Genomic DNA, 139,299 nt, shown 5'->3' with positions numbered 1-139,299 from the left:
GGAACTCCCCCGAAGAAGTTAGCTTTAATACAGTAAAGGGGCTCTGTGCTGGATAGCTCTGTGCCAGCGAAAATGAGAGCAGGCAGGCAAAAAGCAAAAGCTTCCTTTCTCCGTGTTCTAGAAGATGAGTCTTAGGGTGAGGCTCCATATCTGATCAAGAAAATTCCCTACATGAGACAGGCTGACTCAATCACAGGCTTCAAGTTAACGGTTCAGGAGACAAGGCCTAAATCTGTTCCCAAGAACCAAGCAAGTACAAGCAAGTCAATTCTTGAAAAAAAAAAAAAAACAAAAACAAACAAACAAACAAACAAACAAACAAAAAAACAGGCCTCAAGCAGCCAGTCAGACGCTGCCTCACCACCTGGCAAGTGTAATGGGTCAGCAACCAGACTCCCCCAGCAACAGTTTCCAGACTCCCCCAGCAACAGTTTCCAGACTCTCCTAGTAACAGTTTCCAGACTCCCCCAGCAACAGTTTCCAGACTCTCCCAGCAACAGTTTCCAGACTCCCCTAGCAACAGTTTCCAGACTCCCCCAGCAACAGTTTCCAGCCCTTCAGGCCCCAGCAATGGTTCTGGAATGTCCTTGGAAATAGAGCCAACAGATTAAGAGAACAGTCACCCACTACCTCCCCGGAATTCTCCTAATGTGCTTTAAAGTAGGCCTACGAGCTCACTTGGGCACCTCCATCTTGGTAGATGGTAGACCCCAGCACGCTGGACTTCTCTACAGAATAAAACGCTCTTTGCTTTTGCATACTATTTGAGTCCAGGGTATCATTCTTCGGGGGAAAAGCGGACCATTGCATACAGGCGTCCCATCAGCTTGGGTTTGGGTTGATTTTACAGGTAGTCAGGTTGACATCAAAGATGACCCATGGGAGGCAGCCAACAGTAATACTACTCTGTGACTGTGTGTTTTCTGTATGCACTTGCTTTTCCTCCCAGCCTCTGCTCCTGGAATAACAACTCTGAGACTCAGATATATTTATAAACACTGTGGCCATAAGTTTTGGCTTGTTCTCTGACTAGGTGGTAATTAAGTTATGCCATGTGGCAGGTTACCTCTGTTCAGGTTCCATGCAGGTGCTCCTCAGTGTCCCCGGGGGTCAAACCGTCCAGTGCCTCACTCTATCCCAGAATCCTTTCTGCCTCCCGGATGTCCCACCTTCTATTCTCCCCTTTCCTATAGTTTTTTTTTTTTATTTTCAGTTGATACATCCATACTATACACAAGATATTCTTTCTACACTACTTCTTGATAATGCCCGTGCCAACACAGTTGTGTGCATTTCCTGACCAAGCCTCCTGACACCCAAGGCTCTGTCTACTGTGGTACAGAGGGGACTCCAGAGTCATCTCAGCACCATCGAATAGCTGGTAACACACGAGGGTTCCCTTGGCGCTATGGACTGACTTGTGTCCAGCCTCAAACAACCTGTGTTAGGATCCTAGTCTCTAAAATCTCAGAAAGTACCCTAGGAAGCCCTGGGTGAGTTAAATTGATGCCTTTGGTGTGGGCCCTGATCCCATAGGACAGGTGACCCCATAAAAGGAAGAAATTTGGACACAGGGTCAGGCACACACCCAAAATTACATGAAGAGGCAGAAGATGGCTGTCCAGGGAGGGCCACCTGACATAGATCTTCCCTGAAATGAGCCAGTCTTCCCAGTGCTTTACCGTCAGATACACATCTTCCAGAGACTCTAAATCTCTGCTGTTTAAGCACTGCCGCTTGAGAGACTGTTACAGCAACCTCACACACGAGCATGCCTAGCTTCCAGACGGCCAGGGTCCAGACGGGGGGTTTCGGTTAGGGTCGCTGTTGCTCTGGTGAGACACCATGACTCCAAACGACTCGAGGAGCTTATAGTTCCACCTCACAGCTCATTACTGAGGGAAGTCAGAGCAGGAAACTGGAGGCAGGAGCTGATACAGAAGGAATAGAGGGGTGCTGCTTACTGGCTTGCTCCCCGTGGCTTGTCAACCTGCTTTCTTACAGAACCCAGGACCACCATCCCAAGGGTGGCACCTCCCACAATGGGCTGGGCTTTCCCGCATCAATCATTTAATCAAAAGAGAAGCCTAAGTGAGCCACAGGCTTTCTCACAGGCCAATCTGGGAGGTGTACTTTTTCAACTGAGGTTTTCTCTCCCAAAATTCCAGTTTACCTTCTATGAAGTTGACGTGAATCTAGCCTGCACAGAGGTCATGACCACGGAAGCATCTACAATGGAGCTGGTCTCATCTCGGATGGAATCCTACATCGGGGTGAGAGACATGAGCTCCACAGAGGATGTGGGAACTTTGAAGAGATTTGACACATTACACTGGGCTGAGTCTGTCCCAAAGGTACCTGTAATGGAAACAGATTTTTGCATGCCATTCACTGGGTATGAACTCAGTGTCCAGATGTGTGGTTCCCAGAAGGCTCTTGGCTCAGGGTTGGGAGAGGTAAAATGAGGACGTCCATATTTCTTCTGCCCAATGGGATGGTTCCTGTGTGGCTTAGAGCCCAGTGCAGAAGCCAATGCCCTAAAATAGCAAAACACAGATTTGTACAATAAAAAAGTTAATATAAAAATTATTAAGGGCCTCAGAAGGAAACAGCCTGTAAGGCATCAAGAGTCACAATTTTTGCTGGGCAAACTTATTAAAATGGTTGTTTCTTTTCCTTTTTTTTTTTTTTTTTTTTTTTTTTTTTTTTTCGGGGCTGGGGACCGAACTCAGGACCTTGTGCCTCCTAGGCAAGCGCTCTACCACTGAGCCAAATCCCCAACCCCAATTTCTTTTCCTTTTAATCTGTGAAGGAATTGATGAAGTGAGAGGAGCCGATGTGACAGTCGGGGATGTACCACAACTTCCTGTAATGGAGAAGGCTTTGAAGAAAACTTATGAGGCTTCATGCCGACTTTGCCTCAGCCCCATTCCTTCCCTGCCTGCCTCCGCCTAAACTTATTCCTGGCTAGGACTCCAGAAAACAAAACAAAACAAAACAAAACAAAACAAAACAAACAAACAGAAAAACCCAGGGGATTCAAAGTTGGATTTGCTTATCAGAAAAATAAGGAATTTCTTTTTGTATTGTTATATATCTCAGATACTTCGTGGGGCATACTTATATGACAAGAAATAATTTGTTGTTTTTCTGAAATTTAATTGAGCATTCTTTTATAAAACCTTAATCTGGTCCCAAAGTAAGTCCTAGACAGAGCTGTAGACAGGTGCGACGGGACGCCTGTAAGGATGGAATTTGCAACATGGATAGGTGGCCTTTGAACTCTTCTCCAGGGCCTGGAGGTCCTGCTCCTCAGAAACCATGAAGGTCACTGTCCACTTCCCCCTTAGGAGGCCAGTGCTGGCGCTATCCACCCAAGTCGAAAAGAGAAGGAACAGCGACTGTCATCGGCACCCAGAGAGCCTTGGAGAAGCAGCTGGACTCTAGGGTGGGAGACAGTCAGAACCAGCCCTGTAAAAATAGAGGATGAACCAGGCCACCCCGAACCTGGGAGGCACAGCGGCAGGAATATATGAGAGGAGTCCCAGCGAGATGGGCTAGGTACCCTGAGCATCCAGCAACCCTCCTCAGCTATCTCGCGCCCCCTGGTGGCCATAGCTAGTCAAGCACGCGCTCGTTCGCGGTTCTGCTACCCGGATCCCAAGATCCAGCAAGGGAGAGGGAGCAATGCTTCCTCGGTGGCCACTGATCTGAAAGCATCACTTTCAGCGCACCTTGCAGTGACTACCACCGCAAGTCGCTCACAGCATCTGCCGTGTCATCAGCTCCATCTGCAAAACGGAGTTTCTGGCTGGATGTCCCAGGAGAGAGACCACGACCGTGTCTAAGGGCATCTTTGCCAAATGAAGTCTGCTCTAGAGAGCTCAAGGCAGCCTAGTGAGTGCATCCAGACCTCACCACATGACCCCCTGGGCAGAACATAAGTGGTGGGGAGGTAGATGAGGTGCAAACAGGGCAGGAGAGACAGCTCAGCAGTTAAAAGCCCCTTAGCACCTCTTGCAGAAGATCAGGGTTCCGTTCCCAGCACCCACGGGCAGCTCACAACTGTCTGTAACTCCAATTCCAGGCGGATCCAGGCCAGAACAACCTCTTCTGGCCTCCGTGGGCACTAAAGCATGTGGTCCAACAACTCACAGACAAAATATACACATAAAATGAAAAAAAAAATCAAGGTGCGAGTGAAAGAGTGTATAAGGAAAATGGCTTCCTCGTGCCTCTGCTGAGTACAGTACTTTCCAGCCTGGCTTGCTGGCTCAAAGGACCAAAACCTCTGCTCTCGGTTGACATCAGCAACTTCAGCCTCACGGCCCTTCCATAAGTCTGGGGATATTCTCTACACCAAGCAGCACTCCAGTAGGAGGCACTCCGAGTGCGAAGCCAGAGTTGCCTCAGCTTCTGTGCCCTCCTCCACCTCTGCCCAAGGCTGTTACAGAGGGAGACAGCCAGCACTGTATTCACGGGATTGATTTTCTTCGTCAATTCTGCTATGATTAGGGTTTTATCCAAATGCTTCTGCGATGCTGCTATGAGGTGGAGTTGTTTTGTCTGTGTTTTGCTCTTTAAGGGGAATGACATTTAAACCACTAGACCAAGTAAAACAGACTGTCCTCCTTCCTGGCCTTATCCAATCAGGTGAAAGCCTTAAGGAAGAGGCGTGTTCTCTCCTGAGGAAGCAATCCTGCCATTGGATGCCATTTGACTTCAGCCTGAAAGCCACTTTCCTGGGGTTCCGGACTACTAGGCTACGAAGGATGTTCCAGACTAGCTGGTGTCCGCAGTCCTGTAAGCCAATGCCTTAGAGCAGCCTCTGCCACATATGTGTTTGAGGAGGAAAGAGGGGGAATTGCTGCTGTATGGATTGGAACATCCCCCTGCCCCTAGAGAGAGGGGGAAGGCTCAGGACACTCAAGAAATGTATGGGGCTCACAGAGTACCCCGAGGTTACAGAAGCAGTAGATAATGGGGGGCGAGGGGGGACAACTGCTTACAAGGATACGACTTTCATTGGTCCTTACCTGTACCAGGTGGGCTCTTTGGGAAATGCAGCCATCCACGTCGTTCATCCTTGCTCCTGTAGGTCACCCTTCATCCATGACCCCGTAAGTAGCCCCCAGAAACTCAGTGGTTCACAAAGCCAGACTTAGATGGAATCATTCCTTTGGTCTGCTGTTGTCCCACGGGGACAAACAGTATCCTGTTCAGGTTGCTCGAAAAGTAATACAACAGATACGTGAACTCATATGTGAGTAAAGCACCCGTGTATATACACACATACATACATACGAATGCGTGTTATATGAGCATGCACATTCTATTATGTGTGAATATATGAAGAGGCACATTTAGGTGTACCCACCATTGATTGGTTCTGCTGCTGAGTAACCCTAACTTACCGTCTGCAAATGTCTGGCTCAGTCCAGATCCACGTCTTCAAACAGTTCCAGAGCTGTCCAGCAATCAGACCTGTCTATGGTTTTCTCCGTGCATGATTTCTTCCTCTGGAGAACATACTGCTGTTTCTCTTATAAAATAAAAAAGGAAGGAAAGAAGAAGAGAGCGCACCTTGATCCCATTCATCATCTCCTGAACTACACCAGCGTTTTGGCTTTTTAGTGAATTAATTGGTTTATTTTTTTTAAATGAAACTCATCTGTATAGCTGTGTATAGCCAATAAATTTTGTCTCATGTATGTGTATGTATGTGTGTATGTATGTGTATGTTTTGTGTGTGTATGTGTGCGTATGCATGTGTGTAGTGTGTGTATGATGTGTGCATGTGTGTGCGCACGTGTGTGTATGTGTGTGTATGTGTATGTGTGTGTATGTGTATGTGTGTGTATGTGTGTATCTGTGTATATGTGTGAGTATAGTGTGTGTGTGGGTGCATGTGTGTGATGTGTGTGTGTATGTGGTGTGTGGAGGGGGTGCATGTGCGTGGTGTGTGTGTATGCATGTGTGTGGTGTGTGTGTGTATCTGTGTATAGATGTGAGTATAGTGTGTGTGTGTGGGTGCATGTGTGCATGTGTGTGCGCACGTGTGTGTATGTGTGTGCATGTGTGTGTATTGTGTATGTGTATGTGTGTATGTGTATGTGTGTATATGTGTGTATCTGTATATATGTGTGAGTATAGTGTGTGTGGGGGTGCATGTGTGTGGTAGGTGTGGTGTGTGTGTGCATGTGTATGTGTGTGTATGTGTGTACATGTGTGTATCTGTATATGTGTGAGTATAGTGTGTATGGGGGGTACATGTTTGTGGTGTGTGTGTATGTGGTGTGGGGGGGGTGCATGTGTGTGTAGGTGTGGTGTGTGTGTGCATGTGTATGTGTGTGTATGTGTGTATATGTGTGTATCTGTGTATATGTGTGAGTATAGTGTGTATGGGGGGTACATGTTTGTGGTGTGTGTGTATGTGGTGTGTGTGTGGGTGCATGTGTGTGGTGGGTGTGGTGTGTGTGTGTGCATGTGTGGTATGTGTGGTGTGTGTGTATGGTGTGTGTGTGTGGGGTATGTGTGTGTGGGGTGTGTGTGTGTGGGGTGTGTGTGTGTGGGGGGGGTGTGTGTGTGTGGTGGGTGTGTGGGTGTGTGTGGTGTGTGGGTGGTGTGTGTGTGTGTGTGTGTGTGTGTGCATTATAGGAAGGGGTTAAAAAGGAATCCATGGCATAATGAGATTTCTCTAAAATACTCTGGCAAGTCCACTAGTGGAATCAGAAACCACTACACCGGCAAGAGGCCAGCACCCTTGTGTCCCCTCCCAGTCCCCACCCTCCACCCCTACCAGGCCACTCACCTGACTCAGGGAATCACTCCCAGGTCTTATCTTGGTTTGCAGTCTCACCAAGCATCCCGTGTGTTTAACATCAGTTAATGGAGTGATGGACACAGGTGTATTGTAACATTTACTCCTGCTGACAGTTATAACTGTTTCTACCATCTTATGACCCCACTGCATGGCTAATCTGTTACTATGTAACACATCACCCACTGCGGAGCTGCCAAGACTAGCATTTATGCTGTCACATCTGTTCTAGTCAGAATCTGAAAGCCACCTAGCCAAGCTATGACTGCAGTCCCTCAGTGGCCAAAGCGATGCCCTGGGCTACGATCTCCAAGGATTTAGCTGGGGCTGGAGGAGCCACTTCAGAACTAGCTCCCATGGCTGCTGGGAGGAGACTTTGCTTCCTCAAGTGGGCCTCAGCACACTACTGCCATGACAGATCCCTCAGTGCCAATGAACCAAGAGACAGTGTCACACTTGAGAGAGCATGCTCCCAATATGGGAACTGTGGTGTCACCTAGCACTAACCCAGTCCTTAAAGTGGCACACCATTACTGCGATCTCCCACCATTACCCATCACAGAGCCTATGGGAGGGGACCACATAATGATAGGAGAGTCAGGAGGAGGGAGGTCCTGGGGACTGTCTTGGAGGCTGCCCCCCATAACTTTTATACATAGAATGATACAATGGATTATCCATTGTTATTGATAGCCATGTGGGTTGCTTCTAGTTTGGGGCTGTCACTCAGAGCACTTCTGCAAACATCCTTGGATGTGTCTTTGGGACCTTTGTGCACACATTTCTATTGGGTAAAGACTTAGGTGTGCAACCGCAACTTAGCGGCTGGCGGCAGTCTGTCAACAATGGGATTTGCAGGCTTAGCTTCTCCCAGGGTAGCAAGCAGTCTCCAGTTGTTACAGCCCCCAGGCCCCGGCATCCTACTAGCCTCTTCAGTTTTAGCCACTCTGGTGACTTCAGAGTGGTATTTTGTTGTGTTTTCATTTTCCTTTCCCTGGACAAAGAGCCTCAGTAGCTTCTCAGGGATTCATTGGCCATGAAGATGTTGGGTTTATGAAGTGTGATAGACATGAATAAAAGAAGGGACTTACTGCCCATCTGTGGAGCATGGGGTCAGCTACAGACAGCAAACAGCTCTTTGGGATCTGCCTTCACCACAAAGGACTGCTTTAAAGAGTTTCACTTATGTGTAAGTGCGTGGGGGGAGACCAGAAGAGGGCACCAGATCCCCTGAGACTGCAGTAACATAGCACTTTAGACTTACCTGATACCCATGCTGGGAATAGGACCCCAGTCCTCTGAAAGAGCAGGCATTTTAGTGGCCCAGCCGTATCTTCAGACCCATTTAGAACATTTTACTCAAGGTCACCTTTGACTTGGTGAGAGGGGTACAAGGCACAGCTGTCCGTCAGTACAGGACAATGAACCGCGTTCACGCCTGAGCTTCCTGCCAGGTGAGCCCTGGTTTGCCCAGGTCTGCATTGGGTCCAACTTCTTTCCCCGTCCAAGATGCTACCTACCCCCTGTGTTCACAAGAGTCTTGACTCCTAAGAAATATTTTAGGGGGAAAAAGGAAGAAGTCTCTTGTACTTCCAAGCCCTCAGGATCTGCGCCTGAAAACTAGGAGGGACCTTTTTCAATTCATTAGCCTACTGAGTCCCCCACCACCCCAACCCCCAGCCTTTTTAAAAAACAATTTGTGGTGGTTTTGTTTAGTAGAGAGGCCAGTTCTCTGCCAATTACGTGGGTGGCAGACACCTTCCCCACTCTATGGCCTCCCTTTCGGGCTCCCTCATTGTCTTTGAGAAACAAGAGACTTGTCATTCAAATACAATTCAACTTCCCAGGTCGGTTTTTCCACTGGGGGACGTTTGCTGCATCCTGTTTAAAATTTCTTTTCCTACCCTGGGGTCATAAACACATTCTATACTGTTTTCTAAAAGATCCCATTGTTTTGCCTTTCAAAGTTAGAATTAGATGCCACCCGGGTTTAATTGTTGTTTAAGCATGAGACAGGACCATGTATCATTCCTTCCCCCAAATGGACATGCTACTCTTGCAATACTGTATCCTAAAATGCCTTTTGTCCTACACCACCTCTTTTATCCCCCAGCACCAGCTTGGTGTATACATCAAGCCTGTGCCATCCACAGATGTGAATGTGCTTCTGGGTCCCCTTCTCTGCGTTTGTTGACTTGTATCCCAATATCAAACTAGATCTCCTCTCTCCTCTACATTTTTGCCTTATTGTGGCAAATTATGCAAAATAAAAGTTACCCTATTAGACATTTGTACGCCTCCTGCAGTGCTATTTAGTCCGCTCACCATGGGCAACTATCACCACCATCCACCTCCGGGGAGCTTTCTGTCTTGTAACAGAAGTGCTATGCCCATTGCACAGTAACTCCCTGCCTTCCCACCCTCCAGCCCCGGAAAATACTGATTTACTTTCTGCCTCTCGGCTTCGGACAACAGTGAAGTGCCTCAAATATTGAGAGTCACGGGGCAGTTATCTTTTGTGACTTAGATTTCTCATAGCACGATATTGCATATGATGTCAAGGTTTCTGTGTATGTTAGCATACGGCGGAATCTATTTCCTCCTTGAAGCTGAATAGTCAGTTTATTTTTTGCCTTGCCGTCATTTCCTGCAACCGTTCTTTTTGGCTACTTTATTGGGTTCTTTTGCCTATTATCCTTCTCCACCCCAATCCCATCCAACCCCCTAACACTAGGTAGGAGAGAAAGAAGGTTAGAGGGCAAAAAGGGTGTCCATCTCATTAGACTACTTCCTGAGTTGGGTTCCTTGGGACCACGTTGAAATTCATCATCAAAATATCAACCACTTGACAAACCATAGTAACAGAAACCACCAGCAGCAGGGGGGAGCAGCAGCCTCTCCAACCTCTCAGAACTCTGGCCATCTTTCTACCCTCTCAAGAGTCCCCAGAATCCCAAATGTGAACTATCTGCAGCTGGCAGAACCGCACCTTTGCCGGAGCACGAGACAAATCACAGTCAGCTGCTGTGGGCAATCTGAAGCAGCCCCAAATCCTACACCCGCGATTAAAAACAAAACCATAATCACACAACATAACTGGGTTTTTAAAGAAACCAAAATCTCTCACTCCAGTTGTTTCCACATTTTGGCTCTTTACAGCCAGGGTCACACATCTACTTACCAACACCTACTGTCATTTCTTCCTGGTACACAGCAGAGGCAGCTCTCTCGGGCCAACTGACAAGACCATTGTCTTTTGAGGAGCTGCTGGGGTGGCATTTGGGGATCGGCTGAACAAAGCACAGGAGTCCCAGCTTCCTTGTCTGCTTGCCAACACCTGCTCCTTTCTATACAGTAGCCAGCTCACTGCCACCTGCACTTGTGTAGTTGAATGACTGGGCAACTTCTCATGCACTTGCTTGCATTTCTTTGGTAATCTTTGGAGAAGTACTTATCCAAACCTTTGCCCAATTTCTAACCAGGTAGTTTGGTTTTTTTGGTGTTTTTAACATTTCTATATATTCAGGTTATATGTATTTACATATAATTATATGTAAATATTTTATTTTATATATTTTAATTTATATAAGTATTTTTTCCACTTTGTAGCCTTTCTCTATGTTGCCCCTCCCCGTTTTTAAAAAGATGTTTTCTTGTATAGCCCAAGCTGCCCCTGAAATTTTGGTCCTCCCAAGAGCTAGGCTTGCAGACATGAATTTCCATGGAATCCAATTTGTCTATTTTTAAAACTTACGTTGTGTGTACCTTAGGTGTCTTATCCAAGCGATAACTGCTAGATCTAAGAGCATGAAGGGCTTCCCTTCATTTTTTTTCTCAGAGTTTTTTTGTAGCCTTAGGTCTTAATACATAGTTCTTCGTGAGTTGATTTTTTTATATGACATTAATAAGTAAGGTTCCAAGTTCACTCCTTACCTATGCATGTCTGGTCTTTCCAGTACCATTTGTTGAACATGCTGTCTTTTCTCAACTGACTGGTCTGGATACCTTTGTTAAAAATTATTTTGACCAATATGGGTGTGGTGGTGTATTCCTGTGATCCTAGTAGCCCTTTAGGCAGAGGCAGGCAGATCTCTGTGCCTTCCTGTCTACCTGGTCCTCACTGTGAGTTCCAGAACAGTCAGGACTACATAGAGAGACCCTGCCTCAACAAAACAAAAGCGGACAGACAACACAAAATTACTTGACCATATATGCAAAGACTTATTTCTAGGCTCCCTGTCATTTGTCTGCCTGTCTGTCTGCCTGTCATGCCAGTAGCATGCTGTTTTGATAAAGACAAGTGGTTCCTTTAGCTTTGTTCTCACTCCGCCCCAAGGGCTCCCCTGAAATTCCATATGAAGTTTAACACTGGTTTTCTGTCCCTTTAACAGGACGAGAAACTGAACAAAAACCCGGGAGATCCTTCTGACTGTAGGTAACTCGGAAGGAGAACCGACACCTCACTAACCTTCAACCTTTCCTCCATGAGTGTGGGACCTATGTCTTCTTTAATTCCCTTCAGCAAAGACTTCATAGCTTTCATCACAGTAGTTCAGCCCTAACACGTTTTACTCCTTCTGATGACACTGTGATTGGAGACATTTTATCTGAATGCCTTCTCAGACTGTAATGTGCAGACATGCGACTGACTTTTATATGTTGTTGTTGATTTCTGCAACTTTGGAGGCATTCACCTGTGAGTTCTATCAGGTTTCTCTACATGCATACAGAATCTTGGCCTGTGTGAACAGAAATAACCTCACCTTTTTTTTTCTTTCCAATCGTGATGCCTTTTGTTTCTCTCTCTTCCCTAATTGCCCAGGCATGAAACCCCAGCTTCAGGTTGAATAGACACGGCAAAACTGGACAGCCTTGCCTTGCTCTCTCGTCTTACGGGGAGCACACGGAGTCTTCCCCGTCACGCCTGACGTCCACTGTGCGTTATTCGTGTGGCTTTGTTGATTCCTATCCTCTTTTACTCTCTCGTGCAGTTTGCTGGACCTGCTCGTGTGAGCACCAACACCATCACCTCTGCTGGAAAAGGCAATTCCCAGTCTCGGCAGGACTTGTGGACACAATGGTTTCCTGGCTTGCTCCTTGACAAACCTCTCCTTGCCCCAACCTCACAAGCCCTGTGCTGGGATCTTTAAAATATTTTTTATTGCATCCAACCCTAACCCCAACTCTAACCCTAACCCTAACCCTAACCCTAACCCAGGGTCGTTAGAAGTAATACTTTTTTTTTTCTTTTTCTTTTTTTCGGAGCTGGGGACCGAACCCAGGGCCTTGCGTTTGCTAGGCAAGCGCTCTAACCACTGAGCTAAATCCCCAACCCCCGTTAGAAGTAACACAAAGAGTCTCTCTCACGCTCAAACATCTGAGCAGAACACCACTTACATTGCAGTTCAATAGGGTGCTGTGCAACGAGCTAGACTTCAATTACCAGGGTTAACAGTAGCTCAGTGGAAAGGAAACCATGCAGACGGTGCCCTACATGGGACAATCTTAAGTATGTCTTATTTATGGTGAGCATATTGCTGGGGTGGTGAATTTCAGTAACTGGGTACCAGCGACTAGAACTGAGAAGAGCTTCAGGCGCCTTTGAGGCTGCGCCTCGTTCATTCCCAGGACAACACTCTTCAGGCCCAGCGCACTCATTTGCCTTCGGCCTTCGGCCTTCATGTCAACACCAACAAACTCTCCAAACCAGGCCTGTACTCCAGCAGGCGTAGACAATTTACTAAAAAGGTTGAAGAATAAATCCATCAAATGGTTTAAGGTATGAGGGGACGTGTGCTGGGGATGTGGCTCCGTGTAAGTAGCTTCTTAGCTCCCCCAGGGCCCCTGGATTCTATCTCTGGGCAGGAAGGCAAAAACCACTAAGAAGCAAACAACTATCTGATTGGGCAAGAAGTGGGTCTTGAGCAGATCTTTAGGATGCTTCGGGTTATGGTGGTAAAAGGGAAGGCTCTTGGGAAACAGCGAATGAGTGGGGATAGGGGGTGGTTTTGAGCTTCTGCGCCTCTCTAGGGCTCCTAAGGTCACATTCAAGACTGGGGAGAGCCTACCACTCCTCTCGAGACAGATACAATGGACACTCGGATCTCTGACATGAGAGGGATTTAAAAAACACCTTCATGCTTTCAGCTAGCATGGGTTCACCCAACTTGGAATCTCACAAAGCTGGACACAGCTGGATCCCATGTCGTTGCAGCCTTCGAACTCCGAGCTAGGGGCTGAGTCTCGTGTAACCGCAGGCCCACTGATGGGAACACTCGTGGCTGAGGTGGGCTGGTGAGGCATTGCATTGGAAAGACAGAGCAATGGGGGTTTTGGAAGGTGCACAGGAATGCCTGGGTCCCCACTGCAGCTCTCCAGATGTAACAAACCCCTCCTCTCTGGCTGTTTGTTCTTAATGTCCCTTCTTCCTATGTCTGCCGCTAAGAGGGGGAAGACAGAGCCACGAACAGATTGGAGAGTTGTTCTCAGCACTCCCACACTCTCCGGCCATGGTATCAGTGCAAGGAGGGAGCTTTGGGCCCAAGCCTCAAAGACCCTGCTTGCCTGTGCCTTTCTTTGGAGGGACTTAGATCAACTGGATGCTAAGCACAAAAGAAAAATCCAGAAATCGGGAGATAAAAGGCTTTTTGAAGATTTCATACTCCGAGAAATTGTTCCGTGTCACACCCTACACGTAAGAATTCTACTCAAACTTCGGTTTTGTGTAACCAGCCTAAACTCCATGAGAAACACGCTGCTCCTCAGGTGTCTGTCACTCCTGACACTTGGTGGGACACCCTGTCATTAAGTCAGCAGACTTGAAAGACACGGGGGCTTGCCTTGTGCAAAGAAACACTGCAGTGGATCATAACACCGGTCTTAGCCCCTCTCTCAAAAGCACTTTTCAGATCATCACATTAATCCTTATAATTTCCATCATAATAGACGCAGACCTGTGAGTAGGGGTAGGGAGGTGGGGCGGGCGCTCCTAGGGATCGTGGGAAAACCTAACTGCATGTTCTGAAGCCGGAGCTTTGAGCCAAAGAGGGTGCCTTGGAGCCTGTCACATGGGCACCGCTGGCCCCTCTCCATTCTCCGTGCCACCCCCCTGTGTGTTTAATGTGTCGTCAAGAGGAACAGTAAGCTTTTGAAGGGAAGTGACTAGAGTCCCAAGAATGTGGCAGAGAATCAAGAAATTAAGAAGCTGGAGAGACTTTGGATGTGATTGTGAGGACTGACAAGTTAACAGGACAAGGATGGAGGGTGGCAGTGCATGTAAATGAGGTAGGGCTACCCCAGGCCCCTTACTGTTTGCTATATTCCCCTGAGAAACTCTCCGACCTGTTTCAAAGTCCAGCAATACTACTCCTTCACTGAACTTGCCGTGTACATTTTTTAAATCAAAATTCGCACTGGCAAACGCGGTCACCCTCTCTGTTCTCTGTGGTATCTCTAAGTGAGATGTCAGAGACAGTTAAAGCAACAAGCAGTTGCCCTCAGAGGACAGTGAGGGCTAGTGATCGTAGTCAGAACAGGTTTCCAGAGGCTCCTCGGCTGTTTCCAGGGAAGGGTGCAGACGGCAATAATAAAACTTGTCAGGTTAGATGTACAACAGATAAAGCGATCACTTTCGGACAGCCCCTCTCCCACTGTAACAGACTGAATTCCATGCAGCGTTCTAGATTAGCAGTTGTATGTACGTGAACTGTCTTCAAATGAAACGAAGCCATATAAGACAACCTCTGTGGGAGGCTCAAACGTGTATTCTCAAGTGAGATGCTCTACTGTTCTTTATAAGCTGAGAGATGTGCTCCACTGAAAGGAAGTGCCCCACACCTCCTGGTACAGTATTGATGTATACCGTATCCCACATGCTGAAAGGCCACTGCACACCCACGTGCACGCACGCACACACGCACACACAGAGTGTGGTTGCACGTTGCCCTTCTCACAGGTTTGTGCCCAAACGGCCATGGTAGACAGGCATCACTTCCCGCACATCAGAGGCGACGTCCACTGTTACAAAGCAGAGTGAACGTGTTTGTCCGCACACTGGTTTAAAGGGCTAGGTCTCCAAGCTCGAAGTTCCTCTGCTGACATGCACAGTGTCAACCTGAGCCACTTGGCCTTGCCCGTGTGTAAGTTGGAGGACAGGAGAAAGGTGGATGACATAGTGTGCCTGACCTTGAAGCTGGAGCTAGCACCCAGAAAATGTGGCCAATGAGCTTACATGGAGAAAAAACTGTCAAACCCTTTATAGCTGACACCATACAAAAAATTAAATTTTTTGAAATTCTTTATAAAGAAAATGAATTATGGCCCTATCGCCCTCTACTGGAACCAGGCTGGAAAATAAAAGGTAACTGAAGTTTACAGTGGGCTTACACCTAGTGGTGGCCACTGCTACCCTGATGCTGAGTTTGGCTCCTTCTGCACGGGAGGGATGGCCCTTTCCAGAGCAGCCTTTAATTTGCAGCAGTAATGACTGCCCCGCTCCTGACAGAGACAGTCCTTCCTCTTCCTTGGCTCCACTCCAAGGACAGCAGCGTCTTTGCTCTGTGGGCAGCAGGAAATCGAGATACAAATGTACCCTCGCCTCGTGGAGTCAAATAGGAGAGCGCCAAAAGCCCCAACCTTCAGTTCGCTGAGACGGCGCCCTATCTACACCACAAAGCAGTAGCATCCAAATGCTTTTTTTTCATCACGCACCCAAATCAGGAAAAAAAAAAAAAGTGATGCACCAATAAATGTATTATTTATTTATAAATTATATAAGTGTACAACTGTACAATATATTATGTACATTATAAAACACATAAAAATAGAAATTTAAAAGGATGAGATTAAATACAAAGAATCATTAACATTTTCTCAGGGGACTCAGTGTCTGCACACCCGGGATGTACCCCGCCGGAAGCCACAGTCCTAAAGCATGCCCACGACTGCTATTTGGATTTTTAGCTCAGTTACAGGTAATGTACAGGGTGGCGTCTGTCCTGTTTGCTAAGGTTTGTAAATAGCCCTGGAGTGTGAGGACGGGAGCGTCTAGAGACACACTTAGCTGACCACTGCACAGCTGGGACGCTGTCACGCTAGGCCACTGATGGCTGTTTCACCTTAAGGCAGACTGAATAGGGGATTCATAGAGTTGAGAAAATGCTTCAAAAAAGAAGCACTGGAAAACAAAAGATGCATGTTGCTTTATCAAAGGGGACGAGGGGACAGGCAAAGGCCAACTTAATAGCTAGTTCTAAAAAATCATTCCCCTGCCTAGTGCCAGGATCAAGCAAATGACAAACAACAACAGAACAAGAAAGGAAAGTAAGAAAGAGGGAGGGAGGGAGGGAGGCAGGCAGGCGGGCAGGCAGGCATCCTAGACGCTGGCTGCTGTGCCAAGAGAGAAAGCAAAGGAATTCCCACCCATGTGCCTCCTAAGTCCAAGTGAAGTCCTTAACAGAGCGTCCATGTCTGCAGCACGCACGACTGAGCCTGGAGAGGACACTCTGCATCCATGGTAACAATCCCTCAGAAACATGCAGTGCTCTGCAATACACGTGCGTGCTAAAAGCACTGCAGTGTACAGTGGGTGCCGGCTGGGGCAGAGACCTGAATAAACGTAGTGTGTCAACACCAGTGTGGTGGCTGTCGTCTGTGATCCCATTACTCAACAGGCCGAGGCTCGAGGAGGATCACAAGGTCCACAACCTGGGCTGCACTGTGAGCTCAAGGCCAGCCTAGGCTATACAGTAAGTTTCAAAAACACAAAAACCAAATCCAATCACACTAAAAAGCCTCAGTACACTCCCTGGTTCCACTTCACCTCATACAGGACTGAGCTAGCTTCCTGGCAGCAGGAGAATGGTATCACTCCTCCACGGCCTGCTCTTCCCCACCCCCCAGGGAATGCTGGGAAAGGCAGAGCAAAGAACGAGACTGCTCCATATACAGAACCTTAATTCAATGTGCTCAATTCTTTTCAAAAGTCACAAAATTTTAGAGAACACAAGTATCTCCTTTTGGGTGTGAGACCTCAGTCAAGCCTTCCAGTGTTAACCTTGGCACCCGCCACACTCTCAACTTAAGTAATACATCTCCTTGTGAAAAGCTGTATTTTGACAGACATTCTGCAAACTTAGAGATTAAAACTTTTACACAATGTAAACTACTTAATTTCATATATAATCAATTTCATTCTGTATTTCCTTTCAATTAAACAAAAACTAGGACAAATTACTAATCCAGAGAAAAAAGGGATGTGGCGTTTAGTGGCTGAGGAGAGACGAGCACCTAACTGAAGCCTTTCACAAAAGCACTTCTAGAGGAAGACTGGCTCTTCAGGTTGAGATGTCGATTCACATCACAAAATCAGCAAACATAAGCAAACTGTTGCATTTCCAATCATGGAAGACATGCTGTTTCATAAGCGTGGTATAAAATCCTCACCAGACAATCTCAAACCAAAGAAGCCAGGTGTTTGACAGTCTGCCTACTCCTTCCGAGGGAAAAGAGCCCTAGAGAGGACTTCCTTGAGCCTGGCTACTTCAGTAAATAGGAAATGCAAAAACCACAACTCCTTGTGTTCCGTTTCTGCTCACTGTCTTCCCCTCACCTGACTCAAGCTGACTCACTCCCTCACATTTGCATGTCTAGCGGCTACAGCCAACCCTGGAGCTTCCCAGTAGGACCTGATCTGAAGGCAAACCCGCACGCTCGTGCCTGCAGAGGAAGGGAAGGTCTCACTCACTCAGGGAGCAAGGTTCAATGAAAACAACTATTAAGTGTTACATCTTAAATTTAGAACAACAACAAAAAATTCATATTTTTGGTAATTTTCAAATTTTATTTCCAACTACTGTAGTAACAAAATACCAGTGATAATTCTGCAGGAAGAGTAGCAACCTTTTAAATAAACAAGGTCGTAAGTTAGTATTGCAACAGTACTTTGGCCTATGGAGTTTGATAGGATTATTGCGATCAGTCTTATAGTATTGTAGACTTGTGTGTCCTCTATGTCTAGTAATAAAAATATTCCTCTGACCTCAGTGACTAACCACACACACACATTTCTACCCTATGTTGAGCACTGCCCTTTTAGGTTGTACTAAATGAGAGAAAAAGAGTTTTTGCTCCTGGGTTTTCCAAGAGTATACAGAGATAGCAGTCACTTCCACAGTGAGGTACAATATTAAACTTTGAGTTGAAAAATAAAACAGTATCCTATTTATGCCCTTTCTCTAGGAGTAAAAAGACACACACGATTACAAACATAAAATGAGTCAAAGTTCTATTTTATTGACAGGAGTCCAAATGAGTATAAACCTGCCTCCTTTGTATGCTGTTTACTGCCTTTAAAAGGCTGCTGACAGAGTCAGGTAGATTAAGAGCTACGAATGTATTCAGCTTTTATAGTGAACCTTTTCCAAAAGGTTGATGACACAAAGCAAACATCAGAGAACTTGTGGTCCCACAATCACCTCTGGCCCTGAAGCCTATCGGATGACCTAGATCCTGCACTGACAGAACCGGAGGCTGTCAGAGGCTGTCTGAAAGCCACCCAAAGCCACGTCTATAATGTCTGCTAACTCTGGGCAATTAAGAACGGAAAATTCTAAAATATAGCCCTCTGTATTATGTGGAATGTGAGAGAATGCTAAGTGATGGCCAAGATAGATGAAAATTAAGGTTTCAGCTCACATGAACTGTTACAATCTTAGCACTTGTAAAGTATTGATAAATGAACATGAGCGTCTAACAGATTAGAAACTTGAGCAGACATTACTTAAAACATATTTGTGATGTTTATCATATTTAATGTTTACTAAAACTAAAGCTCAACAAGGAGAGAGAGAGTCCTCGTGCACCTTGACTTACTGCGAGCATGATCCACCAGGTAACGCACAGCCCACACTTCCGACAGTTGTAACATCAAAGATTTATTATCATTTGTAGTGAGATCAACGCACCACCCCACACCTGAAGAAAGGCTTTAAAAACCCCTTTCAGATTGTACCATGGCACCGATGGCCTATTTTTTGCATCCGTCTCCAGTAAAGACACCAACACTTCCCTCCCCACCAGTTCTCCGCTGCTTCTGCTTGATCGTCACTTACAAAGCAGCAGATGTTTGCAGGACGTGCAAACGCTGTGGTCCACTCACACGGCTTAGTCACCACCCTCCTCTTCCTCCTCCTCTTCCTCAAAGCTGTCTTCAAATCCTTCACTGTCTTCCTGGTCTTCGTCACCTTCTATTGCTGTGTCCCACTGTGGGTGGTTCTCTGGCACGGGCTTGGCCTCGTGAACTTCCAACTGCAAACAATCACACGTGTGTGTCAGAGGTGTGGAGAGGAGTGGTGTCAAATCTAGTAAAGCTTTTCTTTGACCCTGTCAGTCACAGGAAGTGGAGTTTGTGGCTGCAACCCTAATTCAGCACATTCATTACAAAGCCTCTTAGTTCTGCAAATGAAAATGCTACATCCACTTAGACGTGTAAGTCCACCTCTGCTCCAGCTCGGCACTGGCCCCATAGAAGCTGAGCCATTTAACACAGTATGGCTACGGCACAACTAACCACCGCCATGCCCATGCGGCGACACTGAGTGAGGGCTCTCTTATCAGAAGTCTGTGGCTGAAGAAGAAAATTTCAAGTACACCTTCCAAAGATTTCTGTGAAGGAAAATCCTATGGCCAATACAAGAAATACGGAGCTGTCAGAGGGACAAACAGACTGACCCTTACTGGATCCTTAGCTGTGAACAGCGTCACAGTGGCTTAGCTCAATCTCACTGATATAAGAGGACAACTTGTATGAAGGGAAATGAACACTCAAAGAGTGTGTGTCGAACCACGCACAAAGTTCATGTTTTAAGGTGGTTAATAAACAAGAAACAAAACAAAACAAAACAAAAACCTTCATTTCAGAAATCAACAAACACTCCAATAAAGTCTATGGGAAGATGTGAGTCCTGCCCCACCTGACACCCACCAGCCTTTTAAAGCCCTGAGATGCACCACGTTACAGCTCATTAAAACGACCACCAAAGCAATTTAGTCCAAGCTTTGGCTCCTTAAATCTAAGCATTACTGAAAGCGTGGGAGATGACCGTTCTCCTTCCGTCACTGCTCATGTCTCCATAGCCTCCTCCTCAGCCACGTGTTCAAGCCCGCGGCCCGCACCTCAGTGTGTGTGCTCCCTTGTCTGTCAGTCTCACCTTCAGTGGTTTAGTCTGGTCCAGGCCCATGTAGGAGTCCGACCGCAGAAACACTGTGTACTGGTGATTCCCAGGCCTGCCGGGTGCAGGGAACTTCAGCTCTACCTATGAAGAGCAAAGTCAACACTTAAACCCTGGATTGCATACAAGAATCAAGAGAATGCCTTTAGAGCTCCTTCCTCAGAGGACTGAGCAGATGATTTACACAAACTCTCATCATAACAGACAACATGTGAGCTCTAACTCATCTATTATAGACTCGAAACAAAAAGGAAATCAAATTAAGTACAACTACTGGGGTTCATTTCTATGCACACAACTTAAGAATGCATATTAAAATAATCAAGTTCTATGCTGCCACCTTAAAACTAAAAAGAAATGAAATAAAGAATGAAAGTATGAATAAATGAAATGCTGAATTAATAGACTGGGCTAGAAAAAAAGTAATTTTTGCCAAATTCTCTTATTTCCAGAATAAATAATCTATGCCTTAAAAATCCAAAAAGAGGGGTTGGGGATTTAGCTCAGTGGTAGAGCACTTGCCTAGCAAGCACAAGGCCCTGGGTTCGGTCCCCAGCTCCGAAAAAAAAAAGAAAAGAAAAAAAAAATCCAAAAAGAACCCTCCAAGACTCAGGAAGGAAGGGACAAGAAAGAATGCAGGAGGTGGAGTGGGGACCTGCTGCAGAAAGAAGTCTGGAGGACGTGACAGGGCCACTGAACTCTCAACTCCCTACAGCAGTGGGGAGCTTGTGGGTGAGCCTGGAGGAAAACAAGACCCACAACTCCACTCCAGGGACTGTTGTCGGCAGGCAACAGCTGCTGGGGGATGATGGCGCCCACTTTCCAGTAAATAGCTTTTCACCCACCCTCATGCAAGCATCCTAATGAAACTCAGTAGGGACGCACACACACACACACACACACACACACACACACACACACACACACACACACACACACACACACACACAGCTGTTCGGAAAAGGGGCTTCAAAGGGCAAGGGAAGAAATCAGAGGAACGAACAGATTAAAAAAAATTTAAATTCACTATATTCATATATGAAACAATATAAGAACAAATTTTAAAAGAATTAAAGATTATTACTCCACTATATATCAATAAATGGTTTATTAGTTTTAATAAGGCCTTTAACTACCCTAATACCTATCCACAGCAGAAAAATAAAGTATAAATTACAGAAAACAAGCCCAAAAAAGTATTAAATTTCTTATCAAGTCTCTCTTCTTCCTGACTTGCTATTTGGAACAAGTCACTTCCATGTCTTAACCTTGCCATGAAAGTAAGAGTAAAGAACTAATTGTCAAACATGGATGAACCTTATGAGATTAATTCTCCCTTCCTTAAAGTAAAAAAAAAAATCTATTTTCATTCTAAATTAGGTGTGTGTGTGTGTGTGTGTGTGTGTGTGTGTGTGTGTGTGTGTGTGTGTGTACACATAATGCAGGTGTCTGGAGAGGCCATCATGTGCCCTAGAACTAGTACAGGCTGGCCCCAACAAAAACAAAGAAAATATAATAAGCCCAATTATTAAACTTTTAACAAAACATCATCAAGGTTAAGATACTAAAACACGTATTGTTGGCTAGTCACCTCTTCTGTGTCCTTCAGTGTGCACACATGATACGGCATAGATATTAATGTTTGTTCTTTCTTATCTGCAATGTAAAGCCACCACCACTCTTGTTTTTCCTGCAAAGAAAAAAAGAGTGAGTTATCAAAAAGGACTGGAAAAACAATTTTAATTTGATTTTATTTGGAGATGTTACCCTTATTACATCCTTAGCACTGATATAGTGCCTGGAACAATTGGACAAAATGTACATAACCACTGCAAGATACATTCATTACTCCCCCAAGTGACTTTATAAATATCTGTTGGAGTTTCAACAACTCCATAAAGACTACTAATACGGGGTTGGGGATTTAGCTCAGTGGTAGAGCGCTTGCCTAGCAAGCGCAAGGCCCTGGGTTCGGTCCCCAGCTCCGAAAGAAAAGAAAAGAAAAAAAAAAAGACTACTAATATATCTCAATCTTAAAAATCCGCAATTTACTTTAAAATACAAAGGTGTTCTAAAAAAGGAAAACAAACTATTACCATCATAATGTGTACGTGAAAGGGACTTGGGCAGTATGATACATTAAACATTTTGTCTGTCATCTGTCTGTCCTTCTGTCTATCTGTCCTTCCTTCCTTCCTTGAGCCAGGGTTTCTCTGTGTAGTCCTGGCTGTCCTGGAACTCCCAGTAGACCAGGCTGGCCTCAAACCCAGAGATCCGCCTGCCGCTGCCTTCTTAGTGCTGGGATTAAAGCCTGGAACACCAACTGCCTGGCAGTGTCTTAAAGGAGAGCACCTGAGATTCTAAGAGCTTCTCTCTCTCCCCCTCTCTCTTTAATTGCACATTACTGTTTTAGAAAGCTCAGCATTTCTAGCTGAACTTCAGAAAGATCAGAACAACAAAAAACTCATTAGGAAGCTGCCGTAGAATGCACAATGAGCTGGGAATTAGAAATGATCGAACAAAAGGCAGGCAATGATTGTATTAATAAGCAGGAGCCTCCGTGTGCCAGCAGCCATCACTTGCTGCATCTCCAAGAGTCAACCATGCTGGCAGCTGCTTAGATCGGTTTGAAGGACCGAGTGAGGAGGATACCTGCTTAAGTGGTTTAAAGAAAATGCTGGAAGCTAAAAATAAACTCCAGGATGTGCTAAATATACACTAGTCAAAACAGCACTATCTGAAACTCTCAATTTTCCAACACTTAAAAAAAAGAAAAAAGGAAAATTCCATTGAAATCATTTCTTTGAAAATATTTAAACCCCTATCAATACCTTTTCCAGTTATTTCCATTTATTTTACCCTTAAAAGGTTGCTTAGTAACATTTTTGCTTGGCTATCTTTTCATTTTTAAATGTTTGTGGGTTTTGTGTGTATATTTGTGTGTGTTTACATGTGTGACACATGTGTGTGGGTCAGGACATGTGGACTCAGTCCTCTCCGTCCGTCATACTGAATCTCAGGTTGGTGGGAGCTTCCCGTATTTCCTGACCATCTGCACTGGTCCTGTCTTTTCCGTTATTTGTGTATCCTTTTAACAACGCTACTTCAACTCAACAAAGAGCTCTTCTGTTAAGTGCAATAGGCTACAAAGCACTGAGCATGCGTAAGGCTGATAAGTAAATCACACATGTGCAGTGAGGAAAGCAGCAGTGACTGCCTGTGTGTGTGTGTGTGTGTGTGTGTGTGTGTGTGTAAGAGACACAGAGAGGGTGTGTGCATGTGTGTGTGTTGTGTATGTGGTGTGTGTGAGAGAGAGAGTGTGAGAGAAAGAGAGAGGGTGGTGTGTGTGTGTGTGTGTGTGAGAGAGAGAGAGTGTATGAGAGAGAGAGTGCAAGAGTGTGTGTGTGTGTGTAAGAGAGAGTGTGTGTGTGTGTGAGACAGAGAAAGAGTGAGTGTGTGTGTGTGTGTGTGTGTGTGTGTGTGTGTGTGTGTGTGTGTGTGTGTGTGTGTGTGTGTGTATCTTTTATTTGCCAGGATTGTTGTCTTGGAGGCTACTGCCTCTGATAACCTAGACCTACTCCTGGAAGCTTCTAGACCTGGAGTGTTTCCAGCCTCTGAGACTTGCTGCTAGTTCTCCCCATCAGAGAATTAGTTTCTGATCTCCTGCTGGCTGAACAGCTCGGCTGCTCTGGTTCAAAACTCCTCTCCAAGCTGACTGATTCAATCTGGCTTCTCCCCCACTGCCTTGAGTTGTTTTTTCATTCACTTTACATCTTGATCACAGAAGCCCCTCCCTCCCCTCTTCCAAGCCCCTCCCTCCCTTCTTGGCCCTGACTGACTTGCCCTGCTGGGCCTCACTGACTCCAGCAATCTGTTCAAGTCTTCTGGCTCCTCATCCCCTGGCTCGTTCTCTCTCTGCACCGTCTCTGCACACCTGTCCCAGGCAGTTTATTCTCTGCACTGCTTTCTCTTAAGTCACCTCTTCTCGTGAAAGCTGGGATAAACTATTCTGTCAAATCTTTCTGGTTTCTTCTATAACTTCCCCTTCGGTGTCTGAGAGCAGAGATAGGTACTAAGGGCATGCGGTATTCCAGACAGAGGGACTAAAGGTGTGTGCTAAGTGGTGACCCACACTACAGCTAGACACAGGTTTTCACAGTAAATAACACAATCTCTCCAGTCTACAGTGTGATCACACATCCTGCAACACGTGTGTTTGTTTCCTATACAAACAGAGTCCACACAAACCCACCATTCTCACAGGCAGTACTAATGGAGACGTTGGCAGCTGTTCGGACCGCAGTTGCAGCATGAAGAGCATGAGTGAGGTTGTGCTCAAGTAAACCTTGTTTACACTATAGCTTACCTACAAAACCATCCTTTAATCCCAATAGGGAGGCAGAGGCAGGCAAATCTGGCGCTGTGGTGCATCCCCGGGTAGCATGTGGGGAGAGCTCTCTGCCCCTTCCAGTGCTGCCTGCAGGGCCCTCCCTGGTGCTTCCTGCTGGTCTGCCCCTGGCGGCCCACTGGCTTGGTTGGGGTGGCCGGCTGCAAGCTGGCAACTCAGCCGAACACAGGCAGGGGCAGGAAGTGTCCTCGGCCTCTAGAAAGCTCTGAGACTAGGACCTCCTGGGCCCTAACCGAGGTCTCCCTGAACAGGAGGTGAGTTCCCAGAGGGCAGGACTCCAAGCGAGGACAGACTGGGCAGGAGAGACCCCAAGTGGGCAGATGTCTCCCCTCCCTGGAGTACAGAACAGACTCCTGGTCACTCATTTTGTTCAGTGAGTGGCTACCCTTCCTGCCAGGAGAAGGAAGTGTTCACTCTGAACAGATGTGGTCTCTGAGTTGGAAGGTCTCTGCTGACACCATCCTGCCGCACTCAGACGACGGAGAGCCAACAACCATCCCTCCCACGCGCCTTGACTTACAGCACCCAGTGCGGTCAGCTAAGCAGAGCGAGAGTAAACAAGACGCCATGCCATGTTAGGGTGGCAGGCAACCTCTGAACCCTCTGGGCTTCAGACTAAATTCTTGCAGGCTCTGCCCAAAGATGAAAAGACTGGCCTTGCAAGCCCGAGTCTGCCATCCTGCCCTGTGTGCACTGGGCTGCTCGGTCATCAAGGACCAACCGCATCACTACTGGCCTTTTTCACTGGAGAATTTAGAACTCCCCCTTCCCAGACAACCCTCAAAGAGACAGCCCTCTTCCTCCACCACCCACCTGAGATCATTACTAAGAGCCCCTGCAGGTCGTCTGCAGCACAGGCAGAGGCCAGCAGAGGAACTCACTGAGCAACCATGTGTGCTCATGTCCATGGGGCTACTTATAGGGAAAGAGGCCTTCTGCTGGCAGAGGAAAAACTATCAAAATTCAAGAGGACTTCCTCTTCCTACTAAGGGCTCTGTGGGGGCCAAAAAGCCAGCTATGAGACACCAGAGAAGGAAAAATCCAGTTTTAGACGGCAACAATAGGGCAAATTAAGCAGCCGTACATACTGCCCTAGACATCAGACCTCTCTTGCTCCTGACTTCCCTGGCCACCCTAAGTATTCAAAAGATGACATAACCAGGCTTAGGAATTTGCCTATGTCTCAATATAATAAAAGATAATTTTTAAAAACCCAACAGACTACAAATCCACTGTGCCAGAAGAAAAGGTACCACACGTGCTTCAGAAGATCCACGGTTCCTCCCACACGGGCATCTGGAGAATGGGGGATTTGATGTCAGGGTCAGAGATGCCAAGTCAAAGACAGCTGAGACTGTCAAGAACTGTAAAGCCTGCCAGTTCAGAGCGGTGACTAATGAGATGAGACCTGGTAAGAGGTTCAGAGACACAAAGCCCAGTCTACCAAGAGACAGACTTCATAGAGGTAAAGTCAGAAAAATTTAGATATCAATATTTACTGATGTTTATAGATATCTTTTCCAAGTTGGACTGGGGCTTCCCCCACTAAACATGACACTACATTCAGAGTGACAAAGAAGCTCTTAGAGGACAAACTGCCAAGGTATGGGCTTCCTCAGATGATAGGGTCAGACAATGGAACAGTTTTTGTGCCCCGGGGAAGTCAGAGACTAGCCAGTATTCTGGAGACTGATTAAAAACATGTATATATAGATCACAGAGTTCAGGACAGGGAGAGAAAATAAATAAAACCCTATGAGACCGTAACTAAACTGACCTAAGAGACTAGTGATGGGGACTCGCCCCTTGTAAAATCCTGCTCGGATGCCACATGTGGGTACCACACCCCCAACTGCTCTTCACACACAGGCAGAGGCCATCCCTAAGTTTGATGAGTGCCCACTGCTAGACGATCTCAAAGGTGTCCAATGGACTCATAAACACGTTTCGCCTAAACTTCATGGTGTCCATGAAACAGGTTCCCCTCCAGCCAGCGGTCATTAGAGCCTTGTTAAGAGGTCTCTCTATTGGTTCTTTGAAAAAATCAACAAGATAGATAAACCCTTAGCCAGACTACCCAGAGGACAGAGAGTGTGTCCAAATTAACAAAATCAGAAATGAAAAGGGAGATGTAACAATAGAACCAGAGGAAATTCAAAAAATCATCAGATCCTACTACAAAAGCCTATATTCAATAAAACTTGAAAATCTGGAAGAAATGGACAATTTCCTAGACAGATACCAGGTACCGAAGTTAAATCAGGAACAAATAAACCATTTAAACAACCCCATAACTCCTAAGGAAATAGAAGCAGTCATTAAAAGTCTTCCAACCAAAAAGAGTCCAGGTTCAGATGGGTTCAGTGCAGAATTCTATCAGACCTTCGTAGAAGACCTCATACCAATACTATCCAAACTATTCCAAGAAATTGAAACAGATGGAGTGCTACCAAATTTCTTCTATGAAGCCACAATTACTCTTATACCTAAACCACACAAAGACCCAACAAAGAAAGAGAACTTCAGACCAATTTCCCTGATGAATATCAACACAAAGATACTCAATAAAATTCTTGCAAACCGAATCCAAGAGCATATCAAAACAATCATCCACCATGTTCAAGTAGGCTTCATTCCAGGGATGCAGGGATGGTTTAATATACGGAAAACCATCAACGTAATCCACTATATAAACATAGTGAAAGTTAAAAACCACATGATCATTTCTTTAAATGCTGAGAAAGCATTTGACAAAATTCAACACCTATTCTTGATAAAAGTCCTGGAAAGAACGGGAATTCAAGGCCCGTACTTAAACATAGTAAAAGCCACATACAGCAAACCAGTAGCTAATATTAAACTAAATGGAGAGAAACTTGAAGCAATCCCACTAAAATCAGGGACTAGACAAGGCTGCCCACTCTCTCCCTACTTATTCAATATAGTTCTTGAAGTTCTAGCCAGAGCAATCAGACAACAAAAGGAGATCAAGGGGATACAGATTGAAAAAGAAGTCAAAATATCACTATTTGCAGATGATATGATTGTATATTTAAGTGATCCCAAAAGTTCCACCAGAGAACTACTAAACCTGATAAACACCTTCAGTAAAGTGGCTAGGTATAAAATTAACTCAAATAAATCAATAGCCTTCCTCTACACAAAAGAGAAAAAAGCTGAGAAAGAAATTAGGGAAATGACACCCTTCATAATATAATAATAATATAGTCCCAAATAATATAAAATACCTCAGTGTGACTTTAATCAAGAAAGTGAAAGATCTGTATGATAAGAACTTCAAGGGGTTGGGGATTTAGCTTGTGGTAGAGTGCTTGCCTAGCAAGTCCAAGGCCCTGGGTTCAGTCCCCAGCTCCGAAAAAAAGAAAAGAAAAGAAAAAAAAGAACGAACGTCAAGCCTCTGAAGATAGAAATTGAAGAAGACCTCACAGAAGATGGAAAGATCTCCCATGCTCATGGATTGGCAGGATTAATTATAGTAAAAATGGCCATTTTACCAAAAGCGATCTACAGATTCAGTGCAATCCTCATCAAAATCCCAACCCAATTCTTCATAGAGTTAGACAGAACAATTTGCAAATTCATCTGGAATAACAAAAACCCCAGGATAGCTACAACTATCCTCAACAATAAAAAGACTTCTGGGGGAATCACTAGCCCTGAACTCAAGCAGTATTAAAGAGCAATAGTGATAAAAAAACTGCATGGTATTGGTACAAAGACAGACAGATAGACCAGTGGAATAGAATTGAAGACCCAGAAATGAACCCACACACCTATGGTCATTTGATTTTTGACAAAGGAGCCAAAACCATCCAATGGAAAAAAGATAGCATTTTCAGCAAATGGTGCTGGTTCAACTGGAGGTCAGCATGTACAAAAATACAGATCGATCCATTCTTATCGCCCTGTACAAAGCTTAAGTCCAAGTGGATCAAGGACCTCCACATCAAACCAGATACACTCAAACCTCTTCAATAGAAGAAAAAGTGGGGAAGCATCTCGAACACATAGGCACTGGAGAAAATTTCCTGAACAAAACACCAATGGCTTATGCTCCAAGATCAAGAATCGACAAATGGGTTCTCATAAAACTGCAAAGCTTCTTTTTGAACTCAAGAAGTTAGACCGCAGGGAGACAAACAACCCTATTAAAAAATGGGGTTCAGAGCTAAACAAAGAATTCACAGCTGAGGAATGCCGAATGGCTGAGAAACACCTAAAGAAATGTTCAACATCTTTAGTCATAAGGGAAATGCAAATCAAAACAACCCTGAGATTCCACCTCACACCAGTCAGAATGGCTAAGATCAAAAACTCAGGGGACAGCAGATGCTGGCGAGGATGCGGAGAAAGAGGAACACTCCTCCATTGTTGGTGGGATTGCAGACTGGTACAACCATTCTGGAAATCAGTCTGGAGGTTCCTCAGAAAATTGGACATTGAACTACCTGACGACCCAGCTATACCTCTCTTGGGCATATACCCAAAAGATGCCCCAACATATAACAAAGACACATGCTCCTCTATGTTCATAGCAGCCTTATTTATAATAGCCAGAAGCTGGAAAGAACCCAGATGCCCTTCAACAGAGGAATGGATACAGAAAATGTGGTACATCTACACAATGGAATATTACTCAGCTATCAAAAACAATGACTTTATGAAATTCATAGGCAAATGGATGGAACTGGAAAAAATATCCTGAGTGAGGTAACCCAATCACAGAAAAACAGACATGGTATGCACTCATTGATAATTGGCTATTAGCCCAAATGCTCAAATTATCCTAGATGCAGAACACATGAAACTCAAGAAGGATGACCAAAATGCGAATGCTTCACTCCTTCTTTAAAAGGGGAACAAGAATACCCTTGGGAGGGAATAGGGAGGCAAGGTTTAGAACAGAGGCACAAGGAACACCCATTCAGAGCCTGCCCCACATGTGGCCCATATATATACAGCCACCAAACTAGATAAGATGGATGAAGCAAAGAAGTGCAAGCTGACAGGAACCGGATGTAGATCTCTCCTGAGAGACACAGCCAGAATACAGCAAATACATAGGCGAATGCCAGTAGCAAACCAATGAACTGAGAATGGGACCCCCGTTGAAGTAATCAGAGAAAGGACTGAAAGAGCTTGAAGGGGCTTGAGATCCCATATGAACAACAATGCCAACCAACCAGAGCTTCCAGGACTAAGCCACTACCCAAAGACTATACATGGACTGACCCTGGGCTCCAACTGCATAGGTAGCAATGAATAGCATAGTAAAGCACCAGTGGAAGGGGAAGCCCTTGGTCCTGCAAGACTGAACCCCAGTGAACGTGATTGTTGGGGGGGGGCAGTAATGGGGGAGGATGGGGAGGGAACACCCATATAGAAGAGGAGGGGAGGGTTAAGGGGATGTTGGCTAGGAAACCAGGAAAGAGAATAACAATCCAAATGTAAATAAGAAATACCCAAGTTAATAAAATGGAGGAAAAAAATAAAAAAAAAAAGTCTCTCTATGATGTCATCTTGACCACACCCATCGCCACGGAGGTTGTTGAGATTGCAGCATAGATCTACCACACAACCATTTGCAGTTGAAGATGACCCTGACCAATAGGAAGAAACTCAGCCTCAGGACTGCCTCCCCCCATCCCGTTTCCCACTGTTGGGGCCTCTGTTCAAGCTACAGGGATGACACCATGAGAACTGGACAATGATAAACCTGACCCCCTCTAAAGTATGATGGTCAATCCTTTCAGGTCACCAATACATCCAGACCTGAGTTAACCGAGTCATAACGACAGCCCTCTTACTAGCTGTCTTCACAAAATTAGATGTAGCTGATACTGGCACTGAGATAACCCTGATGTCACAAAATAAACATTATGATAGACTGAGATGATAATAAAACGTCACTACCAGTCCCTCCATAACAAAGCGTATACATATGCTTCAGGAAGTCCCATGATTGAGCCTTCTAGTTAGCAGAGAAAGGGGGGAGTGAGAGGCTAAAGCTATTCCTTCCCCCAATAGCCCGAGATCTTGACCTACAGCTAAACCCAGGCACCAGAAAGGAACCCATGGCTTGTCCTTAGCCAGAGTCACTCCCTAGCAGCTTCCTAGCAACAGTGAGTCAAAGATCAGTCTGATGGTTTCAGATGTTCTGTCAGCCCGTTCGTGACTGTATACAGTCTCGCTTCAGGGCACCCACCTGTGGGCTTACGTCAGACACTTCCCCTGACACTTGCCAGGCTGGGTCTCCCCTCCTTTACTTCTATTTCCTATAAAACCTTGCCCGATGAGTTTGGGGCGGCTTCACCAAACAGTCCTGTTGGCCTGTAGTGAGTAAGCCCAAACCCAAACTTGAGTTTGTAGTAAAGAGACCCTAATGGGATTACATCGGAGTCAGCTCCTTGGTGGTCTTTGGGGGTCACAAACCCTTCCCAGTACAACAGTACCAAGTAGCTAGGTAAAGAACCCTCAGAAAGAAGAATGTCTTTCATTCTACTAAAAACTCCATGTGGGTGAAAGACTCAGAACAGCCAAGTAACCAAAATAAAGTGAATACATTCATCTTATAATGCCTCCTCTCAATGAAACAGCCATTAAGCACAACACGTAGTAACAGGACCAAAGGTGACAGAAGCATAGGGAACCATACAGACCTAAAAATTAATCCCCTGTAAGCAACGTACTCACAGAGAGTAATTCATGTTACAATATACCCTTTGTTATGAGGGTGACCTATCAAAATAAACTAGTTATTACACCTTGGAGCAATAAGCACCCACCCCACAAAGCAATGCAAGCCTAGTGATGAATCTATGGAAAGAAGACGAGCTAGGCTGAGCAAAACTCACCTCGGGAAAGTAAAGACTATACACAGGGTGTGTTATCTTCGACTTGGTCTCCAGAAGAGCTCTCTCCTTTCTCTGTATACTTTGCTGGAGCTCTTGCCACTCCTAGGAGAAGAAAACATTAACACCTGACAGCTGGTACCTCACAGAGATCACTTAGATGAGTCTTAGCCTTTACTCTGACGATGCCAACAAAGGACTTTAAGTTCATTTCCACAAATCTCACCCTTATCATCAGCAACTAATAGAAGCTTCCCCTTTCCTGACTGTCTAGTGTCGGGTTTGCGTAGGTCTAAGTATGATGTGGAAGCCATGAAGAGCCTTCTGGGGACTGTCCTGCCGCCAACTGCCTCCCCTTACTCCTTTCTCCACAGACACTCCCTCCCGTCACTGGACTGTCCTTAAAAGACCAAACTGGTGTCTCTCAGACACAAGACCTACTCTGCTTTGTAATTTCAACAAATTTAAGAAAACGGGTTTCGAATTCTTGGCTGAAACAATTTTCCTTTAGAATCCCTGAAATTTTTCCTTTAGAATACCTCAAAACAAATACATTCTTAAAGTAGGAAGATTCCAAAATGGACGAGTTAAGGCAAGTAAACAATCAAACAAACGAACCTCCAGCTCAGTGATCATCAGAAACCGGATTCCAATGATTTCAACTACAAATCTGGAGCGTGGGGTGTGCTCTGGGCTCTGCTCTCAGTATCAGGGGTCAGGAGGGACAGGGACAGGGACAGGGACAGGGACAGGGACAGGACAGGGACAGGACAGCAGGTCTTACTGCTTCGTCGTCTTTGCTTTGCTTCTCATCCTGCTCTCTGTCGGAGTCTCTGTCACTGCCATCGTCCTTCTCGCTCTGCGAGTCTCTATTGGTCTCCTCCTCTTCAGAGTCACTGCCTTTGTCAGAAATGTCCTCCTCTTCCTCCTTCATTGCAGCTTCCTGCAAGGCAGAGCAAAAACAAAGTTCTCAACATCTCAGTCAGCATATACCATTCTGAGTCTCCGAAGCTAATTCACTGTCAACACAGCTAACCGGCTCGAGATTAGAAAGGCAAAAGGCAGAAATGGATGGAGGACATAAAGGTTCAAAGAAAAATTGTCTTCACTGACAACGGCTGCAAGTGCACATGTGGAGCAATTACAACCCCACAAACGGTCAAAATCAACATCACATCACTAGATGCCTTGACACAAGGGCAAGCTTAACAAACAGCTATTCCGTGCCTGCAGAGCAGCAGCAGCCACTGAAAGACATCGTTATGTCACTAAAAAGAAGCAAGGAAAGTCATTAAGTACACAGCAGCGCAAATGTCCACGCCTGTGCTCCTGCTGAGGAAATGTACAGAAGCTCTAAGGTCATGAGGACAGGCAGCAGTGTGAACCAAGACTCAGGAACCGTAGGTACTGTGTTAATTCCCCACATCAAACCAGAGACTCAAACACTGTCAGTCTAAATTTAGTAATTATTTCTAGAGAAAATTACTCACTCTAAATGTATAGTTGGATGTGTTAAGAAAGTAAGTAAAATGACAAGCTAGGGAGTTTACACTCTCATAGGTAAAGACTAAGCGCTACCATTCAGCAAGTGTGACAACAGCGTAGGAATAAGCACATGAGTGGACTATGGTGACAGAGTGACACATTACAAGCAACAGGGCCACTTGCTCTAAACAAAATGCCACTCTAATTCAGCAAGGAAAAGATTGTATTTTCAATCAATACTGGAATAAATATCTCAGAATTTACATTATCGGCAAAAATTCATTCAAGGTAGAACACAGAGCTGAAGCTGACGGTAATAATGAAAATGAATTCACAGCTTGCACTCATGAACAAATACAAATACGCACATGCACACACACAACATACATTCATATAGACACATAAATAAAAATAAGTAATTTTTTGCTTTTTTTTTTTTTTTTTGAGAAAGTTTTCCTGGCTGTTCTAGAACTTGCTCTGTAGACCAGGGTAGTCTCCACTGCCCCTGCCTCTTTAAGATGTGCGTCAACATGCCGGAGGGAGGAGGGAGGGAGGGAGGGAGGGAAAGGAAAAGGAAAAGGAAAAGGAAAGGAAGGAGAAGAGAAAAGAGGAGAAGAGAAAAGGAGAGAAGAAGCAGCAGTGGGCATTGCAGCACACATCTTTGATCTCAGCACCGAGGAGGCAGAGGCAGGTATAACCTGGCCATCTTGGTCTACACAGTGAGTTCCAGGCTAGCCAGGGCTGCATAATACGATCCCATCTTGGAGGCTGGAGAGATGGCTCAGTGGTTATAAGCACTGATACTCTTCCAGAGGTCCTGAGTTCAAATCCCACAACCATCTATAATAGGATCTGATGGCCTCTTCTGGTGTGTCTGAAGACAGCTACAGTGTACTTACATATATAATAAATAAATAAATAAATCTTTAAGGGGCAGGGCAAAAAAAAAAAAAAAAAGATCCCATCTCAAAAAGTGAAAGACAGGAGGGAGGGAGGGGGGAAGAACATCAGGACTGGAGAGACGGCTTTTTTTCTAGAGAACCCACTCCTAGCACCTATGTGGCAGCTAAGATCCATCTGTAACTCCAGTTCCAGAGAAGCCAATGCCCTCTTTTGGCCATCGTGGGCACTACACACATATGGTAACAGTCACAGAAGTTAGAGATGGGAGTACTGAGGGGAAGAGTCCCTGCCTATGAGGAGACTCACGGCTCTCCTGAATGCTAACACGGTTTTATATTATTTCTTAAATATTTTTTAACTGTGTGTGCATGCTTGTATCTGTATGTGGCATGTACACATGTAAGTGTAGCTGCCTGCAGACACCAGAGATGACAGATGCCCTGGAGATGGAGTTACAGGGGTTGTGACACCTGATGTAGGTGTAGGGACACATTTCAGGTTCTATGCAGAACACAGACCCTCCTAACTGCTCTCAGCCCCGAGCTCCTACGTCCTCACAGGTACAGCTCAGCAGCTGAGCGCTGTCACTGTATCCGTGAGGTGCTGAGTCCATTTCCAGCCTTTGAAAGGGGAAAAATAAAGAAAGGATGTCAAATCTTGGCTTGGGCTTACTGTAGATATTCGCATGTGAACTGCAGGAACTGTGTACACATCTGAACGGTTACCACACACAGACTACATCTGTAACAACAGTAACAGAAACTGTAACTTACACTTCCGACAACTCCATTTGCCTGCTTTTGCTTCTGCTGCTTTCCCTGAGGTAAGGGCACAGTTGTGGGTTTTTTTTTTAAAGGCTTCTTTTTTTTGGATTTGGGCATTTTCTTGGGTCCTTTGTTCTTCTGCTGCCATCCTCCTTTGGCCTTGTTCTTGTTGGCATCACTCTGCTGCAAACCACATACGACTATTAAGGCTAACAGTCATCTTTAGAGGAGACTGACGAGAATAAATGTTTTCATAGGCTGCATTATACCCCGCAGTACTATAAGTCAACCAAAGAAGAAAAGAGCACTTTCTTCACCAAGAAGGTAAGAAAGCAGGCCGTTACCCCGTCTTCTGTGGGCTGTTCCTCAGCAGCACAGATGGACTGCTCCTTTTCAAACACTTCCTAGAGGCACAAGAACAGCACTGTAAGCCCACAGCTGTCTGTCAGATGGGAAATAAACTCTTCCAAAATGTTTATCCATAAAGCTCTGTTAATCGGTTGCAATTGGGAGGGTGAGTAGGCGGCAGTCGTAAGTCTGTACATACCCAGTTAGCAACCTTCCGAACTATCTCACAGCTATTGCACATAGACTTCGAAAGCAGTCTAGTTAAAAAACTCCATGACTTAATATATGCTTATTCATTTTAAAGTCAAATAATTTCAATTTAAAATTTCATTTCATTCTAATACTAATCAAACAAGAATATTATAATGGAAATTTAAATATATAACACTGTTCTAATTTTCACCCTCAAGGGACTACTGTAAATTTATTTAATACTATCAGTAGATTGTCAAGAAAATTCACATATCCTAAAAGTATATCCATTAATCATATAATTTAATTAGAATCAATACAGAAAGTACACGTTTACAATTCAAAGCTCAATTAGAACACAGTAAAGAATGCATTCTGGAAAATGACAAGTGGTAGAGGTAGAGGGTACATATAATAAATATCTTAGAATTACGAAAGCCAACAAATTAAGGCAAACATAATTATTAAGCTCTACAAGAGACAGGCTAGTCTAATTAAGAAATCAGTAAGGTGGCATCACCATTTTGTTTGTTTTTATGGTTTTGACAGGGTCTCATGTAACCCAGTTGCCCTGAATTCACAATCCCCCTGTCTCAGGCTCCTGAGCCCAAGTTGCTGGAATTATGGACATGTGCCACCACACTAGCACTATACAGCTTTGGATTTTGTTTGTCTGAAGTGATGGGTAAAGAGCCTTGCTCCTCACACATGCTACAAGTAAGTATGTACCACTGAACCAACACTATGTGTGTGCGCACGGGTGCACATGTAGAGCCAGAGGTTGGGATCTAAAGGCTTATTATTTTCGTTCACACAATTTTTTGAGGCAAGTTCTCTCACGGACTCAGACTTGGCTGGCCCAGCTGGCCTGAAAGCCCAAGGGATTTTCCACAAACACACACACACACACACACACACACACACACACACACACACACACACACACACACAAAATAAAAAGCCTGAGTGATAACTTCATTAAGTAACTTGAAAGGTAACAGAAATAGGACAACAAGGTGGAAGAAATATATACAAGTGTATGTTAAAAGAGCACGTATCAGTGTACGTGGTAGACGTATGTTTGGATGTTCACTACAGAGACCCAAACGGACTATGAGGATAGCACAGGAACATAGACAGGTCATCTGGAACTGGGAAGGGACATGGACGGTGGATTTTACTATTTAAAAAAATATTTAACTCTACAGCACATGCCTATTAGATGGTTTAAGAAATGAGCAGTGGGATTTCAGAGTGATCATGATGTTTCCCTATACTTTCTCTGGTGTTTAAATTGCTTTCTGGACATCATAAATTATTGTAAGTTAATCTGAGTGTAATTTTTAAATATTTTAAGGAAGCCAGAATAAACAGTAAAGAATTTACTAGAATGAAGGCAACGAAATTATCAACAATAATTGCTACATAGGGGGTTGGGGATTTAGCTCAGTGGTAGAGCGCTTGCCTAGCAAGCGCAGGGCCCCAGGTTTGGTCCCCAGCTCCGAAAAAAAAGAAAAGAAAAAAAATAAATAATTGCTATATAGGCAGCACATTAAAGCATAAAAACTATACTCACATAAACATAGCATGGACAATTACCAATAAACAAAGTATTAATCTATTTCTAAGTTTTTAGTGCATATGAAAGCTCTATTATGAGAATAAATACTGTAAAAAATCTAACAGAACTTGTTAATTTAGATGTTACAAGCTTTAAGAACATGCTTTTAAACTGACAAAAACATACATAAAAAGCTTAACTCAAAGTATAAAAATGCAATTACAAATAAAGTGGGATGTGCATGTCTGTAGTCACAGCCTCCAGGAGGCTAAGCCAAAAGGAACAGAGCCATGTGGGTTACAGAGCAAGAAAGAAAACAAACACTGAGCTGGGAAGACAGCTCAGTCAGTGAAGCACCAGCCACACAGGCATGAGGCCCGGCATGATCCCGAGAATCAATGCTTTAAACAGTATGGGGTTGGAGACCCAGAAAGGTACCACAGTGGTTTAGGACACTTAGTGCTCTTGACAGAGGTCCCGGGTTCAATTCTAAGATCCCATATGGTGCCTCATAACCTCCTATGTCCTCTTCTGACCTCTGTGGTCACCAGGAACTCATGTGGTGTATATATATATGCATATGTATATGCAAACAAACAGGTAAAACATTCATACACACACAATGACTAAATCTGAAAGAAAGAAAGAAAGAAAGAAAGAAAGAAAGAAAGAAAGAAAGAAAGAAAGAAAGAAAGAAAGAAAGATTAAAGCCAGACATGATGGGTAGCACATGCTTAGAACCCAGACATGATGGATAGCACATGCTTAGAACTCCAGTAACTAGGGAGGTGGATCTCTGGTACGAGCTGGCCAGGCAGCCTCACTAAATTGGCAAACACAAGGCCATTGAGCGACACCATCTCAAACGCGCTGCAAAATCAGATATTGACTATGTGCACCCATGTGCACATACATGTGCATTCTCACACAAATCAGCCTCCGTAATAGTAAACACACGTAAGTAAGTGTAGATAAGTGAGTCACACAGTAACTACTCACAGCCATCGTCTGCCTCGTCAGTTTAACCAGCACTGTGACCAGGGACCCTACTGTGATGTTGTTGCTGTCTTCATCATCCAACACTGTGAGGCAGGAGCACAGAACGAAACAGAAAAACCAGTTCTCAGTCAATGCACACAGCAGGGTTACCTTGTCCCAAACAATCTGTACTTCAGTAGTTTGAACATCTTTTTAAAAGCTTATTAAAATAATCTGATAACTGTAAGGCCTCTGGGTGTCTCCGACAACTGCTTCCCTAACCCTTGAGGAACTACCGTGATTCACTTCCTACCACCTCCACTCAAGAAGCCAAGCCTCACGGCTGCACTAGCACTGCCCAGTCTCAAAGCCGACTTTGTAGGTAGGATATAGTGTAATTTTACTTCTCTGGCCAATGCCTGAGGAAAAGGATAAAATAATAAAATCTAACATTCCAATGACCTCAAACATTTAAAAAGCAACATTTAAAGCAGTAACTTCAACATACTTTCTTCACAGTAAAAAGGGTTTTAAGGGAGAGCTTTGGAAAAACACACAAGTACAAAAGCAGGAAGGTTAGTGTTGTCTGTGTGCAAGGATGACATGCGAACTTGTGTAGAATTCCGTATCTTTATAAAAGAATACTGTCCAGCAGATGTGACAGTTTGAATGCTTGGTCCCCAGCTGGTACCTTAGGAAGAATCAATCAGGAGGTGTGGCCTTTCGGGAAGAGGTATGTCATGAGGATGAGTGTGGTGGCTTGATTGGCCTTAGCCTAGGGAGCAGCACTATTAGGAGGTGTGGCCTTATTGGAGTTGTTTTTCAAGACAGGGTTCCCTGTGTAGTCCTGGCTGTCCTAGGGTTCCCTGTGTAGTCCTGGCTGTCCTAGGGTTCCCTGTGTAGTCCTGGCTGTCCTAGGGTTCCCTGTGTAGTCCTGGCTGTCCTAGGGTTCCCTGTGTAGTCCTGGCTGTCCTAGGGTTCCCTGTGTAGTCCTGGCTGTCCTAGGGTTCCCTGTGTAGTCCTGGCTGTCCTAGGGTTCCCTGTGTAGTCCTGGCTGTCCTAGGGTTCCCTGTGTAGTCCTGGCTGTCCTAAGGTTCCCTGTGTAGTCCTGGCTGTCCTGGAACTTGCTTTATATCCCAGGTTGGCTTGAAACTCAGAGTCCACGTTCCTCTGCCTCCCAAAATCCGAGATTAGAGGTCTGAGTCACCAGCACCTGACACAGGAGGTACACTTCACATCTGAGGTTATCTTTCCAGCCCCTAAACGCAGCATTTAGATTAGTGACTTTGAAGTCTAAAAACTCACTAATCTAAAAGGAAACTCCCAAATTCCAGAAGTTGTTTATTAACTATACATAAACACTTTGCAGATATCCTATACACACCGTAAACCAAACCAGATGCTACTATTTGCTTCCCTGTCCCTAGCATCTCAATTTTAGGAACTCATTTAACAGTACTCCTGTGCTCAAGGATACTGTTCAGCTATTAAAACTGTGACAGGGCAATTATGTTGGTAGAAAGTTAAGTCTTTTCATTTAAACAGACACAGAGATTAAAAAAAAACACACGAAGCACAGGCACAGTAATTTTCAAAGCCTACTATAGATAAATGCTAATTTTAGCACTAAATAACTATTTCTTTTAATAATATATGTGAAAGATCTCCTCCTTTCACTACATGTGGACACCTCTTGGATTCTTTGGGAAGTTAAGCAATTACAAGAGGATACCAGGACTCCACTGAAAAGGAACTGAAGGAACTGCCAATGGGCCCTGATGCAGGAGTGCCCCAAAGGCACTTTCAAGATTATAACTGGTATTCTAAGAACATTAACTTGAAGAAAGACTGCACAGAATAGCCAGGGTTAGGACAGGAATGGCAGCCTACGATATGACAAGAAATAAAGAAACCACAGGGTTCTATATCAGGGTTCCATATTCTACACTCTGAGCATGACCTCCTGCCCAGCTCCACTCGTGAAGGATTCAACTAAGGTTAAGTTTCCTGTCCTCACTCAGAGCCAATTTCCAGTTACAGGAGATTGGCACACACACAAATCAATAATCCAATGTCCAACTACAAAACAGTGTCCTCGTACTCAGCACAACTGTGACAAAGATAAAAACAGGGTTTTGACAAAAACAACCACAGCTCTGCACAGTCTAACTACAATCACATTATTAAAGTGTCAGGAAGGAGGACAGGGGAGCGTGCCTGTGTGCACCTCAGCTCTGGTAAGGCGGAGGAAGACCTCTCCAGGCCTGAAGAACCTGACCTAAAAGGTCGATGAAGGCTGGAGAGACAGAGTAGTGAGATGAAGGGACAAAGGAGGAGCCTGGCTCAAGTAAACGAGAGCAGATCATCAATGTGCACAGGGAACCCACTCACCCTGTGATTTTATGTCCATGGTCACATACGGGAAACTCCCAAGAACTGCCATGACCTCTTCATACTTTTCATCTTCAAGGAAGTGCAGCAGACTATGACGATCTGCTTCTTTTAAACTGACCAAATCCTGGATACTTTTAATTTTGAACTAAAAAAAAAATAAATAAATAAAATGAATGAATAAATAAATAAAAATTTTCATCCAATGAAAATTATTGGCATGCTGACCAAATAAAAGCCAGCAACTTCATAAAAAGTTATCATTATGGGCATTTCAAAGCAAGACCATTAAAACTAAGTTTGTTTTATAAATTCCTTACAGGATTTGTTTTTATCAGAAAAAAGACAGCATAAAAATAAAAACATGTTCATATAGAATAAAACAATAAACTGTTGTCCTAAATTTATTTTCAGCCTTAAAAAGAAAATCTTCCAAGTACAGGTGGCCTCTAGAAGTTTTCTATGCAATAAATCTAATATATTTAAATTAATTGAAAGTTAAGTACTAGGTACTTTTCATTTTCACAGAGATTAAATCATGAGGCAGGTGAATTTCAACTCAATGCTGGTGTAGACTCGTGTGTAACATAACGGCAATGACTAATAAACTGAACTTGGACACCGATTTCTTATACAGTTATTTCCTTTAACACCACCAAATCCAAAGCCTATCTTTAACTTACTTCTTTTATTGTATACAAAGTAACTTTTTTCTTTTTCTCTTTGTTTTCTTTTTTTTATAAATACTTTTTTAAAGATTTATTTATTTATTATATACAAGTACACTGTAGTTCTCTTCAGACACACTAGAAGAGGGCATCAGTTCTCATTACAGATGGCTGTGAGCCACCATGTGGTTGCTGGGATTTGAACTCAAGATCTCTAGAAGAGCAGTCGGTACTCTTAGCCACTGAGCCATCTCTCCAGCCCCTCTCTCTCTTTGTTTTCTTAAAACGGGCTCACTCTGGCCCAGGTTGGCCTCCAGTTCACTACTTAGCCTAGGCCTCAATTTCCTACAACCCTCCTGCTTCATCCTCCCAAAAGGCTGAGCATACAATACATGCTCACACCACCACGCCCAAGAGAAATGCTTAAAATCTCCTCCTATAATCACAACTCTGTTTTCTTTTATTTCCCAAACCTTTTCATTTCTACATACTTTTGAAATATTCAAGTGTTTACTGTATTTCCTAAAAAAAGAAATTCTCGGGCTGGAGAGATGGCTTAGTGGTTAAGAGCACTGACTGCTCTTCCAGAGGTTCTGAGTTCAAATCCCAGCAACCACATGGTGGCTCACAACCATCTATAATGAGATCTGATGCCCTCTTCTGGTGTGTCTGAAGAGTACTTATATATAAGAAATAAATCTTTAAAAAAAAAAAAGAAATTCTCTTAATGACCGCATCCTCCCACGCCCTGTAACTAGATGGTACTGACCCAGGGTCCTGTGCATACCAAGCAAGCACTTGACTACCATCCATCCAACATTAGTTTTGTAAATACTTCGCTTTTTTTTAGTTTTGTTCATACTCAACTATAACAACTACCCAGCTTTTAAGTCAAAAACAAAATGGAAAGTATACAGTGTATTATTACTTGATATATAAATCTTTGAGATGTACAAAGTATTAACTAAAATTTACTCAATGCAAAACAGTAATTCTATAATAGCAAAATACATAAAACCACCTAATCAAGAAATACGAACCAAAAAAAAAAAAAAATTCTAAATCTAAGAAACCCACATAATGAAGTCTAGAACACTTCTTTTATTCACATTCCCTTGTTACACAAGTTGCTAAACTTTGACTAGGAAGCAGTCAACAAACCTTTTTGTGGTTCGAAACTCTTCTAAGATTGTCTTCTTCGATGTGAGGGAGCTGCAGAAGAGGAGACTTGAACTGCTGCAGCCCCTGAACAGCCATCTGGGAAAGCTTCATGCAGTTTTCTAAGGATGCCAAAGTTGGAGCACGAAACTCCCTTTCTTAGAAAGAACAGGAGAAAAAGAAACAAAAGAGCTATACTTTTTATACTTTTATCACAAGGGATAAAATCACACTAACATCTAACACCTAAAATTCAAGATCTGGATATTGATTTTCCTTTAAAGCTACTGAAAAAAATGTTAAAAATACATAAAATTGGTCATTGTGCATTACCCAGCAACAACCATTAATTTAACAAAAATCTCTCTATCAACTCCAATAATCATAAAGCATCAGGCGCTAACACCACGCCATGACGTAACCTGGAGAGCAGCCGCACTCCCAAGCCCTGGATGGCAATCCTAGCACCGGGGAGCTGAGGTGAGGGCAGTGCTTTCAAGACCAGCCTGGGTGACGGAGTAAGATGCAGCCACAAACACGAATCCCCAAATGTCCTGAGCCAGGCGTGGTGGAGCACAGGGAAACCTTCTGCTTAGGAAGCTGAGGGAGAAAGACTGAGTTCAAAGCCAGTGTGGCTATACAGCAAGAGCCCATTTCAAAAAGTAGGAGAGATTTTGTGTTTTCAGATGTATTTTTGTTTACTTTGAGGCAATGAGGTTGCTGTGTGAAGCCCAGACTGGCTTCAAGCAGGACTCCTTCCTGTGCCTAAGCAGTGCTGAAGTTACAGGATTACGTCCCGCCTTGCTAAGAACTCTTGTGTTAACTCCAACAAGCAGATGTTGGGACATTCCAAAGGCACTGTAACACTGCCAAGAATTAAAATCACCAACAAGAAACTATAAACACTCTCCTTTTTTTTTTTAGCCTCTTCTTTTCCAATAATGGCCAAAAATTCCTGTTCTTTTCATACAAAACAAACAAAAAACCGTATTATGCCAATTAAAAAATTATTTCAAACACTGTGAAAATACAAAAATAACTCAAAAGTATTCAGAGGAAAGAAAAGGTTTAAAGCACTAAAAATAAAGCAAATGAAAAGAATGAGCCGTAAGCAATCTGAGAACCCCGACCCTGGTGTACGAACTATAATTACATCTTCATAAAGCCCTAACTGTTAAGTGAACCAGGCCACGCCCCCAGGGCAAGCACAATTCTATCTTCATCTCCTCCTCTCCCTCCTCTTCCTCCTCCCCCTCCTCCCCCCCTCCTCTCCCTCCTCTTCCTCCTCCCCTCCTCCCCCCCTCCTCCCCTCCCCCCCCTCACCTTCCACGCTCCAGGCCATTATTATCAACTGGCAGATTACATTCACCATTTCCTGAAGCAGAGCAGGACACTTTTTCAGCATGAACTGTTGATCTGAAAAGGCAAAGCAAAAACCCTGAAATAAACTATTCTACCTTACAGTCAAAACACCTTTCCCACTTGAAGCCCAAGGCTAGCACAAAATGTGCTGCCCTTAAATATTCTACCCAGCCTCAGAATCTTAATGTTTCAAAGAACATTTCTCCTCAACATTACTGCAAACACAAGACAGAAAGTCATCACTAGCAGAAGATGTAGCAAAGCCAAAATTCTAACAGAATGGGGTACTATTTATTATATATTCCTTATTTTCTTTAAAACGGTCTTAATCATGAATTCAATTCCAATCCCGCTATCTCTGGGACTGTTCTATTCCTGCAGCTATTATGCTCCTGTAACTGTGGTTAAACACAGAGACCATGAGTGAGAATAAAGTCAGTAAATGCAGAAAGGGGAAGAAGTTAACCAAGGGGCTGGCTAAGCACTCCTTGTGCTTAGCTTCTGCTGCAAGCCTGATGATCTGAGTCCACCTTCCAGAAACAAACATACACAAAACGGGCTGGCAAAGAAAACTCAGTGGGTGAGAGCACCGATCGCTCTTCAGAGGACCCAGATTCAACATGGCGGCTGACAACAGTCTGTACTATAGTCCCAGGTGATCTAATACTCTCTTTCTGGCCTTCTCAGGCGCGGAACACATATTGTGGGCAAAATACTCATATACATTAAAATAAAAATTATATTAAAAAATTCTAACAGCCTGGAAACAGAGCTATGCAGAGAGCACAGGCAGTCAGATCCTGAGGCCAAGCACCAGCAGTAGAAATAAGTGCTTTTATAGTTCTTTAACATTCACATTTACATTTCTCCATTTGAGGAGAGATGGCTCAAGGGTTACGAACGAGCTCTGGCTACTCTTGTAGATGACTTGAGTTCAACTTCCAACAGCTAAACTCCTCATAACTGCAATTCCAGGGGACCCAATGCCCTCTCTCTTCAGGCCTCTGTGGTACCAGTATACACACGCAGAAAGAATACCCAGGTAAATAAAACTAACTTTTAAAATGAAATCTATTAAATTTTGTATTCTGCCTAAAAAGCAGGTCACCTATGTGTGAGAAATTACTAGTAAAAGTGCCTATATATGTGCACAGAACATTAATAACAAAACTACTCATTTATTTCAAAGTAATTCCAATGGTGGTGCCTAACTCCCCCCTTCCCTTCCACCCGAAGCACCCGCTGGCTGGCACCAAGGACTGAGCACTAGACCGCCATATTGTCAGACGTCCGGGCTGCACCACTAGTTGGACAGTGATGCAGCAGAAAGATTTCATTCAAAAAGCACACTTGTCCTTAGGACAGTGCGTTCTAAGTCCTACTGAAAAGGAGACGGCATCCATCCATGGTCTCTGCAAATGCCTCCATCTCAAGCCTCTGTTCTAAAGAGGAAGGAGAGAGCTTCAAACACTCTCTTGTGAGTGAGTGAACCTTTAAGTAAAGATCAAACCACTTCTCTGTGGTTAATACTGAGAAATGGAGAGAATTATGTTGGATTAAGAGGGTCAGACATTTGCTATAAAATCCACTTTTGTCCCTGCTAAAAGGCTTTCAAGTTCTTTTCTCAAAAAAAACCTAGGAGTCAGACATGATGCTCCACAGCTATGATCTTAGTCCGGAGAGAGCTGAGAAAGACGAGGATAGCAGAGAGACAGCACTGCGGACAAAAAGCAAAGCCAGTACGAACCCTCGCTAACCCGCGGTTAGCAACCGTCTCATACAAAGTACTCGCGTCTCCAAACAACACATTTTGACATTTGCCAAAGCACCTGATGCAGACCTTAAACTATCTGTAAAATATGTGCACAGCATATAGATTTTTTTAAAAGAAATATAAACAACTACGTGGTTGGGGAAAAAAGAACAGCATCTGAGGACTGAGTCGCCAGAACTGCTTGTATCTGCTGCTTTGGTCCCCTTAAAGCCCTTCAAATGTTAATCACAAATACCTTCTTCCAGTGTCTCAGGAATTTTCATTCTAGCAAGATGAGACAGTAAAAGAACTCTGGCCTTCAGGCTATATGGACAGGTAAGTGGAGGTTCATTCTTCTTTAAATTTATGCTGCCAATTTCCCTGATTAGCTAAGACAAATAAAGGAATTATTCAGAAACATGACATGAATCATTCACTTTGGTATTTCATTGCTCACTGAGGAGTCTGTAAGATGAGCCTAACCTGAGGTATTAAAACATTATCTGTTGGCCTGCTTGTGGCATCTTTATTATATTGAGGATCAAATTCAGAAGCTCCAGCTAAAACCATGATGAGACCTAGGGAAAAAACACAAATACAATGGTAAATAGGTATTTGTTTATCTACTGATTTCTCTTCCTAATCATGCAATATGCTGAGAAGTCATCTGACCTCCACTACTGGCAAGTAAATTAACATCTCCCACTAAAACAACATCAACAACGAACAAAACAACAAAAAAACTTAACTTTTAAAAATACACACAGGTGTTTATCAAACTAAGAACACAAAAGCAACTGGACAGTTAAAATAGCATGTTTCTAAACTAAGCATGTGTTCCAAAGGAGCCTGCTGGAGAGCATTAGTGTGACATATGACGTTAGACTGTTGCATGTAAGAGAGTGACCTCCAGATTAAGTAGTACCAAAAGCGAGAGACTCTCCTTAGTCCATGACTTCTCAGATTATGGAGTAACCAAAATTCTGGAACCTTGGGGAGTTTCGTGGAAACACACAATTCCATGTGCCACAGTATTATCTTAACAGCTCTTTAAGGGCTGGCACTACTCGCCAATCTCACTTTAACCACCAGTCTTACCTTATCTTTAACAGCAGAAAATACACACATAACAACAAAGGAAGGGGACTGCAGCAGTGCTGAAGAGCAGAGATACAGGTCTGTCCCTTCCTGCCCAAACGGCCTAGGCAATAACGACCCCTCACACTCCTCCTTGTACTTCAGTGCTTCAGGTGTGCCCCAAAAATAGCAGGCACGGGAAATATATGAACTACTACTATAAAAATATTATTTTTTTTTTGCAGATGGCCTTCCCATGTAACTTTGGTCTAGAACTTAATATGTAGAGATCGGGCTGGCCTGAAACTCACCAAGACCTGCCTGCCCCAGCCTCCCAAGTGCTGGGGTTAAAGGTGTATACTACCACCACACAGGGCTCAAATATTTTCATGTGGGTTAAGAAAAAAAATAGAAGAAAAAAACTGTCCCAAAGACAGATGAGGATGTATAAATGCTTTGTGACAGAATGACATGAGACTAAGCACCACTCTCTTAAATCAGTATCCCAGGGCAAAACAAAGCCATGAAATGCTCTTGTAAGGAACAGAGTTCCTACTGTAGTCCAACATAGGAGTAGTAAGCATGCACAAGAGAAGGTCAGAGTCATTCTTGCTGCAGCCTCTATTTACCACACACAGTAAGGGGCTCCCACATTTGGTCAATTATGTCAGCTATCTGGACCACATCTGTCCCTCTCTTTCCAGCTAGTACTTTCTTTTCCCAGGTAGTCTTGTTGTAACTTTCATGACATATATGTAAGTGTGTCTCTGTGTGTGGGTAGGTGTATATATGCATATTTACGATTTATGTGTACACATAAAAGTCTAGTATCTACTTGAAAGAGATCATGTAATATTTGAAGGGACGTTAGCCAGCTTGTAAACAGCCTGTTCCCTTATTTGGTCACTTCCTCCTCCTGAGGCTGACCAAGGTCCAGCTATCAAAGTATTGACGTCCAGCAATCTTTAATTAATGAACATGCCCAATAAAATCCAACACCCGATCCCAGCATGGGGTTTCCCTTTTACCATTATAAACTGCCATGCCTCTGGAGCACTTCAGCTCCTCCCTATCCAGAGGCAGTCCTTTGTCCCTCAGGATAGGACAAAACCCTTCCTTCCTACCTCCCCTGTTCCCCTTCCCTTCCCCTCCCATCTCATTCTCTCTCAGGCCCTGCCCGGTTTCTGAGACACGATCTCTTACAACACTTTATGGAATCTCATTTATTCTACACAATGTAGTTACCTCCTGTATCACCATCCTCCTTGCCACTGTCCTTAGTTCATTCTTCCTTATGGCTGAATTACAAACCATGATTGTTATATACACTACATCTTCCTTATCCATTTATGTGCTGACAGACACCTACATGTATTCTGTAACTTGGCCATGGTAGACAATGCCACAGTAAGCATGTATGTGCAGGTAGCTGACTCAGCATTCCTTTTGGTATACTCCCACAAGAGGTACAGCCTATCAAATGATAATTCTATTTAAAGAATTTTGTCCAGTCTTCATACTGATTTCTATAGTCGTTGGACTAACTTACATTCTCACCGTCAACGACTTCTTTGCCAGTGTTTGTTAAATAGCAACTTTTTCTAGAGTTAGATAAAATTCTACCTTTTGAGACACTGACTCTCTGGCCAGCCTACAACTTACTATGTAGACCAGGCTGGCACCAAACTTGTGATAATCCTACTAGCCCTGCCTCTGAGTACTAGGATTATGGCCTACAAAATTACACAAGGATTTCTAACTCTGCACACATTGTTCTAGACACTGACCCTCTCTCAGCTGTATAGTGACCAAACACTGTCTCCACTTTTGTACTCAACTGTTGCCTTTGCTGTGTATGGGGAAACTTGGTAATTTCATGCACACTCGTCACCTGGAAATACTGAGGAAATACCTAGATCAGATGGGCCTGTGGGCATGTCTGTGGGGACATTTTCCTGACTGCTGATGGAAGAGGTACCATTCCTGGGCAGGTGGGTCTAAGTCACTAAACGTGAGGCATGAGAGGGAGCCAGTCAGCCATGGTCCACCTGGCTTCTGGATCTATCTACTATAGAGGTAAAAATGTACAGCAACATAGAATGACTCAAAAAGCAATGCAGCGAGCAGCAGTTACTTAAGTTACTTACGCTTCATATCCATATTCCGAGTCTTATAAACAAAGTATGTATAAATCTGTGTTGTACGGATTAGAATCTGGTCTCCACTATATCGTATGGACCGATACCACCAAGAGCCCTAAAAACAATAGAATCAGACAAGATATAAAGCCTGAAAAGTTATAAATGTTAAGCTTGGTGCAGTGCAGTGTGCGCACGCACGCACGCGCACATGGACAGGAGGGAGGAATTTGCCAAAAATTCACAAAGAGGAAAGTGTCTGAGCTTGTTCCATATTTCAAAAAATTTAGTTAACAAATAAATACTTAAATTGTCAGAAACCCAAACACTAATACCAATTATCAGGCATGATTAAAATATGTTAGGTTTTAGGCAGAAATTGCTTAAAATATGAAACAGGAATAAAACCACCCATTGCTATAAGCAAAGAAATTAGTTTTTGACAGTTTTCTAACAATCTATTTAATAAGTTTAGGAGCCACTGTATAGCTGACATGCTATTTTCATGTTCTCATGAGATGGGATCGTATACAACAACCCTATGAAGAGGTCATGACAGATGTATAATAGGACTGGTGCCCTCCCAAACTCCAGGATCAAAAACAACACAGGCACAAAAGAAATAAAACCATGTAATCATGAACTTTTTAGTGGCTCTGCAACACGTAATTACTACAGTTCTTTTTTAAACTGCTAGGCTACTAGGGTGTGGGGATACGCCTCAGTGGTTAAGAGCATGTACCACAGGGGTTGGGGATTTAGCTCAGTGGTAGAGCGCTTGCCTAGCAAGCACAAGGCCCTGGGTTCGGTCCCCAGCTCCGAAAAAAAGAAAAGGAAAAAAAAAAAAAAGAGCATGTACCACTCTTGCAGAGAACCCAAGGCCTGTTCCCAGCACCCAGAGCAACTAACTCACAACCGCTCCAGGGAACCAAACCTTCCCTCTGACCTCCTCAGACTACTCTCATTGGCAAATGCCCACACACATACATAAAGTCTCAAGCAGTAACAGTCTCAACATGAGGTTGAATGGATTAAATTAAATGGATTAAATTCTGATGATCAAAATCTTATGAAACAACTACCCCAAAAAATTAGTAAAAAGAGGTAAAACTTACCACAACAACAGGAAGGATAACCATAAAAGCCAATCCATACACAAGTAAAACCTAGAATTCAAGAGAAAACAGCTGTGCCTTGGTCAGGTAAATAACAACAATGTTCAGACTTACAAAGAAGACCCACTATTAAAAACACTGTTATCTGGTCCTATATAAGAAAATGCCATTTTTTCCTTTTAATTTTGTCGACAGCGCGGCTGAAGTACAACAGGTTGCACAGCTTGTCCTATGTCACACGAACAACAGTGCCGCTATATACTCAAACTCGTTTTTATCTGCTGTAAGAAATCGCCTTTTACTTTACTATTTACTGATATAATACAGATAGCTGCAGAACTTTTATGAATTTTGCTTCCCTTCCAGTCAAGCACTTTCTCTCTTCACATCCTGCAAGTAGTGCGGGAATAAACTGTGAGCCTTACAGACTAAACTGCCCCGGGCCTGCCCCGTGCCTGACTCCACGTGCCATCTTTCATTATCTTTAGTCAATAGTAACTATTCAATTTCCGCCTACAGCTTCACGAAATCTGTCAGCTATCTCTCTCTCTTCTAATATTCCTACAGGACCCCTAAGCATGACAGACGCACTGAAAAGCAGCAAGTACAGAGCTCTGAAGATTACCAATTTTAATGTCACAAAATAGCAATTTTCAAAACAAATTGCAGCTAAACTGTATAAATTCTGCTTTTAAGGTTTTAAAAATCCTCAGAACAGCACAATGGCTTAGCAGCTAAAGGCCCCAAACTAACAACCTGAGTTCCATCCCCAGCCTGTGATAGGGAATAACTAAGTCCAGCAAGTTAGTCTTTGACCTCCACATATGCTGTGCCATGGGAACACCCACACATAGACATAAACAGAGAGAAAATACACTCAAGAGTAATAAGGAGGGGCTGGAGATGGCTCAGCCAGTTAAAGCCTGACTGCTCTTCCAGAGGGTCCTGAGTTCAAATCCCAGCAACCACATGGTGGCTCAAACCATCTGTAATGGGATCTGATGCCTCTTCTGGTGTGTCTGAAGACAGCCATAGTGTACTATGATAAATAAATAATTAAAAAATTAAAAAAAAAAGAGTAATAAGGAAAATTATACTAAAACTACTCCTCCATAACTACTTTCATGAAACCACAAGTAGAAAATTATCAATTTTCAAACACTGTATTAAAACAGATCCTGATATTTTAGGGTCACAGTGACTGTTACTAATGTCCCACTGCCCCTCCTAGTATAGAACAGATCTTTAATTTAGTATAAAACAGCTCAGCTTAAGTAAAGGTGAAAAGAGTATGTGAAATTATCAATTCACTTTAGATAAATATATAATAATATAAATCTAATAGTTCTCAAACCAAAAATAGGACACTATCCAAAAATACTTTCAAAATAAGTTAGTAAACCTTGAAAGTCTCAAGCTCATGCTTAGAATACATAGGCCTACACCAGCAATGTAATAATGGGACCCATTCTTTTCTTTTGCTAAAAATTACCTCTCAAAATGCAGAAAAAATTAAACAGCATGCCAGATTTTCCTTGTTTCAGTGTTCATTATATTGCACCCTATAAACAGCATACGACAAAGCACACAAACACACGAGAGTAGGCCAAATTCAAATGCACTTACCAGAATCGAATTTTTCTGGTCAACTATCCAAGCTGGCAAAGCAATTCCAAAGCTTGTGGCTGAAATAAAAATAAACCATTATTTTAAAAAGCCTTTGAAATGAACTAACTCTATTTACCTGTATCTCAAACTTACGTTCCCTCCCCAAACTTCAAAGACTACATTACATATATTTCTATTATACAAACTTAACAGAATGCACCCAGGGATCTAGGACTTTTAAGAGACTGAGGCATGAGGACGATTGCAAATTCAAGGCCAGTGTGGACTGCATATTTTGAGACCTGTCTCAAAATAAATAAATGTATGTAATGTACATATGTATGCATGCATGCAAGTATCTATGTATGTTACAAAATAATGTATGTAATGTACATATGCATGCATGTATGTTACAAAATAGTTATGTATGTAATGTATGCATGCAAGCATGCATGCATGTATGTATGTTACAAAATAGTATGCATATGAAATTTCATAGTTTTCAATGGAGAAACTTTTCAGTTTCTTTTTCCTAGAAAATAGAAATTCTTTTATGGCTTGAATACATATAAACACTATGACAACCAAGAAATTAGTAAAGGAAAGGCTTCTTGCATGTCTCACGGCATACACACATGTGTATGCATGTCCACATGTGGAGGAATATGTGTACATCCAAATGCTATGCCCATGGAGACCATAGGCCAACATTTGCTGTCTTCCTCAAAAGCTCTTAGAGAAACAGACACATATAGCAACAGAGAGAGAGCTGCAGTCTCTTCCTAAGCCTAGAACTAAATAATCTGCAGAGTCTAAGTAGCCAGCGGGCCCAAGGGATCACCTGTGTCTGTCTGAATGCTGGCATTACCAGTAGGTCCAAAAATTTTATGTGGGTGCCAGGAATCTGAACTCTGGCCCTTTTTTCTCACCGAGCCAGCTCCCCAGCACTCAAAACAGAAAAGGAAAACAGATTTCCTTAAAAAATTTTTTTTTATTATTTTAAAATTACAGGTATGCTTGTGTCTGTGAATAGGTTTGTACACATAAGTACAAGTATCAGCTCTCTGTGCAGCTGGACTACAGGCAGCATTGTGCTGCTCAACAGGGTGCTGGGAACTCAAGTGTTTAAAATGAAAACTGAGGTAGAAAGTAGAGGAAGGGGCTGAGGAGCACTTGCTGCCCTTTTGGTTGCGAGCCCTGACTAACGTGGGCGCCATCTCTGCAGCTCGGCTAGCTCTGGTGCTTAATTGGTGCTCCTGCAGAGACCCTCAGTCACCTTCCCAGGACGCACGCTGGGGCTCGCAGCCATCCCTGGGCTCCAACACCCTTTGCTAACGGTAGCATACACACTTAACCAGAAAAAAAGAAAAAGGAGTGCTTGTTGCTCTTTTAGGACCCGGGTTCCGTTTCCAGCCCTACAAGATGGTTCACGACAGTCCCCAACTCCAGTTGCAGGAGACCTGGGACCCACCCCACCCTTTCTGATCTCTACAGGCACCAGTCATGCATGTGGTGCACAACATAAACACAAGCAGAACGCTTGTACAAATACAAAACATTTTAAAAAATCTTTTAAAAAAGGAAAGGTTCAATTTATTCATCTAATTCATGGTTGTAATTTTCATATCCATAAACTGAAAAAAAATCAATATTCCTCTGATTCTAGTTAATATTTTCATAATATACAATACTACCAACATTTTTATATTCACCGCACCTTGAGGCCCATCTGGATTTCCAAATTCTTCCCAATTTTTCCGAGACTCTTCATCTGTTAAACTACCATGAAGAAAATGAGGTATCAAAATTAGAAAGTCAGACCCCAAAAATAAGTCCTCAAATGCAACAATTTTAACCAATCAATTCTTTTGTTCTAGATTTTATTTCATTTTAGTGTGTGTGTGTGTGTGTGTGTGTGTGTACACAAGAGTGCAAGTGCCCGGGGGTTGGGGATTTAGCTCAGCGGTTGCCCTAGGAAGCATAAGGCCCTGGGTTCGTCCCCAGCTCCAAAAAAAAGAACCAAAAAAAAAAAAAAAAGAGTGCAAGTGCCCACAGAAACTTTGAAAGACCCTGAACTGGAGTTATAAGGGGTTGTGAGCTATCCAAGGTGGGTGCTGGACTGAACTCCTGGGTTCTTTGGAGAGTACTGAGCACTCTTAATTGTTCAGGGTCCTGAATCCTCCCCATCTGCAGCAAGGCTGAGGACGTGGCTCACTCAGTGCCTGCCATGTAAGGATGAAGCCTGGAGTTTCTACTCCACAGTACCCCATAAATTGACAGAGGTAGAGTGGCCCACCTAGAACCCAGCACTCAGCTAAGAAAGACAGCCTATGCCTGGGGCACACTGTCTAACTGCTGTGTGATTTAAGTGAGAGGCAGTGAGAGGCTTTCTCAGTCAGTAAGAGAGAGTGTGATCTCGGGAAACACCCAACACCAACCTGCCTCTATGTGCATTCGCACCCACCTGTGTCACACACACACCACACCACACAGATATATACCTTCCCCCAAAAGGGATCAATAAGTCAAAGAAATCAAAAACAATCACTTTGAAATCAAAGACGGTGTGTGTGTGTGTGTGCGTGTGCGTGTGTGTGTGCCCTACTGTCAGAAAATGCTACCAATTCAAAGACCATGATACAAGTTCTTAATCAGCTCAATTTAGCCATGAAGTCAGATGGAATTCAAGGCTACTCACTATATTTTCTAAGAATGTAAGAAAGATTTTTAAGTGGCTTTTATTTATTCCCCTACAGTCTATTTCTAAACTTTCTCCAATGAGTACACTAATAATTTAATAATGTTAAACACAGTGATAAAAAGAGCAAGGTACAAAACTGACAGGTAGATCAATGGAACAGAACAGAAAATAGAGATAAAATAGAGGGGTGTGGACACCTCAGTTTTGATAGAAGTGTAGAAGACATTCAGTAGGAAAAACCCTTTCTACAAACGGTGCTAACAAAAGAGGGTATGTACCTGAAGAATGAGATTGGATCTATGTCTCAGTCGGCCCCAAAGCAAAGACACCAACCAACCAACCCCTGAATCAAAGACCTTCTTTAAAAACCAGACACGCTGAGCATGCTAAACTACAAGGACAACACTGCAGAACAGCAGGCCAGGCAACAGACTTCTGAGTGGAATTTCCACACACAGGAAACAGTCCGTAGAACTAGCAAATGTAATCTCAAATGGGATCAAATGAAACCACAGGGCTTCTGTACAGCTAAAGAAACCATTGACAGATGGACAGAGAGTCTACAGAATGAGGGGAAATCTTTACAACCACACTCCACACAGGAAGTTATCTTCTAGACTATATAAAGGACACAGGGTAAGCTATATCCCGTGTCCTCCATAGCACCCAGTCTTTCCCATACAATTCTATCAGATTCTATCAGAGGGAAGAGAGCAGGATGAAGCTAACTGGGAGGAAAGGGAAAAGGTAGGTTTCCCCACCACTGCAACAGAAAGGGTTCTAATCCATCTTCTACCAATCCTGCACCCTAACATTTGGGATTTTTGTTGCTCCTCCCGTGCCTACCAGACTAAAAGTAAAAAAACACAAATAGACAATAAAGAGTTTTTAAAGTGTTCAGCCTCTCTAGTCAGACATGATGGTGCACACCTTTAATCCCAGAACTCGGAGGCAGAGGTAGGTAGTCTGCAAGTTCCAGGTTCTAGGGCTTCCTAGTAAGACTCAGTCTCCAAAAATAAAAAATGAATAAAATAAAACCTTTGCGATTTCATCTTACCTTGTCAGAATGTCTATCAGAAAACAAATAGCAAAGGCTGGCGAGGACACAAGTGGAGAGGAACCCCAACCACCACCAGGATATAAACTAATGGGGCCACTAAGGATGGAGGCTTCTCAAAAATCTAAAACCACAACCACCAAGTGACCAGGTCTAGCACTCCAGGAAGGCGCTACATTCTATTACCACGCAGACACTTGCACTGTCATGCTTTCAACTATTGTGATTTTCTCCTTCACAATAACAAGGAAATACAATTAGCTTAGATTGCCATCGAAAAAAGAATGGATAATTAAAAGGTGGCATATTGTGTTATTATTATTCTCTTGTTGACCTAGACGTAGACGTAACTAAGATGTACTGTTGTTAAGAGACCCCATGGCCAAGGTTACAGCTCAGCAGAGTATGTGCCAAGTGACACAAGTGTAGAAGACATTGGGGTGGGTACAGCTGCTATTCACACACACGCACTCACACACACACACACACACACACAGACATTTGTGCATTTGTCAGCTTTCGTCTCTCTTCTCTCAAACACAGGAGCTCGCTATGTAGCCTTGGCTGGCCAGGCTTAAAGACAGACGCCACCATGTCTGACTCAGAAGTTTTTGGTTTTTATGGTATTTGTGTATGTATGCATGTGTGTGCTGTGTGTGTATCTTCTGAGCGCTGGGACCGAGAATGACAGTAAAGCCTGGCATGAGCATCCCTGCCATGTGCACCTTCTAGGAAACCGCATGTGATTAAAACTGCTCCTTGGGTGTTACTGCTCTAAGAGAAACGTCAGCTGGAGACTTCATATTAATGCATGCTGAGAACAATGTATGAGGGAGGACTTAAATATCGTATAGTTTGTCAACTAATATTTCTTACAAAGTAAATAAAGATATAACAGCAAGCTGTACAAGTGATGCGAATGCCAAAACTTTGGAAACCACTGTAAAAATGTTCAAGAGAGCACTTACTGCACGAATAGTCAGACAGAGAATTGTGTTTGGTAAATGAGAGTCATCTAGCTACTGTGGTCTTCGTTTTGTTTTTCCTTTGAGGCAGAAAATTACTGCATGTCCCTGCCTGGAATTGATGTGGTCACCAAACATCATGTTTGGTCATGGTGTCTCTTCAGATCAAAGCAGTCACTAAGACATACTTGAATTTGGCATAATCATTTCTCTAAGTGCCAATTGGAGTTACTTCAGGTTTCATTAACTGCCGCTTTGGGGCTGCTGAGTGGGTCCATCAGTGTCAGGTTCAAATAGACCTGGTTCCGCTTAGTAAAAATATACCTGGTCAATGCTTAATAAAAATATACCTGGTTAATGCCTAATAGAAGTGCATGTTGCTCATCGTACTTAATACAAGTGCGTGCTATGCATTTTACTTACTGCTTTCTTAAGACAAATCCATCCCTCCCCTTCGTAAAGTGCAGCAGGCCCTACGGTACTTACGCTGCGTAAGCTTTCGCTATCCTCATGAACATGACTTCATCACCTCCTTTATCTGGATGATATTTAAGTGACAACAAGCGATATTGTTTCTTAATTTCTGCTACTGTTGCTCCCTAAAAGAAAAGCTTTGTTAATACATAAAAACACAATGCAGTAAGAATCCCATTTTTATCTTAAACCAGGAACTATTTAATGTTCTGACAGAAGAAAATAACAGCTTTCCTATACATTTTATCCCTCAAATTTCATCTCATATATATTTCTTTTGTCCATTATATTTATTTTTATCAATCACTTAACTGTATGCCATGAAATATACTAGTCACTGATGATAATGGTGGTGACACCATAAAACTCCACATTTAAATAAAAGTTTACTGGTTTTACATATACAAAGATAATCAAATTAAGTGCAGTTCAAAAACCAACAAAACAAAGATTGGTCTCCTTTACACTCTAAACAATATACCATTTCATCTGCTTGTCAGTGTTTAAAACTTAAGTAAATATTTTTAAAAAAGAACTGACCATGCTTCTCAATCTCACTTTTTACCAATAATTTCTAGATCATTTTATTTCCCATATCTTTTTATTTTATATTCTTGATAACCATGATGATAGAAGTGTAAAAAACAAAAACAAAAACAAAAAAACCCAGATACTGGTCAGGCAAGTCTAGTTCCTAGCACAAGGGTGGGCAGCTTCCAGGATCCAACTCCTTCTGCCAGCTTCTGTATTCCCACACGTACACACACACACACACACACACACACACACACACACACACACACACACACACACACACAACACACACAAAATTAAAAAAAAAATAAAAACTAAAAAAGAGTATTTGAAATAAAAAGAAATCCGATTACATGCAAAATTTTCTACAAAACAGAAAACTAAAAAAATGAACATACTCCTTAATCTGTATCATATCAACATCAAAATCAAGCAATCCATTGAAGAAACAGATGTTCAAAACCACAACAACAGACTCTCAGACTCAGCCTGGCTACTAAGCGGTTATAGGACGCAGTTCTCCAGACCTCATTCTCTCTCCTCACTAACTTCAGTTCTCTCTTCCTTCTGTAGAGGTTTATCACCAAAATCTCACCAAGGAACATAACCAAAGATTACCTAATTTCAATGATAATGATAACAATTTCTTACAAGAACCCCCAACAGACCTAAGATACTGCATGTGTCCATCAACACGTTTTTAAACTACAGAAACTTGTCATCAAATAATCTTTACATCTTACCAGTTATAAACTAATACTTACTAGCAGCAGCCAACATAGAACAAGTATATTCAAATGATAATGAAAGAGATTGTGTTTTAATAAAAATTAATTAACTGACAGGGCTGAAGAAACGGCTTGGTACATAAAAACTGTATGGCCCGTTCTCCTGAGGTCCACTCCCAGCACCCACATGAGGCAGCTTAGACCTGTAACCTCCCAGGAACCTGACCTCTCTTCTGGACTCCACGGCACCCAAGTACACACACAACACAGACACACAAAAGTGAAGAAGGGGGTGGGGTAACAGACCAAGTCTGACTTCTTTGAAAATCTCTAATTTGTTTACAGTATAGACCTGTAGTATTTAAGAAACTGTTAAATTAATGATTATTACATAAGAATACTACTTACAGGATCCAAATTTAATACTTCATAAGGATTGTACTCTTGATATTCTCGGTCTGTTTTGGAAACTTTGTAGGCAAGAAATAAGAACAATGCCCATCCTGCAAGCAGAACTATTTTCCTGTTTAGGAAAAAACAAAGACAAAAAAAGGACAAATGGCATAAGCAGACACATCTGTGTGGCTTTCTCAGCAATTAAATAAACAGTTTAAAGTAACCCACATCACCATGCTCCACTACTGACTTGAATTTGTTACAGCAAGGAGGGAAAGTATCTTCTTCACCTAAATCCTCTAGAATCTAGTAGAATGTCTCCCATGTAATAAAATGTTTTCAGTTAATATTTGCAGAATTAAATACTAAAATTAATAGTAGACTCATTAAATTAGATGAAGCATGTAAAAGGTACTACTCTTGACATAGAAACTACACTTAGGGGCTGGAGAGATGGCTCAGCGGTTAAGAGCACCGACTGCTCTTCCAGAGGTCCTGAGTTCAATTCCCAGCAACTGCATGGTGGCTCACAACCATCTGTAATGAGATCCAATTGTATCTGAAGATAGCTACAGTGTACCTATAATAAATGAATAAAAAAAAGAAACTACACTTAGTAAGTGAATTTTTAAAACCTGGTCAGGCGGACACAGATGAACTGTAAGTTTAGAAACAGTCTAGCGCCCACCAGCAATGACTAAGTCAGAGGACAGGTCACCACGGTGTAGCCACACAGAGCACTGCAGAGCTTCTTTCCTCTATGAGGCCTGCACTACCCTGGAGCTTACTGCGTAGATCAATCAAGGAGCCTCAGACTCAGAGATCTGCCTGCCCTGCCTCCTGAGTGCTGGGACTGAAGGCGTTCACTACCACCGGCTTCGTGTGATGCGTGTGTACAGATGTACATATATAATATATGTAATATAATATAAACCAAACTGAACATCTTAAAATGTCTATCATCAATTAGTAGACAAAAATTTAATTTTAATCATTCAACCACAGTGAAAGCATAACTGACAGTAAAATTTGAGATGAAAGAGTTTTTAACATTAAATTTGAAAGGGGAAACAGCCTTCATGCTTTATAAAACACAGTCCAATATTTATAAACAGAAACATTAGAAATAAGAGCATGAAGTAGTCATTACCTTTAGATGATGACATGAACTGTTATTTTAGACCCTTTGTATCACAATTTGTTATGATTAATAGATTTTGTTAGATATAAATATAAGATAAATCAAACAAATTAGAATGACTGGTTTTAAGAACAAAGAAAAAACCCTTTGTGCTTAAGCTCTCTGCTTCTATCACTGCACTGGGAGTGCACATCTAGGGTGTTCCCATCCATGCTAGGCAGATTCCTCATTCCACTCTCAGCCTGTGCGTCTGCTCGTTGGCAGGAGCCTAGCATAAATGCACTTATCATTTGGAATAAGCCTTTCCATTGGAATCATCTAGGTGCTTCTTAAATTTTTCTGCTTAACTGAATTTTCAACAAAGCCAATTTTCATACTTCAGTGTTCCACAGGCTTTTCCCACAATCACGAATTTACACTCATGGCTCTTTATCAAATTCCTGGTCCCCAGGTATGCGTGTCTCCCTACACAAACTCTGCATTTGTCCTTCAACTCAACTAGAATGACCCATCCTTCACCCTGACTAAGATGACAAGAGCCCAGCTAGAGCCACAGAGCACACAGACATAACCTGTCTCCTTTAACCTGCTGCAAGTCTCTGTGTACCTGAATAGGATCTTACTCAGTTCTTACTAACTAAAGGCCGTTTAAACAGCAGCAGAACTGAGATACAAGTCTCTTTCCATTTGGTCAAAACAACATTCTAAACGCACTCGTGCATGCGCACGCGCACACACGCGCACGCACGCACGCACGCACGCACGCATGCACGCACAGGTCTTATGCAGCCCAGCTGCCTATAAGCTTGCTATACAGAGGAAGCTGGACGGTCTAGAACTCCTGGCTCTCCTGCCTGCACAACCTACACAAGTGCTATCGTGCAGACATAACCATGTGCCTGTGCTATAGAATGCTAAGACCAACTAGGCTTCCAGCACAGTGGCCAGCACTCTGCATAAGGTGCTTCCCCAGGCGTAGTTTAAGCCTTTTAAGAGTATATAACTTCAAGATGTTTCCCAGCCTACCTAAATGCCAACATATATGCCCAACGAAGAGAGAGAACCCTATGTCCCTATGTATAACATTCCCCATCTCTTTCCTGGCTGTGTACAGGCAGGGAGTAAGCCATACAACAAAACTCACTAGCTGAACTCCCACCATTATTACACATCAAATAAAGTTGGCAAGCTGCCTAATGTATGCATATATATATATATATATATATATATATATATATATATCAAATCCAATCCAATTTCTACGATAGGTTTGACAATTATATGAGGTTTAGAATGTTAAGGACTTTGAAAGTGACTCATAGGCAGTAAACAATAACCAATTCATGGTAGCTAGGGGCTATTATTAGTAACTCTTCCCCAAATCTCAAAGGCTAGGGACAGAGATCAACAATAGAACACTTACCTAGCATTTGCAAGGTTTAATCCCACTAGAACAACAACAACAACAAAAACTCACCCCTACTTTGAGCCCACTCAAAGACTTCTCTGTCTTGGGCCAAGTCAGGAGCCCTTCTGCTCTTGTGGAACAGCAAGTCCTCTCCCAGGCTTTACTGCTGTGGTTTAGCAGTCCAGAGTAGACAGAGGTGGCAGAACCAGGGTTGGAGTCAGTTCAGTGGAAGAGTCTGAGAATCAGAATTCCTGCCTCTGGGCAGCCACATGAAACCTAGGCAGGTGTGGTGCCCACCAGACCTCCGATGCTTGGGAGGCACAGAGGAGATTCCTGGGGCAAACTGGCTAGACTAGCTTGGCAAACTCCATGTTTGGGGACAACTATGCATGATAGGTTTAAATGTCAACTTGTCACAATCTAGAACACTAAAAAGAGAGCCTCAATTGAGAACTGCCTAGATCAGATTGCCCTATGAACATGTCTGGGAATCATCTTGATTATTAACTGACAAAGGAAGACACAGCCCACTGTGGGCAAGTACCATTCCCTAGGCAGAAAATCCTGAGCTACATAAAGACAGAAGAAAGCTAGATACAAGCTAGTTAGAAGAAAGAAGAAAGAACAGGTATATTTCTCTCTGCCCTTGACTGTGGCTAGCAACAGAAACAAAACTAGAACACCCTACACATCAGTAAACAAATTAGAAAGTAATCAAGGAAGATACCAGATGCCAACCTCTGGCTTCCATACACAGACACATACATGTTTGACTGTAGACATGAGCCCACTCACATTTGAATACATGCACATGCATACCATACACAAAAAGATGTAGTGGATCTTTAGGAGATGAGGTCTAGGGAGCCAGAGAGATGGCTCAGTGGTTAGGAGTACATATTGCTCTTGCAGAGGACCAAGTTTTGTTCCCAGCACCCACATCAGGCGGCTCACCTGTAACTCCAGTTACATAGGATTCGACACCCAGAAGAGGGTGTCAAGTGTATGCATGCATGCAAGTATGTATGCATATGAATATGTGTGTATATGTCTGTATGTATGTATGTCTGTGTGTATGTCTGTACAGACAGATGGGCCCTTCTGACATCTACCAAGTTGTAGTGCTACTCCAAGGTCACCAATGAATGGGGCTTTCAGCCTCTAAAACTGAAGTAATCTAAATAAGTCTTGTTTCTTTATAAAGTATGCAAACCCAAGCATATTATTATAGTAACAAAGAAATGATTAACATATTTACTGAAGTTAAAATTGTTTTTTTGCAGTCACTCCTAAGTTTTACATCTCTGAACCATATCTATTTTGTTAATCTCCATGCATCAACACCTTCTATACCTGACTCATGATAGGCACACAACAATTATATGTGAAATCAACGATAAAGATAATTTAAAGTAGTACAATCTAAACATAGGCTGGTTTACTAATACTCCCAATAGTCTAGAGACTATTGAAAATGCTATTCACACACACTAACTTGTCACTTTGATGAAATCTAAAAATCTAACAAACATCATAAAACAGAGATAATAAAGAAAAGCCACAGAAGGCAAAGCACACAGGAAGGAAGCAAACAGACGAGTGTGCTGAACTAGTAAACGCTTCCTTCCCCTCTGGCCTCCATTCTCAGAGGCAAGAACAGAAGAGAAGGCTCATGGCAGAATCCATGAGCAGATGAAAACTACTCTAGTCAGTAAAACCATATTCTAATTTTCAGAGCACCAAAGCAAAGAAGAAAACCATAATTATGGTGTATGTCCAATTCTCTAAAAGAATATATATATGGTTTCTCCAAAAAGGCAAATATTTCCCTACATTTAGATTCAGTAAATTAACTTAGAAAGTCTTCTGTATTTTTAGCCATATTTTAAATGTAATTTGGAAGCAACTTCCAGAAATAACATGGCTTTGTTTCAAAGATATTGTCAGAAAAGAAGCAATATTATCATTATCATAAAATAGTAAAAGTTTTCATAATTTCCACCTTTATCTAAATTGTTACCAGAACCTATTTAGTCATTACCTAATCTTCATTTTGATTTAAAGATTAGTTATTTATTACTGAAAAGGCCTTCAACTTTTTTTCCTTGAAAACTGAGGTTCAAGGCTGACAGGATAGGGCATCAGGAAAAGCATCTGCTTCACAAGCCTAGCAGCCTGAGTTCAAGTCCAGAGCCCTCAGACAGGTGTGGAAGAAAAGAAATGATCCACTGCACTGTCCTTTGTCCTCCACAATAATACAGTGGCGCATGTATGCCCACATGCACATTACACACACCCAATAAGTAAGATAAAACAAAAACAAAAATGGAGGTTTAAGTGCCTGAAGTATTGAGCAAAACCAAGGTAGGCATTGAGAAATAAAAATATTGGCCTAAAGCTGGGAGTGATGGTCCGAACGTTCAATCCTCAGGAGCTAGGAAGACAGAGGCAGATGGATTCCTGAGAGTCTGAGGACAGTCCAAGCTATATAGCTAGATTCAGCCAAGGATACATGGTGAACGGGTGTGTGTGTGTGTGTGTGTGTGTGTGTGTGTGTGTGTGTGTGTGTGTGTGTGTGTGTAAAATCTTAATTTAATAAGAATGAGCAGCAAATAAAAGTGAGTAAAAAGCGATCCTGGCCTTTAGATTTACATCACTGAGTAAGACCACCAAAGCTAAGATTCCCTCTCTATGCAAAAACCCATCCTTCCCCTCTAAAAAATAAAAATAAAAAACCTTATTTCAATCCCCTAAAGTAACAGAACTGTATTTAAAACCATCCTCATCATTTAAAACCAGATTTGAAACTTACTAGATTTTTCTCTTTCAAGCAGGTAGACGGGTAATTTACCAGACATTCTTTTGCAGTGACTTTCAGCTTCTATCCAGATAATCTAGTGAATTGCAGCCTGGTGTAAAGCCTCACAGAATCAAACACATTCTAGGGCTGTCTAAGCAAAGAAGCCTGCCACAAGGAAGGGGGTGAGGTCCTGCTCCACCACTAATTACATTGCATGATCTTGGCCAAATCAGTTCATTTCTTAGCCTCAGCATAAGGAAAACCATAACCATCCTGAAGTAACACAGAATCAAATAAACAGCCTAAGCATGGGAACACGTGTGCTAAGTTCAGTTATCCCTGAAATACACATCTCATCATGCTAGTCTTTGAATTGTTGTCATTTCCATATAGACCCCAACACAAAACTCCAATTCTAACTAACACATGATAGAAGTCTTTCATTTGACTTCTAATCTATTCACAGCTCTCAGGCTTCCTATTCAAGCCTCACCTCTCTCATAGGGTACAATTTCTTTACAGCCACACACGTAAGCCATTCTCCAATTCCCCAGGAGACCTAGCAAAGAAGAAGTCCTCAGAATGTTTTATATTGAAATCCATTACTTACTTTACTGTAGGAATAATATTTGGCTGGGGTTTTAATAACCGTAAACGATACCACATACATCTTCCGTATACTTTTCTGATATTCTTTAATCGAATTTGCTCTGTCAAGAAAGAAAAGACAAGTTAAATTATTTTTTTACAATGAAAGCTGAACCAGAGTTAATATCATACTAACCTTCATTATTACTCTAACACTTTGTCAAATGTTATTTACATAGCCCTATTTACATAACCCTTATAAAAATTCACAAACTATGCTAAGTTGACTGTTGCAACAAATACTACCTGGACATTTTTAACTAAAAAAACAAGTATTTTTCATGTGAAACTTCTCTGTAAATTTAGAAACTAGTTTGAACATATAATGTCTTGGTCATATAATTAATTGTCTGAGTATTTCTCGCCTTGTATTGAATAAAAAGTATAAATAGTTAAAATATGGTTTATTTAGGAACCAAGGATAAACAATGGTTTTCAAGTCTAGAAATAATTATCTAACAAGATATATTTTAACCAACAAGGCTCAGAATTTTATCTACTGAAACAGATATAAAACTAAGAGAATTTATAATTTTAATGTGAAAGTCAACTGACAGCCAAAATACTAGTGGACAGTAAAATTCAGTATCACAAATTTTAATTGTTTTATGTTATATTGGTCTATGTTATATTGGGGAGGTAGGCCCAATCTGTAAGAACTTAAAATAGACTTGTGTAAGAGTTGTGACAAAAGTTATTTTAGTCACTATGGAAAACTGCAATTCAATTAAAATTTTTAATTAACCAAACCTAAAATGTCATGCTCTGTTTTACTAATCTCTTCGGATTAAGTAACTCCTCCCTAGATTTAAAAAAAAGTTTACAGGGCTGGAAAGATGGCTCAGCAGTTCAGAGCATGGCTGTGGGATTCAAACGGGCTGTGAAGAAGCTCTATGTCAGCAGTGCAGCTAAGCTCAGCATACCAAACCATCCTTATGGGGGGGTGGGGGGGAGATGCTCAATAATTCCATGGCTCCTAGCTATGGTGCCTGCAATGGAACCTGAGTCTAGCTAGGCTAATTCTGTCTTTTGTTTTGTTCTGTTTTGTTTTCTTGGGGGTTTGTTGTTATTTACCATATTTTAAAAACCTATGCAAACTGAACTCTTTGCATGAGGTAGCAGGTAAGTAAACAATTTGGCACACAGGGCCAATGAGGTGTTCAGTGGGTAAAGACACTGACCAACAAGCCTGGTAGCCTGTCCCATCCTTGGTACCCATGTGGTAGAATAGAGAAGTAACTCCTGGAGGGTTTCCTAATGTCCATGTGTGTGCCAAGGCATGAATATGAATTATATATAATCACATATTTTTTAATTCTTAAATACCATGGGGGGTTGAGGGGATTGGAGCACTGGCTGCTCCTCCAATTCCCAGCACCCACATGGCAGCTCACAACTGTAACTTCAGTTCCAGGGAGCTGGCACCTTCCTCAATCTTCTGGGGGTTCATAAGACTTATAGATTCAGGCAAATACTCTTACAAGCCAGACGTGGTGGCATACACCTTTAGTACCAGCACTTGACAAATGGATTTTCAGATAAGTGAATTAAGGATCTTGAAGTGGGGAAGTTATCCTAGGAGGTCCAAATATAATCAAATAATGCATCTCAGAGAGACATGAGAGCTAAAGACAGAAAGTGACGGAAAAAGAAACCAAAGGTTTGACTGATGCTCTTTTGAAGATGAGCAAGGGCCCATAAGTCAAAGGATACAGACTGTCTGTAGAAGCTGGAAACGGTCAGCAAATTCTACTTCAAGGTCCCCAGGAGGAGTAAGCCCTAGCAGCATCATTACTTTAGAACTTGTAGCATCCAAAAGAATAAGTCTGTGCTGTTTAAAGCCACTACATGTGATCAACAGCAACAAAAAATTAATACAGAAAACCTGACAGACAACACTGTAAGTGACCAGTGAATAAGGCCAGCCAAAAGCAAACTAGAGTTACATGCCACCTACAAAATGCAATGAGAAGACAGGCCCATCACATATAAAAATCTGAATCTGAATCTGAAAACCCATCAGACAACCCGAATGTAAGTTCATTCTATTCAGTAATTGGTCTATAATATTTAAAGTAAAGGAAAGATAAAGAACTATTCCAGACTAACAGCAAGATGAAAGAAACATGTCAACTAAATGTGATATATAGTTCTGAACGTGAATTTTTTGCTACAAAAGACATCACTGAGACCAATGATAAAACCTGAATGAGGTCTGACAGTAAGATACAGTAATGTTAAATTTTCTAACTTTCATGGTTAAAAAGTAATGACATTGTAAAGTTTTAATCTGCTTTTTATTAAGTTTCAATGGACTCCCATTTTCAAGTATAAAACTAAAAATCTTCTTGTAAGATTTTATCAAAATAATGCTGAAGTCTCTGACCAAACACTTAACCTAATCAAAGGACACACACGCACACACGCACGCACGCACACATGGTCTTCAGTTATGCAGAATAGGAACCTTGTTTACAAGCCTCAGCCTCTGACTTTTGAAAGAGTGTTTACATATTAGGAGACATGGTTACATGTGGTCATGAGTTATCATGTGGATGCTGGAAACTGAGCCCTGAGCCATCTGCAAGAACTTAAGTGCTCTCATCCTCTGAGCCATCTCTCCAGACCCTAAAACATGCTTTTTAAAGAAATTACCCATTTATAGAAAAGGAAGCAAGTTTTCACTTTACAGATACATGTTATGAAAGAGGATATAAAACTAATTGTTTTTCTAGTTCTAATTCTGTCCTGAATTTGCTGGTTTTAGTGGTGGGATAAATATATAAAATATTTGATACTAAAAATGTAAAAGTTAATGTAAAATTCCACAGGTTACATCCCAAATGTCTACTATAGAAATTCACTATATTGTTTAAACTTTTGGTCTGGTTAACTTTGATGTGTGATATTTTTATTCATTTACAAGAGTTTTCTTTTCTTTTCGGAGCTGGGGACCGAACCCAGGGCCTTGTGCTTGCTAGGCAAGCGCTCTACCATTGAGCTAAATCCCCAACCCCGAGTTTTTTTTAATATAATAAAGTTACTAAAATTAAATATAAGGAAACATATACTGTATAACCTGACTAGCAAAAACCATCACCTAAATAAAACTCTCAAAAAGATCTAACTTAAGTTATCATTAAAACCAGTATATCAGTGCATACTTTGATAGTTTAAAGAGTATAAAAGCCAGAAATAATTTTTAGAACATACCTGTACAAGTTACTAACCTTAAAAAGAAAATGATGCATGTAATGTATTTAATTACAATTAAAAGATAAAAATGTGCCACTTTTTTCTAAAGAGGTAAGTCCTTAAGCATTCCCTAAATCTTAGTGTCCAGGAAACAGTAGTAAGAACTAAAGATTATATCCAATCTCCCTACAAGCTTGAGGGTGTTCATTTTCTAACTACTTGGTGCCTCTCTGCATCTTGCTGACACTGTCTCAACTCACTTGGGCAATACCTGTCCACTGTCTACAGTTTTTGAATCAATTAAAAAATAAGATGGATATTGTTTTGAGACTTGGACCCCAAGTGACGGGGCACTGTTTGAAGAGGCTTAGGAGGTATGGCCTTTTTGGAGGAGGTATGTCACTGGAAGTAGGCTTTGGAAATCTAAAGACTCTCACACACCATTTTGAGCTCACTTGAGCTCAGCCTCTGCTCCAGCCTGCCGTGTGCCGCCATGCTTCCCACAGCACACTCCCCCCTGGAACATAAGCCTTTTACATAAACCCTTCCTTTGGTAAGTTACCTTACCAGAGTTTCATTTCAGCAACAGAAAAGAGACCAATACAACAAACAAGTTTTTCTACAGTAATCCTCTAACAGTGTCCTTTAGATAAAAGAGAATCTTATTTTAAAACATTTAAAAAGCCAAACATCAACATCAAAAGGCCTGAAGAAGGCCTTTAGTTAATGTCTGTCTGCCATTTTTTGCATGTCATCTAAAGGCAAATCAATAAAAGACATAATTATTGAGGTATATTCTCAACTGTGAGTATTGGTTGCTACTGTAAGCAGGTTTTGTAAAAACCACTTTAAAACTGTCATGGCTGGAGCAGGAGAGGTAACTCAAGTTAAGAGCATTTGCTTTTCTTACAGAGGACTGAGATCAGTTCCCAGGACCCACAACGGAGTGCTCACAAGGACCTGTCATTCCAGCTCCAGGACATCTAACACCTTTTCCTGGAGACTCCCAAACACATGTGCACATATATGTGCACACACACAACAACACACATAAATAAATCTTTAAAAGTGCAATATGTGGTTTTAGTACATATACTTAATGTAATATAATGTTATATTTAGCACTCCAAGGAAAATTTCCAATATCACATTCACTACATCCCTAATGTAACCCAAACTGTCTGAGCCAGGCATGGTAGCTCATGTCTTTAATCTCAGCACTAGGGAGGCAAAGGCAGGCAGATCTCTGGAAGTTCGAGGCCAGCCTGGTCTACAAAGGTATGTCCAACATGCCTAAATAAAAGTTTTCTCAGAAACTGTTAGGTGACTCAAAATAGCTTTAATGAACCAGGTATTGGGCCATTTGCCTAGAACCTCCACTAACCAGGAGACCTAGGAGTTTGAAACCAACCTAGACTTGGATTAAAAAAAAAAAAAAAAAAAAAAATCTGGGGCTAGAAAGATGGCTCACCTGAGAGCACTGGCTGCACTTCCAGACGACCCAGGTTCAATTCCTTGCATCAACATGGCAGCAAGCAACCGTCTGTATGTAATACCAGTACCACAATATCTGATGCTCTTTTCTGCTCTCTTCCAGTACACACATGCGTGTAGTGCATGTGTAGTGCATACATGCAAGCAAAACACCCATATATATAATACAAATTAAAAAAACAAAAACTAGAAGTTTGCTAACAGTAACATTGAATATCCAGGGAATTTGAAAATAACCATTTCTTGAGGGACCAAAAAGATGGCTTTAGTAGTTTAAGAGTGCTTGCTGCTGGGGCTGGGGATTTAGCTCAGTGGTAGAGCTTGCCCAGCAAGCACAAGGCCCTGGGTTCGGTCCCCAGCTCTGAAAAAAGAAAAAAAAAAAAAAAAAAAAAGAGTGCTTGCTGCTCCTGCAGAGGGCCTGGGTTCAATTCCCAGTACCCACATGGTGCCTCACAGCCAACTATAACTCTAATTCCAGAGAACCCAACACCCTCTTCTGATCTTCATCAGCACAGACATGCATGCATATAAAGCAAAATACTCACAAAATAAATCTAAAACTGATAAATGTAAGGGAACAAATATGTATTTTAATGTAATATAGTTTATAGTATATGGCTTTAAATAGGCAACAAAGTTTATAAATTAAACATTTTATGAAAATATGACTTTATCCATGAAAGGGCAATCAAGCTAATCAAAACTCTTTTTTCCTTATTATTAAGAAAAAGACAGGGGTTGGGGATTTAGCTCAGTGGTAGAGCGCTTGCCTAGCAAGCGCAAGGCCCTGGGTTCGGTCCTCAGCTCCGGAAAAAAAAAAAAAAAAAAAAAAAAAGAAAAAAAAGACAATCAAGGCTGGCAGACAGACGGGTCCGTGTACTCACTGCCTTCCAAGTTTGTTCCTAGCACTGTGTCTAGCAGCTCACAACCACGACACCTACGACTCCGGCTGGAAGGGAACCAAAGCTGCCTTCTGACCTCCAAAGGCACCACATATGTGTGCTGCATGCTAACACAGGCACGTAATGTATGTGCTATACACTAACATAGACATATAAAAGTAAATAAATATCTTTTAAAAAATATTGTGTCTAATAAAAAGAAATTGCAAATCAGACCTCCTATGGCTTCCCTTCCATAGCTCTTCAACAGCTCCCTATTGCTCTTGAGATGAAATCCAAGCTTCTTATAGACACATCCGTGTAGGAGACCAGCTCCCTGACTCTTCATCCCAGACTATTCTCCTCATGTCCACAGCTCTGCCACTTTAATCTCCTTTGTCCTTAGAACATGTCAAACACTTTTCTGTCTCAAAGGCTTTCATACAGTTGTTCCCTCAGCCTAAAATAGGCTTTTCTCAAGCCAACACAGAACAGTAAATGATTAGGCTCCTTTTTGCCATTCAGCTCTCAACTGCTGGGATGTTTTCAGGATGGCCTTCTGTGAGCACGAACACAGCATTTGTTATGTGGTAATTGATGGTTTACATGTAAAATGCAAGTACTCCCTCAAAACTCCCAGGAAGTAACCATCACCACAGGATGTCTACATTGTTCACTCCTATACTATATTTTCATTTAGACTTTCAATGAAGTATATCACATTAAGTATGTAAGTACACTGTTATAACTGCTGTGAATGTTGCCAATTTTGCATAGTTAGTTTCTCTAGGAAAACACCAAGGTGAAGAGAAAAAGCTAAAAATCTTGGTGGAGAGTTTGTGACCATCAAACAGAGCAAGATTACTGTCGCTTCTGAGGTACCTTTGTCCAAAAGTACCAAAAACTACTTTGAAAAGAACTCTTAAGACTAGATGCACACTGTTGCCTATAACAAAGAGAGCTACTAGCTATGAGAAGATGCATTAGCCTGTAAAATTTTGTATGAATTCATAAATAAAATTCATGAACAAAAAAGGAACTTAAAATAACTGATTATATGTTATCTCTAATGACATCAGGTGAAACAACTTTACCAAAAAAAAAAAAAAAAAAAAAAGTACTAGAATAAACTAGCAAAACGGTTTTGTGCTGAAGAGTGGGAAGGCAAGATATGAAATTAAGTTTGACAAGAGAATCAAACCTTGATCTTCTGGGCATCAAGCGATATGAGATCTAAGAGGAGAGCTGCAGAGAGATCCTTGAACACTAGGGGTGTGGCTTAGGAAGAGATGGTGGTACCAGTGTGGCTCTGGCTTCTAGTTCCAAGATGCAGTCCTTCCTCTCCTCCAGACGCAGAGAGCCACTGCGGAGCTCTCCAGTCAACTCTGCTGTTTGCTTTTCAGCCTCCAGAGCACCGCCTGGACTACATGAGACCCTGACATACAAACACACACACACAGACGATGGGAAACTCTTGTTTTACTGTGTAAAAAATAATAAAGGAATAACAAGAAAACACCTTCCTGTTCAGGATAGACACAACTTTTCTATTTTCCATATGTAGTAGTAGAACCAAGAATACTGATACTAAAACTAGCATCCATGAACCACCATTTTTCTAAAGGGCTTTATTTTTAACTGTGTTTGTGTGGGGGTATGTACATGAGCCCAGGGAAGTCAGAAAAGGGCATCAGACCCCTTAGGAGCTGGATACAGGTAGCTATGAGCTGCTGGAGGGGTGCTAGGAAGCAAACTTGAACAAAAGCAGTAAGCACACTTAACTGTTAAACCACCCTCCGCTCATAGAACTACCACTATGTTCATTTTATTCAATCCAATGGTCTGTTTGTTTGGAGACAGGGTCTCACCAGCACCCTAGATGCCCTGGAACTGTATGCTGTCCAGGCTGGCCTCCCAGAGAGATCCCCCATCTCTGCCTCCCAAGTGCTAGGATTAAAAATGTGCACCACCATAGACTGGCAGGAACCACCACTTTTTTTTTTTTTAATTTTTTTTCTTTATTAACTTGAGTATTTATTTACATTTCAATTGTTATTCCCTTTCCTGGTTTCCAGGCCAACATCCCCTAGCCCCTCCCCCCCTTCTATATGGGCTTCCTCCCATCCTCCCCCATTACCACCCTCCCCCAACAATCACGTTCACTGGGGTTCAGTCTTGGCAGGACCAAGGGCTTCCCCCTTCCACTGGTGCTCTTACTAGGCTATTCATTGCTACCTATGAGGTTGGGTCCAGGGTCAGTCCATGTATAGTCTTTGGGTAGTGGCTTAGTCCCTGGAAGCTCTGGTTGATTGGCATTGTTGTTCATATGGGGTCTCGAGCCCCTTCAAGCTCTTTCAGTCCTTTCTCTGATTCCTTCAACGGGGGTCCCATTCTCAGTTCAGTGGTTTGCTGCTGGCATTCGCCTATGTATTTGCTGTATTCTGGCTGTGTCTCTAAGGAGAGATCTACATCTGGTTCCTGTCGGCCTGCACTTCTTTGCTTCATCCATCTTATCTAGTTTGGTGGCTGTATATGTATGGGCCACATGTGGGGCAGGCTCTGAATGGATGTTCCTTCAGTCTCTGTTCTAAACCTTGCCTCCCTATTCCCTGCCAAGGGTATTCTTGTTCCCCTTTTAAAGAAGGAGTGAAGCATTCGCATTTTGGTCATCCGTCTTGAGTTTCACGTGTTCTGTGCATCTAGGGTAATTCGAGCATTTGGGCTAATATCCACTTATCAATGAGTGCATACCATGCGTGTTTTTCTGTGATTGGGTTACCTCACTCAGGATGATATTTTCCAGTTCCATCCATTTGCCTACGAATTTCATAAAGTTTTTGATAGCTGAGTAATATTCCATTGTGTAGATGTACCACATTTTCTGTATCCATTCCTCTGTTGAAGGGCATCTGGGTTCTTTCCAGCTTCTGGTTATTATAAATAAGGCTGCTATGAACATAGAGGAGCATGTGTGTTTGTTATATGTTGGGCATCTTTTGGGTATATGCCCAAGAGAGGTATAGCTCGGTCCTCAGGTAGTTCAATGTCCAATTTTCTGAGGAACCTCCAGACTGATTTCCAGAATGGTTGTACCAGTCTGCAATCCCACCAACAATGGAGGAGTGTTCCTCTTTCTCTACATCCTCGCCAGCATCTGCTGTCCCGAGTTTTTGATCTTAGCCATTCTCACTGGTGTGAGGTGAAATCTCAGGGTTGTTTTGATTTGCATTTCCCTTATGACTAAAGATGTTGAACATTTCTTTAGGTGTTTCTCAGCCATTCGGCATTCCTCAGCTGAGGAGCCACCACTCTTAAGCAGCCAATATTAAAGCCAATTCTGACTCCTCTATACACAAGGCTGTTGAGGGTTGAAAATTTATCTTACCCATTAATAAATGCCTTTCTGTTTACATCTGCCTGGAGTATATTAAGTACTATATAAATATATGTAGATAAGTTATAAACTCTTTTATAATAATACAGATAGCATCTACTATGTACCAGGACCCTGAGGACTCTGAAGATACAACATTCTTGGTCGAGGCATATAGCTCAGCTAGCTGGTGGCATGTTTGCCCAGCGTGTAGGAGACCCTAAGTTCCAAACCCTGTAACTATATAATAAACCAGGCATGATGGCACTCGTCTGTAACTTGTCTGTAAGATCAGTGGGAGGTAGAGTCAGAATGAGAAGTTCAAGGTCACCCTCCATGAGTGGAAAGAGCTGGGGTTTCCTGGGATGAGACCCAGAACGCTCCTGCTCTCACACACTATACAGTCTAGTGGACTAAGGAAATGACAACAGACAAGTATATAGAACAGAGGAGAATGGGGGTGGGGCCAGCATTGAAATTTGACAAAGGGCACTCAAAGAAGGTACCGCTGTGAAGATGACATTTGAGCAAAGAAAATGGGGACAAAGGAGGAGGTGATGTGGTGTCAGAGGAAGAGCACTGCAGGCAAAGCAAACGGTGAGACGGAAGGGGAGAGGAAGGGCAGAGCACACCTCAGCGGCCAGGGAGACCCAACGGGGAAGGAAGGACTCACAGGCACTGAGGGAAGGCTGCTTTGCAGAGAAATGCCTACACAACCCTGAACACATGTGTATAAGATAGGTACACTGGTCAGACATTTATCGACAAATCATAAAATTAAAACTAATTCTTGGCATAGTGTTATTTTACCATTTTTAAAGAGAGCAATTGGCATACTAGTAAGATGGATTTGCTTGTTTATTTTCAGTCTTGGCTGAATATTTACAGGATATCTATAGGATATAGAGCATTTTCAATGTTATGTGAAATCTTGATTTTTTTATAACCCTCAAGGCTGATATCTATACTTTTCATAACTACATACTACCCATTTATTAAGTATATTTAAGGCTATTTCAAAAATTATTGGAAATTTTGTTCTAATCCCAAACCAAAATTCATTTAATGATTTTTTTTTTTCAAATGAAACTCAAGTCAACTGTCAACTCACCACACAGCAACTGTAAAAGCCAAACATTCCAGGAGCAGGAAAGATGGCTCGGTAGTTAAGAGCACTGCCTGCTCTTCCAGCAGACCTGAGTTCAATTCTACCACTCATTTCTTTTTTTTTTTTTTTTCTTTTTTCCTTTTTTTTTTTTTTTTTTTTTTTTTTTTGAGCTGGGGACCCGAACCCAGGGCCTTTGCGCTTCCTAGGCAAGCGCTCTACCACTGAGCTAAATCCCAACTCCCTACCACTCATTTCTAAAACATTTTTTCTAATATTTATTTATTATATATAAGTACACTGTGGCTGTCTTCAGACACACTAGAAGAGGGCATCAGATCCCATTACAGATAGTTGTGAGCCACCATGTGGTTGCTGGGAATTGAACTCAGGACCTCTAGAAGAGCAGTCAGTGCTCCTAACCACTGAGCCACCTCTCCAGCCCCCTACCACTCATTTCAAACTGCTCACAATTACACCTAACTCCAGCTCCACGGGTTCAGACACTGTCTTCCGGGCTCTGTAGAGGCATACACACATATACATCTAAATAAAATAAAATAAATTTTAAATCAAACATTGTGGGCTAGATAAATGGCTTAGCAGGGAAGAGTACTCTTCCAGAGAAGGCAAATTCAGTTTCCAACTCCACATGGTGGCTCACAACTATTCAGAGCTCCAGAGCCAATGCTCTTCTGAACGCCACAGGCACACATACACATGCATATAAGCACTTACATATACCACATAAAAATATAAATCTTTTAAAAATATCGTAGCGATGCAATCCACAGATAAGCTAATTTTCTATTTAAAATGCTAAGGAATAACAGAAATATTAAGTCTTTTTTCCAAAATTAAATCATTATGGGCCTCTAAAAACAGAAAACGTGTATGGAGCGTTAACACACAGCATTTACAGGAGTTCTGAATGAGCTGAAGTGCTTCAGGCAGTGTGCACCAGGGCTGTGTTCAGAACCAGGCTCCAGGTAAGCCCAGGAACACGATGCAGTGAGTGGTAACAGAAAAACCTTGAATTTGTTTTTTCATCTGGTTTTGAACAAAAAATTAGTTCTGAATATTCAAAAGTTTCAAGAGTTAAAGCCATTAAATTTCTTAGAAAAAAAGATTAAATCTGTATAACCTTGAAATTGGCAATGCTTTTCCAATAATATAAACAAACAAAAGAAAATAACTTGGACTTCAACAAAATTAAAGCTTTTGGTTTAGTTTCATTAAAGGGCATTACCAAGAAAGTAACGAGATAATGAGACAAAATACTTGCTTGCAACTATTTATCTAACAAGACAGTGATATCCAGAATCCATAAATAATTCTTACAAGTGAACAAGAAAATGAAAACAAAACAAAAACAAAAAACAAAAAACAAACAAACAAAAATGGGCATAAGATCTGCACAGACATACAAATGGCCAGAGTGTATGCAAAAACCCTAAAAAACAAAGCAAACAAGCAAACGAACCCTCTCAGTCGTGTTAGGAATTAGGGAAAACCTGAATCACTTCAATTCCATTAAGACAAGTACAATTACAGGGAGGCGGGGACGGAAGTAAGCATTAGACCAGCTATGTAGAAGCTGCTGGAAGGAATCTAAACCAATTAGCCACTGTGGAAAAGGCTGACAGTTCCTCCAAAGGTAAACACAGGATTTGACCCTCCAATTCTACTCCTAAAACCCTCTCAAAAAAGCTCCTAAAAATCCAAATACATTGATGGCCTCAGGGTGGCGCTGGAGCAGGGTAAGGAGGGACTTGGTTTACTCTAAGGGGCTGCTCCACTGAGTAGATGAGCAACACGAACTGGACTTTTCTAGGGTGGGCATACAGAGGACACCTGGGAGGACTACAAAGTGTGATCAGAGTCTATGATGTGAGACTCCCAAATAATCAATAGAAATATTATGTTGGGGAAAAACCTCCAACACCCAGATACGCACATTGCTCACTGCGGCACTATTCGCAGTAACCTGAGTGGACAGTTTTATGTACTCCTTCTTCAACGATGAGCAACGTTAGAATATCTGATGGAATATTATTCTGCCATCAAAACAACTTAGTTTTAATAACTTTAGAACATACAGGAACATAGAAACTTTTTTTAAAAGATTTATTTTATGTATCTGAGTACACTGTCGCTTTCTTCAGACACACCAGAAGAGGGCATCAGATCCCACCACAGATAGTTGTGAGCCACCATGTGGTTGCTGGGATTTGAACTCAGGACCCCTGGAAGAGCAGCCAGTGCTCTAACCACTGAGCAGTCTCTCCAGCCTGGAACATAGAAACTTAAAGCTTAAGTGAAGCGAGTGAAATATAAGAGTCACCGAGGATCGTGCGCGTCTACGGTGAGAAACCCAGCCGGGAAAGGCTGTGCTTCCCGCAGCACGGCTGGCACAGCTGTTTACATCACTGCTTCTCAGACTCTGACTGCTCTCACTATGTAACTGACTCGCACACAGTGCAGCTGCAGACCTGACCTATAAACTCTTCAGCTGGGCATACAAGGGGCTTTATGACAACCTCAGTTGTGCTTTCTCCCTTTTTTTCACTTCATGAATCCAGGTGCCAACCGATCTGATGTACCTTTTGAACACATCCCACACGGAGCCACCTCTGTACATTTGTTGTTGTTGTTGTTGTTGTTATTCAAGCTTGCATATCTGTCTGTATACCACATGCATCCTGATGCCTGCAGAACTAGACACAAATGTCAGACCCGTGGAACTGGAGTTACAGATGGTTGTAAGTTTGGGTGCTGGGATCAAACCTGGGTCCTCTGGAAGAACAGTGCTCTTAATGGTTGGGTTATGCTAGTCCTGATCCTAGCATTCTTAACTCTAAGGCAGAAGGACCAGCCAGGGATACACAGAGAAAACCTCTATCAGATCCTGCCCCACAAATCCACCTGCTCTGTAACCTGTCCCTGGGGGCTGGAGAGATGGCGCAGCAGTTGACAGATTGGCTGCTCTCCCCATTGACCCAGCTTTGGTTATCAAGACCCACGTGGCAGCTCACACCTGCCTCTAACTCCAGGTCTAAAAGATCCAGTGCTTTCTTCTAAGCTCCATGGGCAGCCAGCACATACACAGTGTGCATACACAGATGCAGGCAATATACATATACACAAAAACAAATGTGAAAAACACATTTATATACTCAAAGCAGTCCTAAGCTTTAGCTTGCTACTATTGGCTCCACTAGATGCTAATACTTCACGCAGCCAACCTCCACAGCATTTGTTTGCACTCCTCTTCCACTCTTTACAGTACTCTGGGTAAGAATTCAGGCAGTTTCATGTAAACCTCATGCAAGTTACCCAAACAAGACCATGTACATTGTAGTCACCATTGTACTGTCCTCTGTGCCTGCTACCATCAGCCAGTGAACACTACTAATCAACAGCCAGCCCTAGACGGAACTACACGATCAAAACTCACACGCTGGAAAATGTGGGGTCTATACGACCAAACTCCTTCATCCATGACAAAACACAATTGCAAACAGTAAGGACTATTTTTTTCAAGAGTATGAACAAGAACTTTCCAGGAAACAGGTGGTCTTGCCATGCATGCTATAATATTTCTCATTGAGAAAGAGTCTGGTAATGACGGGAAATGGATTTTGTCTTGGTTTGGCTCTGGTCTGCTTTGATTTAGTTTTACATCTGTATTTATGGAAGGGGTGGCAAAGGAGTCTCCGTGTGAAGTTGGAGGACAACCTGCAGAACTCAGCTCTCACCTACCCCTGCCTCTGCTTTGTAAACCACTTCAGCCTCAGTTCAAGCGCAGGGATTAGCGGCACACACTACCATCACCTTACTCTTTTTGACTTTCAAGCCGTGTGTTTCAGTTTTGAACCAATGAGATCTCTGCCACCACAGCCTAGCTAAATCCAGGAAATTCTTAAAGTTACATCTGAAGGTTGGGCATGGAGGAAAGAGGATTCAGAGCACTGTGTGCGCTCGCGCTCTCTCTCTCTCTCTCTCTCCTCCCCCTCCCTCCTCCTCCTCCCTCCCTCCCCCCCCTCTCCCATGTGTGTGTGTGTGTGTGTGTGTGTGTGTGTGTGTGTGTGTGTGTGTGTGTGTGTCTGGTTTAACTCTATGCCTGAATAAAAGGTATGACTTAGGGCAAGCATCTGAGAAAGCAGGCTTGTATGGTAGTACATGGCTTTAATCCGAGGACTCAGGAGGCAGAGGCTGGTTGATCTGAGTTTGGGGCCAGCAAGGGCTACAAACTAAGACTCTTAAAAATACAAAGAGAAGGGAGAGTCCCTGGAGGGAAGGCTTAGTAATAATTAGAGTATTTACTCTTCTTGCAGAGAAGTTCAGTTTCCTGAACCTATGTTGAGAAGCTCAAAACCACCTGTAACTTCAGCTCCAAGGAGACTCCCTCCTCAGTCTTCTGGGGCCCCTTTCATACACACACACGAGACCACACATATACACATAATTTAACATTTTTTTTTCTTTTTCTTTCTTTTTTTTCGGAGCTGGGGACCGAACCCAGGGCCTTGTGCTTGCTAGGCAAGCGCTCTACCACTGAGCTAAATCCCCAACCCCAATTTAACATTTTTTAATTGGAGAAAATTAACCTCATCTTTAACTTTTCGGGTTCTTCCAAGATCAAATATATATGCAATCTGGCCTTTAAATAAAATTTTATATCTTATTAATCCAGTGTTTGTCAAATCTAGAAAGTCTGACTGTACCCTAATTCCCTCTGCAACAAATTCCCAGCTGTTTCCTCTATACAGACACATGTCTCACATATAACTTCCTGCTGTCAGAATACAACACACAGCAATTTTTTTCCTGAACAATCACACATTTCTTGGATCTCTAGTATCCCTTCAAGATCTAAAGTCTTAAAATGATTGTATGCCCTAAATTAAGTATATACATTCATAAAGCATAGCTGGAGAGATAGCTTTGCAGTTAGAACACTTGTTCCTCTTACCAAGGACCTGAGTTCCCAGCACCCACATAGCAGCTCACAACTGCTTTGAACACAAAGCTAGTATCAACCACTTTTTTTTCTAATTTAATAAACAAATAATAACTTAAAACAACCCCTGAGATAACTAAACGTGGTATTTTAAAAGGCGGAGAAACGGCTCACACTTAGGAGCATTTGCTGCCGTCAGGACCTGATCACAATTTGCAACACCCAAAGGCTGCCACTCACCAATTTGTAGCTTTAGTTCCAGGAATCCAGTGCCGTCTTTTGGCCTCCAGAAGCAACTGACATAACCATTAGGTACACAGACATACTACACAAGTAAAACACCCATAGACTTCTTTTTTACGTTCATCCCAATCTTCTTCACTATACTCAATTCCCAAACTGTAACTGTAATCACCAAATAACTTTAAAAGAAACAGGAATCATTTAAGGGAAATAAATATATAAGAATAAACAGTCCAAGCTATCTCAATCTTTTTAATCTAGTTACACTTCTAAATCCTAACATCTCAATGAAAAAAGCGGAGATGGACTCTCAGTCACACTTAGGGTCCCCCCAACTTCCAAACCATTCTTCACCATGTTCACAAAACTAACACCAGCCAGGTGTCACTGCTCTGCTGTTTAAGTTAATAATAGGACAAAGAATAAACTCCAAACTGCTCACTTGGTCCAAAGTGCCAATCATATTTCAAAGTCTCACCACCTGTGTACAGAACAACCCATGCTTTTGCAGTGTTTCCCTACTTACAGAATGTCCTCCTTGTCAAGACCCACCTTTTTTTTGTTTGTTTGTTTGTTTTTGTTTTTGTTTTTTTTTGGTTCTTTTTTTCCAGAGCTGGGGACCGAACCCAGGGCCTTGCACTTCCTAGGCAAGCGCTCTACCACTGAGCTAAATCCTCAACCCCTGTCAAGACCCACCTTAAATCACCTTCTTTGCATGACACATTTGCCCAAGCCCCAAAACAGGAATTCCCTTCTCCTTTGACACTTTCCGCTTGATATATTGATATTATAATAACATGCAATGTTTACTTAATTACAGAAAGGAATACAAAGAGAAGCTTTGGAATAAGACTAATTTGGGTCCAACATTCAATCTTACAGCTAATGGCTATGGCTTGAAGCACGTTGATACCTTGCCTCCTTGGGGGTCTCAGTTTTCTAATATAGGTAACACATTTCCTCAAGTATTATTCAAAAAGCATTAAGCACGCCTTACCTTAAAGTTAATAAAGAGCTGGGGTGAAAAGAGTTGTAGTTCTAGAACTCTTTCTTGGAGGGGCAAGTGGGGACAGCCCCAAGTAAGACTATTTCTAAAATTATCCTCCCAGAGAATTCAGGAAGATGGGAGAAGCAACGGAATCCATCTCCCTCCGCTATACAACTACACTGGCGAAATCTGTTCTATCAACTGCTTTGAAGGCTTACATCTTCTGAAGGATGACTTCAAATTTAACTGTAATTAACTTGTCAATTTTGGCCTTGGGCACTACTCCAAGTCCCTAGAGCAAGTCACTCTTCAAGTGTATCTGGAGTAACTTGCTGCTAAGAACAAAAGAGGACCCAAAATTATTTAAACAACAACAACAAAACCAAAAAACAATCAACCAGTTCTCTCCAGTCATGCAGAAAACACTCCCCCCAACATCAGAAACAATCAGTTTCCCAGTACACAGTATTTTCTGGGAATGGCCTGTATGATAGGCCACAAATTATCAGATTTTCATTCATGTGACTACATGTGATAACATTTAAAAAAAATCAGTGACAAGTAAAATGACAACAGAAGTAAAATTTATAGAACTGTGAACAAGAACCTAGCGCATCAGTAACTCAGAAAACTTTAAAGATGAACGAAAATGAAACATCACATATCAAAAATTTATGGGGCACAGCAAGAGTGATATTCAGTTGGAGGGTTCAGAGTTTAAATACAATAAAATCATAGCTATAAGAGAAAAAAATCAACTTCTGTTCCTTCCTGCTTTTTAGTTTTTAAACTAATGTATTTCATTATTTGGAGGGGACACACTGTGGCATCAGATCTCAAACTCAGGACAAATGCTGAGGTTACCACAGCAAAGCAGATGCTGCCTGCCAGCCTCTCAGGATCACCACACCTGTTTCAGCACCACCCTGGCCAGCACACCCAGACCCTAGCCTAACTCTCCAGCACCATGTCCTCCTTCACCTATTTTTTCACTCAGGTAGGTACACTGCGGCCAGAAGAATGTGTTGGACCCTTTGGAACTAGACTTATAGGGACTAAACTGTGGTCCTCTGTAAGAACTACTGAACAATATATCCATCCCTCGTAAAGAATGGTGTGTGTGTCCCCAGCTCCGAAAAAAAAAAAAAAAAAAAAAAAAAAAAAAAAAAGAATGGTGTGTGTGCACATGTGTAGGAACCATGGCACATATGCAGCTTTAGCAGATAACTTTCAAGAGTCAGTTCTCTGCCATGTGGGTTCCAAACATGGAATCCAAGCTCTCAAGCTTGGCAGCTGGTACTAGTAGAGCCATCTCTCTGGCCCCTTTGTGCTTTTCTGCACTAGGTATTTACAGCTTAAGAAAAAAATATTAAGACTGGAAACAGTCTGATCTGTCACCTAGCAGCAGCATCTATAAAAACTGAAAACATTATTTGCCAAATGAAAGAATTTGTAAACTACTATAAAACTGTAGTTTTACAGGCTTATTTACAAAGACCCTCCCTCTCCTCCTTCTAAAACCTTTCTTGGAAGGCCTGGTTGGTTTGGGGTTTTCTGTTTTTGAGATAAAGTCTTACTTAATAGCCCAGAATGACCTGCAATCTCACAATCTTTTTACCTCAGCCTCCCTCCCAAACGCTGGCTTTACAGGTGTACACCATAGCCAGCCTCATAACCAGTTCTTGATTCCTTATGGCAAGTTATTATTTTAACCCCAGGAAAGGAAGCTTGAGTTCAGAGTTAACTAAAATAGAGACTAGGCTGGATCTGAAACCGTTTTAAAGTGGGAGTTTCCTATTATAGTACTAAGGGATAAAAATGGAACTACTCACATCCTCAAATAAAAGGTGATTGACTTATATACTATTTGAGAAAACATAAGCAAATAAAATTACTTTTTAAAAACATTTCACAAAAAAAAATTCACTAATCTTTTCAAAAAAAGAAACTTGAGTACTTAAGTAGTAAATCAAAACTGTGTGATAATAGTGTCGCTGCCAGTCAGACACTGCTCTAAACACTTACGAGTTGAATCTCCATTCTAGTGTATAAAGAGAGACTCCTCTGTCCCTAATTTACAGATGATGATGCTGAAATACAAAATCTGCACAGCAATCTGACAAGCCAGGTTTCAAAATCAGGCAGTTCTGAAAAAGGTCAAGGAGTCAAAAGCTAAGCAAACATTTTAGAATGACAGACAGATTAAGAGCATTTGCACCCAGGCTGGGTGATGGTGGCACACACCACTAAACCCCATGAAAGACAGAGGCAGGTGGATTTGGAGTTTGCAGCCTGCTCTACAAAATGAGTTCTAGGACAGCCAGGACTAAACAAAGAAACCCTACCAAAAAAAAAAAAAAAAAAAAAAAACACAAAAACAAAACAAAACAGAGTATGTACACTCTTCCAGAAGATCTGTTTGGATCCTGTCACCCACATCCAGCAGGTCACCACTACCTGGTAACTCCTGCTCCAGGGGAATCTGAAACCCTGTTCTGAACTCCACAGAACTTACCCTCACATAGTCCCATCACCCGTCCCCCAATACAGATACGCTCGCGCACGCACATGCACGCACATGCACACACATGAACACACATGCACACACATGCACACACACACACACACACACACACACACACACACCACACCACACCATTGTGGCACATGCCTTTGATCACAGCACTTCGGAGGCCAAATAAACAAAGTAAATTAAACCAGAAACGGAAGCTTACAGAAAGAATAAAATGGCAATGCACATACAAAGTCATCACACACATGCACGCACGCATGCACAAATGCACACACAGTACAATGTTTGTGGAGAACACAAAAGTTGGAAGTGGCTGAGGTAACTATGCCAGAACTTTAAGAATGTCTAAAACACTAAAAACTCCCATCTCTGCACTACTTTGGACCCCCGTTACTGGATGACTACAATACACAGGCTGTAAACTACATCCAAACTTGTCTTTGGGAATGGAGTGATGGCTCATCAACTAAGGGAGCACTTTCTGCTCTCACAGAGGACCTGAGTGCTGTTCCCAGCACCCACATGGTGGCTCACATCCATACATAACTCCAGATCCTGACTTCCTGGGGATCTGATGCCACTTCTTTCCTCCTCAGGCACCAGGCACTCACATGTCTACAGACAGGGAGGCAAAACATGCATGCATACACATAAATCAAAGTCAAGATCTGAGTTATCTTGATGAAAATTATTACTTTCAACTACCTGTTTTAAGTGATTCTTGAAGCTTTGTAAATCAAAAGGGTTAGGACATTAATCCTTTTGTTGTTATTCTCTCTCTGATGGTAGTGTCCATGTATACCAGTACCTATGTGTGAGGTTGAGGACAAGCTTCTAGTTTTGGTTCTCCCAATGGGGTCCAGGATCAAACTCAGATGTCAGGTTTATAGAGGACATGCTTTTAACCCACTAAAACAACTCTCTGGTCCTAATTTCTGATTTTTAGTTTTTTGGGTTTTCTGTGGTGGAGTTGGTTTGGTTTGTGGGTTTTTGTTTTTTGTTTTTTGTTTTTTTTTTAGCAAAAAGCACATAGCAAAACAAATATACTACCCAAAATAACTCCAGCAAAAGCCAATTCCAAGGAAGTTCTCTGGGCAGCCCTCTCAAATTAAAGTATCAATATATAACACACCCTCTCACCTGGGCACCTGTATGTACGAGCTCCCTGAGTTATGTTACCATGTAATCCTGTAGCCTCTTCTGAGAATCACTATTGTAAGGAAGGTATACCCTCCATGTATAGCTTTTTCAGATCCATTTTATTCAGCCAAAATGCAAAGAGCCCAGAGGACTTTTCACTATTAAAAGGAGTATGAAATAAGTATACTTAGCCCAACTCAAAAGACTAAAATCAGGACAAAAAGATGCCACTAATAATGTTTACAAAATAAGTTCAGTTACCATATTAAATATGGCAGACTCTAACTCCTGTGTCTCCCAAGTACTGTGATTAAAGAAATGTACCCCCGCATACCAAGTTCCTCACCACATTTTAAAGACTTTGTATTCAACCCACCATCCCAATACCCCTGTCTTCTACACAACCAAGCACAAGGCAGGTTGGTGGTAAGCAGCAGACATTAACTACAATACTGAAAGCAGACCCTCGCTCCTTGTTGCTTTTCTTTCTTTCTTTCTTTTATTAATCACTCAGACTGGGGTGGATGCCTACAGCACCAATTAAGAGTCAGTTTTTCCTTTCAACCTGTAGTTCCAAGGAGCTGAATCAAGTTGCCAGAGTAGGGCAAGGGCCTTTACCTGCTGGGCCATCCTGCGGTCCTATTTTTGAGACAGGCTGCCAGACTGGCTTTGAACTCACTATATAGCCAATGTCAGTGGCCTTGAACTCTTAACCATCTTGCCTCCACCTCTCAAAAGGCCTGGGATAACACTTGGGAGCCACCACACTGGGCATGGGTCCCTTTAACTTGAAATCCTGAAAGAATGGCCGAGGCGAACAGTCAAGAAAAAAAAAAAAAATTTCTGTGTTATGACACCAAAGGTACATACAGCCACTGTTCAAAATCCCACATTATCTAAATGAACTTTGAAACACAGAACTCAAGAGTCCCAAATGAAAATTCCATAAGCCAACCCAGAATGAGAAACTAGGGAGGCTAGGAACTTTGGGTAAATTGTTGCTACTCAACTTACTTCAAATGTACAAAAGAGATGCATGCAATTGTTGCTTGCTCTTCACCCTAAATTTAGTTCTATTGTGAAACTAAGTAATTTTACAGGACATTGAATTCTCTCATCAAAGTGTAGCAAGACCTGAGCAAAGTGTTAACAACTTTTCCCAAGGTCCAGTACACAACCTAGACAACTTAGATCATCACCACACCCAACCTAAAAGCAACTTAGCAGACACAGAAAGCTCTCCCTCAGCGCCGCTGTTATACTCGAAACCTACTAATTATGGTTAACACCACCAGAAATAACCCATTAGGCGCTTGCAGTCAGCGCCATCAGCTTCAAGAATATCTGGTGCCATATGTCTCAGGCAAGTGCAACACAGAACCCAACATTACAGTCTTACACGTAACATGCTCTAAAACGGTATTAGATTGCGTCCTGACACGATGTTTACCGTGAAGACTTAAGAACTAAGAGCAAATGAGCTAGCGACCCCACACGAACCTAGCTTAATCCTCCATGCTTGCACCTTTCCGTTGTAAACAGGAAAGTCCAGAGGAAAGGAAACGGAGAAAAACCTCTTTTTTTTTCGCTTTTATAAAAGGAATAACGGCAGCGCTTAACAACCCCCGCGACGTGATTGAACAAATGAAAAAAGCCAAAGGGAGGAAGTGACGGGGGTGGGCTGCTGGTGAGCTCACTTGGAAGTCCCAAACACGCCGCCCAGCTCGGGGGTGCCCCCAAACATCTGTCCCAACAGCTGCAGCGGGGACACCGGGATGCGAGGGAAAGATGGGTGGCGGGAGCGAAGGATGCAGAGTGGTGCCCGCACGCTCCTTTTCCTCCTCGGCCAACTCTTCTCTCGCCCCCCGTCCCAGCCCATCCCGCTCCCTCCAGAAAGAACACCCAACAAAAGCTGAGGCCGGGGAGACAAAGAGGCAGAAGGCGACGAGCGTCCAGAACAATGCGGAGCCGGTCCAAGCCAAACTCCCGGGGACCGCGCAGGCGGACGGGCGACCCCGGAAATCGCCGCCGAGCTTCGGCCCCGCGGACCGCGGCCCTCAGGCCCCGCCGCGGACAGCGTCACCGGGACGCGGGGCAGCACCGGCGGGCAGGACGGTGCGGCCCGGAGCGGAGCGGAGCGATCCCTGAGCGCGCCTGGGCGGGCCGCCGACGGGACTCACCCGCATTCTGGTCTCGCGGCCAGAGGTAGTAGGTGGCGGGGATCACGATGAGCCCCACGAAGGAGGTGAGGAAGTAGAAGAAGGTGTTCCCGCTGTCATCGTACTGGAACTGCTGGCCCGCCATGGCTCCACCTCCTCCGCCCCGCTTCCCTCACCGCCGCCGCCACGACCCCGCGCTGCGCTCCGGCTCCCGGCGCCCCGGCCCCGTGTGGCGTAGCTCGGACGCCGCCGCCGCCTCTCCTCCCCGCCCCCACGCCGCTCTCACGGACACGCCGCCGCGGCCGTCGCTAACTCTCGCGAGAGGAGCTAGTTCCCGCCCCACGCGGCTGTTCCCTCCCCTGCCGGCTCCTCCACACGCTCGCAGAGGGAGACGTGGCGCGCGCAGCGAAGAAACTCTGTTGGACCCCGCCCGCGGCCCCGCCCCTGAGCCACGGGCCACGCCCTCTATTTGCCATAGGCCCGCCCCTGGCCCCGCCCCCTGCTTGCCCGGCTTTCCTTCCCGGCACCCTTCGCCAGATTCCCGGAGCCTTCCTGCCAGGGTCTCCTGAGCAGTGAGCCGGGGCGAGCGTACTAGGTGCGACTGGAAGCTGAGCTTTTGCAAGCAGAGCTAGATTGCCTTGCCTTTCCACTCTGTCCTATCCCTCTCACTTTTCCCCAGCTTCTGATTCGCTCCTCCAAGGGAACCTCGTGGAAACAAGTGCCATTAAGAATAGGGAGCGAGAAACTCCTCCTCAGAGTTCCAAAGCTTAGGTATTTGGAACTGCCAGTTTACTCATGCTTTCTGTGACCCAAGCGATCGTGTGTTCAGTTGTCAGTAAAGCATGAAATAAAGCAAAATATAGATCAGTGGCTCTCAACCTTCCTAATGCTGCCACCCACCCTTTAATACAGTATGTTGCTGTGACCCCGAGCCAAAAAATTATTTTCATTGCTACTTTATAACTGCAATTTTACTGTTATGAATTGTAATGTAAATGTATGATATGCAGGATATCTTATATACACTCCCTGTAAAACGATCGTTTGACAATTCCCCCCTCAACAGGGTCAGGACCCGCAGGTTGAGAACCGCTGTTACATTTCTCTATTAATGAGAAAATTCAAGCTCAAAACGTTTTCCAAAGGTTACGCTCGATGGGTTTGCTCAGGGTTTAGGGATCCAAAGCCAGATTGCTCTGACGCCCTAAAGAGCCGCTGGCACTCCCTTGCAACCGGCGGCGAGCAAACTGAAGTAGCAGTCACTCAATGCTCCTGGCCACAGGCTCTCAAACTGAGATCAGCTGAGCTTCAGGACGCTCCCCTACTCTTGTAAAGATCCCACGGAAGTGCAGTGGTGGCCTTAGCGGGGTGGGTCCCAGCATCCGCTCTGCCCTCTGTGGATCAAGAGTACACAGGGCATTTCTGCTGTGAATAATAAAGAAAAGTGTGTGATACCTTTCAAAAGAGAAACTATCGCGCAAGTACAAACATTCTGCTGTATTTTAAGGATCGTTTTTGTTTTTTGTTTTGGTTTTTCGGTTTTGTTTTTTTTTTTTGCTGTTGTTTTGTTTTGTTTGCTTTTTGTTTGGGGTGGGGTTGTTTTTTGTATTTTGAGACAGGGTTTCTTTGTGTAGCCCTGGCTGTCCTAGAACTCACTCCTTAGACCAGGTTGGCCTCGAACACACAGAGATCAGCCTGCCTCTATGTTCTGTGAGCTGGGAATAAAAGGCGTCGCACCACCAGCAGCTTTTAAGGCATGTTTTAAGACTAGTCTGTTAACTACATGGCTTTTCAACATGCCTTCCATCGTCTGAGGGGAAATCTGGTTACAACCCCTTTTAATGTCTCAAAACCAGTATTTATCATAATGAGTCATGCTTTCCCTTATAATAGATTATGTTCACAAGTATACTGTCTCCCCTTTCAAACTCCAATTTAACAGGAAATGTCTGAAAGCCACTTTCACTGCATTTTTCTGCCTTGTTTTTGTTTTTTGTTTTTGTTGTTTGTTTTTTGTTTTTTGTTTTTTCTTGTGTAAAGTTTCCCAGTTTATCGTAGGAGGAAACTTAGAACTGGGAAAGAAAATTTGACTATGAAATCAGAACAGAGAGGCTGGAGAGATGGCTCAGCGGTGAAGAGCACTGGCTGCTCTTCCAGAGGTCCTGAGTTCAATTCCCAGCAACCACATGGTGGCTCACAACCATCTGTAATGGGATCTGATGCCCTCTTCTGGTGTGTCAGCAGCAGCATACTCATAATTATTGGGGTTGGGGATTTAGCTCAGTGGGTTCGGCCCCCAGGTCCGAAAAAAGAAAAAAAAAGTAGCAACAACCCACACTTAAGGCCTGAGTGTATATGACCTGGGCAGGTGCTCATTCCTTTCTCCAGAGAACAGAAAGCAAAACTACTTATAGCAAACATCCCTGTGGGCTACACTCTTCCTTACGGACTGTAATGCCACCTAAAGCACCGGGCAACCATCCAGTGGTAGCATACTATTAGCTTCAAACTCCATCAAAATCTCATATGATGGGCCGGAGAGATGGCTCAGCGGTTAGGAGCACTGACTGCTCTCCCAGAGGTCCTGAGTTCAAACCCCAGCAACCACGTGATGGCTCACAACCATCTGAAATGAGATCGGATGCCTTCTTCTGGTGTGTCTGAAGACAGCTAATATATATATATATATATATATATATATATAATCTTTTTAAAAATATATATATAATATTTTTTAAAAATCTCATGACTATGTATAAAACATACATAGACAGCCATGGTTGTCTTTGAGCAGCCCACATCCTTCCTTTCAGCCCGGCTGGAGTTCTGAACACTTTCTCCTGACCTCAGGCTAAAGCCTAAATTAAAGACCAGACCAGACCACCAACCTCCACTTCCTTTAGTTTAGTTTAGTTTAGTTTAGTTTAGTTTAGTTTAGTTTAGTTCTGGAATTCTTTTGAATATCAAAACCATGAATCCTGGTTCAGCCTGAATCAAGGTCCCTAAAACTCTAGAGGACCCCCTCAGGCTGTTACGGGGAGGTGGCTGCCAGCAGGGAGCTCTGCCCCCTTTATTTGCTGACACCACAACCTCGAAGGTCCCAATGAACAATTTGCCTTACTGAAAGCATGCGCCGCTCACAAACCCAGCAGTACTGGAGTAGGCAGACTTTCTCTGCCTTGGGTTGAATCTCTTGTTAAGTCCTTCCATGTTTTCAGAATGTTGAACTTGATTTTTTTTATGAGTCCGTTTATGTTTAACTCAGCATTTCTGCAAAGATAATACGTCAGTTTTATAAACTTATGGCAAGATAAATTATCGATCTTAACTCCTGCCAGTCGTGGTGGCTCATGACCTTTAATCCCAGCACTCTGGAGATAGACACACAGGCAGATCTCTGTGAGTTTCAAACCAAACCTGATCTATGTAGCAAATTCCAGGACCCTCAGGGTTACATAGAACAACCATGTCTCAAAATAAACAAATGAATCAATAGACAAATAAACAAATAGTAAATAAGTATCTCTCTTTGGACTGTTTCTCTGGAAAGTAACCTCTTCCATTTGTAACTTTGGGCTTATATAACAGTGATTTAACAACTTAAATGAGCTATCAATTTGAACAAATTGTATCAACTTACTAAACCTCTAGCCATTAGAAATTATGGAATTCGTTAACCCAAAACCTATAAAATCTGTGTCTTGGAACTGGGTCTCATGGAACCCAGGCTTGCCTTGAACTCAATATAGAGCCAAGAATGACTTTGAAGCCAAGTGTGGAGGCACACTCCTTTAAGCTCAGCACTCCGGAGGTAGAGTCTGGTAGAGGTGTGTGTGTTCTGGGCCAGTCTGGTCTACATAGCAAGTCCAGGACAGCCAGGGCTACATGATAAGACCCTGTCTCGGAGAGGAGGGGGATAGGGGAAGGAGAAGGGAAAGGGAAGGGAGAGGTGGAGAGGGAGAGAGGGAAAGGAGAGGACAGGACAGGACAGGACAGGACAGGACAGGGGAGGACAAGGGAGGACAGGGGAGGAGAGGAGAAGACAGGGGAGGACAGTGGAGGAAAGGAAGAAAGACCTTGAATTCCTGCTTCTCTCCCTCCTCTACCTTCTAAGCACCACACCAGGCCTTCTGTTGATGATATTAACTTACAAAAACTATTTCTTTTAAGTGATCATTTTAGTGAAATTGTTAATAATAGTAAATGAATATGGAAGAAAATGAGCCACAAACACAGATTGTCCTTAATTTCGGCATATGTTAAAATGTATTTTAATATCTTCTCTGAATATGTCTGCAAGAGAAGACCTTAGTCACGCTCATTTTAATTGCTTGGTCGTTTATTTCCTCTTGGGTACAGAAAGCTTATTTTTAGGCTCCTTTTAATATTTGCTTTTTCCTTAGAGTGACGCTTTCACTTATTGGTAAGTCGGCATTGTGTTACTGGTATTGACTTTCACCTATGCAGCCCGAGGTGTTTGTGGGGCTACAATGGCATTATTCAGAGTCCTGTGTGGTGGAGTTAACCGCAGAGACTGGAAGAAACCAGTTAAGTAGGTGTGTTCTACCCCCGCCCGCAGCCCACGTCTCAGTACAGTAGGCCCTCCATCTATGGTGTGCTCCAAGCCTTCCGGCTGATGCCTGGGAACCCTATAGACACTCTGTGTGGTCTTTTCCTGTGCGTGCACCAATGCCGTGGCTTCTCCATGCTGGTCACACCCTGTGTTTAGCCATGGTGGCCAGGGATGTCGAAGTTGGAGATGTAAGTGCAAACCCAGAACAATTTTCCTTTTCTTTCTTCAAAAACGCACAGAGAGGACTGGAGAGATAGCTCAGTGAGTAAGGGTGTGTACTCTTCTTCCAGAGGACCTGAGTTTGATTCCCAGCACCCACGTTGTGCCGCTCACGACTACTTCAATTCCAGCTTCGAGGGAACTGACCGGCCCCCACCCTCCCCCACCGCTGCCTCCCTCCCCAATACACAGACACATGATTTTTAAAATAGCAAAACTAAATTGAAAAAGGCAGATAGAGGATTTGTTCTGACTAACCTGTGTCGGTACCAACACGTTCAGCCTTTAACTGAAGGGAAACACTTTAGAGCTCCCTTTAGGCACGTCTAAATGGTGAGCATTGGTACTCCTGCTCTCTGGGGCCATTACCAAGTACGATGTATGTTCCCTGAGCTGCAGCCCTGCCACACCACAGCTCATCTCGTGACTGGCACGGCTAAGTGACTCGAGGATGGAGACATTTATGCCACGGGCAGCTGGGTGATTCAAAATCTGGATAAGGACCCAGCAAAACTCACAGTGGGTTCATTGGGGCCCAACAGCATTTAACTTAGTACTTGCAAATGGTTCGTGCCTGGAATTTTCCGTTTAGTACTTTTGATGGAGGCCCTACTAGACCGTGGGTAACTAAAAGCATGAAAAACAAAATCCAAGGAGACAAAGAATTATGGATAACTTTTATTCCCAAGGCCTAGGAAATCCCCTTTTGCCTCCTTTTTTTTATTTGAAGAGGCCTCTCACTGTCTAGCTTCAAACCTGGTATGTAACCGAGGGTGACTTTGAACTGCTGATCCTTCTGTCCCTCTATGCTAACGCTGCTATTTTTACAGGCTGACATCACCAGACACTTGCTTTTTTTTTTTTTTTTCCTTTTCTTTTTTTTGGAGCTGGGGACCGAACCCAGGGCCTTGCGCTTCCTAGGCAAGCCCTCTACCACTGAGCTAAATCCCCAACCCCCAGACACTTGCTTTTTAACAAAAGCTCGATTGTGCAATTTTACCAAAAAGACTTAGGAGCCAGATGCTGGGATGAAAGCCTACAAGCTCAGAGAGGCAGAGAAAGCACCCAGCTGACCTTCCTCCTTAGGTGATGTCCCAGCATGAATCTCTTCCTCCACACCATCTATAAATATATAAATAAATAAATAAATAAATAAATAAGCCCTTTCTACTGAATGTCCCTCCTTTCTACCTCCTATGTGTCCATCTGTCCTCCTGACTCCCTGTTACTCTCTCTCTGTTTTTTTTCCTTAATAAACCTATGTTCACTTCCTGTCAACTGTTGCTTGCTCTGCCTCTTGACCTATGGCTGACTTTTTTTAATCCTGTTTACAATATTCAAGCAGAAAGCTCTTGGATTAAAGGTGTGTCCTGGGGCTGAGCCTCACCACAACTAGAAACGGGTTTTCTCAGTAAACGACACAATCTCAGGTTCACAGTGTGATCAAACATCCTGCAACAAAGCACACTTTCAAATCATTTTTTTTTAAAGTCTTTTTGATCTAGCCATGCTAGCAGAAGCCATTCAGGAGGCAGAGACGGTCAAATGCCCGTGACCGCAAGGGCTGTGTATTGAGTCCCTGTCTCAAAACAAAACAAAAAACTAAGCTCAAGAGAGAGGTCTCAGTGGTTAAGAATACTTGCTGCTCTTTTTTTTTTTTTTTTTTTTGAGTGAGAGAGAGAGAGAGAGAGAGAGAGAGAGAGAGAGAGAGAGTACATGAGTACTCTCAGAAGCCAGAGGTATTGGATCCTACTGAGTTAGAGATGCACATGGTTGTATCTCTCCCAATGTGAGTGCTGGGAATCAAATTTGAGTTCCCCAGAAGAGCAGTGCCTGTTCTTAACCACTGAGCCATCTCTCCAGCTCTGAATTTGATGCTTTCAGAGAGAACTGAGACTCAGTTCCCGGTGCCCAGAAGGCAGCTCACAGCTATTGGGGTCCATTTTCAGGAGATCTGATACCCTCCTTTGGCCCCCTTGGCCACCAGGCACACATGTGGTGCTCAGACATAAATACATACATACATACATACATACATACATACATACATACACGCAAAGTTAAAATAAATATTTTTAAATGTGTATGTGCACGTTGTGTGCAGTGCACCCTTGTGTGTAAATACAGGTGCACACCTGTCATGTAGCCCTTGTGGAAGTCTGAGGACTACCTCGGCATAAGCCATTGCCTTCCTCCCACCGTGTTTGAGAGCAGAGCTCTTGGTTTTTCTCTACTGCAGCCATGCTAGCTGGCCCTCAAACCTCCAGGGTTCCTCCTGACCCAATCTCCTGTCTCCCCGGAGTTTATAGATGCATTTATCATTTGATTTCACAAAAAAAAAAAAAAAAAAAAACCTCCTATGGTATTCCAGAAAATAATACAAAATTATAGCTCCACAACCATATATATTATAATCATATTATAATTGCTAAAAGTCTGAGTTCTATAAACAGACAGGGTTTAGTAAACTTTTCATTTTCGAGGCTGATCCTGAAACCTGGGACATCACACACACACACACACACACACACACTCACACTAAGAAAGTATTCTGCCACTGAAGTGGATTCCTAGCTCTAGTTCTGGTAAGTTGTATCTTGTAAGATTTTCATCCAAAATTAGAACTAAGGGGTTGAACCTGGAGCCTTGTACATGCCAGACAAGTAAGTGTTTTACCACTGAAATACACCTCAGCATAGAAAAGAAAATTCCAGACATTGATTGTTGTATTTAAGCAACATATTGAGCGCTTTTTCTTTTCAAGGCCAAACAAAGGGTATGACACGATCTGCTTACAATGTCTGAATCTGACAGTAGGTTCTGGTTCCACAGAGGCCAAACGATGCTTCTCCTTAACCGATACATTTCTCCTAGGGTATGCCCACAGTGTGAACCAGGGCACATCATTCCCTCATGGCCCTCTGGTGAGGAGAGATGCAGATACCTGTACCATTTAAGCATCTAAGGATGATAAACCTGCCTATGTGAGAGTTGGCTACTGAAAGTAACTTAATTAGCATCTATCTCCCTTCAGTCAGTGGTCACCATCCAGATAGGAACAAACCAATAAGAGTCACTTGTGCTCGACAGAGACTCAAAGCCAGGCTGAATGGTATGTGAGTCTGACCCTGGGGAAGAATGAACATTCTCAGAAGTGGTAGCCACATATAGGGACAACTATACAGCAAGTAAGAATATCCCCCATTCAGGCTGGAGAGATGGCTCAGCGGTTAAGAACACTGACTGCTCTTCCTGAGGTCCTGAGTTCAAATCCCAGCAACCACATGGTGGCTCACAACCATCTGTGATGGGATCTGATGCCCTCTTCTGGTGTGCACACGAAAACAGAATACTCATATACATAAAATAAATAAATCTTTAAAAGAGAGAGAGAGAGACTATAGCAACTGTAGAGTCATGGTTGACTCCAGGTAGCACAGGCGAAATATCCCTGTCCACCAAAGCATATTAGTCCGGGCCATCACTGCCAGCCCTAATTTCAAAAGCGGGAAAGAACTATGACCTACAGACTGACTAAGCCCAGCCCTCACTTTAATTTCTGATTCACTAGACAAGTTGGCAAGAGCTCCTAAGTCTTAAATGACTAAACTTGCCCTGCAGGTTAGGTCACTGCTTTGCTGAACAGTGAGACAATGACCAGACTCCATAAGAATAGGACTCTGACAAACAACTCATCCAGGAAGGCAAGCTTTACCCTCTGCTACAATTGGCCTTGAACTTCAAGACTTGGTGAATGGCTATCAGTTTCACATGGTTTTGTCTCACATCCAAATCAAAATCAATTAGCCAAACACACTCCTTAAAGCAAACACACAGAATGCCCAGCTTCTAGTTTGCCTATCTCTAGCTTCTCCATACTACAAACAACATTCAGAGGATACCCAAGGCCTCCCTTTCTGCTAAGTCTCTGAAGGCCTCCTTTTCTGCTAAGTCTTTCAAGGCCTCCCTTTCTGCTAAGTCTTTCAAGGCCTCCCTTTCTGCTAAGTCTCTTTTACCTTCCAGCCTGACTTTGAGTCTCTGTCAAACACAAGTGACTCTCCTGCCTCAGTAGGCCCTAAATAGATAGCATTGGTTTGTTTCAGTCTGGGTGGTGATCATTTATTGATGGGAGGTAGATGCTAAATAATTCACTTCCAGTAGGTAATTCTCTCATACTCTCGTATACACACATATTTATAATTTAGCGGAGATGCCTAAATGCTACAAGTATCTACATCTTCTCTCACTAAAGTCAGAACGAACAAGACAATCACTACCCTGTGCAGGACTACAGAAATAAAAAGCTGTTTCAGAATATAAGCTTCTGCCTATTTGCTTGTGGGGCATTCCCTGTTCACATGAATGAGAAACATTTACCAAACCTAGTATGCTGGATGGATGCACTTTCCAAACGTTTTGTGGACTATGGTTCACATCAAGAGCATACTTGGGACCAGAGAGATGACTTAGTAGTTAAGAGGACCGACAGCTCTTCTGGGGTTCTTTGGAAGGGCAGCCAATGCTCTTATGCTCTGAGACTTCTCTCCAGCCCCCTCATCTCCATTCTCTGCTCAATACAGCATACATGCAGTCAAACACTCGTGCACATTCAATAAAAGTATTAAAATTCTAGACAGAAGAGTTCTCACATGGCGCCTGAGACGGGAAGGTGTAGCTGAGGCCTCTTCTGCTCCAGATGCATCCACGGCCAGGATGAAGAGGCCAAAGTTAAAGAAAGCAAGTATGCTTGCCTAATGTATAAACATATAACCTGCCATTAGTGGTATAAAATCCAAAAAAAAAGATTCGAGAACATCATCGGAAATTAAGGAAGGAAGCTAAAAAGCGGGGTCACAAGAAGCCTAAGAAGGACCCAGGAGTTCCAAATAGTGTTCCCTTTAAAGAGGCTCTTCTTCGGGCTGGAGAGATGGCTCAGTGGTTAAGAGCACTGGCTGCTCTTCCAGAGGTCCTGAGTTCAATTCCCAGCAACCACATGGTGGCTCACAACCACTTGTAATGAAATCTGATGCCCTCTTCTGGGGTGCTTGAAGACAGCTACAGTGTGCTCATATAAATAAAACGAATAAATCTTTAAAAAAAAAAAAAGAGGCTCTTCTTCATGAAGCTGAGCTGAGGAAACAGCGGCTTGAAGAACTAAAACAGCAGCAGAAACTTGACAGGCAAAAAGAGCAAGAACAAAGAAGAAAACTTGAGGTTAGCCCTGGTGATGAGCAATCTAAGGTGGAAACTCAGGAGGAATCTGATGAGCCCAAAAGAAAGCAAGCTAAATCAGGCAAACAGAATCCGAAGAAGTTACATTGTCAGGAACTTTAAAAGGTGATTGAAGCCTCAGACATTGTGTTAGAAGTTTTGGATGCCAGAGATCCTCTTGGTTGCAGGTGTACTCAAGTAGAAGCTGTTATCCAAAGTGGATGTAAAAGACTAGTACTTGGGGCTGGAGAGATGGCTCAGTGGTTAAGAGCACTGGCTGCTCTTCCAGAGGTCCTGAGTTCAAATCCCAGCAACCACATGGTGGCTCACAACCATCTGTAATGGGATCCGATGTCCTTTTCTGGTGTGTCTGAAGATAGCTACAATGTATTTAATAAATAAACTTTAAAAAAAAAACAAAAAAATCCCTAGTACTTGTATTAAATAAGTCAGATCTAATACCAAAAGAGAATTTAGAGAACTGGCTAAATTACTTGACTAAGGAATTGCCAACAGTGGTGTTCAAAGCCTCAACAAACTTAAAGAACAGAAAGAAGACATTCAAGATAAAGAAAAAAGTTGTTCCATTCCAAAGTAAAATCTGCTGTGGCAAGGAAGCCCTTGGGAAGCCTCTTGGAGGTTTCCAGCAGTCCTGTGGAAAAGACGTTCAGGTTGGAGTGATTGGTTTCCCAAACGTGGGGAAAAGCAACATCATGAATAGCTTAAAACAAGAATGGGTTTGCAATGTTGGAGTTTCCATGGGACTTAAAAGGAGTCCCTTTAGACAAGCAGATCACAATCACAGATAGTCCCTGCTTCATTATCTCACCTTGCAACTCCCCTACTGCACTTGTCCTACGAAGTCCAGCAAGTATTGGAGTTCTAAGACCACTGGAAGCTACCAGTGCCATCCTGTCTCAGGCTGATAGTCAACAGGTGGTGTTAAAATATACGGTCCCAGAGTATAAGGATTCTCTGGATTTTTTTTACTAAACCTGCTCAGAGAAGAGGTCTGCACCAAAAAGGTGGAAGCCCAAATGTCAAAAGTGAGGCTAAGCTGCTATGGTCTGAGCGGACAGGTGCCTCATTAGGTTACTACTGCAATCCCCCTGCATCCCGGAATCATTCTCCTCATTTTAATGAGAATATTACAGCAACCATGAAGAGGGGCTTTAATCTAGAAGAACTAGAAAAGAATAATGCACACAGCATACAAGTCCTCAAGGGCCCTCATTTAACTACTGAAATCCTTTTCCAGTCTTCGGGCCTGACAAATGGAATACTAGAAGAAAAGAGTCACCAAAACAGACAGAAGACCAACAGGATGGTGATGATCAAGAAAATGGTGCTGGTGGGGAAAATGCCGAGATCTCAGATGCGGCCCCTGCAGAAGAGACCAGGGAGACGTCACCTGGGCAATCAACAGCAAGTGAACCATCTGACAGATCCTTTACCTTGGATAAAACGAGGGAAGAAGACGATGCCTATGACTCTACCACAGATTATGTATAACCTTCTAAATGTTAAAGTGTGCTGTGTACAGTGTTCCAGATTGCTTTGGTATGACATAAACTGTAAATCTCGTGAATATGTATCGTGTTCTAAATTAAAAACAAAATAAGGGGTTGGGGATTTAGCTCAGTGGTAGAGCGCTTGCCTAGGAAGCGCAAGGCCCTGGGTTTGGTCCCCAGCTCCGAAAAAAAGAACCAAAAAATAAATAAATAAATAAATAGATAAATAAAAAAATAAAAACAAAATAAAAAAAGCGTTTGTAAAAGAAAAAACATTCTAGACAGGAGAGATGGCTCAGAAGGTAAGAGATAGATGTTCATGTAGAGGACCTAGGTTTGAGTCCCCATATCTGTGGGGCTCGTGACCATCTATAACTCCAATCCCAGTAGACTTGACGCCCTCCTATCACCTCTGTTCTGGGTATCAGACATGCACAAGGTACACAGACATACATGTAGGGAAAACACCCATGCACACAAAATATTTTTTATCTTTTTGTTTTGAGACAGGGTCTCTCTACATACATAGCCCCAGAACTTACTATATAGATCAAGCTGGCCTTAAAACTCACTGAGATCTGCCTGCCTCTGCCTCCCAAGAACTGTATTTTTTTTTAACTTAGATCGTGCTGTGTATTACTAAAGAAACGTCATGAAATGAAAAACCTTCACCACATGAAATATAAGGTGATCTTTTTCTATTTCAATCTAGTTTTAAATTTTGGATTTTTTTTGAGACAGGGTCTCACTATTTAGCTCCAACCTGGCCTTGAACTGTATATATCAGGTTCTTTTCACTGTGACCCTCCATAGCCTCCTGAGTGCTGCAATTTCCAATGTGCACTGTAACATCTGGCTTTATATATTTGTTTTACGAATTTAAACAACGTATACATATTACTATGTAAAATATACCTTTCAGTATAATCTAAAAGCGTTCTAAAGATGGACAGGGACACACTACCATAAAAGGTAGACGATACCCTCTGTCTGTGGTTTTTTTTTTTGTTTGTTTGTTTGTTTTTTTTTTCTTTTTTTCGGAGCTGGGGACCAAACCCAGGGCCTTATGTTTGCTAGGCAAGTGCTCTACCACTGAGCTAAATCCCCAACCCCTCTGCGTGTATTCTTAAATATTCATTTTATTATCAGATGGGAACTTTCACTTAAAAGACTCCATTGCAGTTTTCTTTCTTCCTTTCTTTCTTTCTTTCTTTCTTTCTTTCTTTCTTTCTTTCTTTTTTTTTTATTAACTTGAGTATTTCTTATATACATTTCGAGTGTTATTCCCTTTCCCAGTTCTCATCCCCCTCCCCTTCTTTATGGGTTTCCCTCCCTCCCCCCCCTGCCCCTCCCCCAACAATCTAGTTCACTGGGGTTCAGTCTTAGGGAACTGGTGCTCTTACTAGGATATTCATTGCTACCTTCAGAGTCCAGGGTCAGTCCATGTATAGTCTTTTAGTAGTGGCTTAGTCCCTGGAAGCTCTGGTTGCCATTGTTGTATATATATGGGGGTCTCCAGCCCCTTCAAGCTCTTCCAGTTCTTTCTCTGATTCCTTCAACGGGGTCCTGAGTGGTTTGCAATTTCTGTGTTTGCTGTATTCTGGCTGTGTCTCTCGGGAGAGATCTACATCCGCTCCTGTCGGCCTGCACTTTTGCTTCATCCATCTTGTCTAATTGGATGGCTGTATATATGGCCACATGTGGGGCAGGCTCTGAATTTTTAAATTCCCTGCCAAGGGTATTCTTGTTCCTTTTAAAGAAGGGTACATTCATTTTGATCATCCGTAAAATCTATAATTCAAGCATTTGGGCTAATAGCCTTATCAATGAGTATACCTGTGTGTTTTTTCTGTGATTGGGTTAAAGATGATATTTTCCAGGACACCTACCATCATTGTTTTGAAAGGTTGTGTAGATGTACCACATTTTCTGTATCCATTCCTCTGTTGAAGGGCATCTGGGTTCTTTCCCTCTAAATAAGTCTAGTGGTTTTTTTTTTTTTATGTTTGTTTGTTTTTTTTTTCAATTTTTTCTGAGGAACCTCCAGTCTGATTTCAGAATGGTTGTGCCAAAATCCCAGGAGGAGTTCCTTTTCTCCGCATCTTTTTATCTCCTGTCACCTGAGTTTTTTTATCTTAGCCATTCTCACTGGTGTGAGGTGAAATCTCAGGGTTGTTTTAATTTGCATTTCCCTGATGACTAAAGATGTTGAACATTTCTTTAGGTGTTTCTCAGCCATTCGGCATTCCTCAGCTGTGAACTCTTTGTTTAGCTCTGAACCCCATTTTTTAATAGGGTTATTTGTCTCCCTGAACTTCTTGAGTTCTTTGTATATTTTGGATATAAGGCCTCTATCTGTTGTAGGATTGGTAAAGATCTTTTTAATCTGTTGGTTGCCGCTTTTTATCGTAACCACAGTGTCCTTTGCCTTACAGAAGCTTTGCAGTTTTATGAGATCCCATTTGTCGATTCTTGATCTTAGAGCATAAGCCATTGGTGTTTTGTTCAGGAAATTTTTTCTGGTGCCCATGTGTTCCAGATGCTTCCCTAGTTTTTCTTCTATTAGTTTGAATGTATCTGGTTTGATGTGGAGGTCCTTGATCCACTTGGACTTAAGCTTTGTACAGGGTGATAAGCATGGATCGATCTTCCATTGCAGTTTTCAATCTTAGCATGAGATCATCTGTGAGACATATTAAAACATGGATTGCCACTGGGCTTGGTGACTCGACTCACACCAGTAATCTTAACTCTTGGAAAGCTGAGGCAGGTCTAAAGTTTGAGGCCAGACTGGGCTATATATCGAGACAAACACACACACACACACACACACACACACACACACACACACACACACAGAGAGAGAGAGAGAGAGAGAGAGAGAGAGAGAGAGAGAGTGAGAGTGTGTGTGTTTCTAGGCTTCGCTCTGAATTTCTGATACAACTCCAGCAGGTCAAATTTTGGACAGATTCTAGTGCTGCTCCTGGTCCAGGAACCACACTGCTCTAATCAGTCACTTTCATAAGTCAGTGTCTCCGTTGGTAGACTGGATGATCACTTCCACATTTATCTGATTGTCATGTTAAGTGCCTCGAAGCAAAGAATATTGCATTAGCTGAGTATGTGTAAGTCTGAGTCAAAAGTAAGGGTTTGGGGGGAGGGGCGCCTATGAGGCGCTCACTGCGGGAAGGCGCACGACTGAAGCCAACCCTGACAAGCTGAGTTGGACCCTGGAACCCTCACGGTGGAAGGAGAAAACCAACTCCACGTGCCCGCTGTGCCACTCGCACACCCACACACCTATGTGCCCACACACACACAAGGAGGAAACTAACAAGTAAGGACGTGAGGGAGGCAGCCAGCTTCCAGGTTCCACTGTCTCAGAATTATTTAACCGTTCATTCATTTAGTTCATTGGGAAGCCGTGTGCCGAGGGCCCGTTCTAGGCTCTAGACTACAGCCATCCTGAGCCTTTGGTAAGGGAAGATTTCCCTTCCGGATGCTTTAGAACAGCTCTGAGGCGGTGTGGGGTCGTTTGACAGTTTAGTTCCCAGCAGATGAGGCCAGGTGCCCTTCCGCCAAGGCAAAGCAGGGCAGCAGGTTTCGTCCGCAGCCCGGCTCTCTGAAGGCAGACACTGGCTGGCACACGGCAGGGCGGCTGGTTTCCCACCCCTCGGATTCGGATAAGAAAGTTGTGCTTCCCCGGATGAGTCCTAAACTCGGTGGAGCACGGGAAACACCGATTCAAGTATCTCTGAGCACAACGCAGTCCCCCAAATCGTATTCGCCAAAATTAAACAGTTCTTAGACAATCTTTCAGCCGCACTCAAGCGCTGCGTGCAGGAATGCCTTGAGGGAACCTAAAAACTTCCCCATGCTGGGGCGGCCTCTATGCCGGTTGGATGAGAATCTCTCTCAGGAGGTTCCGATTGGCCAGCAAACTTGTGGGAGCGCATTTCTCAGACTTCATCCCATAGCTGCCTCCTGTTACCATGACAACCAATATCCTGCTTAAGTGCTTAAGTACATGGGAAGGCAAAGAAGATGCTATCAGGTGATCTCGGGCCCCTAATCTACTCAGGCCAGTAGCCCTGGACAGGTCTGAGGAAAAACGGGGGTGGGGGGAGGGCGGTGGGAGGGTGGGAAAGGGGGTGGCGTGGAGGGGACTACCACAAAGTTTAGTGGCTTTAGGGCTTCTGTCAAAGGTGTAACTCCCCAATTTTAATATAAACATGAATCCCTCAGGGGGCTTGTTAACTTTTTAAAATGTGGCTTCCATTTTAAAATATACTTTTCGTCTTGTGATTTTTTTAAAAAAAAATTGGCTTTTTAAAAATTGATTTTGTTCTCTGACAATTTCATAGCCGTATATAATTTTAAGTGATTTCTAAAAGTATGTTCGTTTGTTTCGTGAGGGTGGAGTGCACACCAGGAAAAGTCAAGGACAACTTATGGGAGTGGGTTTTCTCCTCCTACCCCATAGACTGCAAACATCAATTCCGAGTCATAGGGCTTGGCCATGGAGTGCCTTTGTCTCCAGAGCCAGCTCGCTAACCCCAGTTTTCTGTTGTCATTGTGTGAGAGTATGAGCATGGTGTGTGTGTGTGTGTGTGTGTGTGTGTGTGTGTGTGTGTGTGAGAGAGAGAGAGAGAGAGAGAGAGAGAGAGAGAGAGAGAAGGTATTCCATGCCACAGCATACAAGTGGAGGTCAGAGGTCAACTTTGTGGAGTCATTTCTCTCCTTCTACCTTTGTAGTGGGTTCAGGGATCAAACTCACTAACTCCTTAACCATCTTGCCAGCTCTGGTAACTTATTAAAGTGGGGCTAGAGACACGGGCTCAATGGTTAAGAGTGCTTGCAGCTCTACCAGAAGACTAGAGTTTAGATCCCAGCACCAACACCAGATGATTCATGAATGCCTCTGACCCCAAACGATCTGATGCCTCCTTCTTGCCTCTGTGTGCAAATGAGTGAACACACATATAAATAAAATAAGTCTTTTAAAAATAATAAAACGAGGGCTGGAGAGATGGCTCAGCGGTTAAGGGCACCGACTGCTCTCCCAGAGGTCCTGAGTTCAATTCCCAGCAACCACGTGGTGACTCACGACTGTAATAGGATCCGATGCCCTCTTCTGGTATGTCTGAAAATAGCTACAGTATATTCATATAAATAAAATAAATATACCTTTTTTAAAAAAAATGAAACGAAATGAAGGTTTTGATTAAGTCTGTAGTAAGTTTTTTTTCCCCCTCCTGCTAGGAACTGAACTCAGGATCTGCCCCACAGGAAGCAAACATTCTGCCAACCAAGCAGCCCCTGAGCTTGTAATCCTCCTGCTTCAGCTTCCAAGGTACCCGGAATTAGAGGAACTTGGTGATTGCTAGCGGAGTGTTTTCAGAATGCTGGTTGTGACTAGAAAAGCCAGTGAAGAGATTCAAAAGAGTTGTGGTCTGTGTACGTAGCCCTGACGGAGTGCTGCCTACTGATACCAGCAAAGGCCTGGGTTAAGGTCCCTGCTCCGTAAAATAAAATCTCAAGCATCAGCTAACACACAGAGGCATCTTCTTCCGGGGCACATAGGCAAGATGCAAGGGTCCACAGCCTGTATCCACTCGTCACCCCTCACTGCTATGCTAAAGGCAGGGTGTGGTGACATAGTCACAGACACTTGAGACTATATATATATATATAGGCCCAGGTGATGTCACGCCGCAGGGATCTATGAGGCTACAACTACACACAATTTCCTCAGGAAAGAAAGAGGGCTTAGGAAGAAGCATGCATGGGAGCACACAGGTAGGACATGGGTATTTCCGTTTTGCTTTGTTATTTAATTTTGTGGTGTTTGTTTTATTTTGTTTTGTACGTGTGCTGTTTGTTTGGGGCTTTGGGTTTTATTTGTTTTGAGATAGGGCCTTTTACTATGTGTCCCAAGCTGGCCTCTAATTTAACATCCTCTTGCCTCCCATGTGCTGGGACTGCAGCTACGTGCAACTTGGAGGCAGGTCTCAAAGACAGTCAGTCTAACTCCAGGATAGAGGTGTGCAGCTTTGGGTCCACCTACCCTTCCACCCCCTCACCAGACTCATCCCTCTTACCGGTGTGTTCTTCTAGACATCAGGCTTCCACCTTGTAACTTTAATTTTTTTTAAAAAAAGTCTATTTCTAATGATGGCTCTTAGAACATTCTTTTAGCCTACCACTCACCAGAGGTAGTGGAAAAGAAAGGATACAGGAGTTGGGACTGGGGAGGGAAAGTGGACCTGTTTAGAAATGGCTCTTTGGAACAACTCCCATCTTTGTTGTCAGGAAACAGCAGTTCAGTTCACAGGTCAGAAACGGCTCTCAGTCCACTCACAAACACTTCACGGATACACCAGCAGCTCAGTTCAATAGAGTCAGGATAGCAAACAGGAATCATCAGCGGTGGTGGCACTACCTAGCAGAGACAGCCACTAGTCAGCAGGAGGGACCAGGAAGGACTCCAGGAGAAGTTCTCGGCTGTGCCTCTCTCAGGGAAGTGAAGATCAGCGAACAAGACAACAAGCATTGCACAGCTAGCTCTGTAAGCAAGCCAAGCTCAGCCTCCATCACTGTCAGTCAAGTTCTATTTATATCCTCCAAACATCATGTGTCCTCCATGGGTCTTGCCTCAGTACATGAGACTGTCTCAGCTGACATCACTCTGCTTGAAGCCAAGGCACACCACTGGAAGTTTTTGGGTGGGCTTTTCTCTATGGAGTCACTACAAATGGAGCACGGCTACACACTGTAAGGCGAACCAATACATGTGTGTTGTTAGGGAAGAATCCTTTATCACATGTCCTTTCACGTGTTGCTTTAGCAGAACACCCACTCACCTGTGTCTGTTTTAGGGAAACGTTCCTTCACGAGCCTTAGCCTTTCACCTGTGTCCACTTCAGGAAAACACTTTCACATGTTTGCCCCAGCAACACACCATCCAACACAACTGACTTTCCAAAAAATCCTTAAGTGCCACATCACCACCTAGTTTTCTCTCAATCAGACCTGTGTATATACATCTGCCCACTGCAGACAGGGCTCAAGGATTCTACTTAAAGGGCTTCTTAGAACTTTGCAGACCAATGAATGCAAACAGCTACCAAGGAAGACGCTCCAGGCCCGGCTGCAAGAGCCCCCATGGCTCGGCTCCAGACAGGCCATGTTACCTCTTGATAGAATTAATATGGTAAGGAGGAACCTGTTTGGAAAGGGCTTTGAAGGTCAGACTAACTTAACCTGCGCATTGTAGGCAAATTTTATGATTATATCATTGATATAATCAGCAGGGATAAAGAGAAGGAAGAAAAGGACAAAATTTTGATTGCAAATCCATTCACACAGGCTGCCTGTTGCTTGCAGAACATGAGTTCCAGTCCTAGCAATGAGAGCAGTCCTGGTACCAGCTCTAAGGATTCGTCTCCCATAATGAGTGGAACAAGAAAGGTAGCCTGTGACACTATGGTATATTCAGTGTGTGTATTAGGATTTTATTGCTGTGAAGAGATACCATGACATGGCAGCTCTCTAAAGAAAACATTTAATTGGGACTGGCTTACAGTCAGAGGTTAAGTCCATTATCTTTGTGGTGAGAAATATGGCATCCTGCAGGCAGACAAGGCACTGGAGAATTAGCTGAGAGTTCTATATCTTGATCCACAGGTAGCAGGGAGAGAACTGCCTTGAGCTTCAGAGACCTCAGTGCCCACCCTCACCATGACTCATTTCTCCACACCTACTCCAAAAGACCATACCTCCCTTTGGGCCAAAAATTCAAACACATGATTCTATGGGAGCCATTCCTATTCAAACCACCACAGTGTTGTGAACATTGTGACCCAGCCTCCCCTGTAAAGGTGGTACGAAGGTGTCTTAAATTGGAATCAGATAGGGAGAAAGAATAAGGAAAAGACACGGAACCAAAATACACCCTTATGGAACAAGAGAGAGGGTTAGTGATTAGGAGCACTTGTTGCTTTTGCAAGAGACCCAGGTTCAATTCTCAGCACCCGCATGGTGGCTTACCACCATCTGTAACTCCAACTCCAGGGGATCCAACACCATCTTCTGACCTCTGCAGACAACTGGCATGTGCCTCGTGTGTAGACATACATGCAGGCAAAACATTCATACTCACAATAAATAAATCTAATAAAGAACACACACACACACACACACATATATAATATATATATATATATATAATACAGTACTAGGCATGGGGGGGGCTCATACTATAATCCCAGAACTATAGGTAGAGGCAAAAGGGTTCACAGTTCTCTTCAGCTCCATAGCAAGTTCTAAATGGGTCTTCAAGCTGTGTACCATCATAGGAAATGGTTTTTTGTTTGTTTTTGTTTTTTGAGACAGCTGTGAAGTCCTGGCTGGTTAGGTTGGCCTCAAACTGAGAGAGAGAGAGAGAGAGAAAGAGAGAGAGAGAGAGAGAGAGAGAGAGAGAGAGAGAGAGAGAGAGGCTGCCTCTGTTTCCTGAGTGCTGGGATTGAAGGTGTGTTCCACCATGCCCACAGGATAGTCCATTTTACAAGGAGCTCCTAACTCTTTTGAAGGAGAAGGGTGTCTAGTAGACTCAGAAACCATTCCCCCTCTCAGGCACTTCTTATCCTGCTCAGACTGGTAACAGCTTAATCCTATCTGGAGTTTAATGGGAGTCATCCAATGGGTATAAATTGAAACTGTAGCGCACAGGAGTGTACCAGGCCCAAGAACTCATTGGACACAGACCAAAGAAAGTTTGTAACTCTCTCTCTTGGCCCCTATAACAGGATTAGCATATTGTACGTCCATGGAATGGTCTCATACCAACGTATCACCTGATACCTTGTGTGCATTAATAACCAACAAGCAGAGGACTCCCCATCTGGCCTTGGAGCTATGGTTCCATCCCTCTCCACCCCCTGCTGTTTATGAAGCCTGCTCATCTGCTCACCTGTTTGTCTGGACTTGCACCCATAGTTTCCTGCTCTCAGACTCCAGTTTGGCCTTTCATAGTTTGGCATAGCTGAACTTTACAGCCTTCTCTCAAACCCTGAGTCCAGCAGCTCCTTCCTGGTCTTGCCTGTGTATCTATCTATCTATCTATCTATCTATCTATCTATCTATCTATCTATCTATCTATCCACCCATCCATCCATCTATCTACTTATCTATCTATCTATCTATCTATCTATCTATCCATCTATCTACTTATCTATCTATCTATCTATCTATCTATCTATCTATCTATCTACCTACCTACCTACCTACCAATGATAGATATATCATCTTATCAATACAGACTTGCTGCCCTAGATCTGCTTTTCCCCTTGGAGTATCCAGGTACCATTGCTCACTGGGCTGGACTGGTGGGAACAATGCTCAGTACTGGCAGGGCCAGGTGGGTTGTCAGGATCTTGGGCAGCATGAGTGCTGGAGAAACAGCCTTCTCCAGAGACAGTTCTCAGTGAAAAGCTCTTTTTACTGGGGTTGAATAAGGGTATATAAACCTTGGAGAGTAGGCAGGGGTTTCCGGGTGAGTTTGCATTATTGACTAGGGCCAAGGTCCTAGGAATGCCTCATTTGCATGAAGAGGAATTCCAGGCTAGCTGGTCATGTGCTGATGAGGAGAGAGGAAATTTAACCTGAAACCTGGCTACCAGGCTACCAGGCTACGTGACTACTTCAAGGGAGCCAGAGGTGGTGGTGGGGGATGTCTGTTGTTTTTAACAAAATCTTAATCGTTGAATTTTCCTAACTTCCCTTATAGCCCATCAGCTGAAGGCAGGGGAGGAAAATGGCTAACAGGACAAGAGGGATGTGGACCTGTCGAGAAGTAGTTCCTTGGGGCGGTTCCAATCTTCACTCTCTGTAGTCCAGTTCACTAGCAAAATACCGAACACGAATCAGCAGCCGTGGCTCCATCCAGAAGAAACCGCGAGGCCCTACCAATTGGCATAAGTCTGCCTAAGCGGCAAGAAACAGCCAGGGTACCACCAGAGGTCGCTATGGAGTCACAACAAGAAAAGATCACCAAAGACCAGCAAGGCGAACCAATACTAGAGCATCAGAGCATCCGGGCATCGTCCGCTGTCTGTTGGGTTTTACTTACACTCTTCGCAAACACCTCTCAGGGGTCCACTCGGGAAAAACACCACACGCCCTTTCACCACACAGCTTCCAGAAAACCACCACGTGCCTGTTCTCAGCAAAACACCCTCTCATAAGACAGCTTCCAGAAAGACATCACGTGACACAGCTGAGTCTCCAGTGAAACCAGAAATGCCCACCTCAATATCCATTCTATAAAACGCACATATGTGTATAGTTATAGAGATAACTGTGTGAAATGAGAGTTAATAATTAAAACCGAAATCAAGGAACCACATCTCAGCTGGATCACCTAGGTGGGTGAGATTATATGACAAATTGCTGTCATTAAATCTGCTAAACCCTGTAAATGTATCATTTTCAATACATTCTGACATCGTGGACATACACAAGCCTGTCTGTCTGTTTCTGGCATAGAACACGTCTGACCCTGGAGCAGAAGGATCTCCATGAGTTTAGGATGCCCTTGGTTTCATAGTGAGTTCTTGGACAGCCCAGGCTACAGAATGAAACTCTGAAACAAACATCCAAGAGGTAAAACCAATGAGCCATCATCTCTCACTCCGACGCCATCCCATAGCTAATTCAAACTCTCTTTCCTTCATTTTGTTTTGGTCATTGTTGTTTGTTTCTTTGGCTGGTTTTGGCTTTTTGAAACGGGGGGCTCACACAGCCCACAAAATTTTAAAGCCTGAAATTTTTTCAGAGAACCGTAAACTAGAGGACCCCCGTGTTTTAGAATACTGTAATCTAAGATCGTATTTGTCATATGTTTTAGCTTTTGACATTTTACTCGTTTATGTGGCTGACTTGGGTGCCGTGGCATGAGTGTGGACGTCAGAGCTCTCTGCTTAGAGAAGGACAGAGCCTGATCTTAGCATTCGTCTTCCCATGTGCCGGAATTAGCACTCACCATGACGAATGGCTCACAGGGCTTTTGTTGTAATCGGGGATGGCTTGGTCCTGCTCCTGTAACTTGCTCTTGGCCTCCATGTCTGACCCTTTTAGGATGCTTCTGACTCCTCTCCTGGATAGAATCTTACAAAAAGCTACCTTCAAGGTCTGGGTCTCTTCTGGTCGGTCTTGAGTTTTCTGTGACTCTTTCTGGGGTCTTTTTCACTTTTATTTAAGTCTGGACTTCAATCCTTAAAGAAAATATAAGAAGCAGCTCAAGGAAAGGTTTAGGGAAGAGTTCTAGAACCAAGATTTCTAGGCAGTGGAAGTTGTTGGCTGGGGAGGGGTGTGGGGGGGGCAGGATTAGGAAGTGTTAGGGGGGTGGGGAGGGGTGTGGCTGGGGCCAGGAATAGGAGGAGTGTTAGGGGGGTGGGGAGGGGGGCTGGGGGGCAGGATTAGGAAGTGTTAGGGGGGGGGGGGTGTGGCTGGGGCCAGGAATAGGAGGAGTGTTAAGGTAAGTTTCCTCAACTTAACTTGTCAGTCGCTTTGCCCTAAAGTGGGCTTTCTAAAATCTTATCGGCTGGCCTCTCAGCCTCTGATGTGAGCCTCCAGTGCCCCGAAAGGGGCTCTCTGGTCCTGGGAATGGAAAGGAAAACAAACGCCGACATTTGTTTGTAACAAGTCTTGCATTTGGGACTGTTGCTAATTCCCCCTGACCTACACTGTCTAAAATTAAGCCCTTGAAGGTTTTATTGCTGAGCACGGAAGCTTTTTAACTCTGATGATTAGCGCAGTTATAAATAATCTTGGCAAGAAGAATATCAAGTATAATTTATCGTCTCCAGAATGAAAGTCCCAAACTTTAAAATAATGCTCCTGAAAAACTGGTTCTGAATATGGTCTTGATGGTGACCTTGGCTAAGTCACTTCATAAGTACTTAGAGTGAGGTGTATGTAGGTGGGTTTTGGGTTTTTGGGGGGTTTTTTTTGGTCTATTGAAGGGTATAATACTATACACCTTATATCCTTTAAAGGATGCCATGGAGGTCAAATCAAGACTGCATTAAAATAGTTACAATTTTAATTACTTGCATTTGCATAGTACTTTGTCTCCCGCAAGGCATTTCTGCATATATTATTCCATTTGCATGAAGAGTTTCGAGAAGTTATAAGGCGGAGCGAAAGGACAGTACCAAGGTTTAGGCTCTGGCTCCTTCACTCGCTCTCTGCTTCAGTAGCGTGGGCAGCGGCAGGACCTAGCTCTCGGCTGTGGAGAGAGCGTTGTACCATGTGCTGCATAGCAAACTCTTGGTCTGGGTCTACGCAGAGAAATGCCCGACGAAATTCACTTAGTTCAGACATCGATGTAAAGTCGCCTCTACAGGCCTGCCCAGACCTTCCTCTCCCCGTCCATCTACCAACTTCATCTTCTGCCCTGATTATTTTGCTGGGAATACTTAGCGCCATCGTAATTAAACACCAGACATTAGCATTTACTTAATGTCTCGTGCCCAAGAATCAAATCTCTGTGAGGATGGGTTTTTGTGCCTTGGTTATCCGTCTCCCTGGCATCTAGACCGTAGTAGAGCTTCAGTAAGTATCTGCTGAGTGGATGAAGTCATCTGCTATAATGGCTGTCATCACCACCACCACATTGCCTTCTTCCCTCATCACTGTGTTCAAAGTCTTGTTCTGAGCTGGGTTCAGGGCCACGCCTCTGTAGAACCAGCCCCTTGGGTGCACCAATCTTCCAAGGGATCTCCGTTTTCTAATATGGAGACCCACCAGCAGATGGCAATCAAGGAATACAAAACTGGACCTTGCCCCATTTGACAAGCTCGTTCATAAGTGAAGCTTTCAAGACAAGGGACCACTAACTCCTAACCCTTTAATACAGATCCTTTAAAAGGTCATCGTTCCATGTGCTCCAAACAAACATGGCTTCTTCCACCAGAGAGACTGGAGGGTGAGAGGAGAGGAGAGGACACCACAAGAGACAAATTCTTAAAGTCCTTAGATAGTCAGACGGACGCTTTGCTTAGGCTGTATAAAAACAAACAAGTATTCTGGACCTGGTGACCCATGCCTATACTCAGCATTTGTGAGGCTGAAGCAGAAATACATCACAAGTCTAAAGTCAGCTACCTGGTAAGTGTAAGGCTATCCTAGGCTACACACTGAGAATCAAGGCTATCCTAGGCTACACAATAAGAACCAAGGTTATCCTAGGCTACATAGTGAAAACCAAGACTATCCTAGGCTACACAGTGAGAACCAAGGCTATCCTAGGCTACACACTGAGAACCAAGGCTATCCTAGGCTACACACTGAGAACCAAGGCTATCCTAGGCTACACACTGAGAACCAAGGCTATCCTAGGCTACACACTGAGAACCAAGGCTATCCTAGGCTACACACTGAGAACCAAGGCTATCCTAGGCTACACACTGAGAACCAAGGCTATCCTATCCTAGGCTACACACTGAGAACCAAGGCTATCCTAGGCTACACAGTGAGAACCAAGGCTATCCTAGGCTACACAGTGAGAACCAAGGCTATCCTAGGCTACACAGTGAGAACCAAGGCTATCCTAGGCTACGTAGTGAGACTCTAAGATGTGTGTGTGTATACATATACATATATATATGTAAGTAAATAAAATGTAAATAAAATAAAATGTACAAATATTGTCTCCTGCTAGAACCCTGAAGAGTCTTATTAAAAGACCTTGTGAAGGACCTAGGAGATTGGGTTTTGAAGTTCTAGCTTCAGGTAATTTTTGACAGAAAATACTTTGAGAAATACAGTCCCAACTCAGTAGACTGTAATCTTTCATCAGGATCTTAGGAAGCTTAACAATTGGGGGGACACAGTTAAAAATTTTAAACACCCACTTTAAAAAAATTACATGTGTTATAGTGTGTGTGTGTGCGCGCGCGCATGTGCCAGAGGATGTGTAGGAGTTGGTTTTCTCCTTCTACCCTATGGTCCTGGGTGTTAAACTCGGGCCATCAGGCTCTGCAGCAAGAACTTTACCCACTGAGCCATCTCACCAGCCCAACGACCCCTAATCTTGTCTGCAGTTTTAGAGGGTCCCAGACCCTCTGAAGTCACGGGTTCTAGGTTTCTCTGTCCCAGTTAAAATAAACCCCTTCAGTCTCTCTATCAAAAGAGGTCACTCTTCAGTTTCAAAAGCTCACTCTTCAGTTTCCAGAGTCCTAGTTGTCCCCTCTTCCATTCTTCCATCTGCAAAGGACGTGCTCCCTAGAAAATGAACTACAGGGGGAGAAACAGCCGCTCACCTTTGAAACAACACAGATGGGCCCAGGGCCTCAGGAAACAACCATGTTGTCTGTGGTCACCATGAAAGCAAATTCAGGGTTGAGTGGAAAGCAGCGGAGGGGTTCTGACTGGTTCTCTTCCTTCTCCCAACCAGACCCCTTCGGCTTTCCTGTCACTTGTCTCTGTTGATCCCTTCCCTGCCTTAGGATTCCTTCATCCCCTCTCATGACCCCTTGCTAGTTTTGTGTCACACACACACACACACCACACCACACCACACCCACACATACCACATGCACACATATCACCGCACCACACATACACACACATACCACACACACATAACATACCATGCCACACATGCACACACACACATACCACACACTGCCACACATACACACACATAGCACACACACATCACACACACACATACCACACGCAAACACATATACACATAGCACACACAAACATACCACACACTACCACATATATACACACATAGCACACACATACTACACATACACACATAGCACACACATATCACATACACATAACACACACATACACATACACACATAGCACACACACACCCCACACATACACATATATACATAGCACACATACACACACACCACACACACACACACACACACACATAGTCACACACATACTCCACATATACACATAGCACACACATAGGTACACATAGCACACACATACCACACACACGGCTGACCTCAAAACATACCAACCACACATCACACACACACAGAACACACATCACACACACATTACACACACACCATTTTCACTGGGTCCAGCTTCTTTCATGTAGCTGTTGCAAAAGTAACCTTTAGAGTCTTGTCTGTCAGACCCAGTCCGAGCCCAGTGGGCAGAGCCACAGGAGGGAGTCACCAGGTGAACAGGGACATCAGTGGCAGCCCCACTGGACCCATGCCCGGGCATGACAGTTCTGTTTGGGGTTAAGTCTCGCAGAAGCCCACCAAAGACTTGCCTCAGTGGCAAGGAGGATTACACAAATATCTGGATGCTTAACATACTTGATGGACAAGTTCCAATTCATCAGGTGGGACCAAGTGGTCACCTTCATGACACTCCTGGGTGTGTGGCAGAGAGCTGCCGCTGCGTACGATTCCTTTTTTATTATTATTTTTATTTTGGCACTATGGACAGAACTCAGGGCCTCATGCAGACTAAAAACACGTTCTACCCTAGCCAAGGAAGGTTCGGTTTTATATTTCCCCATAGCGAGGAGGCTGAGAGAAACTATGGCCCTGCCTGGGACTGCACTTGGTCAGGCTGACCCAGAATCTAGGTTAGAGAACCAATTTTCTTGAGGACGCTCCATTTCCTGGGTCCACTTCCATGTCTGTTGCAAACTTTAAGCAAGGAGCTGATGTCCGGAGCAGGCTAAGAACCAATCACAGGGAGTCACCAGTGAGGGAAAGGCATCTTCTTTGTCGTTAGAGTGACTGGACCCATGCCGGGCAGACAGTATGAAAAGAAGTTAGCAGAAGGCACCAGGGACAGTATGCACAAGCAAGCATAAATATCTCACGTTCTTGATGGACAGGTTCCAACAGGAAGGAATTCATAAGAGATGATCATCGATCAGTAATTTTGAAGAGGAGAGGTATATAATTTAGGAAAAAGAGAAGTTGGAGAGGCAGACAAAAAGGAGAGGCAGGCTGAGGAGGAAGATATGCAGGGCATCGGGGAAGCTGCCCTAGCGGGCTGGCAGAAAGGACATCCTCCGTTAGGTGTGGGGGTGAGGAAGTGGTTAATTGGCAGAGACTCTTGAAGCCATGATTAGGACTTTTAATTTAATTCAAGAGGCAATTGGAGTTCTTGGAGACGCCTAGAAGGGGAGCTACCCGCGTGATGAGAACGGTGCTTGAGGACAGCGGTTCCTGCAGCTCTGTTCTAGAATCCTGTGGGAGAGAGGATGGACCTGGACGGGGTTCAGGGGGCAGGCTAGGAGGACTAGAGCTGGGAATCGTAACAGAAAGTAAACTTTCTTCCTTTCTTTCTTTAGAATCAGGCACTGGGTCAGGCACCAGGATGTCATGTGTAACAGGCAATTATACCACTTCAGACAGGTGCTATGACTGCTGAGTTAGACAAACTTGAGCGTGGGGTGCTGAGACTTATCTGCTGGCTCCTGCTTCACCACGTGTGCGGAACGGAATGGGACAGGACCAGCAGGCATAGACCTCCATGAGTATTGAGTGTGGGTGGCTATGGTGGGCATCAGACTTGTTTGAATAGTAATATACGTATCTTCATGGTCCTCCGAGGATTGTCCTCCTCGTTAACATTAAAGACTCCATGATAATTAGAAACAGCACAAGTCCAGCAGGCAGGGGTGTGTCTATGTCATTCCCAAAATCTTCACGACAACCCTTAAGACTGTGGAAAACAAAACAAAACAAAACTCTAAAAACATGAGTCTGAAAGTGGATAATTTCTCAGCTATGTAAAAATTTAAGGATGCAGGATGAATTGTATAAGGAGATTCACAGATCTAAAGGAACAGAGGCAGCTGCACTATGAGTGGGTTTGTCAGATACAAAGACAGATTCCTAAGTTCAAGGTCAGCCTGGGACAGCAAATTTAGGTCCAGGTGTGGTCGGAATGGTAATTCCAGGGCAGGGTCCCACCCAGCTATCTTATTTCTGATTTTAGTTGGAAAATCCATGGAGAGCAAACACAGCTTTTTTACAATTTTCTTTTTCTAATGGGATTTCTGACCTTGGTCGGATAACCCAAGAGTTGCTCAGAGGACTAACACCGCTCTGTGAGACTGGTTTCTAGCTTTCTGGTTTTAATTGGAAAACCTAAGGATTTCTGATTTGGTTGGAAGATCCAAGAATCTTTTACAGCAGCTTTTCCGACATCGTTCAGAAAACTCATGAACTATCCAGAGAACTTTTAGAATTTTCACTACCAGAGAAAGCTGTCTTGAGCAAAAAGCTACTTGTCTCAACCAGAGAGTTTTTTAGAATAGCCAGAAAAGGCTGTCTCAAGCAGAACACACACACACACACACACACACACACACACACACACACACACAGAGAGAGAGAGAGAGAGAGAGAGAGAGAGAGAGAGAGAGAGAACAATTTTAAAAGCTGTCTTCAGCAGACTGTAGAGCCAAGAGCCATCTACAGAGAGCTCTCTAGGGAGCCATTTTGAGCAGAACATAGGCCACCAGCTTGGACTCATAATTTGACTTCGGGTCATTTGTTTTAGATTCTAGACACCCTTTTTCTCAGGAACCCTTCTCCGAACTGAGGCTGGTCCTTAGCATCTGTATGTCTGTCTGTCTGTCTGTCTGTCTGTCTTTGAGTCAAGGTCTCACTATGTTCCCTGGCTAGACTCAAGTGTATAGTAATTAGAGTAATCTTCCTACCTAGGCCTGCCTCATCAGCACTGAGACCACAGCCGTGGGAGGGATGCGGCTGAGTCGTTTTCCAGGCCGGGAAAGCAATGAAGGGACAGACGTTAAGAGCAAAGAATGAGGCCGGGGAGATGGCTCCTCAGCTGCACTGGCTGCTCTGGCAGAGGACATAAGTCTAATTCTCAGCACCCACACGAGGGCTCACAACCATCTGTAACTCCAGTTCCAGGGGATCTGACACCCAGAAAGACACTCAGGTGGCCTCCATGACCATCAGGCTGCACACGGTTCAAGACAAAACAAAAAATACACGGGGGGGGGACTTTAAAAAAAAAAAAAAAAGAGGGACGAGCTATTGAGAAAAATATTTCAGCAGGGAGCCTCAAAATGAAAGGACTAGAAGGTTCCAGGGCCCCTAATCTCCAATATGGGACTATGGGAAACTGGCTTTATATTAGAATGTGAAAGACTGAAAGAGAGGGCGTCCAGAACAAGCAAGCTCAAGACCGACAGAAGTCCCAGTCTGGTTGGGAAGGTGGACAGGAAGCTCCGCCCCCTGGCTGAAGAGCTATTGTTAAGTGATTGCTGCTGGAGAAGGAGTTTGGAAAGGGTGTAGTAGGTCCACGGTAGGTAGGTAGGTTCCACGCTCCAGTAGGTGGTGTACGCGCAGCACAAACGGGACTCTGTGGAGTTGGAAAGGAAAGAGAACACAAGCTGGGTAGACACGCGGGTGGGGAGGTGGATCCAGGAAGGGGCGGGGATACACGATCATTATACAGTGCATGAAATTCTCAAAGGATCAATTCTTTAACAAAATAAAAAGAACAAAATAAGAAGAAAAGAAGGGATGATTCAGTTTAGAGTAATCCTGTACGTTGGAAAGAGATGGATTAGAGGTGGCGATAGTGTTTAGGCTGGGAATCTGGGTCACATTGCTACAGTCTGAGGGAGAAAGGATTGGGGAGTAAAGATAGAAGCCAAGCAACATGGCACGGATTTGCAGCATGACTGTAAGTTCAGGACCAGCTTGCTCTGCTCAGAGAGCTCCTGGCCAGCCAGGGATGTGCTGTAAGAGAATATCTCAAAAAAAAAAAGGGGGGGGGGACAAAGAATTGAGGGGGAAGGATGAAAACAGAGAGAGCAGAGAGGCATAGGGGGAAATATATTCAGAGTGTATTATATACTTGTATAAACATTTCCTTAGGTAACAGAGTATAATATGATTTTTCAAAAAGAGAGGGAAACATGCAGATGGATCAAGACGTATTTGGGCCACAGTACTTATGCGATGAGAAGGAGATACAGAAGAGGAAGAGACAGGAAAGAGGAGGCAAGACAGGGGGTGTAAGGTTATCATCAGCCCGGGGGGAGAGGTGTTGTCAAACGCTTAGAAGCATCTTGGTATAGTCAAGTTTCTAGGAGTATTTATGTATGTAAGTATGCATGCATGTATGTATGTATGTATGTGTATGTAAGTATGAATGTATTATGCATGTACATATGTGTGTAATATGTATGTACATATGTATGTACATATGTATGTACATATGTATGTACATATGTATGTATTGTGTGTATGTGTGTATGTGTGCATTATGTATGTACATATGTATGTATGTGTGTGTATGTATGTATGTATGTATGTGTATCTTGGCCTGCACTAATGTCTCAGTGGGTAAAGCACTTGCTATGCAAGTGTGAGGATCAGAGTTCAAAACCCCAGATCACTTATAAATCCAGGTGCCATGGTACATGTGTAATCCCACTGCTCCTGTGTAGACATTGGAGACAGAGACAGGAGTATCCCCTAAAACTAATGGGTCTGCCAGCCTGCAAATGCAGCAGCCGGCAACAAATAGTTACTGTCTCTAAATGAAAAGCACATACCAACATCCAAAGTTGTCTCCTGACTGCCACAGTGGCACTGTGGGTATGTGTACGTCTACACTCACACATGCCACAGACACAAAAATAATAATATAACATATAACATACAACATATAATATATTATACACACACATATTATTTGGACCATCCCATCCTTCTCATCTATGAGTTCTATGGCCCAAATATTATAATGTATATATATACATTATTATTTTACTTATTAACATATAAATATATATGTTTTGGAACAGGGTTTCTCTGTGCATACCTGGCTGTCCTGGAACTAGCTCTGTAGACCAGGCTGGCCTCCAACCCAGAGATCCACCTACCTCTGCCTCTCGAGCTCTGAGGTTAAAGGCATGCAACACCATGCCCAGCCAAAAGGATAATCTTTAAAAACTCCTGTACACGTATGATGCAGACATAACCATCCCGGGCATCCTGTGTAGTTGCAGATGAAGAGGCACAGAGAGCGGCTCAAACCACACACGCTGAGAGAGGCTGGGGGTCTGGGGAGCGGCAGGGAGATGCAGCAGGATGTGCAGAGGGCGACTCCGTTCTTACAGCTCCAGAACAGCGCTTGGTGTGTTGCTCTTGGAGCGTTCCGGGAAACGCTTTTCCGATTTTGGGTGTGTGAGGTTGCTTTGTGGTGGCAACTCCCCAGTGACCTTACTTACCTATGTATTGCTTGTCTGTCCTCCATCCCCAGCTTATCAGTTGGACCAGCATGAAGATGAGAAACGGTTCAAGTCCCAGCTCCCACCCCCACACAGTACACAAAACACTGGGGGAAGGAAGGATAGACGGATAAACGAATGTGTAACTATGGAGAGATTTTACTCATGGGGCATTTATATCACATTCCGTTTGGTATGGTCTCTGGGAAGGAACATGAGATTGAAGGTAGCAGTCAAACACCACGTGTCTTAGTTAGGGTTTCATTGCTGTGAAGAGACCCCGTGACCAAGGCAACTCTTATGAAGCCAAACATTACATTGGGGCTGAGTTACAGTTTCAGAGGTTTTTAGTCCATTATTATCGTGGTGGGAAACATGGCAGCCTCTAGGCCAGGCAGGGTGCTGGAGGAGTTGAGAGTTCTTCATCTGGATCTGAAGAAAGCCAGGACAAGGGTCCCTTTCCACACGGTGCAGCTTGAGCCTAAGTCCTTAAAGCCCACCTCCACAGTGGCACACGTCCTCCAACGAGGCCACACCCTCTCTAACAAGGCCACACCCACTCCAACAAGGCCACTTTCCATGGGCCAAATATATTCAAACCACCACACCAGGTAACCCAAAATAGAGCTAGATTCCAGAAATAGTAATGATCAGAGCAAGAGTAGTAACTGACCGACTGGGATTAGAGTTAGTAATAGAGAGTGTGGCACGATGGGTTTTTGGTTGCTTGCTTTTTTGTTTGTTTGTTTGTTTCTCTAGTTTTGTTCTTTTGAGACAGTGAATCCCTGGCTGACCCTGAACTCATGAAGATCAACCTGTCTCTGCCTCCAGAATGCTGGTATTTAAGGCGTGCACTGCTTACTGCTTCTGGCATGACAGATTTTTAATTTTGCTTCCTCTCTAATCACTTCATATATTTTCAAAAACAACACATTTTTATTAAATTTTAATTATGCATGCCTCTGTGTGTGGGTATGTGCATGTGGATGTAACTGTCCTTGGAGCCAGAGGCATTGAAGAGCTCAAGCTGGAGTTACTATGGTAACTGTTGAAGCTCCCAGTATAGATACTGGGACAAACCCAGGTCCTCTATGGGCGGTGTACGCTCGCTCTTACTTACTGAGCCATCTCTCCAAACCATTTTACATGTTTAAAATTAATTGCACCTTTAATGTAATTATATATTTTATGTGCATGTGTGGACCTGAGTGGGTGCATATATGTTATTACATGCGAATCAATGCCTGCAGAGTCAAAAGAAGGACGTCAGGTATCCTGGAGCTCCAGTTACAGGCAATTGTGAGCTGAGACTTCCAATATAAGTGCTGGGAACCAAACCCAGGTCCTTTGCAAAAGCAGTGAGTGTTCCTAATTGTTGAGCCATTTCCTTACTCAAATGGCTGCTGGAGTTGCTAGTGACTTGAAAAGTAAATTAAGGTTTGTTTGTTTGTTTGTTTATTCATTCATTTATTTTTGAGGCAGAACCCTTTGAACCCCATGCTGGCTTTGAACTTGCTATGTAACCAGAGGCTGGCCTTGAACTCCTGACCTTCCTGCCTCCACTTACTTCCCAAGTCCTGGGATTATAGGTATGTGCCACTACACCAGGCAGAAGCAATCCTTCTTATACCCCATGAAATAAAATAAAAATTAAATATGAGGGAGAGAGAGAGTAATATCATCCATCCGACAACTTAATCCTTTGGTCCAGAGCAAATGGACCACACCAAGAGTTCTTTTTTGGTAGGGGGGAGGTGTTATTCAGCTCACACTTCCACATTGCTTGCTGTTCATCACCAAAGGAAGTCAGGACAGGAACTCAAATAGGGCAGGAACCTGGAGGCAGGAGCTGATGCAGAGGCCAGGGAGGGGTGCAGCTGAGTGGCTTGCTCCCCATGGCTTGCTCAGCCTGCCTTCTTATAAAACCCAGGACCACCCACAGTGGGCTGGGCCCTTCTGAATTGATCACCAATAGAGGAAATGCCTTACAGCTTCATCTCATAAAGGTATTTTCTCAGCCAAGGCTCCCTCCTCCCAGATGACTCTAACTGTGTCAAGTTGACACAAAACCAGCCAGGGTGGAGTCCAAGACTCCAACAGAGATGAACCAGTGAAGCTAACCGAATGGAAGTTAATACAATAGTTGGGCCTGCCACACCAAGGTTTCAAGAAAACACAAGCAAAAATCACACCCTCACTCAGAAGGGGAACAGCTAAGCCCCAAGCTAAGCCACACTGACTCCTGGCCTTGGATCTGGGAGAGCAATTTTCTGCCAGAGCAGTGTTGGTTAACAGGCACATTGATAGCCTTGATAAGCAGGGTTTCAACATAAGGGCGGACAGTCACGTCAGTCTCTAGAGCTTGCCTTCAATTTTAAGAAAACTGTCATGCCCAGCCATTCTTGGCTGTGTTATGTTATTAATACAAATTCTTTCCTGTCAATTAGTTAACAGAGAGGTAAAAAGAACCCAGCTTAAAAGATTGTTGCTAATGAATATAATGCTTTGTTCTCTGGCAAAACCTTTGCCTAGGTTATATAATTAGAAGACGGCCCCCTTCTTCCCTCCTCACTGGCAGAACAGTGCAGGCAAACAAAAGAGCTTATTATACCTGGGGAGGGTCAAAGTCTGTGGGTCTGTGGCTTATGGTTTTGTGACAGATTACAAAACCAGTGCAGTATGTCAGTCCATCTGTTTCCAGGCACCCAGCGAAGAGCTTGCTGGGCTGTAGGAACCGTGAAGTAGGATTCCCGCCGGCGGGTCAACTGCTGTTGGCATTGCTGGGCAGCTCCCGCCAAGCAGATCTTTTCTGACTGACTTCTGCCTCTCTTCTTGGTAGTGAACTGTCCTCGGAGAGAGGCTCGGGCCTCAGGTCCCAGGAGGACCACAGAAATGTGGGGCCACTCATGCAGTCCCAGCGTTTGAGAGGCTGAAACAGGTACATTGCCGCAGCCCCAGTTACACAGTTAAGACCGTGTCCAAAATAAATAAAAAGTATAAATGAATCTGAAGTATTTGTGCTCCCATCATAGAAAAGAAATAAGTACCACTGTCCCCTGTGACTTGCCTTCTCTTCCTGATTTTTTTTTTTTTTTAATCTCTCTTGGGTCCTCATCTATCTCTTTCCTACTGGGAGACAGATTTCTTATGAAACACATTAGGACGACAGAAGAGGCCGGTCTCCACCAAAGCCTTCCCACTGACACTAATGGGCATCATTTCAAACTGGAGAGGGGGGAAGCTATGCAGCTGACAAAGAGATAATTTTAAGAAAAGTCAACTTCATTTTCTCAATGCTCCTTGAAGCCTTCCTCTCTCATGGTCTGCGTTCCCAGCGACACCCGCCACGGTAGACATTGTGTGGGAATGGGGTGGGTGATGTCCCACTGGCCTGGTACCTCTGACTTTTCTGCTTCATTTCTTTAACCACCCCCCAAACAGTCACGAGTTTATGAAGAGGAAATCCACTGGAGAATGGATCGAGTAAAATCATATTCCTAAGGTGCAATGAGCAAGAGTAAAACCACATCTTCCAGGTACTGTGGTAATATCTAGAGGGCAAGGTGAGAGACTCATGGTTGAAAGCTGCTCCCCCAGCACAGCTGCGGCCATTTTGTTCCATGCCTGCAGTCATTTCATGTTGTTACTGACACAGAAAAGTAGCTTGACTCGGAGCAGGGTCAAGCTGACCACATACCCTGTTATGTTCAGAGGTTTGTTAATCCTAAGAAATTCCACCACCGTAAGCTCCATTTAGGACCAATCAGAATGAAGGTCAGTTAGAACTGCTCTGTCTGGCTAGCCAAAATAGCTTGAGTCAGAGCCGACCATTGGGCAGCACTTCCTGCACCTGCAGATGAGCTCATTGTGGGTTTGACCTTTATAAACTGGGCCTGGGAAACATTCGGGGTCACAGTCAGCTCCTGAGTCTGGTCTGTGGCCCTGATTGATCAGTCCTGGGGCAAATGCTCAATAAACTATCCCTGCCTGACTGAGATCAATGTATATGTGGTTTGTGGGGTGACTCCTGAACCCCAACACCCATATCCTTGAGGACTTGGAGAGACCAAGCTGCTTCCCTGTGGTGGAGGAAGAGGCTCTCCCCAGGAAGATGCCAGAGTCTTTATTTACAAAGTCACTCTGCTTGAGAAGCACATCCATGTGCCAGCAGTGATTTTGCAAGTTCCCATCAGGAACCAAACACCTATGATAAGGCAAGAAGTGAGCCTCGGTGTTTTGTTTTATCTTGCAACCTGAAATAGGGTACAGAAGATAGCTCAGGTTATGGTAAGGTCACTTGCCGCCAAGTGACTGAAAATCCAAGTTCCATACCTAGAACTGACAGGGTTAAAGGAGAGAGATCTGGCTTCCGAGAATTGTCCTGAGACTTCCACACAACTGCACATGTTCGTGATATATAAAAAAAAAAAAAAAAAAAAAAAGGTAGAACAATGACAGAAACACACGGTGAGTAGAGCTTTCCTTCTTTTTTAACGTTTTTTTTTTTTCTTTTCTTTTTTTCCGGAGCTGGGGACCGAATCCAGGGCCTTGCACTTGCTAGGCAAGCGCTCTACCACTGAGCTAAATCCCCAACCCCCTTTTATTTTTAAAGTTTTAAACCCCTGGTCCTTGGGACTGAACTCAGAGTGCATGCCTGCTAGGTGAGTCCTGTACAGCTGTGTACATCCCTAGCCCCCTTTCTCTTTCCTAATACTTCAGAGAGAGATGCTGAGGAGTGCGTGGGCTGGAGAGATGGCCCTGCAGGGAAAAGTACTTGCTGGGCAAACGTGACATCCTGAGTTCAAGCCTAGCTCTTACAGTGGGAGGTTAGAGCTGACTCCCAGAACCTTGACGCCACATGTGGGTGGTGCCATGTACACAGACACTCAGGCGCGCACACACACCTCACATACACACACACACACACACACACACACACACACCTCACACACACACACACACACACACACATACACACACACACACACCACACACACACACATACACACACACACATACACACCCCACACACACACACACACACACATACACATACATACACACACATACACACACACAACACACATACATACACACACAGGCACATACACACCGCACACATATACAAACTCACTACACACACACACACACACATACCACACACACACACACAAACTCACCACACACACATATAACTCACACACACATACATTCCACATACACACACAAAGTCACCACACACACATACAACTCACACACACATACACACCACATACACACACAAACTCACCACACACACACTCACACACATACCACATACACAGACACACACACATACAGACTCACCACACACACATACTCACCACACACACATACTCACACTCATACAATACATACACTCACACACACTCACACACACCACACACACATATACTCACAAACATACAACACACACATGCACACACACTCACACACATAACCACACACACTCACACACACACACACACACACACAGGGAATTGTTTCTATGTGTGGACTGCTTTCAGTAATCTTTATTCAAAAGCATTCAATACAATTTATTCAGAAACTTCTCTGAAGCCCTTTTCATTAGAAATGCCAATAACTAAGCCAGTTGCAGTGACTCATGCCTTTAAACCCGACACTCAAGAGGCAGAAGCAGGCAGGTTTCTATGAGTTCTAGCCCAACCTGGTCTATATAGCAAGTTCGAGGACAGCCAGGGCTACATCATCATCATCATCATCATCATCATCATCATCATCATCATCATCATCATCATCACCGCATCTAAAAAAAGAAACAAATTTCAACAACAGATGGTTGTTCTGTAGACACTTTAAGAAATGAAACTTAGAAATGTTTCTTGGCTCTGATCAAAGTCTTACTGTCCAAACAGGTTAGGACTCATTTCAGGCCAAGCTCTCCTGAAACATTTATCTGGAGTTTGTCGCGATGCGGAGAGGCCAGATCCAGGGAAAGAGTTCACAACATTCTAACAGAGACCTAGAAAAACCATCTTTTAAAGAAATCACACCCTAAGCTAGCAGGCATAAGCAGTAATGCCAGCACGTGGCAGTAGGGGGCAGTATAGGGGCCGAGCAAGCCTGCAAATGAGCCATGGAGTAGCTCTGAGGGACGTGGGTGGTAGAGAGAGAAACAGATAAACTAGGAGATACACGCTACATCTGTAGACAGAGAAGTCTATACATTAGGGGTCAAACCTGTCAGGAGAGGGAGCGAGCCTGCAGAAGACGCGCAGCATGGCAGCGTTAGCAGCCTCATGGGTCATTGGTATCTGTTTAATGAGGTGAAAGCTGTGAGTTTCGTTTGGCGCGTGCTGTTAAGTTCTTTCTCCTTCTGGGGTATATGGACTTAAGAGAAAACTGTCAAAAATCAACAAGGGTAAAACTAGATTCGTGGATGGTCAGGCCTTTGGCCATCCTTACAGAACTGGAGGCTTTCTTTCCACTGACTCTAGATGAGGTCAATTGGGGTGTAATTAAACATTTCTAAGAAGATTGGTACATACTTGGGAGAAAAATCCTTGCCGCTACCACCGTTTCCTCGTTTCCTCTTTCCCTCCTGCCTCCTCTTCCTCCTTTAGTTTATCTCCTTTCTAGCCTTGTGGTGGTGACCATGATTGCCGTTTTGGAGTTGAGGACCTGAGGTTGTGGTGCAGGGCTTCCCCTTAGCGGTTTCTTTTTTTTTTTTTTTTTTTTTTTTTCTTTTTTTTCGGAGCTGGGGACCGAACCCAGGGCCTTGCGCTTCCTAGGCAAGCGCTCTACCCCTGAGCTAAATCCCCAACCCCCCTTAGCGGTTTCCTATTATACCCTGACCCAAAGAAACCTTCCTCTCCCTCCAATCTTCCTGCGGCACAGCTCGCTGCCCAAGTCCTGAACAGTGGGCGTGGCTAAAGTCTCCAATATGCTATTAGGTTCTCAGGTCAGTTAGAGGCAGTGAGAGAGCGGGGAGGAAGGAAACCAGGATTGAGCAGAATTCACAAGGACAGAGGGAGAGAGAGACTGTTCTGAGAGACTGAGTTCTGAGTCTTACTTCTGAGGAGTGACCCTCAAGGTCACGCAGCGGAGCAGTGTAAAAAGCCACCCGCCCTCAATTTAAGAAAGGCAGTGCCCAACCATTCATAATAAACTCCAGGGGAACGCTTCCATTTACTTAGCCTCTGGAAAGTTATGAGCGCCACCAGCCTAAGGTGTCTTCTCTTGGAGGCCACCTTGTTTTTTTTTTTTTGGTTCTTTTTTTCGGAGCTGGGGACCAAACCCAGGGCCTTGCGCTTCCTAGGCAAGCGCCTACCCCTGAGCTAAATCCCCAACCCCGAGGTCACCTTTTTAAATAGCCATTGCACTACGCAACCAAGAGAACGAGGGCACGCTATCTGCAAGATTGGGTGAGCTAGAGGGAAACTTGTGCACTTTTGTAACCAACCTGGCATTTCATGGACAAGTAGAATCCTTTATTAAAACATCCAAAGGAACAATAACCATCCCATTTAAAGGAATATGCAATTCGATTTAAAAAAAAAAAAAGAAAAGAAATAAAATGTTATTGCCGACATGTGACCAAGTTCCATGTTGATCGGTTATAATTGGTAATCCTTGATTTTCAGCCTGGATTCTAGTCGGGTGCTTATCTGGGCTTCAGCACACCCTCAGGGTCATAATCACTAGATCAAAGGTCTGTGAGATCAGGTGACCCCGCTTCTGTCCGGGTCACCGCTGCAGCCTCAAGACCTGGCATGCTGCCTGCCTTGTCTTAGGGGACAGATATCTCTTCAGTAAGCAAATGAGAGGACTTTATCCAGCACCAGGGCTTTGACACGCACTGAATTGGGCAGGATTATTTCTAGAGTGGCTGAAAGAGATGAATTCTAAGGGATAAATTCGAGTCAAAGAGCGGGAGGGAGTGACCACCACCACGGGGCTATCAAATGTGTTGTTTTAGTTTGCTCCCCTGGAGGGATTTCTGTAAAACCAAATCAGAGGAAAGGGGAGAGCTCAGGAGGGGGAGGTCATGACCTTTTCAGGAACTTGTGTGTGTGAGAGGCAAGGGAGAGGTCTCAAAAGCTAAGAGTAGCACCTGAAGGTTTTGGCACCATGTTAGCCACGTGATGTTGATTTGACCATGGTTCTCCACCTCTCCGAAGTCAGATTTCCTTCTGGAGCCGTTGAAACTGTCAAAGCAACACAAGGATAGGACGAGTCTTTAAAATGAGATCCACCGAGACCACAGTCCCAGAATTGTACTTTTAATTTTTTTCCATATGGATTTATATGGGAAATTAATAAGATTTTGGGAAAGAAAAAAAAGAGTTAGGCATCTCGTTCCCTTTCTCAAGGGTTTTACTTGTTTTTATGTGTGTTCTGCCTGTATACATACATGCATGCTGGTGCCCATGGAGGCCAGAGAGAACATCGGATCCCCTGGAGTTGGAAGTGGGTGCAGTTTGCTCTCAACCTTAAGTAATATCTCACATCTGGAGGGTTTTGTTTGTTTGTTTGAAACAAAGTCTCACTCTGTAGCCTGGACTGACTTGGAAGCTTCTGCCTCCAGAGTTCTGGAACTAACCGTGTTCACCACTCGGTTCTACCTGATAAAAGTCTTCACAGTTTACAAATTACATTTGTGTGTGTGTGTGTGTGTGTGTGTGTGTGTGTGTGTGTTCATGCATGCATGGGTGCCTCTCTGTGTGTGTGTGTGTGTGTGTGTGTGTGTGTAAACGAAAGTCAGAGGACAGCTTTCAGGAACCCTACTATATGGGGTCCAGGAATGCGGAATCATCCCGCTAAGCCTTTTACTATTTGTGCAGCAAAACAAAAACTAAAACAAACATTTAAAGACTCACAGTACATTTTAAAAATAAGACAGTTTCTTTGTTTTCTTTTGTCTATTGAAGAGACAGAAGGTTTATATTCTTTTGGTCTGGTTGGTTGGTTAAGTTTTGTCCCTGTTGTTTTGTTTGTTTGTGACAAGATCTTATTATGTAGTACAAACTGACTTTTTCATCCTCCTGCCTCAGCTTCCTAAGTGCTGAGATAACAATATATCCATCACACCCAGTATTTTTTAATTGCATAGATAGATGATAGATAGGTAGATAGATAGATAGGTAGATAGATGGCAATTTGACATATTTTTATATACACACACACACATATTACTTTAGAAGAATATACCAAACTGCTTTCTAAAAAGAATATGAAGTTAGAAAAGTAGTCTTACCAAACTAGAACCTAAAAGGAAAAAAAAGCATATTTAAATAAAACTTAACCACGTGGGCATCTTGGGGTTAAGGACACTTGTTGCTCTTGCAGAGGACCTGGGCTCAGTTCCTAGCGCCCACATCGGAGGGTTCACAGCAGCCTATCCAGTTCTAGGGGATCCAGTTCCTTGTATGGCCTTCCCTGTATACATGTGGTGCGCCTATCTACACTGAGGTGCACACAGAGACTATATATCTGACTTAACCACAAAAAGAGCTATAATGTAACTTCACCACCATAGTTTTAAAGCTTTAGTTTTACTTTTATGTATGCATATGTTAAGTTCACCAAAAGAGGAGAAAGACCACAGGCCATAAATTATGGCCAAATCAAAGCAAGCTTTACTCTGTGCACAGCGAAGCCAGTGGAGCCCTATCTCTCCCTAAAGTGGATGTCAAGAGATCAGTCCTGAGCCAATTTCTCCAGCCTCTTTCATAGGGCAAAACCATAGGGCAGGGATTTTGCAAACAAGCATGGTTATAGAGGCAAGACCAGGACATTTTCCCTGGATCGTTTGTACATTCTATGGGTACAGGGGTGGGGCGCAGCCCAATTCCTAGACATAGAAACTTAACTTTTATTGTAAACAGAAACCTCACTGAACTAGAGCATCAGAATGGCTCTTGACCACAAAATGGAGTCTGGCTGGTTTCTCCTTCCCCTCTTGTCTTATGCGTCCCTGTCAAATCCTTGACAGGCAATTCCCATGTGTAGTTGCTGAAGGCACTGATGATGACAAGGAAGAGTGAGTCTCTTAGCATTTTCCATCTGATGGAAAGCGAAAGTTGCAATACAAGGGAAGATTCTTGGTCCATCGTGAGGACCGTTGGGGGTGGGGGTGGGGGATGAGGGACCTGCAGAGGCCGAGCCAAAGGGAGTTAGCTGGAGGGCACAGTTGAACGGGGACCAGTACCAGCTGCTTCCTCCTGTTGGTCTAAGTATTTAGTTTTGACAGGTACCTTTTTAATAGTGGGGGAGCCTGGAGGCCAGGATGTGTCCTGGTATGACGATAGGATTGTACATAGCCATTTTGTCCCCTTTGCCTGGGACCTAACACTGCAGCCTTTGTGGAGGACAAGGGACAATGCATTCTCTTCTGTTACTGCTTCTCAGCTGAAGTTAGGTTGACCTTATGGGGACTTAGGAAAGCTGGAATGTTTTTTTTTTTTTTTTTTTAAAACCCAGATTTATGTATTTATTCTATATAAGTACACTGTAGCCGTCTTCAGACACACCAGAAGAGGGCACCAGATCTCATTACAGATGGCTGTGAGCCACCATGTGGTTGCTGGGAATTGAACTCAGGACCTCTAGAAGAGCAGTCCGTGCTCTTAACCCCTGAGCCATCTCTCCAGCCCGGAAAGCTGGAATGTTAATCAGAGGCCCAGAGGGCATTCATCAGAAGCATCCGGTTAGCTGACCCAGCTACTGGGAGCTGTGACATCAGCTGGACTGGCTCACATCAGCTTTCAGCAAGTCCAGGGCACGCTGGTTTTGTAGGACCACCTGGCACCAGCATGGTGCAGGTCACGGAGCGGTTTGGAGTCTCCCGCTGATTCCTGGATGGTGTGTGTCAGTCAAGTGGAAACCTGCTGAGGCATGTATAGACTAGGGACAGGAGTTAATGCTTATGAACTCAAAGAGCCTGAAACTTACAAAAGAGATCAGTAATCGGATGGAGTAGACTCACTACTCTGAGTCATAGTATAGGCTTAGGGACCCATGATGAGGGAAGAAGCATTTTCATATTTGTGCACGTGTGTGCCTGTGTGTGTGTGTGTGTGTGTGTGTGTGTGTGTGTGTCTGTGTGTGTGTGTGTGTGTGTATATGTGTGTTGTGCGTGTGTGTATGTGTGTGTATGTGTGGTGTGTGCCTGTGTGTGTGTGTGTCTGTGTGTGTGTGTCTGTCTGTCTGTGTGTATGTGTGTGCATGTATATTATGTGTGTTGTGTGTTGTATATGTGTGTTGTGTGTGTTGTGTATGTGTGTGTGTTGTGTGTGTGTCAGAGATGTTTGCAGCACGATGAGAAGCGTTTTCAAATCTCAGAATGCCGTTGATTAATACGTTAAAACTTTTAGTTTTTGGCATCATGTATTATTTTTAAGTTCTCTTCTTTATCTAATCGGTTATCCTGAGACACAAATGGTTGATAGCTGAGAGCGGCCATTGAGAAGCAAGTTCCTCTGAGCAAAGGAATAATATAAAAGCTACATCGGAATCTGGTTTCATGGGTTTATCTTTCTCACCAGGGTACCTCATAGCTCTAGGAAGATCGAGGTCTGGTTTTCATAGGCGAGATGTCGTGAGCACGAAGCTGCTGCTAAACTACAGTTAGCTTTAACATCACCAGAGATCCAGGAAGAATAAAACACAGCAGGAAATAGAAGCCAAAGGACCTCCGTATCAACTGACTGAGACTCTATCCATGACAGATTTGACAGCTACCTAGACGAATACCCTCAGCTCCAGTGGCGGTCTCTGTGACATTCTTGGGGGTGGGGCGGCGAGCCGAGGTTGGCGGTCTTCGGCTTCATACAGGAAAGTGTTACAACTTGAGTAACACTATCTGACCCAGAAGGTCTGAGATATCTTCCTGTGGAGGAACCTGGGAAAACTGACCCACTTTGATGAGGCAGAGTAGAGCAGTCAACGCAACAATATCCACGGTTTGGGCAGGGCCCTGGTGACCAGGGAGGGGAAGCCATGAAGCTGTTCTTCGCTCAGTGGTTAGCATCGTCATAATCCAGTGGAGTCAGCTGTGTCCCATTGCCTTCTTTGGAAGACCTCTTAGCGATGCTGGCATTTCTGTCTGTCATGGGAAGCTTTCCCGTTAGATATTTCACACGCTGCATTCAGCAGATATCCCAAGTGTTTGGGGACCATTATCTATTAAGTGTCCCTGATTTTAAATAAATTTTGTTAGAAGTTAGTTGCATTAGTTTTGATCTTGAAAACACGTGTGTTTTCTACAAAGTGTCTATACTACATGTATAGATTTGAGCATATTAAAGAATTTGATCATTTATAAGGTGACTGACTCTTTTTTTTTTCTTTTTTTCGGAGCTGGGAATTGAACCCAGGGCCTTGCGCTTGCTAGGCAAGCGCTCTACCACTGAGCTAAATCCCCCAACCAAGGTGACTGACTTTTAACCACATGTCTTAATCATCTTCAATAGTTTACAATAAGTCAGCAGCTTTTATAAGATTAGGATTTGTATTTTTAATCTCTGTTAAATTTAGCCTTTAAAAATTACATTTTTTTTTGAGTTGAAGCTCTTTCAGTATCTAAATAAAACCTTAAGTCATAAACACAGTTCCTTTTGGAGACTGGCAACTTTGTTTTCCTGGACCTTTCACAGTGTAATATCGCAGAGCATCAAGGGTTACTGTATGACTCCCTTTGTCGAAATAGCTAAAGTGTAACAAAGTTAGCAAAGATAAGGGGGCTGGGCAAGCATTATTCAGTCAGTCTGGGTTAGCCTGAGTAGACCTTTTTGTAAGGAGAGACATTCCACAGGCTCTGCGGGATTGCTCAGTGAATTGTCTTGCTATATCATAAGATAGAAATACCTCAGTCATGTTCACATAGCTGTGGCCCTAACAGGTCAGCTTCTCATCTTCTTCCCACATTTAAATTTTCTTTTATCCCCTTCATTCTGATTCAACCTGTTTTGTGAGCCTTCATTATTCTTTCCCTACAATAATACAGGTCTCTGCCGTCTTAGTCTACTTAAAACCCCAGCCAGATCCATCTCGTGACATTAATCCCCTGGGTTTTGTTTGTTTGTGTTTGTTTTTGTTTTGTTCTGTTTTTTAAGAAAAGCCAACTAGAGGTGCTGGTCCCTGGTGGTGATTGCCAGTCAGTATCAAAATCTAAGCAGAGACAAGCAGCCCTAAGCCTGGAAGTGACCTAGGCTGCTTTCTTTTCTTTCTTTTTTTGTTGGGGTAAGGTTTTTGTGCACTGGGTAAAGGTTGTCTTTGTGTTATTCAAATATGGATTTCTGTACCGGCAGAAGGTAGAGTATTGGCCTGACTTTGGTATCACTGTTTAACCATACCTCCTTCACCCTCTGATTGGCTTAATAAAGAGCTGAGGCCAATAGCTGAGGCAGGAGAGGAAAGGCGGGACTTCCAGACAGAGATGGGAACTGCAGGGAGAGTTAGGTGCGGGAAGATTCTGCCAGCATGACAGTCGTAGAGACAGGTGAGGGGACTGAGTGAGAGGTCATTGGGCCACATGGCAGACATGGACCAGAATAAATGGGTTAAGCTAAGAAGAGCTAGCTGCAAGGTAGCCTTGTTTATAGTTCTTAAGCTTTCATGAGTAATAACAAGTCTCTGTGTCATTCTTCATGAGCTGAAGGGTCTGAGACAGTTTAACTACACGTGTGTGTGTGTGTGTGTGTGTGTGTGTGTGTGTGTGTGTACTATGTATGTATGTATGTGTATGTATGTATGTATGTATGTATGTATGTATGTATGTATGTATTTTTACAGCTTCTGTTCTTGCTAAGACAAAGCACCATGACCAAAGAGCAAGTTGGGGAGGGAAGGGTTTATTCTGCTTACACTTTCACATTGTTACTCATCACTGAAATCAGGATAGAAACTCACACAGGGCAGGAACCCGGAGGCAGGAGCTGATACAGAGGCCATGGAGGATGCTGCTTCCTGGCTTGCTCTTTGTGACTGGCTCAGTCTGCTTTATGATAGAACCTAGTACTAACTACGGGCCTAGGGATGGCGCCACCCACAGTGGGCAGGGTCCTCCCTCGCTGATCACTAACTGAGGAAATGCCTTACAGCTGGATCTCGTGGAGGTGTTTCCTCAACTGCAGCTCCCTCTGCTTTGATGACTCCAGCTTGTGTCAGGTTGACACAAAACCAGCCAGTTCAGCTTCCTTCTCCTCACTTTCTTCCCTACTTGGTTTTTCATCTGGCAGCGTGTTCGGTCTTCGTCCTTTTAACTGGATTTCTCAGGCCTGGTCCTCTGGGTCCTATGCTGGTATATTCTATTATCTCAGGGATATATCTGGCTATAATGCTCTATTTAAACTGAAAATGAGATTTGGCAAAATTATTAGGAAAAAAAATATATATATATGTCAAGCCACTGATGTTTGCAGACTCAATGAATGTTGAGAACATTCAAGGACAAACATTTGGTTTAATCCATGAGATTATTCTGAGATAAAGCTGACATTCAGAAACCTGTTACTTGGCAATTAGTTGTATTTATTTGTTTGTTTTTTAACATAAGACTTCTCTGCGTAGCCCTGGCTGTCCTAGAACTCACTCTGTAAGCCAGAGATTCACTGCCTCTGCCTCCCGAGTGCTGGGAATAAAGGGCGTCGGTGTTGTTCATTTGTTTTTAGTTTTGTGTTTGTTTGTGTGCCATCGGTGCCCAGCTTAGCCATGTTTTCAAAGGAGAAAAGAGTTTGCCCTGATTGAGGAATAAAATTCACTATCTTTTTTTAATCATCATAACCTTTTCAGTGTTGTCTTCCAAATTTTATTGTTGCTCAGGCTTTATATCAAATAACATGACAGAGATAAACGGGAGGACACTTCCCGTTTGTGAGTTTTCCTTGCATTTAAATGCGTGTGAGTACAGCTTTAATATCTTAGTTTTCAAACATATGTTGTTTTTAAATTCTATTTGTTATTAACCTTGTTTTTATGGGTTTTGTCTTCATCTGTTCCTCTTATTTTTAGGACAAAAACCATTATATAAGAATCCATCCCAACTCAAAATATCTTGGAGAACCCCCATTTTTCAAAAAAAAAAAAAAACCCAAAACTTTCTTTTTTTTTTTTTTCTTTGTTTGTTTGAGACAGGGTCTCTCTGTGTATCCCTGGCTGTTCTAGAACTCGCTCTGTTGATCAGGCTGGCCTTGAACTCATAGAGACAGCAAAAAAAAAAAAAAAAAAAAAAAAGCAAGGAAGCAAAATACACAGAACACAGATAGTTCATCCAGTCATAAGAAACCAGTCAAAAACAAAACAAAATACATGTTGGCCATTTTCATTCATACATTTAACTAGGGCTGACTGAGGTCCAGAGGCATCCCTGCAGCTTCTTCTTCTGGGGGTTCTGTAAAATGGGGGATTTCAAACATTCAAACACAGAGCAAGACATGGTGCCAAGAACTAGGTGGGCAGGGCAGTGTCTCACTAGTGCCCTGGACAGGAGCTCGTATGTCTCGTTAGATACTTCACTGGCCCCAGATGCCATCCCAACAGAACCAGAACCAGATGGCTTAGAAATAACACAGTGACTGACTGGTGGGGCCCTCCCCAGGCTGGTGCCTGCTGGTTTTCTTTTAAAGCAGCCCGTGTGCTCCAGCAGTCGTCCACCAAACCAAAAGCACACCCCAGGGCCTCAGAGTGTTTCAAAGTGTGCAACGCCTGGGAAGTGGTGCTGTGCCGGAAGCCTGAAGGCAAGGATCCAGCTTCAGAATTCGGTTGGAGTTTTTATCTCGCTGGGGCCTCCAACTGTTAATTCCACCAACCAAGGAGCGATACCACCAACCATGAATTATTGCCAAATCAAAGCAAACTTTATTCTGTGCACAGCCAGTCTGATGGCTGTCTCTCCCTGAGGTTGGATTCAAGAGATCAGCCCCAAGCCGATTTCTAAGCCTCTTTTATAGGGCAAAACCATAGGATGGTTTTTAAATAGGAGACCTAAATGAACTAGAATATCAAAATGGCCCCTAGTTACAAAATGGAGTCAGCTGGTCTCAGTGAAGCCATCTATCTATAGAGTGCGCGTGCGCCACACACATGCAGTGCCTGTTGAGGCCAGAAGAGGGCATGAGATCTTGTGGAACTGGAGTTGCAGGGGATTGTGGGTGCTGGGAACTAAACAAGGACCTCCGATGGAAGCAGCAAACGGTCTTAACTTCTGCCGTCTCTGCAGCCCTGACCACACTTTTTTATTTTATTTTATTTATTTATTTATTTTTTTGGTTCTTTTTTTCGGAGCTGGGGACCGAACCCAGGGCCTTGCGCTTCGTAGGTAAGCGCTCTACCACTGAGCTAAATCCCCAGCCCCCACACGTTTTTAAAGAATGACTAGCTATTTTCATATTTCCCAAAGGTGCCACTTAATTGGCTTGACAGTTTGAGTTGCTTTGCAACAGGCCCCATACACGGCAATGTCTTCTTAGAAAAAAGCCTTTATTTGGACTTCTTCTCATTACAAAAAGTAATGTGTTCCAGGTCACAAGTACTATTTACACCTCCCAGCGCAGAATTCCTTCCTATGAGCAGAATTTACCTTTTCCTTCCAATAACATTTTTTCATAATGATCATATTCTCTAGGAAAAAGCTATAAAGTGTTGGGTTTTTTCTTAAGTCAAAAGACAGTAGGTCAGGAGTTTTCAACCTTGTGGGTTGCCACTCATTTGGGGGAGGGGGCAATGACCTTTCACAGGGGACACATCAGATATCCTACATATCATATATTTACATTATAATTTCTTTCTTTCTTTTTTTTTAAGATTTATTCATTTATTATATATAAGTACACTGTAGCTGTCTTCAGACACACCAGAAGAGGGCATCGGATCTCTTTACAGATGGTTGTGAGCCACCATGTGGTTGCTGGGAATTGAACTCAGGACCTCTAGAAGAGTAGTCGGGTGCTCTTAACCTCTGAGCCATCTCTCCAACCCTACATTATAATTTCTAACAGTAACAAAATTAGGGTTATGAAGTGGCAACAAAATGATTTTATGGTTGGGGGGTCACCACAACATGAGGAACACGGAGGCGTGTAGCGTTAGGAAAGTGGAGAGCCATTGCAGTGGGGAGTCACTGTGTTAGCCTTCGTTTCACCCAAATACTTGCCCTATGAATTCCCCGGATTTCTTTTCTCTCCTTTAAATACAATCAATAAATTCCATAAGCTACATGCGGCTGGGTTAGGAACTGCAAAAGCTAATAAATTCCCAGATTTCCTACTGAAGCTCCTTCGTGCTCACGCTAGTCTGAGTGGGGTTTCTGCCACTTGTAACCAAAAGAAGAAAAGACAGATGAAAAAGAAGGAACACAAACAGGAAGTCGGATAACGCCCTTCCTTTCGGAAAAGGCTAATAAGTAAGCAGCTACAAGTTCAGTCAGTCCATTGGAATCATTGCTGAAGCAGCCTGGAATCAAAGAAATATATATATTTATTAGTAGATGCATATTTATTAGTAAACAAATCGAGTGTATGCAGTGAGAAGGCCTGAACATGTTGCACACCTTTAATCCCAGTACTCTGGAGGCAGAGGCAGGCGGATCCCTATGAATTCAAGACCAGACTCATTTATATTCAGAGTTACAGGCCCACCAAGGCAGCATAGTGAGACCCAATCTCCAAGAAAACAAACAAACAAACAAAAACCCCCAACCCAAATGTTTGGGTGAGTGTTGAAAAAAAACAAGTTGCACTTTTTAATTTTGTTCTCTGCTCCTTCTTCATCATGGTGGTAAATTTTGTCTTTGAAATTTTAAGAGGAAGAAAACTGAGTGAGGTGGGTCCACAGGAGGAAGAATAGATGACCTGAGAGTGTAGATGGCAGAGAGCAGTAAGGGGAAAGGGTGAGTCATACCGCCATGAGTGACAGAGGCCTGGCTTGGGAGACCCCGTGCGGCTCTGCCACCAATGTCCTCACTGCCACAATTCCTACACCGGAGAAGTAAGGTAGACTGGGGAAATGTGTGTGCAATGAAATGTCTCTCTTTATGACACGAAATGGATGTTATTCTGGTACATTCTCTAAGTCTAGCAGAGAGGTAAAGGCTGCGAGAGCATGAGATCATCACTGTTGCGCTCACAACTGTACAGAAGAGGTTTGGCTCAGAGCGAAGTCCAGCCAGCCTCGAGCCACCCTGCAGGAGGCAGGCACACCGGGAATCAGGCCTAAGTCCTCTACAATAAGTGCTAGTGGATTTCCAAGACGTCTCTCCACCCAAAATTTTATTACTTTATTTCCTGTCATGAGTGCCTGAATGTATGTATGTATGTATGCATGTATGTATGTATGTTCATCATGTGTGCTCAGGAGCCCACAAAGGCCAGAAATGGGTATCAGATTCCGTGGGACTGGAGTACAGACCGTTATAAGCCACTATGTGGGTGCTGGGACGTGAACCCTGCTCTTCTGCAAGAACAGACAGTGCTTTGAACCTCTGGGCCATCCCCCAGCCCAACCTTGCTTCATTTCTGTCAAAATGTCAGTTCTGAGTTTCCACAATCCAGGACCCCCCTCCCCCGAATGCGCACGCGCACACACACACACACACACACACACAGAGTAGGACACACACACAGTAGGACACACACACACACACAGAGGACACACACACAGTAGGACACACACACAGTAGGACACACACACACACACACACAGTAGGAATTTACATTGAAAGAATAAGTCAACACGTGCAAGAACACTTCCATTGATGTGTGGTCCAGGATGCCATGGGCCACAGGAATGGAGCATGTTCCTTACAAGAGACCACATCCCAGGGATTGGAGCGCAGTCCTCTCAGCTACAGCAGCTTTTCCTGCTGCAGAGGCTCCTAGGAAGAGGCAGAGTGGGTCACACAGAGGCATTTCCTCAGACAAGGCACACAGGACTGTGCCTTACTCGACCGTGATTTCTGAGAGCTTGGAGTCTGAAGAGAAGCTCGTGTAGAATATTAAGAATCATAAAAATCCCTAAGTAACCAATCTTAAGTTAATAGAGGGAGAAGTCTGATTATAATTAGAGTTCGAAGAAAGAAGTGGAATGGGATTGAAATCGTCCAGAAAGCTGCACCGAGGAAGCAGAATTTGACCTTGGCAAGGAACACGTGTGTGTAAGTGTGTGCATTCCTATGTGTGTGCACATGTGTGTGTGCCTATGTGTCGGTGTAGGTCTCTGTGTGTGTGTGTGTGCCTGTGTGTATTTGAGAGTGTCTGTGTGTGAGTATGTATGTGTGTGAGTGTGTTCATGCATGTGTGTGTGTGAGAGTGTGTGTGCCTGTGTGTATGTGTGGATCTGTGTGTGTGTGTCTGTGTATATGTATGGATCTGTATAAGTGTGTGTGTGTCTTTGTGTATGTTGGATCTGTGTGAGTGTGTGTGTGTCTGTATGTGAGTATGGGTCTGTGTGTGAGTGTGTGTGCGTGTGTGTGTGTGTGTGTGTTTACATGTATGCGAGTGTGGGTCTGTGTGAGTGTGTGTGTGCCTGTGTGTGTGTGAGTGTGGGTCTGTGTGAGTGTGTGTATGTGTGCCTGTGTGTATGTGAGTGTGGGTCTGTGTGTGAGTGTGTAGGATTTGTATTAGCTTTCCAGGGCCTGCTTCATCATAGCGCTGGTGCCCAGACACATGCCCAAGTCCTCTTTCCAATCCCTCCCGTGACTCAGCCGCATGGCTGACAGCACGGCTGACAATTTTCCATCAGCATCAAAGGAGAGAAGGGCCCACAAAGAGCAGCAGCATTTGAGCATTGATGGGTCCGTAGGCTCTGTTCTGAGATGGTTAGCGCTGCCAGGCCACAACCGTGACGTGGATTTGCTGCTTTGGGGATTCCTTCAGGAGAGTCAGCTTCCAACAGGACACATTAGTGAGCTCTACCTGTAACACTGAGGTTTTAGCCGAGTGGCATGCTCGCCACAACACGTAAGTAGGGAACGTATGGCGTTACTGATGAGGAATGAGGAATTAAACCAGTTCTGGGCATCGCGCTGATGGTTTTCTGCCCGGCTGCTTTCACCTGGCACTTTTCAACAGTTGAACTAATCAATGCTAATTTAGCAGAGACTCGGGCAAGGGGGCCTCAGAAAGTCTGACATAGGATGCTAGTTTAAGTGCAGCACCACGTGATACCTGGCGCTCCCTGAAGCCTGGGGTTCTGGGTGCTGAAGGGGAAGGTCGCTTGGTGCAGGGAAGCGCATCCCTCTTCTCCTTGTGTAATTGTGCTTCTCCTGGCAGCTGAAGGACTCACTCAAGAACCTAAACACGCTTTTCCAGAGACATCTCCCAGCACAGTGCAATACACTTGAGCAAAGATACTTTGTCATCTTCCCTCAAATAAATGTTACTCTGACTCCAAACCCACTGATCAAATAAATGGCGCAAAAGACGAAGAGGAGGCCTCTCAGCTGGAAGATGTTACTCTGTAGCCAGAGTAACTCTGGGAAGCAAAGAAATGGGGCAGACCTCAGGAGCCAAACCACAGCAAGCAGGAGGCAGGAGGCAGAGGTAGGCAGATCTGTTAGTTCAAGACCAGCCTTGTCTCCATAGAAACCGCATAATGAGACCCTACCTCAAGCTTGCGTGCACGCGCACGCGCACACAGAGAGACAGACAGAGAGGGGGAGAGAGAGATCGAGAGATCAAATTGTGTGGTACAATCTGCACGGTGTACCCCAAGGGAAACCATGGACAAGTGCTTATTGTGCATTACTGATCACTATTAAGTACTTACATGGTACTTGAATATTTATAATATTATTTAATTTGCACAATGATCTTTGTCATTAACTCTCTTTTTTGAAGTAGATTTTCACGATGTAGTTTTGGCTGTGTGGGAGTTCATTAGATAGAACAGGCTGGCCTGGAACTCACGGAGATCCTCCTGCCTCTGCCTCCAAAGAGCTGGGATTAAAGGCCTGTGTCACAGTACCTGGCATTGTTGCTTATACAGAGATGTGGAAACTGAAGACAAGAATGAAGCTGTTTGTCTAAGGGGAAAGTAGGAGTTCAAGCTTAGGTGTGATTTCAAAGTCCTTGGGTTTTGTCTCAGTCGGGGTTTCTACTTCTGCACAAACCAAGAAGCAAGTTGGGGAGGAAAGGGTTTATTCAGCTCACACTTCCACATGGCTGTTCATCACCAAAGGAAGTCAGGACTGGAACTCAAGCAGGTCAGGAAGCAGGAGCTGATGCAGAGGCCATGGAGGGATGTTACTTACTGGCTTGCTTCCCCTGGCTTGCTCAGCTTGCTCTCTTATAGAACCCAGGACCACCAGCCCAGGGACAGCACCACCCACAATGGGCTGGGCCCTCCCCACGTGATCACTAATTGAGAAAATGCCTCACAGCTGGGTCTCATGGAGGCATTCCCACAATTGAGGCTCCTTTCTCTGTGATAACTCCAGCTTGTTTTGAGTTGACACAGAACCAGCCAGTACAGGTTTGTTGTTGTTGTTGTTGTTGTTTGTTTTTTCTCTATGTGGCAATTTGCATCCTTAAGAAACATAAAGGAAGGAATATGGTTGAAGAGATGACTCAGTAGTTAAGAGCAACGATGGCTTATACAGAGGACCTGAATTTGGTCCTGGCACACACACTGTGCAGCTCAATTGCAGGGATAAAATGACTTTGACCTCATTAGGGACCTGTGCTCATGTACACACACACACACACACACACACACACACACACACACACACACACACTAATCC

At 43.5% G+C, this 139,299-nt stretch overlaps 1 protein-coding gene and 1 pseudogene across 2 annotated transcripts; one reads left to right on the top strand and one right to left on the bottom strand.

The window, feature by feature from the left end:
* Positions 1–17,637: 17,637 nt before the first annotated feature.
* Positions 17,638–86,030, bottom strand: Sec63 (SEC63 homolog, protein translocation regulator). 2 transcript variants are annotated; one of them, XM_032888245.1, is made up of 21 exons: positions 85,778–86,030; positions 63,645–63,744; positions 57,698–57,812; positions 56,040–56,152; positions 52,548–52,609; positions 50,849–50,907; positions 49,223–49,273; positions 48,117–48,225; positions 45,376–45,470; positions 45,149–45,281; positions 43,101–43,193; positions 41,781–41,935; positions 39,952–40,099; positions 37,582–37,664; positions 34,826–34,885; positions 34,491–34,664; positions 32,114–32,272; positions 31,333–31,434; positions 21,641–21,739; positions 20,029–20,133; positions 17,638–19,126 (listed from the first exon to the last, which is right to left on the bottom strand). In XM_032888245.1, exons 1-21 carry the CDS (start codon positions 85,899–85,901, stop codon positions 18,983–18,985), a joined length of 2,283 nt encoding a protein of 760 aa, XP_032744136.1. In that variant the 5' UTR covers positions 85,902–86,030; the 3' UTR covers positions 17,638–18,982. The 2 variants fall into 2 exon arrangements, with proteins under 2 accessions (XP_032744136.1, XP_032744137.1); XM_032888246.1 differs by having other exon boundaries at positions 34,491–34,661.
* A 9,231-nt stretch (positions 86,031–95,261) lies between these two features.
* Positions 95,262–97,271, top strand: LOC116887157 (annotated as a pseudogene).
* Positions 97,272–139,299: the final 42,028 nt, after the last annotated feature.

This window comes from Rattus rattus, chromosome 18 (genome assembly GCF_011064425.1).
Source record: "Rattus rattus isolate New Zealand chromosome 18, Rrattus_CSIRO_v1, whole genome shotgun sequence".
In the NCBI taxonomy this organism is placed as follows: Eukaryota; Metazoa; Chordata; class Mammalia; order Rodentia; family Muridae; genus Rattus; species Rattus rattus.
The sequence above is the reverse complement of the archived record's forward strand: the minus strand, read 5'-3'. Positions and strand labels throughout refer to the sequence as shown.

Bases quoted from the DNA above. Each gene is read 5' to 3' on its own strand.
- Sec63 (XM_032888245.1), bottom strand. From the start codon at position 85,901: ATGGCGGGCCAGCAGTTCCAGTACGATGACAGCGGGAACACCTTCTTC. The intron at 34,665-34,825 runs GTAACGGCCTGC...TGTGGTTTGCAG, and splicing joins AACAGCCCACAGAAGACGGG to CAGAGTGATGCCAACAAGAA. The intron at 31,435-32,113 runs GTAAGACCTGCT...TTCTTCTCCTAG, and splicing joins AAAGCAAAGACGACGAAGCA to GAGTGGCAAGAGCTCCAGCA.